General features: G+C 40.8%; 7 protein-coding genes and 1 long non-coding RNA gene across 10 annotated transcripts; 3 read left to right on the top strand and 5 right to left on the bottom strand.

The window, feature by feature from the left end:
* Positions 1-12,429: 12,429 nt before the first annotated feature.
* On the bottom strand, positions 12,430-22,522 carry lhx6b (LIM homeobox 6b). Of its 3 annotated transcripts, none has more exons than XM_033619028.2 (9): positions 22,308-22,522; positions 21,538-21,668; positions 20,788-20,919; positions 20,243-20,364; positions 17,797-18,014; positions 16,954-17,054; positions 16,763-16,858; positions 14,705-14,876; positions 12,430-13,153 (listed from the first exon to the last, which is right to left on the bottom strand). In XM_033619028.2, exons 2-9 carry the CDS (start codon positions 21,538-21,540, stop codon positions 13,071-13,073), a joined length of 927 nt encoding a protein of 308 aa, XP_033474919.1. In that variant the 5' UTR covers positions 21,541-21,668; positions 22,308-22,522; the 3' UTR covers positions 12,430-13,070. The 3 variants fall into 3 exon arrangements, with proteins under 3 accessions (XP_033474919.1, XP_033474917.1, XP_078026695.1); XM_033619026.2 differs by having other exon boundaries at positions 17,797-18,017; positions 22,308-22,520; XM_078170569.1 differs by having other exon boundaries at positions 17,797-18,017; positions 21,538-22,520.
* Positions 22,523-44,576: 22,054 nt separating this feature from the next.
* ptgs1 (prostaglandin-endoperoxide synthase 1) lies at positions 44,577-65,084 on the top strand. The gene is made up of 11 exons (XM_033618714.2): positions 44,577-44,688; positions 44,782-44,862; positions 48,138-48,254; positions 52,649-52,789; positions 55,953-56,096; positions 56,167-56,348; positions 56,519-56,602; positions 57,548-57,794; positions 58,125-58,411; positions 62,166-62,313; positions 62,481-65,084. The coding sequence occupies exons 1-11, from the start codon at positions 44,682-44,684 to the stop codon at positions 62,828-62,830; spliced, it is 1,788 nt and encodes a 595-aa protein (XP_033474605.2). The 5' UTR covers positions 44,577-44,681; the 3' UTR covers positions 62,831-65,084.
* Positions 65,085-67,398: 2,314 nt separating this feature from the next.
* Positions 67,399-68,054, bottom strand: LOC144464253 (uncharacterized). The gene is made up of 2 exons (XR_013492004.1): positions 67,758-68,054; positions 67,399-67,674 (listed from the first exon to the last, which is right to left on the bottom strand). It is a non-coding gene; the product is annotated as an uncharacterized LOC144464253 (long non-coding RNA).
* Positions 68,055-73,044: 4,990 nt separating this feature from the next.
* Positions 73,045-91,095, bottom strand: LOC117252596 (uncharacterized). Its single transcript, XM_078170568.1, has 19 exons — positions 90,990-91,095; positions 86,220-86,379; positions 85,945-86,096; positions 84,950-85,103; positions 84,662-84,854; positions 84,366-84,460; positions 83,816-84,002; positions 83,509-83,606; positions 83,269-83,422; positions 81,065-81,183; positions 80,429-80,596; positions 80,189-80,302; positions 79,877-79,929; positions 79,490-79,601; positions 77,252-78,545; positions 77,008-77,162; positions 75,532-75,601; positions 75,224-75,425; positions 73,045-75,056 (listed from the first exon to the last, which is right to left on the bottom strand). The coding sequence occupies exons 2-19, from the start codon at positions 86,365-86,367 to the stop codon at positions 74,565-74,567; spliced, it is 3,960 nt and encodes a 1,319-aa protein (XP_078026694.1). The 5' UTR covers positions 86,368-86,379; positions 90,990-91,095; the 3' UTR covers positions 73,045-74,564.
* A 2,421-nt stretch (positions 91,096-93,516) lies between these two features.
* LOC144464252 (uncharacterized) lies at positions 93,517-95,837 on the bottom strand. Its single transcript, XM_078170567.1, has 4 exons — positions 95,759-95,837; positions 94,315-94,696; positions 94,160-94,219; positions 93,517-94,080 (listed from the first exon to the last, which is right to left on the bottom strand). The coding sequence occupies exons 2-4, from the start codon at positions 94,523-94,525 to the stop codon at positions 93,935-93,937; spliced, it is 417 nt and encodes a 138-aa protein (XP_078026693.1). The 5' UTR covers positions 94,526-94,696; positions 95,759-95,837; the 3' UTR covers positions 93,517-93,934.
* pmpca (peptidase, mitochondrial processing subunit alpha) lies at positions 95,752-101,902 on the top strand. The gene is made up of 13 exons (XM_033618704.2): positions 95,752-95,905; positions 96,656-96,858; positions 96,956-97,035; positions 97,120-97,202; positions 97,319-97,413; positions 97,518-97,618; positions 97,755-98,018; positions 98,108-98,200; positions 99,091-99,209; positions 99,316-99,406; positions 99,605-99,667; positions 99,777-99,921; positions 100,943-101,902. Exons 1-13 carry the CDS (start codon positions 95,859-95,861, stop codon positions 101,110-101,112), a joined length of 1,554 nt encoding a protein of 517 aa, XP_033474595.1. The 5' UTR covers positions 95,752-95,858; the 3' UTR covers positions 101,113-101,902.
* Positions 101,903-103,359: 1,457 nt separating this feature from the next.
* inpp5e (inositol polyphosphate-5-phosphatase E) lies at positions 103,360-110,977 on the bottom strand. Its single transcript, XM_033618699.2, has 11 exons — positions 110,889-110,977; positions 109,477-110,354; positions 108,660-108,783; positions 108,466-108,563; positions 108,238-108,362; positions 107,251-107,370; positions 106,795-106,902; positions 106,373-106,534; positions 106,133-106,248; positions 105,844-105,980; positions 103,360-104,581 (listed from the first exon to the last, which is right to left on the bottom strand). The coding sequence occupies exons 2-11, from the start codon at positions 110,283-110,285 to the stop codon at positions 104,449-104,451; spliced, it is 1,932 nt and encodes a 643-aa protein (XP_033474590.2). The 5' UTR covers positions 110,286-110,354; positions 110,889-110,977; the 3' UTR covers positions 103,360-104,448.
* Positions 110,978-113,606: 2,629 nt separating this feature from the next.
* Positions 113,607-115,529, top strand: LOC117252853 (gamma-crystallin M2-like). Its single transcript, XM_033620075.2, has 3 exons — positions 113,607-113,703; positions 114,842-115,084; positions 115,216-115,529. Exons 1-3 carry the CDS (start codon positions 113,671-113,673, stop codon positions 115,492-115,494), a joined length of 555 nt encoding a protein of 184 aa, XP_033475966.1. The 5' UTR covers positions 113,607-113,670; the 3' UTR covers positions 115,495-115,529.
* The last annotated feature ends 21,013 nt before the right edge of the window (positions 115,530-136,542 follow it).

Genomic DNA, 136,542 nt, shown 5'->3' with positions numbered 1-136,542 from the left:
GAACATAATCTAGGGACCAATATCTAAAGTTCCCTCTTGGCAGAAGTTGGAAAACTTACTAAAACTGAGCTTCTATAAGGCAATGAATATTGCGGAGGGCGTGGCTCATCATATAAAGGTGTATAACATCTCAAGGGTTGCACTGATCACCAAGCAACTTTGCAGGCAAACAAAATGGGGACGCTAGAGAGCTAATTTCTTATCTAGGCCTAACCGCCATATCGATTTTTACTAAACTTGGTAGATATGTAGAACAGGACGCCTCAAGGTGACTGGAGAAATTTAACTCTAATTGGCAACTGGGTGGCGCTATAACAACAGAAAAATGCTTAAAAATGGCTAAAATGCCACCGATAGCTGTGGTTCCCCCTGTGGACCAATGTTGTTGTTTTTTCTAATTTTTGGTATGACTAAGTCATGGTATGGTATGCTGTACATAATCACGGAAACTGTCAGTGTGTCATTCTCTCTGTCCCACGTTTTTCTACTCACTGACGTGGTCAATCTATGTGAAACTGCACATAGGCATTGAGGATTGGCATAGGTAGAAGGTGACAAAGCTACCAATGGGTATGGACTAGTATATACAGTACAGGCCAAAAGTTTGGACACACCTTCTCATTCAATGCGTTTTCTTTATTTTCATGACTATTTACATTGTAGATTCTCACTGAAGGCATCAAAACTATGAATGAACACATGTGGAGTTATGTACTTAACAAAAAAAGGTGAAATAACTGAAAACATGTTTTATATTCTAGTTTCTTCAAAATAGCCACCCTTTGCTCTGATTACTGCTTTGCACACTCTTGGCATTCTCTCCATGAGCTTCAAGAGGTAGTCACCTGAAATGGTTTCCACTTCACAGGTGTGCCTTATCAGGGTTAATTAGTGGAATTTCTTGCTTTATCAATGGGGTTGGGACCATCAGTTGTGTTGTGCAGAAGTCAGGTTAATACACAGCCGACAGCCCTATTGGACAACTGTTAAAATTCATATTATGGCAAGAACCAATCAGCTAACTAAAGAAAAACGAGTGGCCATCATTACTTTAAGAAATGAAGGTCAGTCAGTCCGGAAAATTGCAAAAACTTTAAATGTGTCCCCAAGTGGAGTCGCAAAAACCATCAAGCGCTACAACGAAACTGGCACACATGAGGACCGACCCAGGAAAGGAAGACCAAGAGTCACCTCTGCTTCTGAGGATAAGTTCATCCGAGTCACCAGCCTCAGAAATCGCAAGTTAACAGCAGCTCAGATCAGAGACCAGATGAATGCCACACAGAGTTCTAGCAGCAGACCCATCTCTAGAACAACTGTTAAGAGGAGACTGCGCCAATCAGGCCTTCATGGTCAAATAGCTGCTAGGAAACCACTGCTAAGGAGAGGCAACAAGCAGAAGAGATTTGTTTGGGCCAAGAAACACAAGGAATGGACATTAGACCAGTGGAAATCTGTGCTTTGGTCTGATGAGTCCAAATTTGAGATCTTTGGTTCCAACCGCCGTGTCTTTGTGAGACGCAGAAAAGGTGAACAGATGGATTCCACATGCCTGGTTCCCACTGTGAAGCACGGAGGAGGAGGTGTGATGGTGTGGGGGTGTTTTGCTGGTGACACTGTTGGGGATTTATTCAAAATTGAAGGCACACTGAACCAGCATGGCTACCACAGCATCCTGCAGCGACATGCCATCCCATCCGGTTTGCGTTTAGTTGGACCATCATTTATTTTTCAACAGGACAATGACCCCAAACACACCTCCAGGCTGTGTAAGGGCTATTTGACCAAGAAGGAGAGTGATGGAGTGCTGCGGCAGATGACCTGGCCTCCACAGTCACCGGACCTGAACCCAATCGAGATGGTTTGGGGTGAGCTGGACCGCAGAGTGAAGGCAAAGGGGCCAACAAGTGCTAAACACCTCTGGGAACTCCTTCAAGACTGTTGGAAAACCATTTCAGGTGACTACCTCTTGAAGCTCATGGAGAGAATGCCAAGAGTGTGCAAAGCAGTAATCAGAGCAAAGGGTGGCTATTTTGAAGAAACTAGAATATAAAACATGTTTTCACTTATTTCACCTTTTTTTGTTAAGTACATAACTCCACATGTGTTCATTCATAGTTTTGATGCCTTCAGTGAGAATCTACAATGTAAATAGTCATGAAAATAAAGAAAACGCATTGAATGAGAAGGTGTGTCCAAACTTTTGGCCTGTACTGTATATACTTTTATAAATACACCTGTGCGGTGTGTTTTGGTGTAAGATTTGGTGTGTGATTATTAAACTAATAATCTCTTAAATCATAAGGGATCATATTTTATACAGATGTGTCATTTTTGCACTTTACTTTGTAACTTGTCAATACAGGACACGACATATAAATTAATATATTATGTACTGAAAAGCAGTAGACATGAATGTCCCAAAGATGATTCATAAAGTGCAAACACAATTTTAAATTTCCCATCTTGTTAAGGTTTTTGTATCCTTAATTTGGTCTCCACTAACTCCTGAGAAAATATTTGTGTCTTTATCTGATACATGTTCTTGACATGATAGACACAAACTTTGTCTGTCTGAAATCGGGTTGTTGGGACTCTAAAGTCCAAACAAATAATTAAAAGATGACCTCCTTTCAGGTAACAGTTCCTTTGATTTAACATTGATGTAAAACCAAGGTTAGCGCAGCTTTTACCTTCACTGACTTGTCAAAACATTTGTACCTTCTACTTCAGATGTGCACTTACAGGTGCTTACTGCTGTTTGTGTGTAGCTAATGGAGAGTAGAGTGAGCATTAGGACCACAGCTTGATAAGCCATCGCTTTGTCCCAATCATAATATTTTAACAGTCATCAGTAGCTAATTGCCCCATTCCCTGTATAACATGATAATGTGTGTGAGAAGTCAAAGCATTTAAACATGTTGTTTCTGAGATCATATCTATAACACAGATTAATGCACTACATCAACTTCCTTTTTTTTCTTTTCTTTTTTTACAGTTTTCTGTCAGCAGGGGACATTTTGATTTTTTGATTTCCCAGATGTCTTCATTTATAATTAAGATATATTTTCCTAAATTTGACCTTGAAAATATGAGGAAATTTTAGTAAGACTAAGGGTCATTCATATTCTGTAGTGGAAAGTACCAATTTACTGAAGCACTGTACCTACAGCAAGAACGATTTTGGGTTACATGTGCTTTACTTAAGTATTTCCAATTTCTGCTACCTTACTCTACTAAATTTTAGAGGGAAATATTATCCTTTTGCTACATTTAGCAGTAACTCACATCACCTTTTGTTTCAGATCACTTCACTTCCTGCCCCTGTGTGTTTTCCCTCCCTTTTGATGACTTCACCTGTCTGATTGTCTGTCCCACCCTGATTTGCCTCACCTGTGTCTCGTTATCCTTCCCCTCACCAGAGTATTCAATGTGTGTCTTGTTCAGTGCCAGTTTGTCTGAGAGGCCGTTTACACGTACACAGTGATTTTGATAAACGGAGACATCTTCCTTTGTTTGTGCCCTTCGTTTACACGCAAACAGAGATTTCTCCTCTGAAAACGAGTCTTTCTAAAAACTCAGGCCAGAGTGGAGATTTTGGAAAACTCCGGTTGCGCATTTGCATGTAAACTGAGATAAACGGAGATAAACGGAGTTATAGGCAGCCCACGTCACAGTATGCGCCGGAACTTGCGCCTGTGTCAAAAGTGCGACCTATGTTGCTATGGTGACAATGGATACATGGAAGGCTTGAGCTTCTCGTTACGCTGCCACCTACAGGTTTGGCATGCTCTTGTGTATATATACACGGGTAAGTGTAAACAAAGATCTTTTTAAAAACGGAGACGTTGAAATGTCCGTTTATGAAAATAGCCGGCCAAGTGTAAACGGCCTCTTAGCTCCTTGTGTGTCTAGTGTTCCAGCCTTTTGTTTCCCTGTGTCATTTTCTTGTTTTTGATTTAGCCTGTTGACTGAGAGGCCGTTTACACGTTGCCGGCTATTTTCATAAACGGACATTTCACCGTCTCCGTTTTCAAAAAGATCTTCGTTTACACTTACCCGTGTATATATACACAAGAGCATGCCAAACCTGTAGGTGGCAGCGTAACGAGAAGCTCAAGCCTTCCATGTATCCATTGTCACCATAGCAACATAGGTCGCACTTTTGACACAGGCGCAAGTTCTGGCGCATACGGTGACGTCGGCTGCCTATTACTCCGTTTATCTCCGTTTATCTCCGTTTACATGCAAACGTGCAACCGGAGTTTTCCAAAATCTCCACTCTGGCCGGAGATTTTAGAAAGACTCGTTTTCAGAGGAGAAATCTCTGTTTGCGTGTAAACGAAGGGCACAAACGAAGGAAGATGTCTCCGTTTATCAAAATCACCGTGTACGTGTAAACGGCCTCTGACTTTGCCTCATCCCTGTGATAAAGACTCTGTTATTTTACCCAAACTGTCTCCAGAGTCCACTCTCACCTGGCTGAACTTAATTGATCCCTTGGTAAAATTCACAACTCATTCTTGTTGGCAGTAACTAAATTTAAAAAAGAGCCCTATTACCAAATGCAACATTAAAGTAATGTTATTAATGCCTAAATAATGATTTAAAATCATAATATACATTTTTAATGGAATGCTGCATTCTGCATAAGAAGCACTATAACTCTCTGAACTTTATTTTGATGCCAATAGAAACTTTTTGAATACAGGACTTTTATTCCTAACAGAGTATTTTTATACTGTGGAATTGCTACTTTTACTTATTAAACAGGAGTTGTTGACTACTGTCTGCTAACAGTATCGCTAGAGTGTGAAAGTGATGGTAAATTCATCCCCAACTTTGTCTACTTTCACCTTTGCAGTTTTTTTTTTGACTCTGTGTCCACCATTTTTGATTGTCTTCCTTTTGGATGCATGCTGCTTACGATCTAACACCTGGGGCCTTACTCACAGAGAACACTCTCAGAGAGCTCCTAACTTAGCCTAAAAATGTTAGTAAGGAGTCCTAGCTGAGGAGTGATTTAAAAAATTTCTCACAGAAACTTAGTGAGGAGGTGTGGTTGACCCTGTTGCTAGGTGTGATGCATTCTTTTAACAGATGTGATTGGTTGTCACAGACACACCCTTTTGTGAGCCTGCGAGGTGTGGACATGAAATGAACTGCTGACAGTGAAAGTGTTGTTATTGTTAGTGAGATCACTCTGCTGATGGAGGGTTGAGACGGACCCAAGTCATCACTGCTGCTCTGTGGCATTTTTCCAGTTTTCCAAATGTTTTAGTGTTGTGATCATTTTGTTTCTGGTGCTATAGTGTTAATGCGTTGGGTAGGAAATGTGTGTGTGTCCCTAATGAAACTGCCCACAATTATCATCCCTGCACAATCTAATCTGTAGCATTTAATTTACTCACTGTCATCCAGCGTTTGGAGAATATTTCTCCGACATCTTTGTCTTTCTGCCATTTTCTTCTCAACTTAAGAAACTCTTAAGCCTCTTAAAAGTCCTCCTCCCTGCTCCTGACAGTTTTTCACCTTAGGAGTTCTCTCAAGGTCTAAGATGCTTTGTGAATATCATTGATCTTTACAAGGACCTAGTCTTAACTTTAGGGGGAAATTCTAAGAAAACGTCACAATTCTAAGAATTTTCTCGGAATTTTGTCACTAGGAGCAACTCTATGTATGAGGAAGCTTTGTGAATTCGGCCCCTGGTCACTACCTTTTGATAAAGTCCCGATCTCACCTTTATGCTGTGTCCATGAACATCCCAAACACAGCAAAATAAGAGGAAAATACAGGCAGAGGGCAAAGTCCCTGCAAATGCACCACCACACACTTCTAGTGGGTAATAAGCAATGACTGAGAGGGATTACTTCTGTATGAGTCTATACACTGTTTTTTTTTAGGCAAATCCTGCATAGTATTACTTCTCCCACCACTATTCATATTTGCTGGTTTTAAGCTTAATAGTATTGAAAAGCAGTTTTTTTTCAGTGTTTCCTCCCACACTATGTGACAGTTAGACGTAAACCTAATAGTGTGTAATGCTCAGTCTTCCAGAGTGCTGTAGCGCCACCATCTGTTCCCAACATGCAGCAATCAGGCAATTCTACCTCAGTCATGCCTCAGGAGAGTGATTTAAATCCTGCTCTAGCTTATTATAAATCAAACTGAAGTGCTGTGATATTTCAAAAGCCGTTGTCGTCTCCCCCAAAATAAACACATTCTGGGAACCTGCTGTGGAGTCCCGTGTTTATTTTTGCATGGTGCACGGTTGGCCGTCAGCCTGGGTGAAGTGAATCATATGTTTCAGCTATTTCCTTGCTTTTCGTCAGCCTTCTTCCTGCTCTTGTGTGCTACTGTAAGAGTCATAGTTTACACATGAAAGAGAGTTTCTTTGTTTACTTCTTAGACTTTCTATAGCACACTATGTGCTGACCCAAGGTCCAGAGTCAAATAAATTCATTTTGCTTTGTTTTGGCTTTGTTTGGAAACTCGATACTGAATCCAGTTGTGTGGAACTTTTATAGCCAGGGTTAAATGGTAGGCCTGTGCAATATCCACATTTAAACAAAACACCCTGAGCCACAAAGTAAATTCATTGTGGTCCGGTTTGCCTAAGGAGAGGACATTTCACCTAAAAAAGTTCACTCATGTAGTGTTAACCCTCTCTGTGTTGTTTGTTGACGTGGTCCTGCTCTGAAGCCTCAGATAGTCCAGGTCTGAGCAACCCATTTAGATATTTTAGTCTTAAAGGGACTCAGATTGTTGGCTTTCTCTCATGTCAGCAAACAGCTGATGGATGACATTACACTGAGATGTGATGCTTTAGGTGCTTCCAGAAATAAGCAGCTGTTGTTGAACGAAAACAACAGAATAGTGCACTTTGAAGAGTGTTTATTTGGTCGAGAACAAATTGGAAAACAAGAGACAAGACAACAAAAGGTATCATTCTCTGATGCAGAAAGCAATTTTACAACTAATTAAAAACTAAACTTAACATTGCCCTAAATGTGTTGAGTTTATTCTTAAAAGATGACAGATTCATGACCCAAATGTTTGAAACAATGGGTCCTTGATTCAGACAGAGGTGGACAAATGCAGTTTTCTTATTTCTAGCCTTCAACCGTTGATTAATAGGCTAGTAGATTTTAAGCAGCTGTAGTTGGCATGTTGTGGAGATGGTGTCAAAACATTAAAAAAGCTTTCAAAGGGACTTATGTTTTAATAGGAATCGGCATTTTAAGTGATTTCAATATTCAAGTACCTGCATTAAATTTTTATAGAGTACTAAAGTACTTGCAAAAAATAAACAAAAAAAAATCTGACCTAAGAATAGGAATGCAAATTGGCTAACAATGGAAAACCAGTGCATTTTTTTATTGAACAAATAGGTTTCAGTTAGCTGATTCAAAGTTTACGTAAGAAAAATCTGTAAACTTTCTGTTGCTGCCATTACATAGGTTAGACACAGCGCTAAATGATTATCTTCAGAGCTGCTCTCCTGGTCAGTTCAAACACAGCAGCAGCGGCTAACATCTGACACTGAGCTGTTAAACGGTCCCAACAAACTCACAGTGACACTGAAACTGCTCGACTTTGTCTTCAAATTCGATAATAAGCATTAGATAATGTTAGTGGTGTCACTGTGTGTGTATGCGGCACAGAGCTCACACTCTTGCAGCAGTAGTGTCCTAGTGTCTCATCTCATGATAAACAGAGAAAGAGAGCAGAGCGAGGAGGTTCTCAGCTAATGAAATAGGATTTTACCCATTTTACGTGGCCAACTGTCAGCATCACACATCTAATGTTATCTAACGGCTATTAATGGGTTTCTATGTCTATGTCTATGGCTTCTATGTCTTGTGAGTTTGTTGGGACAGCTAGGTGTGCAATGTTAGCCACTGATGCTGTGTTAGCTCATCCCAATCAGGTAGACATTGACCTGACCTGGAGGAAAGCAGCTGCAGACTCTGAGGCGGTCCATCAGTGCTGCATCTAACCTATGTAACAGCAGCAACCTAAAGTTTGCTGATTTTTCTTCAGTCAACTTCGGAGGAATGTTTTAATAGGCTAATTGAAACCTGGTTGTTTAATAAATTAATTTGAAATCGCACCTCTTTTCATTGTTGGCTATTTTACATTTCTGTTTTTACATTAATCTTCTTTTTGCAAGTACTTGAGTACTCTATAATGACGTAATGTGAGTACTCAAATATGTGAGCTACTTAAAATGCCGATTTACAGTTCACATGTGGGAGGCTGGTGGGTAATTACTCTTATGTTGAGCGAATACTGATGTTCAAATTGAGCACTCAGGTTCTCATGCCCATCCCTTCCTTTTAACAAAGTGGAACATAAAGCTCAGCCCCACTCTAATACACTGGACAGTCCCTGAAGTGCTAATTTTATCAGTAGATAGTGACACAATTATGTACCGCCTGCATAGATAACTGATAACTTATGTTTCCTCATGACTATTTAAAACAATCATGATGAAGCCTGTCTGTGCTTGTATTTACCTCTACATGGTCAGTTTGTGATACAGCAAGATATCTTTTCAATCTCATGAGATATTTTTAAAATTCATAATCCAAATTCTGTTATTTAAGACTTGCAAATGAGACACGATGCTCATCAGCAAGTCAGATACTTTGCATGCTGTCATCAGCTCAGTCAAATAATATCCTCAAGTGAAGCAGGGGTAAAAAAAAAATTAGAAGACCCTGCCAGCATATGGCAGCATATGAAATAAACTTGAGGAGGAGGAGGAGGAGGGTGCTGATGAAGATGGCTCACGTTGCAATCTTCCACAGAGGTTTTGTTGACTGTTGTGCAAGGGGAGAGCTCATCAGCGTGAAGGAGAGAAATGTGAATACGCAGAGACGAGGGGCACTGCAGTGTATCTGCTCATTAGGTGGGCGACGCTGTAATTCAGAGAGCGAGCAGCTCTGCAATCAGGGGCCTATTCATTAGCATGGGGGGCCCGCTTTCATCTGTAACCACTTGAAGCTGCCAATCACCAAGGCGGACGCATGACATGATGACAAAACGGGGCGGCTTAAACGCTCGGGGATGCTTGTGCATGGAGAGAAGACATGCCTAAACGCTGCCTCGAGCACTCGTATCTGAGAGGGACTTTAATGGGGAAGAAATGTGCGTTTTTACAGTGTAGTGCTGGCAGGTGGCCCAAACTGTGTCAGCCTGATAATCATCTCTCTGCTCAGCATATAGACATCTTTTGTTCTAAGATTTCACAAGGACGATCGTTTTCCTGAACAGGCTTCCTCCTGGATTGAATTGATTAAAAGTGATTGATTGGGGGGGAAAGTTTGGTTTAAAGGTAAAGTTTAGGAAAGAATTAAAGTACTCCATCTATCTTCTTCCTCTCCGTCTTCCACACACTCACACACACACACACGTACCTAAATATCCAGCAGTTATGTAGACACACACAGACACTCAGACACACCTGGTCCAGTCAGTGTGTGGGCATCTTTAATTAAATCTCTGAACGTTATAAGGAAACCATTGTGTGTATTTTTATCTGCTGTAGTTGTGATGTCTGTGTGAAGGCACTGCGGGGTCAAACTCCTCTACAAGCAACAAGAGAAACACTGCTGTCATTTGAAACTGTAATGCAGATGTGATAGCATTCTTTCTGTATTTCACCTGTTTTATTCCCACAGGGAAATCCTATTCAAAATGTATCAAACATTTGAGGAAATATGTAGCTAGCAACCTAAATCTGTTAATAGATATGTTACCAATAACCCACAGGAGTTCAGGAGTACAGTAGCTTCAATAGCCATAATCATTACAACCAAAGCACGGCCATCATAATCACCTTCAAATAACACACACGGGAAGCAGAAACAAAACATCTTCTCTAACAAGCTAACCTTTACAACCACCCCAGTTAACTTTTTTACCAGAGGTTTATCCTGCGGCTGATGGGTTCCGAGGTTTTCAATCTCAACATATTCTTCAAAGACAGACTTTCCAGTGTGTGCTGTAGTAGATAATCCCCATCTTTCATGGTTTACCAAGAAATACTAACATTTGCCAACCATCCAATCAAACTGCAGCTGGGTAACTGGCAATCAGCTTTGGGCATGCGCGCTGTTGTTTTCCCACACATCTAACACTTGACATTGTGAGCATGCGGCCCTCTGGAGCCAAGCATAATTAATACACAATTTTAGATAAATATTTTAGATAAAAAAAATTAATAACAATAAATAGTAATGGCAACCAAATGTGTTTTTGATGCCATGCATTTATCCAGAATCAGGCTACATTTATTCCTAAGTTAGTTCTACTTAAACCACAGTTTTGTTCTGCTGCCAGCAGGCGGAGCTTTACCAATGTGGGTAAATTAATTGGAGGTCATCAGTTATCAGTATCGGTATTATCTCTGTAATTTTCTGGCATTTCATGGACTTTTTGATTAGGGATTTATTGGGGAAATAATCTGCCAATTAATCAACAATGAAAATAAACATGAATGGCATTGTAATTAAAAAAAAGAGCCTAATAAATTAGACAACTTTATCTTATTGCAGATACAATAATCTGTTGGGTAGAGGTACAAAATTGCCAAAGATATATTTGAGGTGATACATACAGTGGCACCAGTGCAGAGTTACATAATTTTCACATGGGAAAGAGCACTGACAGGTTTATTATTTTAACTGCAAAACTTTCTAACTCTTAAAAGAAATAGTTAGACACTTAGGAGATACACTTATTCACTTTCCTTAGTTTGATAGGAAAATATGAATATAATTGTAATGTCTGTATACTAAATATGCAGCTGTAGCCAGAGGCCTTTTGGCTTTGCTAAGCATAAAGACTGGAAACAGCCAATCAGCTAGCCTAGCTCTGTCTAAGAAAAGTAATATCAACTGTTTTTGCATGGCTACAATCACTGCGGCTGCAGCACTATTTCTATTTCAAATAAAATATAATGTGTTAATATGTGGGCTTTAGTGGCACCTGTGTGCAGATATTAAATTCCACCTTAGGACAGAGCAACACATTCTCACTCTGACCTCGTCACATAATGACGTTTGGTCATGGACTTTCCAGACTGACATATAACATGAAAGGTACCCTGGGTGCGTTGGTTGTTGACATTCTGGGAACGCCGTGTCAACTTCAGCCTTTTACATGCATTGTCTGTTTTCAAAATACACCTCTGTTTTCACAGGAAATGTACAGTTTGCATACAGTCTCTTTCAAAATAAACGCACTATGTCTCTACAGCACTGAAATAGGTGTTTTTTTCCTTCAACAACAAACACACATGCTTACGTTCGGCCAACACACTTAGATGGTTGGGTTTAGGCAACAAAAGCATGTGGCTGGGTGTAGAAACAAAGAACAGGCTTTGGCTTTACAATCATACGGGAAGTGAACACCAGCCTCCTGGAGGAAAGTTGGGGGTTGGTCCCTCCCACCTGCCCCACTTGGAATTTTGCACCCTTAACTTATGTTGCTGTCCTTCTGCGTCCCCCCCCCCCACCCCCCCCCCCCACCCCAGTGTCGGTGTCTGACGCCAGAAGTCACTGCCCAAGTGCCGATATTCAACAACTTCGGAGTGAGACCGGGCTGGACAGAGACGGGCCAGCTGTTTCCCCCATTTCCAGTGTTGAGCTACGCTAACTGGCGGCTAGCCTATCAATCGTATTTAACTTTCTGCATGAAAGCAAATAAGTGTAGCCTATTTTCCAAAATATTGCTTAATGAAAGAAACCAAATATAAGGGATCTTTTGTGTATGTTATGTCTTAATGGAAAAAAAACATCATCAGATTTTCTTAAACACCTAAATATCAATATCTCTACCAGCCTCAAAAATCCTGTGTCAGTGCCTGGCTGCACGTTGCTCTCCGGGTTGTGAAACTGGGAGTGCATGGGTGTGGCACACTCATGAATTTACTTTAGTGTGCACATTGATCCAGTTTGGAAAATCCAAATTTAATGATATCCTTTAACACAAAGTATCCCATTCATTCTTAACATCGCAGCCCTTTAAGTGCCGTCAATCAATGTAACAGCTGTAGATAATCTGTGTTAAAAGGCCTCATGAGAGCCAACGAGCTGCCCAATCAATCGCCACGCTTTCACAGTGGGACTGATCAAATTTCCTGTTAAGTACAGTGTGTAAATTAGAGGTTTGCAGTAGGATGTTGCTCTTAATAACTGGCTGCTGCAGGTACTGGTCTCTGACAGGTGACCTTTTGATTTTTGTAGATCTCAGTGTAAAAATAGTGACCTAATATAATGTGGAGATGTGCTCACATTTCTGTGTTTGGAAATCAGTGTTTGTCCTGACATTTTCACACACACACACACACACACACACACACACACAAACACTCGCCTTCTGCATCAGTAAATCACCCTGACCCTCAGTTATTCATTTCCATAACAGCTCTGATACATTTTTATTAAACTGTAGCAGTATTTACAATGTACAATCACTGAATAATTCCATTTCAAGACACATTTAAAAGTGCTTTTTTTAAAAGTGAAGTTTTGTTCTGAATAAATAAGAGTTTTCGGACAACAATACAACAACAAACAACAGTAAAGCTGCAAATGTGCTCAACACCAACACACAAAAAAAAAATGCTGAGGTTTTACTGTAATACTGCTACAACACTCCTTTTTATCATATTGCATATTGCAGCAATACAATTAAAATACCTTGTATGAGTGGGTAAACAAAAGGAAAACAATCCTGACCTGATGCAATGTTTTATGTCCCATCAAAAAGAGGAAAAATAAAATAAAAGTGGTCTTCTTCTCTGCAGCATTAAAAAAAAAAACTCCCATGTTGGCATGGAGGCAGGACATTTCTCCACAGTCTGCTGTCTTTAAAAGACAAGTTAAGCTCAGCAGTCTCACAGCGAAGAAGAATCCAACTGATTGAAAACAGATCACCAAGGTCCGTCATGCCTCCGGAGATTAGACTCCCAAACAGAGCAGATTATTGACAGTACGTCCCAAAGGATTTTTTTTTTCACATCAGAGTGGTGACGACGCAGAAAAAGCAGACGCAGAGGGTCAGCGGCTGATGGGAAGCTGTGGTAAGGAGATGGACGGATGAGTCAAGTGGCCCGGGGCAGCGAGGACGGAGAAGGGATGAGCTGTACGTAGGAGAAGACAAGAGAGAGACAACATGAGTTTGTGGAGCAACGTGAGCATGTTAATGTAATTTAGTTCAAGAAAATGCTGCTGATGAGGGATAGAAACCTCAAAATGATGAGTGAAGCAAACATATTTGTGCCCAATGTCAGGAAAGAAACCCAGGACTGATTCAATGTTTCAGACCTGGGCCTTCAACACTTTCATACAATGTGCTTAAATCCTTTCAAGTCAAGCCATTTTATTTGTATAGTTCAAACATTTACCTCAAAAGGCTTTTCAATCTCTACAACCTACAGCACCCTTTTATTTCTGATAAAGAAAGACTCCCCTGAAAAACACTTAAACAGGGACGAAAAGAAAGAAACCTCAGGAAGAGCAACAGAATCCAAAAATCCTTCACACTGACCTGCACATTTGCCTCATTTCACTGGAGTGTAATTTAAATGTTACTGTGTAATGTGCCTTAGAGTTGTGATAAACTCTGTATATTTTATTTTTTATGTGCTGAAAAATTGCACAGCACTCCTGCATGTACACACCAGACTAAAACACTCTTTTAATACTTATATTGAAAGCATTTATATTTTTTTATTCTTGAATTTTTGTCCTCTATATTTATTTTCCTAATCTGTATTTATACTCGTGTTCTGATTATTATTCTTTATTGCACATAAGCTGTTTCATCACGAGCCTCAAGAGTACTTCACCTTGCATTTCACCACTCATATTTTCAGTGGTGAGGGAAGTATTAACATCTTTTACTTAAGTAAAATTAGCAATACTGCATTATAGGATACTCTGTTACAGGCTGCATTTAAAATAGATTTAACAAAATGTACCTAAAGTGTCAAAAATAACACATCAAAAATATTAAAGTTCTGTATGTGTGCCTGAGTAAAGTACCTAAAGCTAATGTGTAAGTAGCATTCTACTGTTATAGTTGGTCGAGATGGAGCCAATTTGAACTATTGCATATACTTTTGGGTATTTTAATGTGTACCAGTGCGTCATATTTTATATACTGATATAGGTGTAGATTTCGGGGGGGCAATCAGAGGACATTTCCCCCTCATTAATAAGCATCTGTGCAATGCCACCTCAGTGAAAACATGAAAGTAGCAGAGGACTTGAGTTGAAAGACATTTGCACCATAAATTGATCCAGAAAAGGTATAAAGTGGTGCATGAGAAATTCACCAGAATGCAGAAAAATGAATGCTAAATTTCCTGGTGGAGGACCCCAAACCCCCAATTACATATGTGCCACCCCACAATGTTGAAACAAAACCTATTTGATACAGATATCTAGTCTTACTGTGCCTGATTACTAGTGGCTTGTAATAATGGAGTTAAAAAGTACAATATTTCCATCTGATATGTGGAGTAAAAGTACAAGTATCTGAAATTCCTACTATGAACAGCTGAATATGGACTACAGATGTTGGGAAACATGTTGGGAAGCATTTAAAGTAGTGCATGGGATTCTTCTTTTTGCTTATTTTGTTTAACAGTAACACAAAGTGGAACTGACATAAAGATCCATAAACTCACTGTCCAGGTATCCGTGCAGGGCGAGCAGATGTGGTCGGTCCGGGCTGCTGAATGGTGAGTAGTGGATATCGTCTGGCAGCGATGGAGGCATCCTGGACATCGGAGCGCTCTGGGAGAAGCCTCCCTGAGGCGGCTGCTTTTTGTGTCGCGCACGGCAGTTCTGAAACCAAACCTGGTGAAATATGACAGATAATGTTATACTCTGCAACAACCACAAGGTTGGACTGTTGTTCCTCACACCAAACCTGAGTTATGTATTTGTTTGTTTATCTGTGCCAGAGGAATCATCCCAGTGTGGTGTGGGAGGATTTAATGGTGTTAGTGTGTAAAACACAGTGGTGGAATCTAGCTAAGCACATTTACTCAAGTACTATACTTAAGTACAATTTTATAGGTACTTAATATTCCATTTTATGCTACTTATTACTTCTACTCCACCACATTTTGGAGGCAAGTGTTGCACTTTCTACTCACTTTGCAGATTCAGATTATTAATACCAAATGTAGATCAACTAATAGATTATTATGGACTAAACTACCTGACCATTTATCAAGTAGTTGAAATACGTATTACCGTTAACAGCTGACTTTTACCTTTAACACTATAATGCTTTTCCTCAAGTGAAAGATCTGAGTACTTCTTCCACCACTGCTTAAAATTTAAAGTGAAACTCCTCTTACTCTGAGTACGACACTGCCAGCTGTTTTCCTGAAATAATTAAATTAGTCAAGGTTTAATTGGAGAAATTAAGTGTTTAAAATGGTCTAAATCAGTAGTTTCCATTCAAAATCTAAAGGGTCCCAAGTTGATTAAGGGTATATAGATTATAAATTGCCCCTTTCTTTTTAAACTCTAGCTACTTCACCGCCTTTTGTCTCTAAAAATCCTTTAAATCAGGCATTTTCAGGAGGTCACAGGTAAACATTGCTTCATTTCAAAGTGTTACCAGGAGGAACATTTGGGAGCCACTCGTCTAAATGATTTTCCGGAGAATTTTCCAGCCCGCCACGATGAACTCTGTAGAAAAATTCTCTGGATTTTTGTGGTTATTTGTCTCAAAAACGCAACAAAATTCCAAGAATGTGAACACAAACAAAAAGTGGTCTGTTTATTAACAAAATTCTGCCTTTGGAAAAACCTTATGTGAGTATCAGATTCTACATATTCCAGAAACTAATGTGTTGCTTTCAGTATATGAGTGGTTGCTGAGCTTTTGGTTTGAGACGTCTTTAAAACAAAGCAGTGTCTGTAGTATTCTGTAGCTCTTCATTACAGGTCGCATGTCTACAGAACAAAGAGTGATTTTCAGTTGTCAGATGGTTTCATTTGAACAGTTTTTTGGACGCCTAAGGACGTAAATCAATCCGGCATTTCAAAATAACAAAAAAGATGACTGAAGTTACTTTCCGTCTTTCTTATCCCATTAATTATCCACACACCCTTAAAGGGACAGTTCACCCCCAAATCAAAAACACACATTTTCCCTCTTATCCAAAGTGCTATTTATCAATTCAGATTGTTTTGGTGTGAGTTGCCGAGTGTTGGAGATACCGTGCGTCTATTGCTCGCTCACCTAGCTGAACTGAGCTAGTTCATGTTACAGCTCAGCCGAGGAGGACGCCATAAATGTTTGCATGTTGCACTATGAGCCTCTCGTCCATGAGTAGATGCACTCTTCCTTCTGCACAGTGATTCAGTTTGTGGATGTAGTCCGGTAGAAAGAAAATAATTCCAGCATGAAACTGTTTACAACAAGGTCTGTGGATTATCTTGATTATTGTAACTTTAGAGTTTTTCAATTTTTTTTTTTTTTTTTTGGCGCTTTGAGCACCACAAGCTGAGTGCCGTCTAGTTCTATTATATTGGAGAGAAGGCAGACGTCTCTACGACTGATATCTCCAACACTCTGCAACTTACACGGAAACGATCTAGACTGATAAAAAAACACTACAGGAAAGAGGAAAAATATTTTGATTTTGTGGTGAACTGTTCCTTTAAATGGGTTTCTGATCTTACAAATGTAAAAATGCATCAGAGTGTAATATTAAATGTACTACCTGTATGACTCGTCTGCTCAGTCCCGTCATCTCTGCCAGTTTCTGTAGAGTCTGAGCGTCAGGGTTGTTGTCCTGAGCGAACTGAGACTGCATCACCTGTAAGGACACACAGTCATGAACCCACACACAAACACACACACACATATACAGGCAACAACACGTAATACTCCACTGACTGCCCCTAAACACACCTGCAGCTGCTCGGCAGTGAACGACGTCCGCGCCCTCTTGGCTGGTTTTGGTTGGCCGTCCTGATCAGAGGGCAGCGCCCCCTCCAGAGTCAGTCCTGTGCCTTTAAGAGGGCACAATCACAACACACTGTCACTCTGCTTGGAAATTACATTTAGGTCAGTGTATTGTGAAGTTACACACAACAACTTAGTTATGAGTTTTACAGGCCAATCTTGTTGCAGCTCAGCTTTGTCCAAACAACTCGTGTAACACAATTAAAATGTTTTCTTGCCAACAACCGCACAGTCCAAAGTATTTATGCCATTACGGCCCACGTTTTCCTCACTGAAGGCAGAGCAGAGAGCAGTTTTCCACTACAGCAGGGTGAAAAATACAGAATATAACGAAGCTGACATGGATTTTAGGATCCATATAGAACAACAAAGGGCCTTTCTTTGTCTACAGTAGCTTATTTTCTCCTAACTTTCTCTCCACTTTTTCAAGCTCAGTTAACGTAAACCATTTCACATCATGTTGAAGAGACAAACCTCAGATCTTTATCTTGAATTCAAGAAGTTAACAAAAATCAAATATTGGTATTTCATGTTGAAAATAAGGCACTATTTAAATTTTGCTTTAAAGATGCAAAAAGGTTCCTTGCATATTAATATTTCACTCAGTAAGAGTTAAAGTAACCCGGAGCTCAAACAGAATCTGTGATGTTGTCAACCAGTGTGGAAAAAACATACTTGAGAGGAAACTTCAGAGTTTGCCAGAATATTTCCTTCCATTTCTTGAGTCTTGCATATTTTTGCTGGTAATCCGAACTGTTACCGTCAGAGATGTTTTGTAAAGTCTGTTACCGTTTTCTGCAGCCCTGCGGAGGTTGTCCAGCATGATGTCATAGTGGCTGCGGCAGAGCACCCTGCCCTCCACCAGGCCGAACTCCTCCCCGGTGGACAGCTGCCTCTTGCAGGAGAAACAGGCGAAACAGGCCAGGTGGTACACGCTGCCCCGAGCCCGCCGAACCCAGTCACTGGCGTACACCTGCCGGCCACACTGGGCGCACTTGGTGCCGAACCTACTGTGAGGAAGAAGGAAGGTGAAGGTCAGCTGCAGGTTATACAGCTCAGCAGCAGTCAGACAGACTCGCTTCATCTCCAGAGTGAAGTTCAAAATCTCTGTGTCTGGGTGTCTTGTGCCTGTCGGACGGGTGGTGGTGGTGGTGGGGAGGCTTTTTCATGTCTGTGCCCAGGCGTCCATTGTCTCATAAATCCAGCCATGTTTATTCTTTATTAATGAGGTTTTTGTGCACCAGTGAGTTTGCAACTATTTGATTAAAGACAACTTCATCAAAGGAATATATATATATATAAAGTCATTATTTGCATCAATTACTCACCCTGTGTTACGCTGAATTCAGGAGTAAGTGAGCTCACTTCCTCCCAAACACATGCATTTTCCATAAAATGACACTATTTAAAATGCATAAACAGGTGCACTACTCTTCTATGACTCAGACTGTTTGTGCAGGAGGTTTTAAATAGTAACATTTTAGCAAAAATGCACGTTTGGGAAGTACTGAGCATACGACCGGATAAATGAAACTTGAATTACACTGTGCGAGTTGTGTGAGAGTTTGTAAATGGATGTTCTGATACAGTTTTGGTGGTGTTAAACATGGCCCCCATTTACTACAATTCATCAAGATTTTTCTCCAGTTTTAGACACACCATGGAGACATGCGAGAGGAATGCTGTCTTCATAAATTCAACATAACATGGGTTGAGTAACCGATATTGAAAAGATTATTTTTGGGGTTGAAGTATTCCTTTAAGGAAAAAGCACCATGTGAGCACAATATAAGCTAAAATAGCAAGGTCTTGAAATTAGATCTTGATGTAAGGTCCTTTTATGAGGCAGGGCCATGAAAATAATGTAATTAAAATTTACATCAGTGGTGCAAATTTTCAGACCAATCTGCAATCAGTGAAACTACCGAAAACCATTTACATGCCGTGGGGGGTTTGGGGCAGGGGCCCACTTTGCCCAGTTGGAGATTGGTGCTCATTGATGTGTCATTTTACAGTCTGAGAATTAGTTTAAAAACAAGGTTTTGTTAGTGGTTTGCTGAGCTATATTACATATAATCTTGTAGACCAAACGCCCATTATTCCCTATTATGCAGAGCATATTTTTCACTGAGAAAATCACAAAGCCAGATTTTTTTTAGACTTCAGTCCAAAGTTGATGGTGGAGAGCAAAGATCAATTAGCTGTAAAAACACCCAGAGAAATAAACCAAATTGTCCAATAATTTATCCCCTTGATATTAATACTGTTTAAGTCATCAGTCACTGTTTCCCCCATTCACTGGAAAATCATTATTTTACTTCAGGTGTAAAGGTCAAGCGTTTTACAAATTAAAGTTTAAATGCTGAAATGATTTTGAAAGGTTTTTTTTCAGTTGTTGCAGCAAAAGAAGGAAAATATCCTCTTGCATAATGATGTTGCAACTTTATTAAGATGAAACCAACAGGAATGATGCTCTTAATGTAGGTAGCCTACGAAAAGCATATGTTTACATGAATTTGGGGGAATTCATTAAAAGGATTAAATCAGTATCAGTATTTTAGGTTGCGCAGCCGCAGTTATACAAAAAACACTCCGCATAAATTTTTCATTTGTCTGCTGTTTCGTCATTGATGCTGTCGATTATTTCTTTGTTTTTCAAATGCCCAGCGAATGCAATTTAAGACATCTGCAGTGAAATGAATTGGCCTCGAAACTACAACATGAACCACAGTTTAGTAGGTTATAATTTTTAGTGGCCAATATGTGGTGCAGAGGCAATTTGCAATTTAATTTTCAGAATAAACTACATCGACATGACGAAACAAAGCGACCGAGAAAAACGAATAAAAAAAACAAACATTTTGGCCTCATTGTAAACATTTAAATGAATTATAATGGCTGAATTAATTGATTTAATTTATTTCGGTAATCGGCAAATAATTTGAATTGAACGCCATTTAAAATATGCTAATTATTAATTCAGGCCTATACTACAATAATTAACACATTTATTTTAAAATTGTTTGGTCTAACATATTATATGATAGCCTATATTTATATATGTATACATGATAACATTATTGACATTTATTTAATCTTTTTATTCTATATATAGCCTATACAAAAAATTTCAATGACTATCTACAAATTAAAGCCTGTAAGATTATAACTTTAACAAAATAAATGCTGCGTTATAAAATCATGAAACAGCTGAGGATAAAAACTGATCTTATACCTGAAATAATCCAGTTTGCAGTAGATTTCTTTGTTTTTAACGTAGCAGCTGTTGTGTTGGCGCAGAGACGCTCTGCAGACTGAACACTCCAAACATCCCAAGTGCCAATTCAGGTTGTTGACCTGTGGAGATTGAAAATAATACAGTTACGCTTGTAGACGAATAATGCACGCCTGTGTGTGATTATCAGTGCGTTGAGACTCTCATCAAGATGTTAATACACCTTATTTTAAGTTAAAAACTCAACTAATGTCGTTTAATGTGCATTTTTAATTATTTAGGGTTTATTCTAAAAACAGAAGAAGAAAGAAGCCTTAGGAGAAAAACAGCGCTGTGATGCAGAAGTTAAATTATCACCACATTTGTGTATTTTGAGCTCATTTCACTGAGATCAATCCGAGGTGTTATCACAAAATAAAGAACACAAATTAAAACTACAAGCCAAATCAAAAGCTTAAATATTTTGAAGCTGCCTGGACACATTATATACTTCCTGAGAGAGCAAATAATGTTTAAATATTATCATTATTCCTCTTATTTCTCACCTTCAGCAGGTACCGGTCATGGATCTCCATGCCGCAGCTGGCGCACTGGTTCTTGGCCGCCGGAGGAGAGCAGAGGCAGGCGGCCTCCGACGGACTGGACTCACCAGACTCCTTCTTCACCTCCGAATTAGACTGCGTCAGAAAAAATAAACAGCATGGGTTTTATACCAAAAAGAATATCACTTAAATCGCGTCTTGTACATTTAATTTAATTTTTAAAAGTAGAGTCATTGCAGAAAATAGTCCGTGAAATATAACATGAAGATCCAGTCCTGGAAAAAACACTAATATCCAACCAAAAATAATTTGATTTTATTCCGGTACAAGCTTTATTTCTATCAAGTGATTGCTCTTTATAGGTTATTTGTATATCTAATATTAACTTAAAAGCACATGAATCCACGCATGTGCTGTAATTGAACATTTTAGGCTTCATTTATAATTTCTAACACACAGATTTATCTCAATGTTGCATTATGTGAACACTGCTCTGCAAATCAAAGGCGAATAAACGGAGTTTTGGTGGCTTTACTCTCTGCTGCATCTCTGCTCATACATGCATTCAGCCTTTTAGTTACAGTCGAGCCTGATTAAACCTGAACCTCTGCCAAATCCAGAGTCCTGCGGAGGTTAACCCGCGTGTAAAAAAAAGTTCAGGAAGAAAGACGAATCAAAGCAACCTTACACAGACTGAAAAACAAATAAATCAAAAGGTTTCAAAGCAAACTCGTCCAGATGTTTGTGACTCACCATTTTCGGGTCTTGAACGCTGCCTATTTGGAGAGAAGATGGAGCTTGCTCTGCGCATTACGCATCTCTGCCCCAACCCACACTATATCCGGTCCAAAACAACGAATAACAGTTTCTCCTGCATTTAAACCCTGGCAACAAAAGAAAATTTTGATGCAATTAGAAGAAGAAGACGAAAAAAAACTATATATGATCGATCATTCCTCTTGTGCGCAATAGGAGGCTGTATTCCCATGCAATCAAACGCAGTGAAAAGAAAGGATGGCACTATATCTGCAATTAGCGGCGGATTGAAATGCTTCGCTTGGTAAGTGGCAACCCGAGTGTCAATTTCATCTGGCAATCAAGGAAAAGGCAACCGAGCCACCAAGCTAAGAGAGAAAAAAGCGGCGCATCCTAATTTCAATAGCTGCATAATCGAAAATCGAAAAATCTCCAAAGTGAAGAGGCTCAATTGGAGATCGGTCTATTCATAACAGACAATGCGCAGAAACTGCAGCTGATCTCGAGGCATAAAGGAGCTTGATTGTCTCGTTCTCATGATGGACCCATTTAAGTACTTGAGGCTCCCCTGGGTGATTACAGCTGCATTCATAAACTGCCAAAAAATCTGCGTTTGGGTGGCAATCCGGAGTCCGTGTTGTCCTTCATTTTGTCGAAATTAACAGGAATGCAAGATTATGTTAATTACCAGCTACGGTATAAATATTGGAGGCAGTGAAATAAGTCGAGGTGGCCTATATGGGAAGAGAAAAACATATACTTCATACATGGAAAACCTCCCCAAAGCTGCGAAAACATCGTCCAGTAAAAGTTTCTCCAGAACATCACAGGAAAAATATCCAAATAATTCCGTGAGACATTGTGTTTTTTTTAAATCTCCACACCAAAAAATAATCCAACTTCATTAACTTTGTGGGAAAGCAGTGGTACCAGTATGTGCCTCCCAGACAGACTCCCAGTGCTGTTGTGTCCGCTGTGGTTCCTTCTCTCCGCCTCGACTCAAAGTTTACACCCAGTTCAGTCAGACAGGATGTGATGCTGCCCACTGGGCCGGCAGACCCGCGGGGTTACCCTCCTGTCTCTTACAGGGATATTTAGAGTATGAATTCATTTTTTAAAAAAGTATGATGGCAGAAATATGTCAGGAAACACCCACTTGTTATCCTAACTGTCCTTCTTTTTCTGAAAATGGTGGCTGCAGATCAGAGGCCAGAGTTAGTTTATTAAAATCACTTCACTGGATCACTGCTGATTGCAGAGTGATGGAGGGCAAGAGATGTTCAAGAAGATGATGATGCGCTATAAGGTGCCAATGATCCATCATATATCATTTCTTTTTAAAGGATCTGTCCTTTATCTCTACATTTTTGCAGTAGCACCCACTTTTCTTATTCATGATTTTGAATTCAGATTAAAGGATGCCTTCACATTCAAGTCTGCTTTAAAACAATTACATGCACTTTGAAAGGTGGCTCCTCTTCTGCCCATACCGGCTGGCTTCATAAAGTGGCTTCAGGTTAACATTTGGGGGTCAAAATCAGAAGCCCTTGTTGTGTGTAAAAGCACATCGTGATGTTCTGAATATAAGTATCCAACTGTCTGATTTAGAAAATCAAGTCAGGCCTGCTGTCTTTTTTAGCACATATTCCCTGCCTTTTGTTAGTATCCCTACGCTGCTGCTCAGTGATGCAATGAAATATAGGAAATGTTGCTCATAACAAGTCCTAATCCTAAAAAACATTTTGACAGAATTAGGAGATTTGTGTCGCTTGTTGCTACAATTTGAGAGCTGAAATGTTCACATCCAAAACTTGACACCTAGACAGTAACAATAATATATATACTGGTGGGGACACATCACCCTCAAGATTTGCCCAAAATGCCCCACCCCCAATATGTTGATAAAGAATATAAACAAGAACTTGCCACGAAAGGCAACCACATAGTGCCATTCAAGAGAATCCTTGGTAAATGTAATCATAATCATGAATAAATGCAACAAACTGCCATTATTATTACTGCCATTACTATTCTAGTATGGCAGTTATTCTCACACCTTTTCTGTCACGCCTCCTTCAGAAGCAGAAAAAAGTTTCTAAAAATATCTCCTGTGTGTAATTACCCCCTGGAGGACTCAGTCGCAGAAGGTGTCGACTGAATATGGTCCCCCCAGTGTTAATAAGTGATTACGGCCCTGCATTACACTGGTGGACTGGTGAAGAACTTTGACTTAAGTTCAACTGAATTAGAATTAGAAATTTATTTATGTCGAAGAAAATTCTTGTGCCAGAGAACACTTCAAATAACAGTAACACTAAATAGAGTAACCACAATTTAACGTTCACAACCAGTAACAACCAGTGGGTTTCCCAGGTCAGGGTCACTCACTGCGCCCAGGTTTAGAACAACAGAGTATTAAATATCTGGCAAAATATACAAATATAAAATACAGAAGTGCTCTCAAGGAGCAAAAGCAGAACCAGTGCCTAATAGGGAAACAATATGATAAGTACAAGAGTTAATTACAAGAGTAGCTAAAAAATGAACAAGTATCTAATGAACTAGTATTGAAGTAGTATTGCACATGATTGGCGGGAGTACAGGGGAGTAATCCTGCTTTCTCCTCTGGAACCTCCCTGTCCTACTATCAGTACACCCACCTCATCAAATACCCCCACATCTCTGGGTTCATGTATTTGAAAACCTGTCACACATTCTCTCAGACATGTTTTAAGATATAAAGAAATACTCTGCATGGAATTAAATTTGTTTCTGGTATATATATTTCTGTAAACAAAGTTGGATTACCTTGTTAAAATACTCTTCTGAGAAGATGTCTCCCACTTGATGTTGTGTGTCTCAGTGTTGTTATTTGATGTCCTGAGGTTTCTGTTTACACTGAAATAATACTCTGAATCTTGAATGAAGGATGAAATAAAGGATACATTTTTGGATGCAATAACCAAAAAATAAACCTTAATTTTTGATTAAACACCCCTTCAATAACTTGGTTATACTGCACATACATAAAGAGAAAAGCTTTGTTTATTGTGTTAATGGTAGATTGGAGATGAAAGTTTTTTTGTTATTGATTGATGATGATTTAATGGCTGTAGCAAAATTAATTCTTTTCCAGGCTGGGCTTTTGTTTAAATTGTATTTTTGGTATCCATGTGGGCAAGAAACTTTATATACTGTAACCAAATGAACATACGCAGGATCTTTTGTACACTGTGAGTGTTTAAGTCAGCTGACGTGAACACGCTCTGTCCTCTTGATAAGTTGACATTTTACAGATTTCACAGCGTCGATATGACGACTCTTTTCTGTTGTGTTGAAGGTCTCACACTGAAGCCACAGCTTTAAATTTCTGTCACAACAGTCATTGAATATCCCTCACCTACAGAGAGGGCACAAAAAGACTTAAAGGAAAGGTTTCCATGGAATCGATGGAGCTTTAATTCTTATTGATCACTTAAAAAGCATCTCTAAAGGCAGAATTACATTGTCTCAGACCCTTTGTATTGTCAGTGTAATGCACTTTAGCAGCTCTGTGCATTAACTGTAATTACTTGACGGAGCAGGGTCAACTGGAAGTGGGCTGGTCAAGATGAAGGAGGACTTAAAGGAGGAAAGAGTGTTATTTCGCCTTCATTATCGTCGCTCTTTATTGATAATGACGTCTAACAGTGAAGGTTTTTGCACAGATTTGGCCAGTATTCCTCAATACCCACAAGAGAGATAATGATTTGTGAGGTATGGTCCAGGGTATGTATAACTAAGAAGCTGTTTAAGACCATTTTTTAATCCTAAAAATGACAAGTAGCAAATACATTTTCACCCTCTGAAGCAGCCAAAAGTATAAAGTAGCATGCTTTAAGAAGGAAATACCAAAACTGTCCTGAAGTACAGTACTTGAGGAAATGTGGTCACATTCAATGTGATCAAAAGCTCTAGAACAAGCAGGTAAGTGGACTTTGAGTGGAGATATGAAAGTCAGTCCCATATATCTGTTCATTTAAAGAATAAAACAATATTTTGTATCCGTGCTGCATGGAAAATGAACATCACCTTCTGGTTACTTTGGAAAAATGTGCATCATGCAACTGGCTTTTTAATTGTGTTTCCTGTACATCACCTCTACAGAATACAGATCAGTGACCTCCTGACAATAAGTGAGGATGGGTCACCTGTTGCATCCTGTACAGCTTTGTGGATGTGTGAATGTCACAACATTGCTACTGTACATGTGTTTGTTTGTGTGTGTGTGTGTGTGTGTGTGTGTGTGTGTGAGACTGCAGCCCTGCCCTTCCTTGACGCACAGCTGTCTGCGATCCCCACAAACAATAAGCGACCAGCACACCGCCACAATAAAAACAAACTGTACCACATGCTAAAGCTATTAGACTCATCCAATGGGCCCCAGTGGACAGCTTGATGGCTGGTATGTCAACAACGTATGACGTGCGTCGTCCGCTTGCTGTGGAGGTGCAGAGGGGTTCACATGAGGGCAAAATCTTTATTTATTGTGTTCAACGTTGGGAAACAACCAGCGTTAAGGTGGGGTCCTTTTGTCATGACTGAATAACAATGCTTGTTGTGACCTTCACTCAAAGTTTAAGCCTAACATCTTATAGTTCTTGGTTGATACACAGTGTAATATAAGATACTGCTGTAAGTAATTTTCACTGGGTTGATCTGGAATATCCTGTGAAGTTGAGCTGCCAAAAGACGTCATCTGACAGCTAAATAATCGGAGGATTTTTTTCTTGTCTTTGCTCTGCCAGAAGCAACCATCTTCTCCTCCTGTTGCTGCTTTTTGGCATTTTTATGAAGCAGTCCAACAGTTTTAAGCTATTATTTTTGACGGGCAGTATAATCTGTGTAAGACCCACGTCTTAATAGAAAATATAAAAATCAATCAATAGAATAAATGCATGTATCATGTAGCTGCCATCAGAGGCCGTTATACAGTTTAAGTTCATTTAATATTTTTTGAGATAAAAACAAGAATAATTTACATTTTAGGAAAGAATATGATTTGTTAATAAATACAAATAAATCACTTGATAAACAATTGGGAACATAAAATCTGGTAACATACATCTTATATTTCATAGAGGAACTAATGTTCTTTTGTTGCTGTGGGTAGGGTCGGTTTTGTTGCTACACCTGTATGTGCATGCAGTGCCAGGAGGAGCAGAGCACCTGTGATCTTTAAGTTTTCTTTTGGTGTGCATTTTACCAAGATTTGAACTACATGAAGACTTGTTAAGCCTGAAGTTTCATTTCTAACTTCCCTTGAGTTAACGTGGCCAATGAGGTATGCAGAGTTATTTTATGTTTTAATTACGCTAATTAGATATGCTAATGAAGCTCACGTGATAGCTGCGTGATAGCTCACGTTTTCGTTGGATGTATATGTAAACTGTTTAATCATTCTCTATGAGAATGCTCTGTACTACCTTTGACTCATTATGGTGTGTGTTTTTTTATTTTATCTAGTTCTCACGGCATGTTGGACGGCATGGTGGAGGGCATGTTTAATCGCATGTTTGATTACTCCAAGAACGCTTTGAGCTCGTGCTTTCAACTGGAGGGGAGTTACATATCGTATTGGTCTTTCTCATCGTTCCAGCATCAGGTTGTGCACAAGGACTTAAATGAAAATATGTACTCAGCTGTAACATTTTGTTTGAGGAGTGTAACAGCCAAGAGCTGCTGTGGTGGTGAATGTTTATTTTCTCTTGAAATCAAACAATAATTATATTATTATCTTACAGTATGAGACTTTTCTCATGGTTAAATGCCCTGACAACCCCATGATCCTGATGATGCAGATTAGCTGATGAGTGTTAAATTCTTATTAATTAATAGCCACCGCCACCCCCCCCCCCCCCCCCAACTATTATGTTGCTTGGTGCTTGGTCACAAACCCTTAACAGAGAAACCAGTATGTAAGATTGGACACTAAGTTTTGAGGGGCTCTACAGCCTCTCCCAAGGCAGTGCCAACAGTATCACTATAATGACACAGGGGGCAGCCTTTAGCATCTGTATGAGACTCACCAGGCTTTCAGCTAATTCCAATGTAAACCCATCTGTGTCATTATTAGACGTTCAGAGCAACGGACAAAGATTTAAGAGCATGAAAGTCAGCATAGGGTGAGAGGAAGTGGACCCAACAAGCACAGGACTTCAACCCAGGAGGCCAGTGTTTGTGTCTCATGTGCACAGGACTTCAACCCAGGAGGCCAGTGTTTGTGTCTCATGTGAAACCAAGGTTTAAAGGGATAGTGCACCCAAAAATGAAAATTCAGCCATTATCTACTCACCCATATGCCGATGGAGGCCCTGGTGAAGTTTTAGAGTCCTCACATCCCTTGCGGAGATCGGCGGGGGGAGCGGCTAGCACACCTAATGGCAGACGGCGCCCCAGACTAACATCCAAGAACACAAAATTGAATCCACAAAGTATCTCCATACTGCTCATCCGTAGTGATCCAAGTGTGCTGCAGCCCCGACATAAAAAGTTGTTTCGACAAACGTCATATGAACTCTGTTTTTAGCCTCACTGTAGCCTGTAGCTCTGACTGCTTCTCTGTGCTCTGCGTTATTTTGTCAGGTCAGTCGTTGGTCACGTGAGTTGACTCACATGATTAACGTCATCCACAAACTTTTCCTAACCCTAACCAAGTAGTTTTGTCGCCTAAACCAACCTAGTCTCACTCCAAGGTCATCGAAATCCAGCGTTTGGGCAGTGACTTGCGGCGTCACACAGACGAAAAAGGCGTCCTTAAACGTTGGCATGACACGTGGCTGGTTTCTATTATAGTTTAACAATGCCTGGTAGCGTCAGGGGGAAACATGGCAGGACAAGAACAAAAATATAGGTGGCGAAAGTCCAAGATGGGCGGGTGAGAGGGGTGGTGGATGGGTCCAACAAATGCTGATCTTCACCCCCGGAGAGCAGCATTCGCGTCCCATGAGATTATAAAGCCGCACACTGTTCTTTCTTCCTAAACCCAACCATGTGCGTTTGTTGTTTAAAGGAAAACACGTCATACGTTATACTGACATAGTGCATTTATTTTGAAAGAGACTGTATGTAAAAGTAAAATTTCCTGTGAAATTGTAAGTGTATTTTGAAAGAAGACAATGCATGTAACAGGCTGAACTTAACACAGCGTCCCAGAACATCAACAACCAACGCACCCAGGGTACCTTGCATGTTGTATCTAGACGTGGAAAGTCCATGACCAAACGTCAATATGTGACAATGTCAGAGTGAGAATGTGTTGCCTAAACCTAATCGCTGGGCCTTTCTTAGTCACGTGAATTGACTCACATGACTTACCGCCAATGCCCCCGTGTCAAGTTCTGCTGACCCCCTGCCTCAAGATAAAAAAAAGGCTGCCCGTGGTATCATTATAATAACGCTGTGGCTTCTGCCCAAGAGACAAATAATGGCGGTGGATGAGATCACATTGGGCTTTAAGACTTAATGAACTTGTTATTATGATATTATTCACAATTTTTCTCCAAACTATTACATATGTTGGTACAGTAACTGATTATAAATACACTTAATGCATGTGCCTTATATTTAGTACTATGAAATTTAGTGATAATGAATTTCAATGGTGAAATGATAACAAATGAAACAATGACTTTAAAAAGCAACAATAAATATGTGACTAAATTTGGAACGGACCCACTGGTCACATACAGTATGTCTAAATATTCACACATCTCTTATGTGTCAGTGCATACATACACATAGACTCATGCACATAGACACATGCATATACAGATGCACACAATCTGTTTTATCTGTTGCTTTTATCCGTTTGTTTGTTTGTTTAGTTGTTTAACCCCAATTTAAAAGCCTAAACAGACACAGAGGCTGCAGATTAACTTCAGCTCAATGCCCTAAATTAAATCCACTGAATTAGTTCTTGCTCTTTAACAATGTTTATCTGTGTTGTCCTTGTTGAATAAATAAATAGATACATTTGTAATCATGGGATTACAAATGTAATCCCATGATTACAAATGTAAGACATTGTTGTCCGTTAAACACGGCCAACAATGTCTTCTCCTCTGCAGAGGTCGATTGCCAGTGGTTCATGATTTTCTCCAACTTTCGGTTTTCTGTAATTCTTTTGGGCGAGGTGCAGACAAAATAAAATGTGCATGATTCATACGTCCTTCTTTCAATGGTTGCATGTCACGGAGAATCAGCTCAGAGCCACGTTACAGGGATGACTGATGCTCTGCTTGGCATGTTGGCTGAAAGAAAATGTTTGGAGAAGGGCGAGGCGAGCCCTAAATGCAACAACAAGGTCTTATCTTGTTTCTGTAGACCTTCTGCCGCTGAAGTCTATGTGAATATTGTTAGATGTTTGAGATAAGAGCTGGATCTGAGGTCAGCCTTTGAGAGTACAGGGCTCGAAAATCTTAATGGCTGCAACTGTGGTTTACCTGCTTTGCAAATCTGCATTCCTGATCAATTCCCAACTACTTTCCACATCCAGACACAAGATGCAAGGTATCCTGGGTGCATTAGATGTTGATGTTCTAGGACGCCGTGTCAAGTTCTGCATCGTCTTCTTTCAAAATACACTTCTGTTTTCACAGGAAGTTTACAGTTTACATACAGTCTCTTTCAAAATAAATGCACTATGTCGGTGCAACAACACGAATTGATGTTTTTTTTTCCTCCAACAACAAACACACATGGTTGGGATTAGGCAACAAAAACACTTGCTTAGGTTTAGGCAACAAAAGCTCATGGTTAAGTTTAGGAAAAACGCTGGCTCTGTAATCTTATGGGACATGAACGCCTCTCTTCTGGTTGAAAGTCAGTAACCCTTTTTAGACAGGAGTTGTGCAAATTTGCAGGAAAGCCCAATCAGTCTTTTTTCAGCATTGGCGATATAAAAACAAAATCGAGTGCGGCAAAATGCCGCCTGCCTACTTTTGTTTATACAGAATGCGCCGTTTTCGGGGCAATGGGGGGTGTGGGCAAGTAACAAAACATGAACAGTACCTCAGTTTGTGACGTAAACAGTGACGTGGGAGGAAAGCCGTGGCTGGTCAGTCCTTTGGTGATTCTCTCATAAGTCGGCCTTCTCTTCACCGTCCCCGTCATCTGACGGTTAATGGCCTCTTCGTTTGTGAGGGCAATTCCTTGTCTCCCCAGTTGCTCATCTTTACAGTGTCTGTCAGGTTTGCGTTTCCCTCTTCTACTAGCTGCTTGCAAATTCCTGCTATCAGCTGCTTCCTGTTTATCCACCGCTAGTGGGTAGCACATGCGGTGTCATCAACAGCTCCTCCCGCAAGTCATCAACAGCCCCTCCCGTTGCGAAAAATTGGGCACCTTGGATCAAATCGCCAATCCGGCTCTGTGTGTCTAAACGCTCGCAGCTTGCAGCTTGGCCCAACATTTGCGGAAAATCTGGCAGTGTAAAAGTGGCTAGTGTTTATTGCACCCATTCAGCCCCTGTCCCGCCTGCCCTACTTGGACTTTTGCCGCCTTAACTTTTGTTCTTGTCCCACTGTGTTTCCCCCTGATGCCGCCGAGTGCCGTTAAACTATATTGGCAACTGGCCCCGTATCATGCCGATGTTTAGGATGGCTTTTTTGGTCACTGTCTGACACAGTAAGTCACTGCCCAAGTGCTGGATTTTGATGACTTCGGAGTGAGACTGGGTTGCTGGGGACACCTCTGCAGCTGCCCACAGTAACCAACCAACCATTCATGCTCACATTCACACCTACGGCCTATTTAGAGTCGCTGATTAACCTAACCTGCATGTCTTTGGATTCTGGGAGGAAGCCAGAGTACCTGGGGACAACCCACGCTGACATTGGAAGAACATACAGACTCCGCACAGAAGTGCTCCCCCACCCCAGGGTTCAAACCAGGAACCCTCTTGCTGTGAGGCTACAATGCTAACCACTGCACCATAACAATGCATAGCAATGAAACAGCTAAACACATGGATGAACACTGAATTAGTTAAAATGAATAAACATTTCTAAAAGTAAAAAATGTTCCAGTTATGATACATGCATACAAACATGTCCAAAGCAAACACTGACAGTTCAACTATATGAAAAAAATATTGTGACAATACACTTTTGAATGATTAATAGTATCAACATCCAGGCTATAATCCATTTACAAGAACACATTTGGAAGATGATGGATGGTGCAGTTTAAGGGGTATTTGAGCTCATCTGACAGGGCTGTGGGGTCACTGAAAAAAAAGGTTGGGAACCATGGCTGAAACGCACTGTGGATCCACCATAAGTTTGTTTAAATCCTTCTTCATGATGTTTGCATGTAAATTTAAGATTTTTCTAACTGCTGAGGATGTGAAGAGACACATGAATAATACAAGAAAACTGAGACAGCCAGTGAATGTTTGCCTATGGGAGCTTGTTGCAGAATCAGTTTGACGTTTGAAGACTCCCCATCCAGCAGTGTCCAACATTCAACAGGCTGCATCCACTCTGAGATCAAACCCATCTAGATTACAGTCCTCCAGCCAAGCTTTCAACAAACAAAGGAAATGGCACATTACACCATCCCTCTCTCTGAAAAGTTGCATTGGAGAGAAAAAAACCTCTCCAGTTATTTAACAAATACAAGTTTATTTGAAGTACAGACAAGGAAAAATGAAGGGCTTTTTTTCAGGGCTTGCACTCCATATGACAGCAATTTGGGGGTATTGTGTATTTTGGCCCAAGCGTGTGGTCTATGATAGATGACAGGAGAGAAAATCACGAGCCGCTGGCTTGAGCACAGACACGCAAATTGCTTTCAGCTGATTGCCGTATTCTGCTTGATATTTATCAAGTGCATTACAGTATGCCTCTTTATTTACAGCCAGGAAGCAGCTGATCAATTCCACTAACGGAGGAAAGAAAGAGAGCTGATGTTTTTCCTCTGCTGGGTGAAAGTACAAACCCCTCAAGTGGCCAGTGAGCACTCTGAAATTAAGTGTATCCTCTATTGCATCTTGTTTTACCACACCAAAAGGGACAACATCCAGAAATACAGATGTCTCGAGATTATCCCCAACCCACACTGATATTGGTTTGTGCTAAAACTGAATTTACAAAGAACACAAGCTTAAAGCATTTAAACATGCAATAATTTATTTTCAGGCCACTTGGGGGCACTGACAACATGTTGTGAGCACAACACTGACATATCATCACCTTTTGGCAAAATTACCGAGCCCCTGAAGTCCTGAAAGGTATGTTTTTTTTTAAATGTTGTGTGCACGTTATTATGTTGTGCATGCAATATAATAACGTGCACACAAGATACAAAATATCACCTGTCAGGATTTAGGGGTTGCTTAGCCCACTAAATTGTTAGCAGAGTTGCTTATCCACACAGCAAGCCATCATGGAGAAACAATATAATTTACTTGGAGTAGTGTTTCTTACCACCTGGTGTAAGCTGGATATTTACCATCTTTCAGCTCTGGTTTTGATCTTGACCAGTTCCTATGAGAAATATCTGTTACTTTGACTGTTAAATTCTGCACTATGGTGCCGAGCAAGGGGTCTACTGTAGGTTCTTAGAGCTTTGTCTCTGAAACAGCTGCATCTGAGAACAACGCTGCAAGAGTGGTGACAACAGTGAATGTGCAGGCAGTAAATAACGAACTGAAACTCTCCGCAGGGCTCCATAAAACTTGGAGGAGCTGCAGACTCATTTAAAAAACCCAGATTTTGTTTCCCATTTCCTCAAAAAATTAAATAGAGATCTGACACAGCACATCATCACCTCAGAGGTCTTGTGTGTTGGATTTAGTGGCATCTAGTGGTGAGGTTGCAGATTGCAACCAACTGAAACTTCTCCTGTGTGTCAAGCAGGTCGGAGAACTACAGTGGCTGAAGTGAAAATGTGAATGGCCCTATCTAGAGCCAGTTGGTTTGTCCATTCTGGGCTACTGTAGAAACTAAATGGTGGACTCCATTGAAGAGGACCTGCTGTTTGGCTTTGAAACCAATTTTCACAGAGGCCAAAGAAGAAGAATAGGAAGAAAAAGAAGAAGAAGAAGAAGAAGAAGAAGAAGAAGATATATTTTATTTATCCCCTAGAAGAAATTCATTTTTTTTCATTCTGTTGTCTTATACACACAGGCCCAAAATACACACACATGCACAAACAGGACCTACAAGCATTAAATGGAGAGAATGGAGAGAGATGGAGGGCGAGGGCTTCCATTAGGAGCCTTGGACAGGCACCCCGAGCAGTTGGGGATTTGGTGCCCAGGAGGCGAGCTGGCACCTCTCCAGCTACCAGCTACCCAACTCAAGTCCCTATGGACTGAGCTACTGCCCCTCAGAGATGGAACTGCATCCATCATATACTGAAATGTGGCCCAAAAAGAAATCTGTAAATCAGTGGATAAAAATGTTTCACTACCAGTATTTGATCCATTTGGTCCAACAAATTTTGGAAAGTCTTAAAGAGCTGCAAGATTAAATCATTTTTATTCCTATATAAGTTAGTGGAGTGCTAAACTGGAAGTAGTCAGCTTGGCCAGCAGAAGTCTCTAGTGTGCTTGCTCTATGGATCACACAGAGCAGAAGCAATGAGGAATTTTATATGTAGCAGTTGATTGTTTTGGCTTCAGGCGGGGTCTCACCTCCAATGCTCCCATTCTCCTTATACATCAAGGACCCACTCTGTACAGCAATATAAACTGCACATTGTAAGACAATAAAAACACAACGATTTTTAGATTCAGGTGATTATACACTAATCAAAACATACTTATTGACTACTCTATTCCATTTATGCCACTATATCCACCTAAGTCCTACACACTGGACCTTTAATTGAAAGACCAACACAAAGTGCTTTTTTGACGTGTTGGGCCAAGGCGAGTTGCCAGAACAACTTTACCAATCCTTGGCGTTGATTTCTCTGAGCTCTACCGATGAAGTCTCCTTTCAAAATTTATTTGGTCATTTTCTCAGTGTTTTCTAACATGAAGGCCCAAATCCTCTCATAGGTATTCAGTTGGGTTCTCAACTCGTTTATTCAGGTTTTTCCTTTTAATTTGTCCCTTGTTTTTTTTCCAGTTCAGTTTCTAATAGCCATATTTGTCTCAAGCTCATGTTTCTATTTCCAAAAGCTTTAAAGTTCACTGATTTTACACGTGAAGTTCAGTTTACTTGTAATGAGGTCTTGGTTTCAAATTTCTAGCAGAAAGCCTGTGTTCAGGGTGTGGCGTTCAGGGCTAAAAGTCACGATATCTCCACTTCTGCCGCTTTGATTTTGATCTTTCTTTTTCAATCAGCTTTATGGACGTGCGTATTGAATCATTTGTATAAAACTTGGATTATCCATTAGCAAGACGCTGAACCTCTTCCAGTGTCAGGATCCCTAAACCGTTGCTGAATCTGACCTCTAACCTCCTTTTAGAAAGCTTAAGCGAATTTGACCCCTCAACCTCCTCCCAGAGGACAAGTTCTTTGAGCAGCGTATTATTTGTTTGTTGGAGATGACAATCACATGTATCTGTGTGAGGGAAGCTGGGAGAGAAGTTTGTTTTCCTTGCTGGCAATTAGTTGTGAAACAAAATAAGCAATGACAGAAGACAGAGAAGGAGAAGTATAAAGTTAGTATGTATGTATAACATAGTTCAATCAAGTTCCTGTAGGCACAGTAATTCCACTGTACTTTATGTAACAGCAAAAATACCACAATAATACAAACAAGGTTGAATGTCATGAGCAGAATACATTGTTATAGCTCTGTGTGATTTTAATTTAGCTCCGTTCTCTTTCCTCTGATCAGCATCCAGCTCTTTATTTCAGCTCTAGAGATGTTTGAGGACTCGGGTCAGTGTCAAAGATCAGCTACTTACCCAATCAGGTAACCAGCTCCAGAAGGAAAATTACCTCCTTCCGACCACTTGCACTCACCTGCAGTGACCCGGAGCAATCAGAGGTGAACAGAGCTCCTAATCACGGAAAACCCTTTAGGTCAGGACACACAGCACGACCCAACCTCCTGCAACACCACCTCCCCCCCGAAAGGTTCTGAGTTCAAGTGTTTAAACTGTCACATCAAATAGGCTCAAATGTGGAGATTACTTGTGCAGGACGCATTGTGTGTTTGGTTTGATGCCGGCCGCAATATCCTGCGGCTCTGTTGATCCTAGCAGCTCCGGGTGTAGAGCAGCAGAGTTGAGCTGTGTCAAGTAGAGGTGGCTGGTGCCGGGCACGCTCGCACTCTGAGCGCCTGGGGGAAGTGTTTGGAAGGTGGGACAGGAAACAGAGGGGTGTTTTAGCAAAGAGTGCTGGAAAGGATCTATAACTTGGAGCACAAGCAGGGCTCCCTCACTGTTTGTTTTAATAAGAGTAACCCAGGTCATTCAGCAGGAGTGTGTGTGATAACGCAGAGTGTGGCACATTATGAATTCATCACTTTTAAAGCGAATAGTAGCTTCTGGTCAAGTGACACATGGATGGATAGACAGCTACGAGTGTTTGTGTATCATGCAGCCTTAATTTTTGAGGGCCAGACACAATGTGCTTGAAATCACGAACACTTAAGATGTGGTGTGTGTGCGGAGTGTGTACATTACAGCGAGGGTATGCTGTGTTTTTCTATGCTAAACTGTGCCAGCTCTCTGACAGCTGATGAATGAGTGCAAGTCCTGCTCCTCCCACAAATCTCGATCATCTGTAGCTTGTAGTGTAAGAGGTCGGAGGTCTGTGTGGACGCAGTGACTGATACTAACCTAGTGCAGTCACCAGAGGAAAATGTTGGCACTGTACTTTTCTGCAAACCACAAACACGTTACATTTGCACGTCATATACACCTCATATCAATGTTTTCAAAGTGACATTATAAGCTGACTTCGTCATCTGGAGGTACAGGGGACAGTGGATGGCGTGACACTGAGGTGAAATGCCTGCCAAGCTGCAGACGACTGTTCAACACCAACAAATAGTGACACTGGTTGTTTTTTGGCAAGCCTTTGAGGTGTTTTCCAGCTGCGTTTTAACCGCAAAACCTGGGTGTTTTTCACAGACCCGTTCTCACTTTCCAGCAGCTATTGTGCCAAATTTATTTTATTTTTTTAGGCAACCCTTCATGGCGTTTTCACCAGTCTTTGTGGCGCCAAACCTTGGTGTTTAAAGTGGCACATCGGGTGTTTTCCAGCAGTGTTTGAGCCAACATGCGTGGGTGTTTATCACCTACACATTGTGACTTTTCCCAGAGGCATTTGAGACACCGAAACCTGGGTATTACACAGCAACCCAACGCAGCTTTTCAAAGTCTTTTAAGCGGAAACATGATCTTTTCCTAAACATAACAAAGTGTTTTTTTTTTTGTGTAAACTTAACCACAGCTTCACAACAACTTTGTTGAGAAACACAAAGTTTCAATTTATCCACTACAAAATAGTAGTAATACAAATGAAAGACATCTGGGGTTTGCAGAAACGATGTGATCATTCTTTCCAACAGCTGGGTTGCTAATGTATAACGAATTAATCAGTCAACATCAAACCAGACTCCAACCGGTGGTGTGATATAACTGTATCACACAAAAGAGCAGGTTTGAGGTACTTGGACTTTCCTTGGGTATTTACATCCACTACATTTTGTTTTACATCTTTAGATACTCTGCAGAGTCAGATTATTACATTAAAATATATATTTAACTCACAAATTATGATGTATTTTCATGGATTAGAACACCTGGGCACTAATGTAGTTAAAAGTAGCCTCACCTTTACCAGCTGCAACATTAGTGATGCTTACAAATTAATGCACCAGTAATTACAGAAAATACATTATTCTGAAATTAGCTAGTCTGCATTAAAAGAACTTTAAATGCTTTTACTTTAGGTACAGTTTTTAATGCAGAACTTAGTTGTAACAGAGAATTTCTACACTGTGGTATTTCTATTTTCATTTAAGTAAAAGGTCTGACTACCTCTTCCAACACTGACTTTGTATGGGGGAAAAAAACAAAACAAAAATAAGGAGGTATTCTCAGAAGGAGATGTTATTTCTACCCTAATGCACTGTTAGGTAGTCATCATGCTGATACGCTGCGGCTGGCAGATAAAGAGACACTTTTTTTAAAATGCTGGACAATCAAACAATGAACTGAATGTGACTAAAAAGCTCCATAAACATCAGGACTGCAGATGATAATGCTTTGTGGGTTCGTCACAGTGAGAGTCACCTTTCACCTTACACAAAGTCATTTGATGCATTGTTAAGACACAAAATATTGACTCACGCAGGTTTAAGTACAGTGGGGGGCGGTGGAGCAAGAAGTCAGATCTTTTACTCAAAGGTACAGTTCAATCAAATATGTTATTATATGAGTTGGAGATATCGGCCATAGAGATGTCTGCCTTCTCTCCAATATATTGGAACCAGATGGCACTCGGCTTGTGGTGCTCAAAGCGCCCCCCAAAACAATGCATTTGAAAAACTCAACCCTAATGTCTCTTTGCATAAATCATGACCTGGTTGCTCAAGATAATCCACAGACGCAGGAGGAAGTGTGCATCTACTCATGGATGACAAGCTCAGGACAGCACGAGATGTTAACATTAATGGTGTCCTCCTGGCTGACCTGTAATGTTAGCTAGCTCAGTGGTGCTAGGTGAGCTAGCAGTAGATGCACGCTCCCTTCTGCACAGTGACACAGTTGGTGGGTGTAGTTCAGTAGACAGAAAATAGTTCCTACATGAAACTGCTCACAACAAGGTCTAGAAATTATCTTGAGTAACCAGGTCATGATTTCTGGAAAGAGACATTGCTGTTGAGTTTTTCAAATGTATTTTTTTGGCACTTTGAGCACCACAAGCCGAGTGCCATCTAGTTCAATTATATTGGAGAGAAGGCAGATATCTCTACGACCAATATCTCCAACACTCGGCAACTCACACCAAATCAGTATAGGTTAATAAATAGCACTACAAGTGAGAGGAAAATTATGTATTTTTTATTTTGTGGTGGACTGTCCCTTTAAGTAAATGTAGCAAAACCACAGCGTAAATACTCCTTTTAAAGTCCTGCATTAATAATTTCACTTAAATAAAAGTACAAAAGTATCAGTATCAAAACATAGTATACATATAGTATATAAAAGTCTGTTATGTCACCAAGGGGCCATTAAATTCTTAACTTTATCCATAACACTACATCATAATGTTTTTGTTGATTATATTTTGTAATATTGATATAAATCTGTAAGTAACTAAAGTTATTAAATAAATATAGCGCAGTAAAAACCACATTTCCCTCTGAACTGAGTGGACTAGTAGTTTAAGTAGCAGAAAATGGAAATATTCAAGCTCAAGTACCTCAAAGGACAGCACTAGAGAAAATGTTAGGTTCCACCACTGCCTATAAGTGGACCACCAGCTGACTCCAGAGGAGGTCTGCCCTCCTTTACAATCAGCTGCTTCTTCTTACAGGTTTTACAAATGATACCTGGCCGGCTGTTTAAGGACCCACCGCTGTGTGGCTCTGTCAGAGACCCCTTCTGAGATAACACATGATGCCCTCGCCTGTGCGCCTATAGTCTCCCCGTCAGTTGGGTTGGCTTATTCCACAACTGGACAGGAAGTCTGCTAATCTGTAACCCGATCCTGGGGGAAGGAAGAAGTCAGGAACCAGCCTTCAGTGCTTTCACCAGTCGTATTCATCACCGAGCTGGACCGAGGGCTCATTTAGAGCGGGAGCATGGCTTAACTAAACATCTTCTCCATAAAATAAATGCTTCCAGGTTACTCCCAGTCCAGGTTTCACTCAGAGGAGCATCTGATCTCAATTACCAGGAGTGCTGTAGGAAGCAGCGAGCCTCGGCCTGCAGCCTGAGCCAACGGCACCATGGCAACCAGCGGCACGTCTACGAGCCCCGCGCAGATACGAGTCCTTTTCAGGCACTTGTAAGGCGGGAAATGATGATTTGATAATTAGTTCCTGATGCCTCTCATTCTTTTTCATATCAATCATGTCTGGAAACAGAATGTTATTCAAATACAGTTAGTTTGCTGTTTGGAGCTGCAGAGGTTGGTTGGTTGGTTGGTTGGTTGGTATACTGAACATCCACTTAAGAGTGATGTATGGATGCCCTGCAGCTTCCACTGTAAAACTTCAATACAACAGAAAAATGCAAAGCACAAAGAACCAAGGACTGATAGTCATGAGCAGTGGCGTGGCATGACTTCTTCATGAGGTGGGGCTATGGCATTATTTTGACTGTTCTTGTGTCTTTAACCTGTATTTTGAAAGTATTTCTCATGTCACGGAAACAACATAGAGCGAATCTTGTATGTTAGATGTTTGCTTTGGTGCTCTGCACAGATCTAACACCTGCCCACCTACCTGCCCACTCTCATACCTGGCTTTCTGAAGCTCTGTATGCTGCCGTTGCCTGGCAAATGTCGCATTGTCAGTGGCACAGAGGTACCTAGGGACTAAGGGCACACAATAACCTTATATGTTTTGCTTCAAAATGTGTCCAATCCAACCCGTTCTCATTCTGGAGTTGTCAAATATTGCCACTTGGTGACTGATTTCTCCATCAGACTGACAGAAAACAAGCATCTGTTTCTGGCTTTATGTTAGGCCATAGACTGGCATCAGTTAAACAGTTTGAAATGCCACCGAACAACAGCGTAATTCAAGGACCTGGAAGGTCCCTGTAGGGTGGGTGGACGGGGTGGTAATGGCTCCAACAACACTGGATTTTCAACTAGGAGGCCTGTGTTCACCTCCTGTTTGAATATAGAGCCAAACCATAAAGTTGTTTATAAACCTAACCATGTGCATTTGTTGCGCAATGAAATAAACATTATCATGCATCTAAGTTTATCCTGAAAAAGACTGTGCATCTAACAAGCAGGGACTGTACATTTCAAATGGAAGTGTATTTTGTAAAGAGACAATGCATGTAAAAGAAGTAAATTGACACGATGTCCCAAAATGTCTACAACAGAAGCACCCATGATACCTAGCGTGTAATATGTAGACATGAAAGTCCACTGACCAGGTGGCGATATGAAACGAGTTGGGAGTAAGAATGTGTTGCTCGATCATAAATACTATGTAGGATACCAGAGGTTCCTGTTCCTAGCCAGTCTGACAAGCTACAAGCTGGCGAGCACGCCTCTGGTGGTTGACCAGCTTGGTCAAGTAGCCTTCAAGCTACTGCAGGGTTGCCATGTTGGATAAAAAAAAATGGCATTATTTGCCAGAAAAGAAAATGAATATTGAAAAAGAATAAGAAAAATGCCCACACTAAAACAAGCCAGGCAAAAAGGTTGTCAACCCACCAAAGATAATATTTACCAACATAATCCATCCTAAAATTTAGGTTATTTTATGTGCTGTGCTGCTTTGTTAGTGTCTTTGATACGGCAAAAAAGTTTTAAGTTTCTGGGTTACTTCCGGGTTTTGTGGCCCACTAAATATGTGCAGTAGTGTTAATCACATCATGCCTTCAGTCAGACTAAATGAGCCATGGATGTATTATCAGCTGGCACACACACATCAACTATCACATGTAAGGTGATTGACTTACAAAATTAAAATACTCTAAATAAATAAATAAATTAAAAAAAAAAAATTATATGAATTTTTGTTGTTGTTTTTGTCGTGTGTTTTGAGGAAAACTGAGGAAAAGGGAGCATATAGGACCAGCTGGATTGTCTCTTTGTCCTAAAGCCTCTCAGCTACACACAAACACACCCTGTACATACTGACCAAACTTGGCAGAGGATACAGTGTGGTTTCAAAGTGACAAGACGCTGAACTCTCACAGTTTGCATATGAACCATGGCACATATTGTCTCCTCCTTGAAGATGACAGGATGTGGAAAAGAGAACCTCTCACTGCTGTTGTGGTTTTTGTTCTGGCAAGACGGATCAGCTCTGGATGTTTAATCAGAAATGACAATATTGTGTTTTTTATTAGAGTTATAAATTCAGGTATTAGCTGATGTGAACAAATTTTTCTGCTTTTGTTGTAAAAACATAATAAGAAACACAAACTGCATCTTCAGAGAGAGCTGAGGTGAGCTTTTAAAAGAACATGTTTTTGGTCAAGATTTGACTTATCTCCATGTGGACAAGCTAGTCCTAAAATTGCTACAGTATGCAGGAAATTACTTCAACAGGCAAAAATCTCACATAGGTTTGGCTCAGATAATGTCTCCGTGGGAAGGTATTGAAGATCAGAACCAGGCAAATCAACACTGCATCGTTTAGTTCATTTTTAAAAGAAGGCCGTTTTGTTTTTGTGTCTTTTCCTCCACATTCTCAGAAACTACAAATCAGATATTCAAGGAACTATGTGTTATTCCTGCAACGGACTGTTGGACACTGCAGGTGTGTTTACACCAGTGGGTGTAATTAAAAAAAGAGGAATTGTCAGTAGGAAAATGCTGCCTGTAATGTTAAAGACAAGTGGATGCAGCTCCCTCTCACTCACATACTTTAGACAAATTAATACATTTTCTGAGTTGCATATGCAATATGGCAGATTTCAAAGTACTCGATGTTGAAATTGAAAGTTCCTTCTTTACAACTTCTCCTTCATGCTATAAACCAACAAGGTCAAGGATGACCTTAATCTGAACTTTGAAGGGACATTTCACCTCAAGAGTCAAAAAAGCCCACATATTTTCCCTCTTATCTGTAGTGCTATTGAACAATCTAGATTGTTTCAGTCTGAGTTGCCAAGTGTTTGAGATATCGGCTGTAGAGATGTCTGCCTTCTCTGCAATATACTAGAACGAGATGGCACTCAGCTGGTGGTGCTCAGAGCATGAAGAAAATATATTTGAAAAACTCAACAGCAATGTCTCTTTCCAGAAATCATAACTTGGTTACTCAAGATAATCCACAGACCTTGTTGTGAGCAGTTTCATGTAGGAACTGTGTTCTCTCTAAACCATTTGTCACTCACTCTACAGCAGGAAACAGCACTTCAAAGTAAAAGCTCTGTGCCGGAAATTCACTGTACTTAAAAATAAAGTGTTTTTATTTTTATTTTTATTTTTTTTTTACAAACTTGTTTGTTTGTGAGTCACTTGTGACCCACCAGTTGGGAACCACTGGTCTAGACTGATAAAGAGCACTACAGGTGTTAATATCAGTTGGTTATTTGGTCCCTATGTCCTGTTCTATGTATGGCTTGTCCAATGTGAAATATCTTTCATGTTGTACCCTGTTCGTGCATAAGTGTTGTTTTGTATGCACTCTGGGCTAGTCACTCTGGTTCTGACTGATGTCTAACCAGCATGCTGCGTGGAGGGTTGGCTTGCTTATGTCTTAACTACGTATTGTCTTGCATACATGTTTTTTAACTGCTTTCTTGCTTGCATGTTTATTTGCTTGCTGTGAAGTTCGTATTGTCCCTTGTGTTCTGTATTAATTGTAAGGCTGTCTTATGTTGTCTTGTTGTCAATTGTATGTAATTTTAGCAATGTCATTATTACTTGTTGTTCACACACTAATCAATTTTAATTAGTTGTAATTTATTGATTGGTGCTTTAAGATAAGACTGATGTTTGTTCCCTCAACATAGTTCTACTTTGTTTTATTTCAGGGAGCCTTTGTAACACCTGGCCAGGGACAATGGATGAAAATTAACCTTTGGCTAAATCTGGCATATTTACAGATTTGTCTATTAATATGCTCTGTCCCTTCAAATAAACAAATAAATAAAAAAAATAAATAAATAAGAGTAAGAGAAAAAAAATAGTTTTTTTTTTATTTTGGGGTGAGCTGTTCCTTTAAGCTAACTTGGACAACATCTACAGTTCCACTACAATCTGCTAGGAGAGATTGTGTGATATTATCAAAAGCTCCAGAACAGCTATTAAATGGAGCTTGTGGAACAGATTGTAGTGTCAATATGTGTTTATGGATTATTATACTCTAATAATAATAATAAGAAGAAGAAGAACGATGATGCATTTTATCTGGAGAGGGCTTTTCATGGTACTCAAAGACACTTTACCTGAGTTAAAATGATCACAAAAACAGATCACACTTAAAATATATAACATTAATCACACATTAAAAGCACTTTTGAAAAGGTGAGTTTGATTAGTGACAAGGGAGAGATTGGCGCAGTCTCCACTGTTATTACTTACAGTCATAAGTAATACTATACCCAGGCAAAGTGTTGCTTGTTTTATTTCGAATTACACTGTTGAGTCAAGAAATATTTAATCTTTCATATAGAATAGAACAGAAGAAGAATAGAAAGAACTACCTGATTCATCCCCGAAGGGAAATTCAGCTGTCCAGCAGCTCATAAAACACAAAAAACAACAACCACACTTCCCTTCATCGACAACAACACAGTGGTATTAAAATAGACATAAAATAAAATTATTTAAAATGCATAAATAGACAGATAAATAGACAATAAACAGTTAACATTAGTAGATACAAATACTAAGTTTGCTTAAATTTCCCTTAAACTAAGATCAGTTTAGCAGGATGCAAATCCAAAAAATACACTGCCCAGTCTTGTGATATTGTGCACATGGAAGTGATAATGAGGGTCTTCAGTGCACAAGACTATCCAGGGTTACTGGGATATTTAGTTTGGACACATTTGAAGGTTACTTTTATAAAACTCCCTTGATTTTAATGAACTTTGAAATTACAGAGGCTTATTCTAAGTAAGCCCAGGATGTTACATTAATTTGCCAGCAGGTGGAGATAGAGCACTTTGAAATCTTCCCATAGCATCTTTTCATGTTTCCCTGTCCTTCCTGTTGCAATGAACCCAGTAATGTTTATCATTTGAAGTCAGAACTTTTTTGCACTCTAAATGGGTTTGAACACAATCCTAGGGAATAATCTGCACACCAGTTCTTGTTCAAAATGATTAAATCAAATTGTTTGGTGTAAGGTGCAGCAGGTCTTCTTTAGAAATCTATGGAGGAAGTAGAGGAAACTGTGTCACCGCCCACTCTAGTTGATGTTATAAGGCCAGTTGGACCATATCAGTAGACCTAGAGGTTGTTATGTCATGCCTCTCAAATTATTTCTAGAATACCAACGTTTTAGACGACTCTAATTCTGAATCCTCACAAGTTAGAATCATGAAAGGTGAGTCCTAAAAATATTTAGTGAAACATCTGCTGACTGAATTTAATGTTTTTACACTCAGATAATATTAAACTGTTGTTATTTTTTTTATAGCGTTTAGTATCTTCTCCATCTGGGTGCTTATCAACCTGCTGCTTCTGAAGAGCTCATCATGTGCCGCTGACTCAAGTGTTGGTAAGTGACTTTTCTTTCTCCCATCAAATCACATCTTTATTGTTTAGACTGAGAGTCTGAGAAGTGTGAGGTTGTGGTTATTATAATAATAGTGTATTTTATGATGAAAGTTTTGTCTTTCTTTCATATAAAGCGTGAAGTACAAAACTGAGATACTGTAAATATTTGCTGAGTCATAATGAGTTACATTATATTATCCCCCCAACACCTGAACTGTTGCTTGTTATGTAACTTCAATTTCTCTTAGCTATTTGGATAAGTATAAAAAGAACAAGCATTGTCTTTGAACAGTAAGTTTTTTAACAGTCATGAGTGACTGATAAAGTATAAAACTGTTTATTTCAATGCCTGAACTTTGTGCAGAAACATAACTGAAAACTGGGGTTAGGGGTCAAAGTCTAAAACTGTTCAAAACATGTGTGAGGATAACATGTCTAAGTTAAGCAAAATTAAGTATAAGGTTCAGCAAACCCACACAAGGTTGCAGATGTGACCTTTGTAACATGTGAATGGGTTGTGGCTTAAAGGACAACTTCGGTATTTTTCAACCTGGGCCCTATTTCCCCATGTGTATGTGTGCATATGATTTATAGGTACCACTCGTTCTAAAATTGGTTCAGTATTGAGCCGCGAAACGAGCTAAAATGGTAATGGGGGCAAATGCGTCCCGTATAAAAGTGCTTTTTTTCGCCACTGACCGGTTCAGATCGCCAGTGCTATCTCTGTAAATAGCATGCTAACTTAGCCTTTCCCTTACCTCTGGGCTTTGTGATGTCACGAGCTTTGCTCCACTGTGTCTTTAGCTCTCTCTACTCGTGGGACAGCCGTTTTCTTGAGGAAGAGGTGTTTCGGGATTGGATGTCTTCTCTTCTTCGGCTGGCAGTAGTCATCTTGGGAGAAGTGAGCACTGCAGACCCGATGGCCTGCAAGGCGCAGTGTCTGGAGAGGAGTGTTAGCATCCATTTGTAGCACAACTAGCCACAACTTCAGCATCTCGCCGTCCGACAAAGGCAGCCTATGAAAGCTGTACGGGGTGTTGCGCGACATCCTGTTCTTTCGTTCAGGAAAAAGGCCCGTTTATTTGAGCACTCCAAAAACTCCGGTAACACTCCAGGGGGTAACACGTAAAAGACTCCGTCCTCTGACTCTTCTAGCGTAACACACAGTTCAGATAGCACTGGCGATCTGAACCGGTCAGTGGCGAACAAAAGTACTTTTATACGGGACGCATTTGCCCCCATTACCATTTTAGGTCGTTTCGCGGCTCAATACTGAACCAATTTTAGAACGAGTGGTACCCATGAATCATACGCACACATACACATGGGGAAATAGAGCCCAGGTTGAAAAATACCGAAGTTGTCCTTTAATGGTAAACCTAGAATTACAAAAACTCCTGTGAGCCACTTCAGAATATTCTCGTCTCACTGTTTTATGCTGTGACAATGCTGTGGTAATGTTCTGGGTTAAAATGATCCCCTGAAACATATAACATAAAATCTAGCAGGAATTTTCGCAAATCTGGGGTTACCATCTAGGGGTCCATGTCATTGGTCCGACAGCCCATTGGTTCGAAATCCCATTAGTCCGACTGTCCGCGGTGCTGAACGGCTCGCGGCGGGCGTATGGTGCGCTGCGACCTCTGGGTCAGCTGGGAAAGGCTTGAGGCGGAGCAGGCTCACGGCTTATGTGTTTGTCACTTTCTTTTTCATTTTAACCCACACCATGATCTTTTCCTAACCCTAACCAAGTGGTTTTTGTGCCTAAACCTAACCAGACCTCAACCACAGGGCATCATGATGATTTCGGAACGGACTTCAGAACAATGGGTTTAATATGGTCAGAACAATGGGATGTCGAACCAATGGGCTGTCGGACCAATGGGCAGTTCCCACCATGTAGACCATTAGCTGTTAGCTCCGGACTAGCCGCCTCCATGTTGAGATCTGTGTGTTGACAATTCTGCCCCAGACTCTGAGTCATACCCTGCATTCATGTTATGTTGGTATAATTGTAAAAATCAGTTCTGGACCGGGACAACAACAACAGTTTTTTGCTCACATGTGATTTGTAATATGGAATTAGGTTGTAGCCGTGAGCTGCTGTCCATGTAGAGTGACCAAGATTAGTTAGAGAAGGTATTTATTAGCATTAGTCAGGTTAAGCCATATATTAATAGTTTTAGGGGGATATACTACAGCAGCAACAAGTCTTGGACAAAATGACTTTGTACTAGAAAGCTTCAGATGTTTTTAATGTGTTGTTTAGATGCTCTGAGCAATAAAATACAGCACATCTTCTTTGTGATGTTCATAGTGTTTCCACGTTACGACTTAAAGCTCCTGAACACAGCAAAGTCAGAAGTGTGACCTCCCAAGTCGGGAAATTGGACCGACCGAGGAGCACATAAATGCAGCATTAGATATGCTCTGAATGTCGCATACAGCTCCTTTAAATTTCCAGGCCCAGTAGGGTCACAGTTTCTGATGGGCTGAATTGTGACCTTTATTCTACTGAGCCTCTGTTGACCCCTGATTAGGTTTTTGGTGTGATTCAGTCTTGAACAAAGGTGTCAAGCAGGTGAGTGGGGGCAGCAGGGAAAGACAGAGCTGAAGACACATGAGCTCACAGGCAGGTACAGGTTCCAATTTTACAGTTTACACAGTTTACATTTATGAACTTTCTTCCTTTAGACACCGAAATCAATTTGTCTTTCATGAAGAGTAGGCATGCCTATCTGTCCCTTTGTTCACAGCTAAATGAGGAAGAAAAAGCTGCAGTGTCTCATTATCTCATTGAACAGGAAGGACAGGAAGCCATAATACAACGGCAGAAAGTGTTAAAGATATGGGGAGGTGGTTGTGGTAGAAGGCTGTAACTTTCAGCAGCAACATCTAATTTAGTTACAGTTCCTATAAAGAGACTGAATTCTGTGTCAAAGAAGCTTCCTGATAAACACTTTTTAACCTTTATGCAGGGTAGTTTCACCCCTTTAACATTTAGGCCATCAGTGGTTACATTTTTGGGGTTATGGTTGTGTGAATTACCAACAGTTTAGGGTTGGTTTTTAGGATTTAATGCGACACGAGCTGTATGTATCCACACACACAATTATATGTAATAAACACTTTAAGGTTTTCTGTGTTTGTCTTTGGCTTCAGTATCATTCTGAATCATTATAGCATCTGAACTATCGGCCATTTAGCTCAGCAGGGGCCACATTTTATTGATTATTCATTCATAGAAAGTAAGATGATCTTTCTCTTCATTTGCAGTGAACCCCTGTTGTTACTACCCTTGCCAGAACTCAGGAGTGTGTGTCAGATTTGGTGCAGATCGCTACGAATGTGACTGCACTCGCACTGGCTTCTATGGGAAGAACTGCTCTGTTCGTAAGTACAAAATTTTAACCTACTTTACAAACTAAAAAGCACCAGCCAAAGGTGACCTGACCACACAAAAGTTTTTTTTCTCATTAATGGCTTAGAAAAAACTTTTGCGTGGTCAGGTCAGGGCCGGACTGGGACAAAAATTCAGGCCGGGAGTCATACATCCACCCAGGCCACCCAATCCACACATTACATGCTCACACAGGTGCACGTATGGGCTAAGTAATCACCAAAGCTCATTATTCCAGACTGACAGTCACACAACAACTCTATTAAACACAACTTTAACAGCAACCCTACTCATAGTCCTTCTCTTCCCTACCCTCACCAAATGTGCCCCTCAATAAACCAGGACTCGTATATGAATGGGTATTATGCTGAACTAAACAACATGATTGTATTATTTTGTCAGCAAATCATTTTGATGTCAGCTGATCATAATCAATATGGCAACACCCATATTCAATGCAACAGTAAAACACGTAAAAATATAAGTCAGCTGCAACTTCAACTTATCTGATATCTTATTTCAGTAACATCAGATAGATATTGAAAACTTTTGAACTTAGACAGATAAGAGTCCCCTAACTGTTTCAGCCTGCGCTGCTCTGTACAAAATGGAACCAAATGGACCCTTACGGGTTAATTTGGCTCTTATAGCTTATCATCAATCATTTATTTGGCCTCGGGTCGGTCCCCATCCTCCCCGGACCTCATGTTGAGAATAACCAGTTTTCTTACTTTTCTATGTTAACTTACTTGTTGCAGCATCACCATTTGACGACGTCACGGTGCTGCTGGGGGGGGGCACCTATCATTTCTGACAGCGGGCGGGCTCTCTGCTAGCCGGCACGGCCACCTGCGCTGCACAGCCGCTGCAGAGCGCACCTTAAAAAAATAAAATTAAAAAAAAGACAGGCAGGCCAGAGCAGACCACTTGCGGGCCAGGCCACCGGGGAACTCCCCGGTTCTCCCGTGGGCCAGTCCGGGCCTGGGTCAAAGAGCATGGATACCAAGAGGCGAAGCTCCGTTGAATTTTTGCCAACAGCCACTAGGGGCGCTGCCGCCATTTTGGACTGTTGAGCTTGAACTGTTGCGCCCAGACAACATGCAAGATGTCAAGGAGAGAGGAAAAAAAAAAGTAAAAGAAAACATGTAGTGCAATTAACTGCAACAACTATCAGTGGAACACCCCGCACCTGGCCTTCCACCGTTTCCCGAAGGATCCCGACAGGTAAGAACTCCTGAGGTGTACGTTTTAAAGTGTTTTAATATCAATTTAATATGCCAGTTTTGGAGGGAAGATAACACTATTTTAACTAGAAACACATTAATGGCGACGTCACATAGTCAGGAATAAAGATTTATATATACAGTACAGGCCAAAAGTTTGGACACACCTTCTCATTCAATGCGTTTTCTTTATTTTCATGACTATTTACATTGTAGATTCTCACTGAAGGCATCAGAACTATGAATGAACACATGTGGAGTTATGTACTTAACAAAAAAAGGTGAAATAACTGAAAACATGTTTTATATTCTAGTTTCTTCAAAATAGCCACCCTTTGCTCTGATTACTGCTTTGCACACTCTTGGCATTCTCTCCATGAGCTTCAAGAGGTAGTCACCTGAAATGGTTTCCACTTCACAGTTGTGCCTTATCAGGGTAAATTAGTGGAATTTCTTGCTTTATCAGTGGGGTTGGGACCATCAGTTGTGTTGTGCAGAAGTCAGGTTAATACACAGCCGACAGCCCTATTGGACAACTGTTAAAATTCATATTATGGCAAGAACTAATCAGCTAACTAAAGAAAAACGAGTGGCCATCATTACTTTAAGAAATGAAGGTCAGTCAGTCCGGAAAATTGCAAAAACTTTAAATGTGTCCCCAAGTGGAGTCGCAAAAACCATCAGGCGCTACAACGAAACTGGCACACATGAGGACCGACCCAGGAAAGGAAGACCAAGAGTCACCTCTGCTTCTGAGGATAAGTTCATCCGAGTCACCCGCCTCAGAAATCGCAAGTTAACAGCAGCTCAGATCAGAGACCAGATGAATGCCACACAGAGTTCTAGCAGCAGACCCATCTCTAGAACAACTGTTAAGAGGAGACTGCGCCAATCAGGCCTTCATGGTCAAATAGCTGCTAGGAAACCACTGCTAAGGAGAGGCAACAAGCAGAAGAGATTTGTTTGGGCCAAGAAACACAAGGAATGGACATTAGACCAGTGGAAATCTGTGCTTTGGTCTGATGAGTCCAAATTTGAGATCTTTGGTTCCAACCGCCGTGTCTTTGTGAGACGCAGAAAAGGTGAACGGATGGATTCCACATGCCTGGTTCCCACTGTGAAGCATGGAGGAGGAGGTGTGATGGTGTGGGGGTGTTTTGCTGGTGACACTGTTGGGGATTTATTCAAAATTGAAGGCACACTGAACCAGCATGGCTACCACAGCATCCTGCAGCGACATGCCATCCCATCCGGTTTGCGTTTAGTTGGACCATCATTTATTTTTCAACAGGACAATGACCCCAAACACACCTCCAGGCTGTGTAAGGGCTATTTGACCAAGAAGGAGAGTGATGGAGTGCTGCGGCAGATGACCTGGCCTCCACAGTCACCGGACCTGAACCCAATCCAGATGGTTTGGGGTGAGCTGGACCGCAGAGTGAAGGCAAAGGGGCCAACAAGTGCTAAACACCTCTGGGAACTCCTTCAAGACTGTTGGAAAACCATTTCAGGTGACTACCTCTTGAAGCTCATGGAGAGAATGCCAAGAGTGTGCAAAGCAGTAATCAGAGCAAAGGGTGGCTATTTTGAAGAAACTAGAATATAAAACATGTTTTCAGTTATTTCACCTTTTTTTGTTAAGTACATAACTCCACATGTGTTCATTCATAGTTTTGATGCCTTCAGTGAGAATTTACAATGTAAATAGTCATGAAAATAAAGAAAACGCATTGAATGAGAAGGTGTGTCCAAACTTTTGGCCTGTACTGTATATATATATATATATATATATATATATATATACACACACACACACACACATATAGGCTATATGTATGTACCTATGTGTATATATATGTATGTAGGCTATGTATGTATGTATGTAGGCCTATATATCTATAGGCCTATATATATATATATATACACATATATATCTATATCTATCTATCTATCTATCTATCTATTTATATATAGCCTATATATATGGCCTCTTGGACCATTATTATCAGAACTGATTACTGCTTTAGCATTAAAATATATCATATTAAAATAGCCTATATATTATTATTATTACTGTCCCCTTACTGTACAAACTGTAAATAAATCTTTATTCCTGACTATGTGACGTCGCCATTAATGTGTTTCTAGTTAAAAAAAAAATTTATTTTATTTTATTTTTTTATTTTTTTTGTAGATTGGCTTATGGGGTGATTTTGAAGGAGTAATTAAGTTAATCTTCTCATAAGTGGATGTAATATGTAGAGATGCCATCTCAGCCGTTTTTCTTCGTTTTTTTTTTTTAAAGTCTATATTTTGCTTTACAAAAACGTGAAAAGCAGCTGTGACCAAGCTATCACGAGGTGAGTAGCATTGTAAGCATAATTAATAGCGATATACTTCAGTTTGTCTGTGTGTTTTTGTATGCAACCGGGTCTGCTGCGGTCTGCTGACAGTCCAAAATGGCGGCGGTAGGACGAAACCATGGGCGAGTCTGTTGCTATGGGGCGTTCTATTAAGCTTCGCCTCTTGGTGTCCATGCTCTTTGCCTGGGTCAGGTTACGAAACAGCCAAAGGGATGTTTCGTAACCTGACCACACAAAAGTTTTTTCTCATTAATGGCTTAGAATTTATCTGCATCTATTTTGATTTAATCTTTGTTTAAGCAGAAGATTCTCATTGAGACAGGCATAAATAAAAACACACAGTTACACAGATAAATATCACAAAATCGGACAAAATAAAAAGGAAGTAAAGTAGAAGGAACTCACAACTCAAAGGAGAACTTTAAAAGACTTAGTTTCGTAACCAGGTAGCTTAAAAAAACATAGACGTCTTAAGGAATATATCTCAAATTCTGTCATTCTGAATTTCAAAGAATAGAACTCTTTTAGTTTCAAGTCATTCTGCAACACACTCCATGCCAATCCCTGCATTGACACAGAAAGCATATTAAAGTCTTAAGAATAGCCTCAGCTTTTTCTCTGCACATGGCTTAAAAGTGAGGTAGTCATCAGTCATAAAACCCAGACATTAACAACCTTTATTTCACTTTCCTCTTTAAAATAAATGATGTATTTACATTTGTCACAACCCCCTTACAAGGGGTGCTTTATTAGAGGTGATATTAATATTACAAATTATTTATTCTTGATCTTTGTGTGTAGCGGAGCTCTGGACAAGAGTTCGTCTCATGCTTAAGCCGAGTCCTGCAGTGGTTCACTTCATCCTCACCCACTTCAAGTTGTTCTGGGACCTCGTCAACAGCACCTTCCTGCGAGACACATTCATGAGATTAGTGCTGATAGGTAAGTACAAAAGGTTCAAGAAAAAAATAAACTAAAACCGCTGAAAACGTCACTCAAACAGCAGAATCACGGACAGCAGCAAATATATCGACATGGGTTCCTTGCAGCTACCATGTGCTTTAGTTGTTCTCTGTTATTTATATTTACAATATAGTTTTGGATTCAAGAGTTTGGGTTTTACCAGCCTTGATGTACAGTACAGGCCAAAAGTTTGGACACACCTTCTCATTCAATGCGTTTTCTTTATTTTCATGACTATTTACATTGTAGATTCTCACTAAAGGCATCAAAACTATGAATGAACACATGTGGAGTTATGTACTTAACAAAAAAAGGTGAAATAACTGAAAACATGTTTTATATTCTAGTTTCTTCAAAATAGCCACCCTTTGCTCTGATTACTGCTTTGCACACTCTTGGCATTCTCTCAATGAGCTTCAAGAGGTAGTCACCTGAAATGGTCATGAAAATAAAGAAAACACATTGAATGAGAAGGTGTGTCCAAACTTTTGGCCTGTACTGTATTTGAAGATGGGGACACATTTTGTTGAATATATGAAAAGCCTCACACACATCCATTGCACCACCGTGTTATATTTACCGGTGGCAAGTTACATTGTGATATCAATATTGTGCTATGAAGTAAATTTTCTGGGGAAAAAAAGAAAGTTAGAAGAAAAACTGTTCATGAATAGAAAAGCTAGATGGGCATGTCTGTTATTGGCTAATCCAGTAAATGAAATACCTGACAGATTAAGGTCCTTCATCACATTAAGATTATCAATATGACAATATTGCCTACGATTGTAATTGTAATAATATGAATATACATTATTTGCCATTTAGTTTTATACATGACATTTTTGTAAGTTAAAGCTACTCTTACCTTTCTTGCATTTCACACAGCACTTAGAAAAAATTTGAACATCCACAACTCCCGCCTCATTCCAAAGTCCCATCCTCCTCCTGCAACTCCACCTCCCTCCAAAGGCCTACTCCCCCCTCCTCCATTACATCCTCATTATGTCTATGATAGACGTAGGCGTTGGCAAGGTAAGGTTAGACACACAGAAGAGGAGAGCGAGTGTAATGTTACAACCAAGACAGTCAAACGCAACCCCAGAGTTTTACAACTCAGCCAGAGTCAGTGATGACTGATGAGTTTTAAAATAAGGTTACAGTGCTAACGTTAGATAGTAGCGTTAATGTTACTAGTGAGTGGAAACGCACAAGGAAGATAACGTTAATGTTTCAGAGGCTTGCTTATGGTAGTCCGTCGTATCCGATGATGACATTCTGCTTCTTCTTTTGGTGAGTTCTGAGGTGACTATGAAGTCCAATGCATGAGCCACAAGGTCTATTACAGTGAGGGCATCGGTAATTGTTGTTGCCTTGGCTGCAGTGACCATCTTCCTCCCCTGGCGCTTCCTTTCCCTCGCCTCACTCCTCTCCTCTTCCAGGTGCTGAAGGCCAGCTTGGCAAAGTCTCCTCCAGAGAGGACGGTCCATGGCAGTGCTTTCCAGCTGTGTGTGCTGTATCCCACACTTCTTGAGCGTTGTTTTGAGCTACGCTACAGTAGGCTAACGTTAGCCATTAGCAACTGGATACTGTGTTGTCATATAACGTTATAGGTTATATTTGAAGCAAACTAAACATAACGTTACCTGTCCTGCACAGTCAAACGCAACCCAGGAGTTTGAAACTTATCCGGGGGTCAGTGATGACTGATGAGTTTTATAATATAACGTTAACGCTAACGTTAGATAGTACTGGTGACTGGCAACAAACAAGACAGTAGGAGCAACTGGATGCTGTGTTGTCATATATGAATGAATATTAGGCGAGCGGTTACATCAGTTGGAGGCCCCCACGTGGGGAAGAGAGACAGGACGCTCGGCCAATCATTGCATTTGGCCCAAAGCAACGATTGGTCATAAGTTTCTTAGAACCATATGAGAATGGTATAATTATGAGTTTTTATCTCTAGTGGAATTCACTTACATTTTAGTGTGCCATCAGCTTATTAATGGCATTTTAACCTAAACAAAGAAAAGTGTAAAATTTCCAGAAAGGTACGTGTTGCTTTAAAAGAACATGATGAAATCCAACAATTCAGGGCTGCTGGAAATGCATCAGGTTAACTACACAGAACATCAACAAGTTTCTAAAGTTCCCATTTGTTTGAAATGCCACATGGTTGACACACTGGATGTGAATCGCCCAGCAAGATAGAGTCAGTACTACTTGAAATATATTGCTGAATCAGAAGCTCTTTTAAATAAGGCCGGGTGGAGTACTGGTGTTACTCTTTCTGAGAAACACATGTTGTTATCTTACAAATAAAAGGAAGTGAGACGTCTCCACAAAGGAGGCAGTAATTAATCTAAAATCAAGTTTAGAGTGCGCTAAGACTTTGTGTCCTGATGCAGAGCAAGTTTCGAAAGCAAAAGATTATTTGAACCCACTAAAAAGGAACTAGACCTAAATAATCATTAAGATTTCCTGTGCTAAATATTTTCATAGTCACATTTCTCACTTTGAGCTGTTATATTTCATGAGAAAAAAGATGGAGTTTAAGTGACATGTTCCTTTCTACTTACTTCATTGTCAGTGTATCCTGTGAACAGAAAAAAATCACATGTCACAAATACATAGTTTAATTTACAAAAATAGGCTGAATTATTTTTTAAATTAGCTGGGCACTGTAGTTTTTAACAAACATCGCTCGAACAGGAGTAAAGTGTAAATTTGTTAGGGACTATTTTCAGCTGCAGATTAATATACGTTTACAGCTGCAGGACAGTGCATGTAGGCTGAAGAGAAATAAACTACAGTGCCCAGGTTTATTGTAGTGCAAAAGTGTGGCTAAATTATGTGTTTTAATAGATTTTAAACAACTATGTAGCTTTGTGCAATTAGCATTTGTAGCTAGTAGAATCAGTTCAGTTGGTTTTGGACTTTTCATGGGATCTGTTAACAAAAACATACATGTAATACATCAACAGCCTTATTCCTGTATCCTAAAGAACATCAGGCTACTAACACAGGGATTAATTAGGTGTTCAAACATGGTGGTTCATTCATTCCAGTGAATCAGCAAACTTGGAAAATAAACAAAAAAAGAAATAAATAGTAAACTATATATTTTCACCTTCTCCCAAAGTCAGGAGTGACCTTATTCCAAGCCCTCCAACCTACAACACCAAATATGGATACCTTAGCTGGGAGTCCTACTACAACGCCTCCTACTACACCCGTCTCCTCCCTCCTGTGCCCAAAGACTGCCCTTTGCCGATGGGAACTAAAGGTGAGACCTTCTAACTATAAACAGACAATCGTGCCCCTGAGGAGATCTTTAAATGTTTCTTTCTCTACAGGTAAACCAGAGCTTCCTGATCCCAAAGTGTTGGCCGAGAGGTTTTTTAGGAGAAAGACATTCAGGCCGGACCCCCAGGGAACCAATGTGATGTTTGCCTTCATGGCCCAACACTTCACCCACCAGTTTTTCAAGACAAACCAAAAAGCTCAAGGTGGCTTCACCAAGGCTTTAGGACATGGGGTGAGACACATACTGACACTTCAGCCATCAGCTACGACCAGGATTTGATTATTATTAAACAATAAAACCTAAGAGTTGGGAATAATGTACATTACTCTGTCATATATTGTTTTGAATATATTTGACTTTAAATGTATTGCCACATATGTATTTTTCTCCTACTCACTCAGGTAGATGCAGGTAATATCTATGGAGACAACCTCATGCGACAGCTTCAACTCCGGCTTCATGAAGATGGAAAACTTAAATATCAGGTTATTATAGCCAGCCATTTTAACATTTAATCTTGTTTAATAGACAGGATTTTATTTGGGATATCTACCATCCAGTTATTACTTGTCTTAATTTTATTTTTTAAGAAATCCAAAATTAAAAACCATACCAGATATTCATAATGTAAATTCAATGGATAGCCACAATTTTTTGTGGATAGCTGCATTTGTAATGTTTGTAGCCATAATTGTGGTTTTAGAAAAAATCCAAAATGAAAAATAATTCTAGATATCCATATGTAACTTTTAAATATGCAAAAAAAAAAAAAAAAAGAACTGGCACTATGACCAAAAAAAAATATTCAATTTTAGATATCTTAAATTAAATTAAGTCCAGTAAAACTTCGATTGTAAATATCTGAAATTGATTATTTTTTTCCTAGATAAATATTATATTTCAGGTATCCAGAATTACCCAAAATAAATTATTAATTAATCCTGATTTTTTTTGTTTGTTTGTTTGTTTTGGTCAACAATATTGCATACTTACATAATCACAGTTAGTGTTTAATGTCATCGGTGTCATCTCGTCATAGTCTCGTGTTAGTCATGGGAAAAAAGGGTCGTTGACCAACATATTTAACCATAGCTTTTGTTATTAACACTGAGCTTAATCTTGCATATCTAAAGGGTGGCAACTTCCCACAAGGTTCTGAGAATGCAGTGGCACAGTTTCCTGGTAGCAGTGATGATGATAAAGTGATTAACCATCTTCATTTTAATGGCACTCTTCTCGGGGATTTGGACTCATAATAAGACACATCTGTTCTGTCGTAGCCAGTCACAATAGTAGTAGTACAATAACAGTTATATAACCTGTACACCACAGAGCCAACTATGGCATACATTTAAGTTTATCAAGAAATAGTCGAGAAAATTAGGTATTCAGAAATTTAAAGTACTTCTCTCACTATTGTTTGTTCACAGTTAGTAAATGGTGAGGTGTACCCTCCTTCAGTATCTGAAGTCCCTGTGGACATGGTTTATCCTGAGAGTTTCCCTCCAGAGAAGCGTCTGGTCATGGGTCAGGAGCTGTTTGGCCTCCTGCCGGGCCTCACCATGTACGCCACCATATGGCTGAGAGAGCACAACAGAGTCTGTGACATCCTGAAGGCAGAACATCCCACCTGGGATGATGAGCAGCTCTTCCAGACCGCCAGACTCATCATCATTGGTGAGGAGCTCACGAGTAAATGTGTTCAGTTGAAGTAAAATGTTTGTGTCAGAATCTACAAACGTTCTTCCTCTGTGACAGAAAGATTGGAGTATATATTGCTGCCTTGTCACAAGATACAATTTTTGTCAGTGTTGCTTGAAAAATGACTTTCAGGATTAGTCAGTTAGCAACACACTGCAGCTGCCTTTAAATTTCTGTCCATCGTTGCAGCTTTAATTGTTTTTGCAGGTTCAAATTTCCATCTTCAATCTTCTTTAAATGTTTTTTTCCCCTAAAGTTTGTCTCAGTGTGTGACATGAAGTGATGACATTTGCTTTTGCCTACCAGGTGAGATCATCAACATCATAATAGAAGAGTACGTGCAGCACCTGAGTGGTTACTATCTGGACCTGAAGTTCGATCCCACTCTGCTCTTCAACTCACGTTTCCAGTACAGCAACCGCATCGCTCTGGAGTTTGTCCACCTCTACCACTGGCACCCACTGATGCCCGACAGCTTCCTCATTGACGGAGAAGAAATCCCATACTCCCAGTTCATGCACAACACCTCCCTCCTCTTGCACTACGGGGTGGAGAAACTGGTGGATGCCTTCTCTCGACAACCTGCAGGACAGGTAGATCAGAACCATCTACTTACGGTTTACATGAATTCAGTGTTAGGGTTACAAGTGGAGCCACAGTTTTGTTGGTGTAGGTAATTTTTTTTTTAGATGTGAAGTACAGTGAACAAGTCTTGTACTTTAGTGCACTTTTAAAGAACTTTTACTTTACTAGACTATTTGCATTTAATGTTACTGTGTACTTCTACATCACTATATTTCAGAGGCAAATATTTTGCTTTCTACTGTACTCAATTTATGTGTCAGCTGTAGTTACTTGGTACATTTCAAATTAAAGTCTGACATAAAAATATGTACTATCGTCTTATAAACTATTCAATATTTGACCAGATGTTTTCAGACTGCTTACGAAAGAGGCAGCTGAGGTGCGTAATCTGATGTCTTAGATATCTATGAGTAGAGAGATTTCCTGTCCAAAACTATCCAACATTTAACAAAAAAACAACAACAACAACAAAAAAAAAAACGTCAGAGGAAAGTCAAGAAAAGCAAAACAACACATATTTGTGTAGTGGAGCATGTTTATTTCTCTGCCCTGCCCCATTAATCATCTCACAACCCCTCCAACCCAGTCTCACTCCAAAGTCGTCGAATGCTTGGACAGTGACTTCTGGCATCATTCCCTGATGAAAAAAGCCATCCTTTCACATTGGCATGATATGCAGCCGGTCGCTGCTCTACTTTAACGGCGGCCGTTGGCATCAGGGGGAAACGCAGTGGGACGAGAACAGGAGGTAAAGCGGCAAAAGTCCAAGTACGGCAGGCGGGAGGGGTGGTGGATGGGTCGAACAACCACTGACCTTCACCTGAGAGAGCAGTGTTTGCTTCCCGAGAAAGCCAAACCCTGTTCTTTTTCCCAAAACCTAACCACATGCTTGTGTTGCCTAAACTTAACCACGTGTGTGTGTGTGTGTTGGCAAAAGTAACCATGCGCGTTTGTTGTGGAAGGAAAAATTATCAATTTACAGTGTTGCACTGACATAGTGCATTTATTTTGAAAGAGACTGTATGTAAACGGTTCATTTTACTATGAAAACCAAAGTGTATTTTGAAAGAAGACAATGCATGTAACAGGCAGAACTTGACACGGCGTCCCAGAACATCAACAACCAACGCACCCAGGGTACCTTTCGCATCATATCTGGCGTTGAAAATCAATGACCAAATGTCGATATGTGACGAGGTCAGAGTGAGAATGTGTTGACGCCTCAGATTTTACCTTGTGACCCTTTGACGGGGCCTGGCCCCTAGGTTTGGAACCACTGGACCAGACTATCTACAGTAAATGCATGTTAAGTTGTTGAAACTAGCTTGAAAACAACTACAACAGTGAAATGCTACTTTTGCAGTGATGCATCAGTATTCACAATTTTACTGCAGATCAAGTACTTCTGATACTTTACAGATGATACTACTGTACTTCTACTCGAGTAGGATTTTGAATGTAGCTTTTCAACGTGCACTGGAGTATTGGCAACTTTTACTTTTCAGTAAAAAGGACCTTAATACTTGTTCCATCACTGAAAGATTATAATGACTTGATGTTGTTCAACAGCTGCAAAATGAATCTTTTACAATTATAGGTGGATAAACCACTGGTGATAGTTTCAGCTTCTGACTCAGGCATTTATCACAGTAGATGTCATACATAGATATGACAGGAAATGCTGCTAAGGAAGTTGAGCTTGTTATTTATTATCTGCTGCATACCAGCTCTTCTCTGAGCTCCATGCATTGAAAAGATGTTGTCATTGATATGTAAAACCTCAGTGTCCAATGAGTTCAACTGTCAGGATGCAAATATTTGTCATTAAAAGAATCCTACAGACAGATTAAAGACATGTAGTGACCATACGAAATAAAGTAAGATACTGTGACCAGAGGGTGAGGACTGGGACCATTTCAGAGTCATTTTTTCCAGTTTGACACAAAGGGATAGTCGAGACAAGATTTCCAAGTTGTAACAATAATGTTCATTAATTATATGAACTAATAATAAGATGTAAGAATAATTCTTTGTTGGCGACCATAAAAACATATGTGACAGTCTTAGGAGAAACTAAAACCCAAACATCTAAAAACAAGTGACTGTGTAAGAAGAACTAAGAACTACTAGTCAGGGCAAAGGGTTGCTGTCTACCAAGCCAGGGGAAATTTAGGGGAAGACGCACTCAGGCCTAAACAAAAAAAGGGAGTGAGGTCACACACAGAGAGACATGCAAAACGAAAGATAAGTACAAGGTGAAAACACAGACACAAACACTCCACCGTGCAAAAGGAGTGGATGCATGCCCCAACCCTCCCTTACTCAGTCAGGTTTCAGCCGAAAAAATAAAGAAAAAAACACTTAAACTGCCACAGAAATAAAACACTTAAAAAATAAGCCCTGGGCAAGACAGTAGTCTGCAAGAAAAGGGGGAAAAATACAATTAACCAAAGCCCCCCTTGATGTAAATTAAAGGGAAGTTTCAGGGATATTAAAGGAGAGTGTTGTGAGTTTTACCTTAACACTCATTAAATGGGTTAAATCAGCTCCTACTAAAGGCAAGAACAGGCATTCACCTCTTTAAGACAAACATCAAACCCAGGGAGTGAGCTGGTGAAACTCTGGCCTACAACACTGAATCATCAATAAATTTTACAGTCCACATGCAGGACACCAAAGCATACAAATCAAAGACACAAAGGAAATAGCTTAAATTTACACTTCAGCATAACTCACCACAGGAATGAGGAGCAGTGTCTTTGCAGCCTGAGGATTTGCATGGTGTATGTATGTCTGACCTTTAAGGTAGCTCAGCCAACCCCACTACATTAGACTCGTTGAAGATGAGCCAGGCCTGCGTAGATTCAGTCACCCGCGATTGCTGCACAATACAAGCCAGTTAGTTTTGTGTCCGACTTCATCCCAAATTGCTCTGACCTCATACAAAAGTGGACAGCGATAATCTCACGAGAGGAAGGCAGATGCAGTTTTTAGAGCTAGGTGCTGCTGTTGCTCTCGACCAACTGCAAGACCCGGAGCATGATGGGAAACGCCTGGCTCTCACCTGATCAAACAGCTAATTGGTTTGGATGTTGACTGTAAAGCATTTTGATAAGTCAGTCTGTCATTATTAAAATGATTGGAGACTGAGAATAAACTGATATATGAGTCTGATAATATCTTATTAAATTGACATCATATCTGACAGGATGTGAGTATTTCTGTGACTTCCTGTACGGACTGAAGGCTGCTGAAAACTGGGGGGAAACTGCCTGACTTGACCGCAGCTTTTTGTCCCCTCCTCCAGCTGCAGCCGCCTGCTCTCGTCCACTTTCCAGGCTATGCGCAGTTCATCTCAAACAAGCCTAATATTATACTTGGAGACACTTTTGCATGACTCATCTGCTCTGTTACGTATCACATCGATGATTTCTGCTCAGGAATGTATGAAAGTTCAAACAACTGCGGCAACTATCTCATGCAGACCACAGCGATGGTAAAACATGCAACCTGACACGCATTCAAAACCACTAAACCACTTATAATTAATCCACACGAAAGCAGACTTCCCCTCACAACCACTTCCTAAAACCCAGCGAGAAATAATCTCATTGATCTTATCAGCAGCATCCTGTGCATGCAAAGTGTTATTGTTGTTTGCTGACATCTAAGATCGCTGAGTGTTTGTTTTCTGGCTGATGGTCCTACTATTACCAGTCCATTAAAATCACATTTGTAGTAATTTTTCTGTCTGTGTTTCAGATAGGTGGAGGTCGTAACTCTAATGACATAGTGCTCAGAGTGGCGGAGATGGTCATCAGAGAGTCGCGAGCAACACGTGTGCGGCCCTTCAATGAATACAGGAAGAGGTTCAACCTGAAGCCATACACCTCTTTTTATGAGTTTACTGGTAAGCGGGAGTATTTCACATGCACATAGAGTAATACAGCATTTGGAATTTTGATTTCAAGTTTATTTAAACTGGATAAACATCACATCTGGTATTTAGTACGGCAGCATCTGAGACATACAGTCTATGGTGTAACATAATAAAGCTGTACTCTCTTTTCCAACCAGGTGACATGGAAATAGCCAGAGATTTAGAGGAGCTCTACGGTGACATCGATGCTTTGGAGTTCTACCCCGGTGTCATGCTGGAGAAAACACGTCCCAACAGGCTGTTTGGTGAGAGTATGGTGGAGATGGGTGCTCCCTTCTCCCTGAAAGGCCTGCTGGGAAACCCCATCTGCTCCCCTGAGTACTGGAAGCCCAGCACCTTTGGGGGCGAGACCGGCTTCAACATCGTCAAAACTTCCACTTTGAAGAAACTGGTGTGCCTCAACACCAAGTGGTGTCCATACGTGGACTTCCATGTTCCACGAAATGAGGAGGAGGCAAAACCAAGGGAACCATCCACTGAGCTTTAATTAATATTCACCTGGTGGTTTGTGATTTGGTGGCATGGTAGTGCAGTGGTTAGCACTGTCACCTCACAGCAGGAGAGTTCCTGTTTTGAATCCAGGGTGGGGGAGTCCCTCTGTGTGGAGTTTGCATGTTCTCCCTGTGTCACCGTGGGTTTTCTCTGGGTACTCCAGCTTCCTCCCACAGTCCAGAGACATGCAGGTTAATTGGTGACTCTAAATTGGCTGTAGGTGTGAATGTGAGTGTGAATGGTTGTCTGTCTCTATGTGTCAGCCCTGTGATAGTCTGGCGATAGGCTCCAGCCCCTAACAGGATAAGTGGTTACAGATAATGAATGAATGAATGAATGAGTGATCTGTGATTTGATTAATCAGCTTTATTTCTTTACTGACTGAGGGAGCTATTAACATGTCAATGTGCTATAAAGTCAAGTCATAATTCCATTTAAGAGACAGCTCATCCCCCAAAACACATTTTTCCTCTTACCTGTAGTGCTATTTAAAAATCTAGATCGTTTTGGTGTGAGTTGCAGAGTGTTGGAGATACTGGCTGTAGAGACGTCTGCCTTCTCTCTAATGATTAATGGTGCTCGAAACAATACTTGAAAAACTCGACAGCAATGTTTCTTTCCAGGAAACATGAGCTGGTTACTCAAGATAATCCACAGACCTTGTTGTGAGCAGTTTTATTTCGGAACTATTTTCTTTCTACTTAGCTACACCCACTACTGTGCAGAGGGAAGTGTGCATCCACTGCTAGCTCACTGAGCACCACTGAGCTGGAGAGGATTACAGCTCATCTGAAAAAGGTGCCAGTAACATTTACATCTCACGCTGTCACAAGCACAAGCCTCTCATCCATGAGTAGATACACGCTTCCTTTTGTGCAGTGAAACGGTTGGAGGGTGTGGTTCAGTAGTGAGAAAATAGCTCCTACATGAAAGTGCTCACAACAAGGTCTGTTGGTTAACTTGAGTAATCGGGTCATGATTACTGGAAAGACACATTGCTGTTGAGTTGTTCAAATGTAGTTTTTGGTGAGTTGAAAACCACAAGCCGAGTGCCATCTAGTTCCATTATATTGGAGAGATAGCCGACCTCTCTAAGGCTGATATCTCCAACACTTGACAACTCACACCAAAATGATCTAGATCTAGATTGATAAACAGCACTACAGGTATGAAGAAAAATATGTAGTTTTGATTTTGGGGTGAACTGTCCCTTTAAAATTAAGTTCAGGAGTTAAGTTATTGTAATACTACATGTGCTGACTCAGTAGTTCCAATCATGCCTGCAGTGAATGACAGACTTTACATTTAAGCAGGACTGCCTCTCAAAATTACAGCTTACAAATTCCATAGTTTCTACAGCAAGACAATTTCTGTGGATCTCTGAAATATATTTTAATTTCCTAATGGTTTAACTCGGTGGGACTATTTTGCTTTAGTTATTATTGTGTATTTTATTTTACTCTGTTTTTTCCTTTTTTAGAGGAGTTTTTACATCACTATATTTTCTTGAACACAGAAAAAATACCTAACATTACTGTAAAAAAAAAAAAACCTGTTCAAAGAAAAGAGTGAATATACTGTATATTAAATCGCCAAAAGTGAAATGGCTTAAGATATAGAAGAAATAATGATCTGTACAGTTATTTCTCATATATCTCATTTTGGATAAGATTACACCCCATGAATGTTTGTAATCTCTGCTAAAAAGAAAATGAAGTTTGCCACACCACTGGGGGGGCAAGTGCCTTGCTCAAGAGCACCTTTGTATGTGAAAAGGGTGCAGACTGAAACGGCTGTGGCTCAGAAGGTAGCGCAGGTCGTCCACTAATTGGAAGATGCCATTCGGCTCCTGCAGTCTGAAGTATCCCTGGGCAAGATACTGAACCCCAAACTGCTTCTGGTAGCTGTTCCATTAGTGTGTTTGAGTGTGTGTGAATGGGTGAATGTGACATGTAGTGAAAAAGCACTGAGTGGCCGGAAGACTAGAAAGGCATTATACGAGTGCAGTCCATTTACCATTAAACCAGTCCAATTCTGCTCTGCAACAGCAATGATTAGATCCCTCACTGGATTCCCAGCTACAGTAACTCTACTGGTTGAGACGGATGCACCACTGCTGGGAATTTGATCCAAGTTTGTGCAGCGGTGGGTTACCTCAACACTTCCAGGGCTTCAGTTGTATAAACCTGTGTGTGTGTATGCATGTGTGTGTCCTTGCTTTCTCATAATAAAAACTGTTATCAAATCAATCAATAGAAGTCTGAAAATGTCCTTCAGTGTGATACTGGTATAACCGAGGACTCAAATATAAGACTCGACACGAAATACAGATTGAGTACTTAGCAAGCAGAGGTATCAAAAAACATTCGGCGAAGATATGGCAAAAACAAAACTGAACCAGGTCAATTACCAAAAAAAGTTTCACTAGGGGATAAATACTGGGACGCTGGACGCTGAGGTACTAAAATGAACTGGCACAAATAAAACACAGGGTGAGGAAAGGGTCATGAGGGGACAAGTGAAACTGATCAGGGTGGGGTACGTAATTATACAGATGAGAAACAGCAGGAAATTAAATTATCTGAAATGAGAAAAAAGATTATCATACAAAACAAAACAGTAATTAGTTATTAACAGAGTTGGGTATAATGCGTTACAAAGTAACGTTACAAAGTAACGCAAAGTACTTTGTAATGAACTTTGTTACAAAGTAACGCGTTAGAGTACTTTGATTACTTTTTGCAGTAACGAGTAACCTAACACGTCAGTTTGCTGTTTGAGTAATCAAATACTTAAGTACATTTTCAAACAAGACATCAGTTACTTCCGTTACTTTTAGAACGCTGGTCCTTCAGCTCCGAAACAGCAACGGCTGTCGTTTGGTTCTAATAACGGAGAAAACGTTAAACCTATCAGTCTGAAAGAAGCCACGGAGCTTGTGGCTCGCTACGTGGTCGGAGAAATGCTGCCGTTGTCTATGGTGGAGTCTTAATAGGTGGAGTAGGACTCGCTGACAGACATATTTCAGACTCAGGACTTGCATTATGCCTGGTACACGCTACACGCTGATACTCACCAATTATCCCCGGTCGTCTTTCACGCCGTGTGTGATGTCATAAGGTTATTCTTGTCCTGTTTTTATTAGATTCACTATTATTTGAGTCACTGCCAAAACTGTGTCTGTTCATGTGCCAGCCGACATGTTGTTGTCGTCACCTAAAAGCTTCAGCAGATGGCAGGAGCTACATTTGAAGCGCCACACGTAAACTGTCAAGCTACTGTATCTTCCACAGGAAGTTCTGACAAATGTTTCAGAATAAAAGCCTATTTAGAAAATGGAGGGATTCTCTCAGCTGAGGTTATAAGGGGCTTTTAATGAAATGACGGTGCAATATGTTAACTTTATAAAGACAACGGAGCCGATAAAAAGTAAATATATTATTGTTTCTTAAATAGCGATGATGTGAAGGTGATGAAGAAGTCTCCAATGACACCATCTTGCTTGCATAAAGAAAGGTTTATTACAAGAAGTAAACCATCATTTCCCCTTTTTACTCTGTGTGGTAACATCCCTAGAGGAAATATTAAAAACGCTGGGGTGGTGTTGTCATACAGTTGTCTAGGGCAGCAGATCGCTTTGTGTTTCTACTGGTCAAAGTGACAGCTGTGATGGGAGAACTGGATCTCAGTGAAGGGCAAGTGGTCCATAACTTTAATTTTGGAGACAAAAAAATGTAGGCTTAGCGCCCTGTGGTCCGTTGCCCAATAGGAAATGTAGAATACTCAAAAGTACTTTAAAAGTGCTTGAGTTACTTTTCTTAGGGAGTAACGTTGGAGGTACTTTTAAAGTAATTGAGTTACTTTACTCAGGGAGTAACGCAGTAAAGTAACTTTACTCAGGGAGTAACGCAGTAAAGTAACTGGTTACTTTTTTTTTTTTAAAAAGTAACGCAGTAACGTACTTTGATTACTTTTAAAGTAACCCTTACCCAACACTGGTTATTAATATCTAGAAATTAAAAAAAGATCAGGAGTATCTGATCTAAGTTCATATTTACATAGTGATTTGAGTAGCTAAATTACTTTTTGTCATATTTTGTGTAGTTTATTATTAAAACTACAAACAATTTTGGGCCATAAAAGAAATTCTTCTTTATTTTATTTTACCATTGCATCTTTACTGTAAATGAACCTCCTTTGATCAAAATCATCACTATTAATTATTGCTATTTACTACGAGAAGTTGTTGCATGCCTTTCTAGCCACCTTTCTTGTGGACTTTGTTTCTGGGTTTGTGTTTTTCATGTATTCATTCATGTTTAGTCTGATTTATTTTGTAGGTTAACTCCTACACGTATTATGTCTGGTTTTACTTCCTGCTTTCGTGTGTTTTCCCACGTTTGTGATAGCCTGTTCTGCCCTGATTAGTTTCACCTGTTCCTTGTTTACACCCTCCTTTCCCTGTGTATTGATGGACTGAGAGTCTCATCCTACTCTCCAATGTGCTATGTGTGAGCTCAGTCCTGCGTGTTCTTTAATGAAGCAATAGGAGAAGATATTCGGTCTCAGTTAATGTAGTTTATTAAGCAGTAAAGGAATAAAATTACAGAGCTCTGGGTCTCAACTTCACGTCCCTGACGAACAACAAAGGTGTGTCAGTTCACGAAGTCTGACCTCCTGTCCTTTCCCTGACCCAGTATATTTGAGCGTAACAGAGTGTCATTGTGCACGCAAGGCGTTGTCCTCTTCTCATTGGCAGTTCCACTTCCTCCTTCACCACACCACGCCCCTGCCTCGTGTTAATCTGACTCCTTCCCGCTGGCGGTGGGGGCGTGGTTCCTGTTTTGAAAGACAAGAGAACAACACAACTCCCTACACGTGCTGTACCTTACTATCTGTATATCACTTTCTATTCTTTTTACCATATATGAAACTAATTATCTAAGCATTGCGGTATGTGCTCCTCAGACTTCATGTCTCTTCCTCTCCTGTACTTCTCCACTTCTGCAAAGCAAACACATTCAGATCAGCTGAAATCATCTCAGTATTCTCATTGTTCACACATCTAAAACTTATATATTGAAACACAACTTATAGTAAAACACATAACATCATTCTATTCCCAACAGTATTTAGGGTTTGTGTTTTGGAACCAGTTTCAATATTAAAGCTTACTTTTTATTTATCTTGTTTTTTTATCTCGTGTATCTTTGTTGTTTGTTTTTGTCAGTTTTTATCACATGTACATTGACACATTGATCATGTTCTACAAAGTCTTTTGAAGTATTTTTTGTAGGCAGCTTCAGTAAACCAAATCAGCTTTGCTGTAATTGAACTTCGTCCAGTGTGAAGTAATTGGTTGCTTGCAAAGCTACACTTGAAAATAGCTTCCCCATCACTGGTAACAGAACAAAACAGTACTTTTTAAATTCAAATAGAGTTTTTAGTTACGTTAGTGACGTAGCTCTGGTGATCACTCAATCCACCACTGTGGTGCAAACTGAAATATTTCAACAACCACTTGATGGATTGCTATAAATATTTACAGACATTAATCATCCTCAGAGGATGAATCTTAGTGACAATGATTACAACATGTGTGGTTTTTTGTGTGCTAATTATCAAATATTAACATACTAAAAGGCCAAACTAAGATGATGAACATATTACCTTCTTAGCATTAGCATGTTAGCATTGTTATTGTGAACATATTAGCATGCTGACATTAATATTTAGCTCATAGCAGCGCTCCGTGACGCAGTACAGCCTCACATAGCTGCTAGCAGGGCTGTAGACTCTTAGGGCCAGATCCTCAAAAGGATTGCACTGCTTTTGCGACCGCTAAACCTGTGCAAATGAGAGAAAAAAATAGCGTGCAATCCACAAAGCACACGCAAAGGGTGAAATGCACGCAAACTGAACACAAACTGCACTGCCACTTCTAGCTGCGCCGGTCCAATTTGCATGCATGTGAATTAGGGAATATTCATAAATTCTGCGCAAAATTGCCCCCTTCTTATGCAAATAAGCCTCATTGCAAATACCACCTAATCCACAAAGACCAGCGCTAATTTCCACAGGCAGTAAAGCGGTGCTATTTAACGCCAGTGAGACCCGTGTATTAAATCCGCGCAATTTCTCTTTCTCCCTCTCTCACCCTCTCTCTCACACGCAAAATGATTGCAAATTTCACTCAGTTGGTGGTAACTGTGGAGCATCGCCTATATAAGGGCTGTCATGCCAGGACTCCGGTAATCATGGCAGCAGTGATTGTAGCCAGGCACCATAATGGCAGGCGCCCACCAGAAAGGATTTATCGGAAGAGAGTATCACTTTTTGATTTAAGTGACAATGAAATCATTTGCAGATACCGGTTGCCAGGCCGCATGATCCTTGCGCTACTAGATGACATCAAGGATGACATTGAGCCTGCCACCCAGAGATCCCATGCTTTACCTGGCATTGTCAAATTAGTGTCTACTAGTGATGCGCGGATGGGCTCTGACGGCACCCGATTCCGCATCTATCCATCAATCATCCATCCACCACCCATCCGAGCAAATTAATTTTCTGTAATTACAGACCCGCATCCACCCGCACCCGCATGTTTATATTATCAGGAAAGATTAGATCCTGACCGATCCCGTCAGCTGACTGACATTAAAATAATCAATAAAATGGCACCGTTACTCCGTGCGTAAAGGCGCACGTTGGCACTCTTAATGAGGAGACACTCATTTCTGCTGCCGCGGGGATCACTGTGTTAAATAAACCCTTCCACATGACACATTTAAAGAGTATGCTTGCCCAGCCAATCATACATTATTTATCAGCGGGATATAAGCATGATGATATAGAGGGCCTATTGTATTGCACACACAAGTAGGCTCATTTCACATTTTAGAGCATGCAATACATTTTCCCCTCATTAATGTTTGTCAAAGCAATTTGTAAACTTTGTTTTTAAAGGGTGCGATTTAAATAAAAGTTATTATTAGGCTATTATTTTCACCCGCCCATAACCCATCTGCCATTAATCAGATTGTTCATTTTTATCACCCGATCGACCTGGCAGTTATAACTGCCATCCGCGCATCTCTAGTGTCTACACGACAGGTTCTTGCATCTGGCTCTTTCCAGAACCCCATTGCAGGCGTCTCAGGGCTCTCACAGTCATCCATCAGCAGGGCCATGTGCCGCAAATTGCGCTCAGCTGCCAAACTTTGTGGGCGTGTTAGCGCCGGCATATGATTAGAGCAAATTCTTTTGAGGATAAGGCGCTAAAACAGGGCAGATTGCGTGAGCTAATTCTGCGCAAATAATGGCGCTATTAGCAGGAGCAATCCATTCTTTGTGGATCTGGCCCTTAGTCTTGTTGCATTTTGTGCGTGTTATAAGTGAGTTTCAGTACAACTTGGATTAAGAAAAAAACCCACATTCACAGTACTAAATAGTTAAATCTGATTGAGTTCTCACACTGATGGGCCGACAGGATGAAGAGGGTGGTGTAACAACATCTATACCTGAGAAAACAGACCACAGACTAGACGTCTGTAGTTTTGCTGATGTCTCAAGAGAGCAGACAGAGTTACTTCTCTGTTCCATGTTAAATTTAGCTGTTGCAACTTATCAGTAATGTGCAATGTGTGGAGCGTGACACTGAAACTGCCATGTAATGGTGGCCCCCATGCTGAATGTGATGTACTGCACAGCATGCCTCTGCTACAGTAAGAGATAAAACCATTCATCAAATCAAGTTACATCAGTTACTGTGGTGCTGAAGGAGAATTCATTATGGTTCAAAATTTAGGATGCAAAACAGCTATAAATAAGGAGTTCAGAATTTGCTGCTCTCCTTATGTTTTTATAAAGACGCATCTAAATAAATTTTAACTGTATGATGCACTAAAACAAAGACATTTTTAATGGCAGCAAAAGTATGGCTGCACTGACCTCTGTGGGTTACAGGTTATTGCCTCATGTCTACCAGTGTGGTCGCTTGTCACAGCACATCACTATGGGGGGTTGAACATTTCAGCTGCTACAGTAGATGGCAACAAAACCCAGATTTTCAGCCTGTGTTTCTAGGCCTTTACAAGAGAGACATTTTGACATAGAAAATCACAGATGCAAATAGTAAAATTAATGATGACTGAAATCTGTTTAGCTGCTTCAGTTTTAGGATCTTGGTATTGTGTATGCTGGCTCACTGTTTCATGACAGTCATCAATGGTATTAGTAATAGCAACTGTGGTTTTCCTATTACATCCAGTCTGTCATGACCCGTAAAGCTACCTGAATTCATGTTTATTTGTTGTCTCAATATTTACTGTTATTTTGGTACCATTGTCTCATCTCATTTCAGATCCCACATCCTGTCAAGTTTCCATGCTTTGTGATTACTTGCCCTGCCCTGATGTGTTTCACCTGTGTCTCAGTGTGTTTAACCTGTGTCTCCCTTGTCTTAGTGTATTTAAGTTCCTTGTCTCCTTTGTTGGCAGATTGTCTTTACCTTTGAGTGAGAGTTCCAGTGTTTTCCTAGTGTATCTTGTGAGTGTGTTTTTGCCTTTTGACCACACTTTTTGCCTGTGTTACTGATCACCCGTGTACTGACCTGAGCCTGATTTAACACCCTGAACTTTTATCTGAGTCTGTGAGTCTGCTTTGTGAGTCCTTCTCCAGTTTGTGTTTGACACAGTCAGAATATCTGTTATTAAAAAATGCTGCACTTGTCAAAGACGGACTCAAAACTATTGACTCTACATTAATTAAATTCCATTCAGAGTCAAGGTTACTAAAAATTAAAAATGGCAAATCAAGCCAAAGATGAGAATGGTCCATCTACCCTGTGTAAAATACCTGTTCAGTTAGAATAAATAATTGAAAGTACTTTCAACTGCCAAAAGGTGTGTAAAAAAATATATACTGTAACTCCACCATTTTGTGGTGGAGCAGTTGTGTCTCAGCTGTGAGAAATGTCTAATTTTGTGTCCTACAGAGCTTTTCCTGAACAAAATAATGTGATTAAAAAATCAAAATATGCCCTTCCATGCCCAGTTGCCAGAGGAAAATGTTGCAAACCACCAATATGTTACATTTGCATGTTTCATACGAATCATATCAGTGTTTCTTAAGTGATGTTTAGTGTATAAGCAGGCTTTGTCGTCTGGAATTGAAGGGGATGGTAGATTGCATCACTTTATTTCCTGCGGGGACTGTGCCTCCAAAGCCAGATATTTTAAGCTAAAACATGATCTCTTCCAACCACAATAACCAAGTGTTGTCTTTTGTGCCTAAACCTAACCACACGTTAACCACAGCGCTGTTGAAATGAAAGGTTTCAGCATATGCATGTTGGGAATAGAAAGATGTTATGTGTTTTACTATAAGTTGTGTTTCACTATATAAGTTTTAGATGTGTGAACAATGAGAATACTGAGATGATTTCAGCTGATCTGAATGTGTTTGCTTTGCAGAAGTGGAGAAGTACAGGAGAGGAAGAGACATGAAGTCTGAGGAGCACATACCGCAATGCTTAGATAATTAGTTTCATATATGGTAAAAAGAATAGAAAGTGATATACAGATAGTAAGGTACAGCACGTGTAGGGAGTTGTGTTGTTCTCTTGTCTTTCAAAACAGGAACCACGCCCCCACCGCCAGCGGGAAGGAGTCAGATTAACACGAGGCAGGGGCGTGGTGTGGTGAAGGAGGAAGTGGAACTGCCAATGAGAAGAGGACAACGCCTTGCGTGCACAATGACACTCTGTTACGCTCAAATATACTGGGTCAGGGGAAGGACAGGAGATCAGACTTCGTGAACTGACACACCTTTGTTGTTCGTCAGGGATGTGAAGTTGAGACCCAGAGCTCTGTAATTTTATTCCTTTACTGCTTAATAAACTACATTAACTGAGACCGAATATCTTCTCCTATTGCTTCATTAAAGAACACGCAGGACTGAGCTCACACATAGCACATTGGAGAGTAGGATGAGACTCTTAGTCCATCATGCGCTACATAACAATGTACAAATGAAACATATCTGTGGTTTGCAAAAACGTAAAATGCCAACATAAATTCTCGTGATTGGGTTGCTGTTTGTCTGCTATGTTAAGTGATTACTGAGTAGACACTGATACAGGATGTGAAGGAAATTTAAATTAGGTGCAACAACTTAATTTGAAATAAAAAACACATCACTAAGGACTTTGGTTGTATTGTCTAAATGTTTATTGTTTCCCTCTTACTCTCCTTTGGTTTCAAAAATGGTGATAACAGTCAAGTAGCTTGATATAAGAATGAGCAGGTCACAGAAACATCGTGTGTACAGTCTCAAAAAAATGCAGTATAATTTAAATATCCTTGGCTGTTTCGCTAAAGAAGTAAATACTGTATAACACATTCAAAACTTACTATACTTGAACCAATAACACAACATGAATCAGAGTGAAACATTTGCTTGCTATATAACTAATAAAAAAAAGCAATACTACACATGAACTTTTTCTCCTTTAGAAGTAGAAATAATACTAGTACAGTACTCAGAAGTAGCTGTACTACAATCAAACTGTAACATAGTAATAAATATAACTGCAGGGAGTCGTACAGAAAGTGCTGTGCTAAAGCTTTAAAATACACATTTACAGATATGTAATACAGAATGTTAGCCCCATAGTTAAACTTTTTTTAAAGGACTTGTTCATCATTTTGAAAAACACACACATTCGAGTTAGATGAGAAGATCAATGTCACTCTCGTGTCTGTGCCTAAGTACAAAGCTACATACGGAGCCAGAGTATGCAATACTTGTTTCCTGCTTGGAGCCAGCTCTGAAAGCCGGCAGAAACAGCTTATCTGGCTTTGTTGAGAATTTAAAAAACTGTGCTTACTAGCACCTCTAAAGCCACATCCACACTAATACATTATTCATTTTAACAGTGTTTTAAAATGAAATGACGGTACATATGAGCGACGAGGGAGACGCCAGAGGCAAGACATTCTGAAGACAAATGAGACTGAGAAGGTGTTTGACACGCCACCATGAATTCTAACACTTGGCTTTCACCTGGGAGAGTGGTCTTTGTGTCCCTTAAGATTATAAAGCAAAATCCTGTTCCTTTATTCTAAACCTAACCATGTGTTTTTGTTGCCCAAAGCCAACCACGTGTGTTTGCTGTTGGAGGGAAACCTAACTTCAGTTTGCGGTGTTGCACTGATGTATTGTGTTTATTTTGAGACTGTATGTAAAAAGGAAATTTCCTGTGAAAACAGAAGTGTATTTTGAAAGAAGACAATGCATGTAACAGGCAGAACTTCACATGGCGTGCCAGAACGTCAACAACCAACGCACCCAAGGTACCTTTCCTGACATATCTGGACATGGAAGGTCCATGACAAAATGTCAGTATGTGACGAGGGCAGAGAATCTGTTGGGCGATGAGTCAACCACACACACACACACTGAAGATAGGAAAGGTTGCTGTAAACATAACAATAGTTACACTTTTAAAATAAAAATGTATTACTGTGGATGTAGCCAAAGGCTCAGATAGATCATTAGATAAAAATTCACCTTAATCTAATTAATAGATAATTTATCTACTAAATGCCAAAAAAGTTGTTCTCTATTTTCTCCTCCTTTAAAATTATCAAATATATTTGACGCCTTGTCTTAATCTTGATTTATGTTATATGAGGATATTTTAGACTTGATACTTTAATCTGTCGCTACTTAGACTGGTGGAATCTGGCAGTTGATTGGTCATTCTCCTGGTTGTTAACTAACGGGGGACTGAACAGAGGCGCAGCCACTGAAGTAGAGCTAGAGACTGAATTGATATGAGTGCTAGTGCCCACTGCCACCGAAGCAGTGGATGCTGGGTAAAAATGGACATCCACTGCGACCGTAGTGAGGCCTAGGGAGACGTGGTGAGAAAGGAGCAGGGGGGGGTTGCCATGTGAGATGCTGAGGCTATGGTGGATGGGTGCTGCACACGCCTCTGCACTTCGCAGGGTTAATGAGGAGCGCAGCCCCTCTTCTCGTCTGGATGGGGGAGAGGGGGAAGGTGAGCGGGAGGGTAAGGATGATGGGGGAGGCAAGGCGTCCTGGCATGGGCTGTGGTTGTCTCCTCTGTTACTGGTCCAGTCCTCAGCACACTGCAGCTGGATGCTCGGCTGTGACAAGGTGCAGCCCTTCTCCTCCTCCACAGACGGATCAATCTGAAATAGTATAATGATAATCATGATAACTTAGATGATACCACAGTGCTCCTTTGTTTTATCAATCTGTTCATGCCCAGAGGACCTAAATTCCCCTAAAAGTCAGACAAAAATATCTCTGGATATCCCTGGATTTTCCACCCTGTCACATGCATGTAATATCAAACCTTTGTGTCAAGGATTGGCTCAGGATATGTTTCTACAGTGACTGAGTGGTTGTCCAGAGCAGGTGGCGTGTCCTCCTGAAGATCCTCAAATGTGGGCTCCATCTGCACTGTGACCAGGCTCGGTCCTGGAGGTCTTGCTCTGGTGTCTGATGTGTTTGGGCTCTGTTCAATCACTGCCACACAGTCATCATCTTCAAAAGCTCTGTGAAAGAAACACAACACTGGTTTCCTGCATCTTCTGGAGGCAAAAGATCAATTGTTACACCTCATCTCATGCATTTCTTTGGCCTGTTTAATAGTGCATTTACCTGTTTTCGTATGTGCGTCCTGCAGCTCGGCGTTCAGTGTGTCTTACAGGGACACCTAGATTCCTCTGAGCTGTCAAGGAAATTTAAATTTTAAAGGGATAATTTGACATTTTGGTAAATATGCTTAATTTGCTCTCTGGATCTGTCTATTGATTTATGAAGCTACTGTAGGGTTGCCATCTTCCAACTCTTACGTTTCCCTTCAATACAGAACAAGTCTTTTAGTTTCCAATCACGAGATGATTCCATATTTTATGGGGTTGGCAACCTTAGCAAGTGAGCTGGTTAGCGTAGCTTAGTGTGAATTGAATGAGAAATAACTTTTTAATTAGTGACCTTTAGAGGTGATAGTAGGCAGATTTTGTTACCTTTGGACAAAGTCAAGCTAGCCGTTTCCTCCTGTTACCAGTATTTGTGCTGATCTAAGCTATACGACTGCTGGCTGTAGCCTCATATTTAAAATTACGAAAGCATCTAAAGGCCCTGACACACCAAGCCGATGGTTGGCCGTCAGTTAAAGTCAGGCTGTCGGTGAGCATCTGTCGCCCTAGTTTTTGGGGCGTGTCCCGCACTGTCTGCACTTCGGTATCGGCGGATTTTCGGCCGATTGAGCATGTTGAATCGGCGGCGGAGCTTGTCGGTGAGAGAGATTACTCTGATTGGCTGTTCAGGTTTTAGTTCCTCGCCCCTGTAGCGAGTGAATCTGTCTGTAGTGAAACCGGGGCTAACCGGTGGTTCCTCCTCAGGCTCCACTTCACTCAGCTGCCTGACAGACCCGCTGCTTCTTCCCACTGTAACCTAAATAACAAACCGGGGCTAGATGTGAGGCTAGCGAAGCGTTAGCCAGTAAGCCTCCGCTAGCTTCCCAGCTAGCCCCGGCTCTCTGTTTGGATCCAACCAGAACACCGAGCCCGGTTTGTTATTCAGGCTAAAGTGGGAAGAGGCAGCGGGTTTGTCGGGCAGCTGAGTGAAGTGGAGCCTGAGGAGGAAGCACCAGGACCGTCTGGATGTAATAGTCCGTGGAGGTGCTGCGGTGCTCAGCGGCACAGATAGGAAACCCCTTGGCTGACAGCATGTACCACTCTCTCACTCCACTCTCTCTCACGCAGGCGCAGAACGTACGTGCTACTTGGCCGTCGGATGCAGTCTTTGTAGTGTGTTCAAATGCAACTGACCTGAGGCGACTTAGACAATGCAACAGTCGGCTTTCATCGCCGCTAGTTCTTTGATGTCGGTTTGGTGTGTCAGCACCTTAAAATATTGTTGTTTTCTTCAGACAGGCTTTGATGTCTAAAATCAGTGAGGTTCATGAGTGGTATCAATTTTCTTATCTGAATCTGTGTCTTGGATTGAACAAGCATATTTCCCAAAATGTCAAATTATTCTTCAAAGAACAAAGATTTATTTCTTTAGGTTTACCGTGCTCAGAATGTAAAATAGGTGTGTTGACAGTTGATGCAGCTGAGGATCTCTGACCTGCTCGGCTGGTTGGCGCAGCTTCGTTCTTCTGGACCACTGAATAGAAGGTAACAGTGATGAAGATGAAGGCCAGAGATACACCCACTCCCACCACGATGGGGATGTCGTGTTTCTCCAGCACAGGCAGCCATGATGGAGACTGCTGCGTTACTCTGAAGTATAGAACACATTATTATCAACACTCTGCACAAATTCCATCCTCACAATATCCATCACTCCACCATATTTTAATCTGACCTACCTGGGATCATTGCTGGTCATAGGTGACTGAGAGGTGTTCCTCTTCAGCCACTCTGTAAGCTCTGTGTCATTGCCTGATTTAGCTGAATGAACTGAGTCATCTTGCTGGCTGGTATTCAACTGCACCTGATCGGACACGTTGACCCGATTGACAACAGTAATCTCAGGGTCCAGCGTTGAGGGATCATTTGTCTCACGGATGGTTGAGACTGAAGGCTTGATTTCAAGAGGGTTTCTGTGTTGGACTGCAAACGTTTCTGTCTGTGATAGAGGAGCTTGTGAGTTGAGGAGTGGATGTGGTGTTGGAGATGACTGAGGAAGTGTGAATAGAGTTGAAGTTGGTGTTGCAGGTGAAAACTGACTGTGAGTTTGGGATAGTTGGGGATTTGTGACTATAGAAGTTGGAGGTTGTGTGGGAGGGAGATAATGCGGGATTGTCGATAGCTCAAGCTGGAACTTTGGAAAAAGACCATGAGTAAATGATTGCTGAGGGTCAGATTGAGATATTTGCGAGATGGTTGGTGAGGGATGCAGATGTTGCAGCCGTTGATCTGGGTGAATGAGTGTGGTTTGAGAAATCTGGGTTGAGGTCGGCTCATGGTACGATTGGTAAAACTGACCATTTGTAGCCATCTCATAAGGTTGAGTTTGGTGCAGATCAGCTTGTAAAGCAAGAGACTGGGTAACTGAACCAGGGTGGCTTGTCTTAGTTTCAGTTATAAGACTCTGTGTTGGAGTGGGAGAATATGAATCCGACTTGAGATAGTGAAAGGGTCCACCCTCCGGAATAGATGACGTCTCAGTGAAAGGCTCAGTGATTTGAATGGCTAGAGACACAGCATGAATGTTAGAGTCCTGGGAATCAGGCTCTGTCAACAACTTGTCACTAACTTGATGCTGATATTGTCCATGTGATGACATTAATGTTGACAGGGAGTGACTTTCAGTGAGCGGGGACTGAAGGGTTGAACTCAACACTTGAACAGTGTCTACTGATGTCTGTCTGTGTGTCACTGATGGCTCAGTATTTGAAATCAAAAGCGTATCACTCGTAAGTGGCAGTTGGGTGTGGAGATCTACTGACTGGAAGTTCGGATGTGGTGGAGGTGGTAACATAGGAGGCTGCATCTGTGTGACTAACGGCTGGGTTGGATTGGTTGTAGGCTGATTCAGGCGGTGCTGTAAAAGATGGCCAAGTGATCGAGGTGGCATCTTTAGCTCAGCCACTGCTCCCCTTGAAAATGTAGGAAATGAGGCAGCGCTGTTTGTTGTAGGATCACAGTGTGAAAAGGAGCCTGGAAATACAAAAAAAAAAAAAAAAAAAAAATACAACATGCATTTTATTTCTGTAAATCCATATTTAGTTATCAGGTTGTAAATGAGGCATTTGTGTTGCAGGATTAGCTTTACGTGAGTGGATTTTGGATGACCCTCACTGCACAGGAAAACCATAATTGCACAAACTACCGTAAGTACAATAGTTGTGCGGTAAACCGGAAGAAAGTGAAGCCAGATCAAGATGTCAGTTTGTACAGTTTTACAGGGGAAATAGAGGTCTTCATGGGTCGAAAATGACAGCCCTCAACCCTAACGGACCCTGGAAATTCATTCCAAGATCTGATCGGACCTGATAATTTTTAAAAACATATACAACCAGCCCAGTTTTGCCCAAGATATCACAGATCCTCGGTGCATGTCCGTGAGGTGAGAGGGTCTTGGGTCTATTTTATGGACTCATTAAACACAGTGTTTAAATTTACTACTGAGAATATTGTTCTACTGCTAAATGCATTTCTCATGTCTGATACAACATATTGCAGTTTCCTTTGGCTTATAGCCTTAAACACATTGTCTCATGGCATGCTGGGAAACTCCATGTATTTAACCCCCAACACGCCACAATATTGTTCTTACCCATCTTACTGTACATAACGTAGTCTGTATATTAAAGATAGACGACATAACAGCTCCCCCAAAGTGAGGCTAAAACATTTGATTGGCTGGCTGCAGTACAGGTCATAAATTCCATCCCTCCATGGTAGCAGATGGGACGAGGGCCAAAGTAAAAGATCGAAGAACAGGTCAAATATATTTTATAGAGTAGTTATTAGTAATTTAACGGACTTTCACAGCCTCAGTGTCTGCCTGTATGATTGTCTGACTATTGTTACCAGATCGAAGTAATTGCTTTGATGAGAACAAAGTTATAATGTATAGACACTTTTGTTCAAGTACATACATGTTGCCTCCTGCTGTGCCTGTACGTGTGAATGATGTGTTGTTTCAAGGTGTTGCTCAGCCACAGAGTCACTGGATTGGGACACTGGCAGGTCGTTGCTGGTGTCGGTGCTCTAGAAAACATGACAGACTCTTAGTTTGAGGACAGGCATAACTTTTGACAAAATCAGAAATGAACTAAGCCAATGAACCAGTAGGCCACAGATATCAGAGCAGTGATGTCACCCACTGACAATGGAAAGTCACCACATGTGAAGTTGCAAAGCGCACACACGCACACACAGTTTAGAATACTTCACAGCTTCTGGACAGACACCACTGATGTGGTAACCAAACAGTGTCACCACACACAAGCAACAGCAGAGGTTTTCACACTGTCATTACTCACAGCAGACAAAACCAGTCTTGTCTGCTTGCCTCTATCAGCTGGACGATGTTCAGCTTAGGACAGAGGACAGCATGAAAGACAATCAGCAAGAAAAATATATTTGTGCATATTGGGGTCGAGGAAGAATCTTGACTATAATTATATACTGTAAGTGAACACCTCAAAGTACATGTAAAAAATACCTCAAACAATGACACACATGAACACCGACTCTGAATATACTGTGATAATAAGACTACGTGTTTGTATTTAGTAATGTAGTGTATTTGTCTCTCTGAAAGAAGACATAAAAGTTGAATGATGATGACATACCCGTGACAGCGAGGACGGTACGCCTCTGATGTCGTCCTGCTCGGTTCTCAGCAGTACAGTAATATTCGCCTACATCAGAATACTGCACACTGGAAATGTGCAGAGCTCCATCTTCTACACATAAAATACCAACTCGTAAATCACATCCAGTTTAGGTATCCGTAGATTAAAGTTCACATTAGCTGATGAAAACAGCTTCTACTGAGAGGCAGAATGGCTCCAATGACACTTTGGACTTACCATCAATGTATCTGTCCTCACTGGGACTGATGGGGGTCTTTGTCTTTGCTCTGCCCCTGGTCCAGGTATATGTGATGGGCAGAATCCCTACAGCTCTGCAGGGCAGGACCACTGAAGCCCCAATCCTGCAGCTCACCTGACCTATAAAGGTCACTATGATGGGACTCACTGGGACGAGGAAAGAAGGAATTTGAGTCATCGCTTTATATGCCTCAAGGAGAAGATAATTCATTTGGCAAAATTATACCTATTATTATTGTTATATTATTATTATACCTACTTAACAATAGAAAACATGTGGCACAAAATGAACCTTAGTGTATTCCCACATTGTTCTTAAGAGGTTTGTGAGGTCCAATATCATATAATGTGGAGAAATGCATTGTATTTGACTTACGTATTTTGCTCCAACAAAGACTATAGAACAGATGTTTCTCTTAAAAATAATATCTTGGTAAGACTACCATGATGACATGTCTGATCTATCTGAATCTTACCTCAGGTGTTGCAGGACATTTTGTTACGTTTATGCCACAAAAGTCAGTGTCACAAGATCCTGACTTCATCTGGACCTGACCAACTGATCTGAGGAGTAATTAGTACATTACATCGCAGTTAAGTTTGTGTAAAAATTACCAGCAACTCTCAGCATCGCTGTGTTGCGGCTGTGGCCCAAAGTGTTGGAGGCCTCGCACACATACACTCCCTCATCGTAGCTCTGGGCTGACTGGATGTAGAGAGTGGCATTCCTCGATCTGTATGACAAAGATGTAAATGGTCACAATCTACAAGGCAGTTGTCAGAGTATTTTTCATGTGGTTTTGCTTGCAAGGGTGGAGCAGGGCGGCGGAGGCCTCGGGGGCTCCAGCCCTGAATGTTTTCACAAATGCCCAGAATCTGTGCTGCTCCCTAAAGAAATCTAGTGTAATAGAATAAATGTTCTTCTGTTGGCCTAATGTTTAACTCGGAGTTTTGAAGATTACATTTACTTTACATTGTTGGGCATTCTTGATTTGTAATTAATTATTATGGGATGTATTCAAATGGAGCTGCTACGTTGCTTAAAAAGTCATCCTGTGAACTCTACTCCAGCATATTCATTTATTCACATTCATTCTTTCTTTTTCGTAAACCACTTATCCTGTTAGGGGTCACGGGAGGCTGGAGCCTATCCCAGCTGACACTGGGCGAGAGGCAGGGTACACACTGGACAGGTCACCAGACTATCACAGGGCTGACACATAGAGACAGACAACCATTCACGCTCACATTCACACCTACGGGTAATTCACCCATAGTCACCAATTAACCTGCATGTCTTTGGACTGTGGGAAGAAGTACCAGAGTAAGTAGTACCAGAGCAAACCTACACTGACATGGGGAGAACATGCAAACTCCGCACACCCTGGGTTCAAACCAGGGAGTGGGGGGCTGTGAGGCGACAGTGCTAATCTCTGTACCACCAAGCCGTCGTATAACAAAAATAGGTTTCAAGATTAGTAATGCTGTTTACGCCAAATTCCCACCCTATTCCTACACACTATTTTGCTTAAAATTAGTAACATCAGACAACTGGAGTGAAAATTTGACATTTGCAACATTTGCTAAGTTATATTTTTAGAATGATCAAGACAGGTGGAGAACAATTAGACAGAAAATAGGATATAGGCTCTGCAGGATAATTTTTTTCCTTGGCAACTATCATATTTTTTCCCAAATGATGTACAGATTTTGGGCATTCTTTTATCTGAAATGGCTTGAAAATAGTGCATATAGCTGTAGTAAATCAGAAAACCAGGGGAGCGTGTCCCTGGACCCCCCTAGCTTCAGGCTGAGCCCTGAATGTTTACAATGTTTTGCTCCACCCCTGTTTGCAAGTGAGCAAAACTGGTGCAGTATTTACTTAAATATTGTACCTAACCACAATTTTAAGGTACTTGTACTTTACTTAACTATATCTTATTTAGTACTTTATATCTCTTCTCCACTACTTTTCAGCAGGAAATATTGTACTTTGTACTCTATATTTACTTTAGTTGTTACTCTGATCTTACCCTCAGGTGTTTTCAGTTATGCTGCTGATTAGACCCACATACTTCTATGATTCCAAAACACACGGGACAAGATGTTAAAATCCTTTGTGCAAGCACATACAAGAGGTCGTTGGTGAACAGTAGATATGGGCTAAGATTAAGTTATAAATTTGGTATGCATCTTCAGTAGTCTTCCTTTGGTTCCTGGGGTGTTTCGGCTATTCACACTATACACCCTCACCAAAGGCGGCCAGCTACAGGGTGATCATTCCTGAGCTTGCATCCCCTGCCCAATTATGCATGATTATTTATTGTCATTTATGATTAATTATTGCTATTTGGAGACCAGCAGGGATCCTTCCTTTTCAGCCAGAGCCACTGGCTGCTTCTCTCTGCTGCCTCCGATGCAGCTTTGATGGCCCAGCGCTGGCTCTGGCCCCTGATTCCCAGGTCCCTCAGTAGTTTGGTGGTAGATGTTGCCACAAACCCTCTGCACCCAACCTCCACTGGGCGGACTTCTGTTTTAACAGAACTGCCCCTCAACAAAACCATATTTTTGTCTACGTGTACAAATTTTTATCTTGTGTGCATGAGATTTAAAAAAAGAGAGTAGACCTACATTTTACTGATAATACTTTTTTTTTCCACAAGTAGAATTTTGAATGCAGGACTTTTACTTGTAACAGAGTATTTTTAACACTGTGGTATTGTTACTTTTCCTTGATCAGAGGATCTGAGCACTTCTTCCATGAGAAAATATTATCAACCATCCCTCCTCTCCAATAAAGTCATAACACATTAACATACCCCAAAGCAATCTTGCCTCCAGTCTGCTTGGAGTGTCCTCTCTTCAACCAGCTGATGGAGGGTAGAGGGTGACCAGACACCTGACACTCCAACACCACCCTAGTACCCACAGGCACCATCAACACCTGGGGCCTCAGTTTCACTGATGGAGGGGCTGCCAGGAAGAGAGAATAACGACTGTTATTATACACGTCCAGGGCCCAGTGGCACAGTGTGGTGGGTCTAATTGTAATGTTATACCCAGCACAGTCAGGGTCGCTCTTCTGGAGGTGAGAAATCTTTGAAGGTGGATGTTGGAGGCCCTGCAGAAGTAGCTCCCACTGTCGAACTCCTGGACCCTGCAGAGAAAAGTTTAAACACATATGCAACCACACCTGAGATATGGTGATGATCAGAGTAAATTACAGTATCATTAGCAGTAACATTGCATATAGTCACGCTCTGAACTACAGAACACCAATGTACAAAAACAAATGAAACTGGAAACACATGCACTCAAAAACTAAACTTTCTAACCACAGAACACATGGCATGTCTTTACACACACCTATGGATAAAGAGGTCTCCACTGGGCAGCACAGTCTCACGAGCTGCAGGAGAGAGAAGTCTGTTGTCTTTGAACCAGGACACCTGAGCTGCTGGTTGGCTGTATGGAGGCCTGCAGGTCACTGTAACATTTTCTCCCCTCTTCACTGTCAGGTTTACAGGCTGCTGGATGAAACTCCACTCCATCTCTGGAAACACAACATGTGCATCACTTTGGACCCTTTTTTTTCACCAACATCTATCACACTCTCTTCTGTGTCTGACGTTCACCACAGCAGCCTCGTTCTTGTCTTCTGCCTCTGTCTTCAGCCTCTCTGCCTGCTCTGCTTTACCATTCCCAGCCCACCTCAGCCATCATAGCACTCAAGCCCTCGGCCTCACATCTTCAAGCTACAATAAAATGCCTTTAACCATTCTCAGTTTCCTGGTTGTGTTTGCAATTTGTCTTATTTTTTTTAACAAGACAGCTCACTTACTTTGAAAATGATTTAACAGAGTTAAAAATGCAATAATAAACAATGTAGTTTACTGCAGACGTTGGCACACAGTACCGGCTGGAAGTAGGAAGGCTGTCTGTGACTTGATGGACTCTTTCTGGTTGGATGCTTCACAGTGATACAAGCCCTCATCCTCCCTGGTCACATTCCTGGAAAACAAAGCCAGATATTAGTCTGTAAATTCAGCCTGAGTGTAAAGAGTCCAGACAGCGTAGATTACAACTTGCTGTATTAAACATATTCCTGATCAAACCAACGACAAAATAATCACAATTTTCACAGTTCTTGGTTCATTAATACAATGTGACAATAAAGAATTAATATTCCTCTCGTCACGTGCAACGTTGGACCTGAATGTGAGCAGCTGTCCATTGTTCTGGAGGTTAAAAGAGGCCGAGCAGTTCGACAGGAGGCAGCCGTCTTTGAACCAGTGCACCATGGGAACAGGGAAGCCTCGGACAGCACAGAGCATGGAGACCTCTGTTCCCATAGCAACAGTGATGTTGTCAGGGCCCTGGATGATCTGCAGCCTTCTAGGGACCCCTGCAAGGTGGAGTGACAATGCTTCAAGATATTAACAACACTGCATTAAGTCTATGTTAATGAGACAAAATACAAAAACAAAAACACGCACTCACCCTGCACATTTAGTTTAGCCGGCTTGCTCTTCTTGCTGATGTTCAGTACAGGATTGTGTGTGACACAGATGTATGTTCCATCGTCCTCTAATGTTACGTTGATAAGATGTAGAGTGCCTGAGGTCTTCCTCTGATTACCACCTCCAAACTCACCCTGAATGTGAAAACAAAATTTGAAGCATAGAGTAATAATACATCTGGGTTTCCATTTCCACCAAAATGTTGGCACCAAAACTGGATGTTTTTCAGCACGGCATCAGCACCTCTCCAGAGGCAACTGTTACATCGAAACCAGGTGTTTTTTAGCAAGACATCAGCTCTTTTCCAGATGAGATTGTTGCATTGAAACCAGGTGTTGGCAAGACATTGGAGCATTTCTGGCCCATGTTTTTTAGCGAGACATTTGGGTATTTCCAGCCCAATTTTGGCACCAAAACTTTGTGTTTTTTAGTACAGCATCAGGGCATTTCCAGCCCAGTTGTGGCACTAAAACTGGTTGTTTTTAGCGAGACCTTGGAGCATTTCTAGCTGTGGTTGCGGTAACAAAGCCGGGAATTTTAAGCCAAAACATTTTCTTTTCCCAGTGCTTTCTTCAATGTGCTCTGCAGGCACAACAGGTTTCATCATGGAGTTGCATCTATCTCTGTTTTACCTCAGCTATTCCCAACTACAAATAATTGCAGTTTGAAACACTCAGGGAAAATCAAACACCTGATTAATTTAGTAATGAAAATATCCTCATCTGGGAGACACTGGGGAAGGTATAGCAGGATGGCAGCATCTGGGAGACCCGCAATACCGAGGTCAGCGGTAAAGAAAGACCATAAAGAAGGTTTATCATGTAGAACACCTGTCTAAACAAATGATGGTGGTGGTGGTGTGAGTCCAGTTATTCAAGGATAGATTTCAGGCAGGAAAAGGTGGATCTGTTTGTTCCATCCAAGCCTTGTGTAGAGACAGGCAGCAGCAGGGGTTGACAGTCATTCAGAGCTCACCTGAATGTGTCTACCTCTTGTGATCAGTCTCCCGTCTTTAAGCCAGGTGATGCTTGCAGGAGGTGAACTTTCCCCGGACACACACTGGAGGAAAACTCCCTCTCCTTCTCTGACTGTCTGGTCCTGGGGGCTGAAGAAGACATCCTCCAGACCTGGGACACACAGTATAAACAGGAAATAGACATTAGAGACAACACATGAATCATTATGTTGACACCACGCATGATGTTAAGGGACAGCACACATCCAGTGGTTGGACTAATTTGCGGACTCACCCAGTTTGGATGAGACTGCCAAGCTGGACAGGATGAGTAAGCAGAGGTGGGAAGTCATCTGTAGGAGCGTCCAGATGGAGACATACACATGCATCCTACTGCAGAGCTCCCTGGGAGGCACGAGACGTACACCACCACACAGCTTCATCCATGGTGTTGGCTGGGAAAGTTTGCAAAGGCAGAATTTGTATCGGAAATGTTGTCAATGTCAACTTTAGCTGTCACAGACTTTGATGTACAGACAGACTGCTGTCTGACAGCTCTGCAGTGTCTAGTCTTAATCAGGCAATTGATTATTTAAAATTACATGCGTTGGGTAATGAATCGTGTGCTGCATATTGTTACAATTCACACAAGGAGGTGCAAGAAGCACTGTTATAGCATGTTGAATAGGACTTGTTTTAATGCGATAAGGAATATCTCCCCTACAAAACAATGATCCCCATATCAGTTAGGCACCCTGTGTTTCGTTGTATTTGTGAAGTAAACAATGCTTTTCTTACATGCCTCCACAATGAATGAAGAATCCGAAAAAAGGGGAACATTATTCTGCTTCCACATGAACAGTTTCATCCAAGGACAAGTAGTGCGCCTAAATGGTAGGATTTTAGTGAAAATGCATGTATTTGTGAAGCACTGAACATACGACTGGATAAATAAGACTTGGATTAAAATGCACAAGTTGTGTGAGAGTTTGTAAACATATGTTTTGATATAGTTATGCCGTTGTGAAATGCAGATCCCAGTTTTCTCCAGTTCATCAAGAATTTCTCTGTTTTTGGATTCCTTGTTCACCGTGGAGTAATGACCTGCACAACCCGGCGTATTATGGGAAATATAAAACTTGTTTTCTCTTCAAACTACTCACCCATCTTTTAAGTGGTTTGTTTACATTATGTAACAGAGGTGCATATTTAACAGATTCAGTGAGACACGCCCGCTTGCTTGCTGTTAGGACACAGTGTTAGGCCCAAATATTTTATGAAACAAGTATTTTTACCAGGAATTATGACTGGAGAGATTTAGATATGTCAAACTTCAACAGATTCTACTACTCAAAAGCTGATAATGGAATCCCTGACTGCAGCAGTGCTGATGATGCTGCTTGCTGTGAGTGTTTAAGACAGTCAGAGAGAGACAGAGAGACAGAGAGAGGGGAGAAGGTGGACTATTGCACAATGTCTCTGTAAGTATTAATAATGAACTCAGAATGCTGCTTTGCCATTTAATGACCCGCCTGCCTGAAATGCCAAGCACACAGGATCTGCGGCTGCGGGTTGTGAGTTGACCCACACATCAATGCTTTTGAGGCATGCAAGAAAACCGGTTCAAAGTTTATTTCATAAGTTCCGTGTCACATGGTGTGAGAAACTGATTTGCAAGGGATAATTCTGTGGGTGAAGCATGTCTTTAACCAGCACCAGCCCTTCATCAGACATGAACAAGATAAGGAGACATCTGTGTCTCCTGGTGCCCAAAATGTTATATGTGGTGATATGGTAAAATTTACAAAAGAAGCAGTTACCATTGTGTGGACCTGTTTTTGTATTTTTGTATTTGTTCTTCAGTCCAGCACCTAGTATTTAATGTTTTTGGATGTGCGTGACTCCTTTAATCTCATTCATTAGCTCTGTAGCACTGTGTTTAAAGCTACACACCCTAGTAAGCACAGCATAAGTATTTCTACAGTGAAGCAAAGAGATTTTGGTCAGACTAATCTATGACACACGTAAGATAAGTGAGTTAAAAATTGGATTGTTTATAAGTAATACGGTTATTTTTACCAAGTGTCATTTCAACATCAGTAAAGCTGCCGTTTGCATAGATTCACTTTTGATCCATTTCTAGAAAATGTATTCAGCAGATTAATTTAACATTACTCTCTCTCACTGTCTCCCTCTTGCTCTTAACACCCTCCCCTCCCTGCTCCCTTTGCTTCATTCCTATTTTGGTTGTGAGTCTGTGGCACCGCAGCGAGCTCAGCTTTGTCCTCTTTAGTCCCTTGAATGGGCCCAACCACTTTATAGAGCTCGCACTGTGGCCCTGCACTCAATGAAAGTGACATGAAAAGAGGCTGCGGAGCTTTGTACTGTGAAGATCAGTTATTGGTCCTCTGCAAGGAAAGCTACCCGTCTGATCGCATAGGCTTTCATGATTCTCAATATGACCATATAAGGGCCGATCCTTTATTGTTTAATGGTACCACAATTTCTGCATGTGCTGTGCTGAATTTGCACAAGTAATGTCAAAGGGGCGCATGCCAAAGATGTATTTTGATCTCTAGAGACTCAGTTATGATTAAAGGGTTAAACTGTGTGTGTAATGATGAAGGTTAAAGACTTCAGTGTGCTTTGCAAGAATGTGAATGCTGCTTCCAAAAATTCAGCAAAAGAAAATGCAAATTAATGTATGTTCCCATCCCCCATCCTTGTGCATATATAAGGAGTTGGGTACATTTGGACACACAGCTAGAGGTGCTAAATATCCAGTCAGGTGCTATCAAATTATTGCAGAAGAAGATGGCATAACAAGATGGCCAGCTAAACCTCACACTGTGGAAACCCATGTGAAAAAGATGACAATGCAGCATTTATCTTTGTTTCCACATGTAATTTAGGGATTTTACTTTCTCCTCATGGCTTGTCTAATACTTTAATTTATTTATTTCTTAATTTCTAGTGTCTCACTTCCACACTTTCAATGGGCCTCATTTATCAACCTTTCTTAAAACCCACTTACACAAAGATGCCGACATTTAACAATGTTTTCTTATTTGTGATTTGTTCTATGTAAGAATTGAATCTTCATACACTCAACAGCACACTTGGGTACATTTGATTGCTGAGATGCTTTTGTAAGTTTTGTATGTTTTGTTGTATGATATTTTCCATCATATTACAATTTTTTTAACTAATTATTTCATAATTTTACAAAAAGCATGTGGTCTTTTAGAATAAATAAACACTACACTAACACTTTGCTTTCAATTTACAAGGACAAGGGGCTTCATCATTATGAGCACAGGTGCAAACAATTCTGCAGTTTAAGAGCACATCATGAATGCGACATAGACCTATCAGGACTTTTCTCGAGAAAAAAATCAAGAAAAAACTTAATAAGGCCCAATGTTTTAAAGTGGATTAAAACACTCACAACGCTCATTATGTGGAAATCTGGTTGTTACATTATAATAAAACTTGTGTTGTCTTATCCTTGTCCTAAATGCTTTAAAGGATGTTACAATTTTCTAATTTTTTTTTGCAATTATCACTGAATAAACATCTATAAACAGTAGATCTGTTCTTAGACAATATCATCTACCCTTACCTTAGATTACTGTAATAAATTACTTGCAATCATAGCCACAAATATCATCATATTATCAATATTGAGTTTTATAGACAAAGTTATAATCACATTTTATTTTACATTAGCCACCTGGCCCCGCACATATGGTACTGTAGCCTTTAGAGGACAAAATAAATCAATAGATGTGAGACTGTGCACTTCTCACCAGTGATGACAGTCCTGTACCAATAAAAAAAAACTACTAGTATATACACTATGAGTATGTTAGTCATCACTGTTGAACTAATGAATGAATTGCTTGACTGGCTCAGCAGAGCTAGTGGCTGGTTACACTCACATAATGCTGAGAGCCTGTGGGTGTGTATTTGTTTGACTCACAACAGATCATTTACACCATTTAGCATGTCATTATGATGGTTTTAGCCCACACACTGACTCTCGTGCTCCTTCTTTTAATGCAGATTGCCAAAGCCATAATATTCATTATTTTCTATTTACTTAATCTCTCAAATGAACAAAGCAATAAGTGGAGAAGCTGAATTTATGTCACCATTGAGTGCAGTCCAGCCTGTTGGATGACAAACTTTGATGCCTCGCACATTATTACATTTCTACAAATCTCGTTGTCGTCTTCAGATAATGAAGAAATGATAAATTTAAATGAAATGTCACTGCTGGGTCAGTCACAGTCTCCTGCAGGTACTTATAAGGAAGTGTGGTGGGGCTGTAGCTCTGGTGAATGAGCTGAATGTATCACTTCACATCAAGTGGTCAGTAATCTGGAGTTATAATTTATGTTTAAGTGTCTACAACATGGACCACATCCCCAGCTTCTGAGATGATTGTTGGACAGTGATTACATTTAATTTTAGGGGCATTAGAGTTCAAATAAAAAGCTGAAATTCTTGTATTTTTAATGCTTTAAAAGCATATCCCATTCCTTTTTTTTTCTTTCAGTGTAGAAGTCAAGTCAATAAAAAATGAAGATTTAGCCCTCGTTTTGGGCTTGATTTCATTAAAAGTATTACTGCTTAAATGCATTTTACTGTACTAACATGCATTTAAATGTTCAAAGGCTAACCAGGAACAGCAGACTTGCTTCTATTTTTTGCAATCTCTCCCACACTACTACTATCAAATCACAGTAAACTGGTTGCATGCATCCAACAAATATATACTCAGTGAACTCAGTGCTGCATGTTGTGTTAGAACAATACTGCACGGTGCCCTCAGATACTAGATGAGAGCTGCATTTGCATATGATTAGAAATGAACAGCTGAATACGAACAGCACACACACTGAATAATCATTGCGGTTTAAACGTACAAGTAGTAAAAAAAACAAAGCACCTTAGACTTGCAAAACTAATCACAAGACAACGCTGATGCTTTTTCTACAAGCTGTTGCAACACATTTTTATCCACTCCACTGAAAGATCATTGAGAGTATTTGATACTCACTCTGCACGTGTCCAAGGATTGTTTCTGTGCTGGTTTGCAATCAGCCCATTCGTCTTCAGGCAGTTTGTGTCTGTCTGTCGTCTGTGCACAACCTCGGTCCTCCTGATGCATTTGCAGAGCTTCCAGCTGGGAGAGAACAACAAGCAACAGCCGCACGCATGTGCTAGACAACCTCCAACCCCCCTTCACACACACACACACACACACACACACACACACACACACACACACACACACACACACACTATTGTGCATTCTCATTCAAAGCCAACAGCTGTAATGAGGCACAAAACCCTAAACTGTGTACTCATTATTTAGACGGTAAGCAGGCAAACACAACACTCTGCTCACAAAACAATAAATTAAAATATAAAGCCAAGTGTCCACTGACATAAGTACAAGTAAATCACATCAGTTTTTATGTAAAGCACAATATTGTTATGTTGTGTTCTCTTCCGACACAGTCTAAGTGTCAGTATCAAGATGTTATCAGGGACCAATTGTTCAAAAAATGTAATGTGTACAAATATAATGTGTACCATCGTTTGCTATCTAGGATCAGCTCCATCTTTTGTGCCAGTTTTTCAGAGCAACACTGGATTGGATGACCCTGATCCCGATGCAAACATTTCAACATTACTGAATCTGTTTATTCAACGCTCTTAATGGGACGACATATCACAATGTAGGCTACTAGGTTAGTAAAGAATGGCATGCAGGACACACGTGTAACAAGAGTGAATCAGAAATGCAGCAATTGGCCTCTTGAAATTTCAAAGGCGTGTTAATGATCACACACACACACACACACACACACACACACACACACACACACAAAATATTCCTAAACCCTCCTCCTTTACAGCCTGGTCTCACTCCCACAGTGTCAAAATACACCCGTGTCATTAAAATGCCTGTATTAGACATACCAGGCTTTCAAACGACTCCAGTATAAACTCATCCACGTCATTGTTAGACGTTTAGAGCAACAAATGATGTATAAAAAGCTTTAAAAAGTCCTCTTTGTGAAGGTGGACAGGGAGATGGATGGGTCCACAATCTTTCCTTAACACTAGCCACGTAGTTTTGTTGCCTAAACCTAACCACCAACCCCTTCTTAGCTACATGAGCAGAACCATGTGACTTACCGTGTCAAGATCTGTCGATCTCTTCTGTGTCAAGATACTACAACAATCTCCACTGTTCTGAGATGGATTTCCACAAGATTTTGGCAAGAGATGAATGTGTGGAAGATTATAAAGAAGCTCCAGTTCATCCTGAAGGTGTTGGATGGGGTTAAGATCGGGACTCACTACAGGACAGTCAAGTTCTCTTACACTAAACCCTGACCACAATTTCTGACTCTGTGCAACAGGAGAGATTGGTCTGAAATATGTAAAACATAATTCTGATTTACACAAAAGCATGTGGACAAGAGCTAAAAATTATACATTTTTCAATCTGATGGCGGAGTAGATCTTTATTCCAGCTTCATTCAGTGATCTGCACCTTAATAGATTTGTCAATTTAATGTGTGAGTGCTGATCGAACTGTCTCCTCTTAAATGTAGGTTAATGGGGGATGATAATGACTGCTGCACCAACACTTAACAATCAATTTATGTAGAGCGTTTGAGGACAAGCATTTGGAAAGGTACCTTTTTAACATCACTGTAAAGATTTCACTGTAAAGAATCCAAAAAGATCAACTTGACTTATTTTAAAATGATTGTTTTCTTAAGGGGACAGTTCACCCCAGAATCAAAAATAGATATTTTTCCTCTTACGTGTAAGTAATTATTAGTTTGGATTGTTTTGGTGTGAGCTGCAGAGGGTTGGAGATATCGCTTGTAGAGATGTCTGCCTTATACTTCACAGATAATTCACAGACCTTGTCGGGAGCAGTCTCATGTAGAAACTATTTTCTTTTTTACAAAACTACACCCTCCGACCACATCACCACACAGAAGGAGGCATGCTTCTACTAATGAACAAGACACTTGTGCTCATGACAGCATGAGATGTGAACATTAATGGCGTCCTCCTTGGCTGAGCTCTAACATTAGCTGGCCCAGTGGTGCTAGGTGAGCAAGCAGATGCACGCCTCCTTCTTAACAGTAATACGCAAACATATCTTTAAGGCATCTAACCAAAAACCCATTCAAAAACCCATGGACTTCAAGATGAGGGAAAATGCTAACTCCTTTCCAGGTATTAGGACTCATTTCTGCACCACTCCGTTGTGAGCATGATAGCATGCTGGTGTTTTAGTGTCTTTAGTCTTATTTCAACCATAAAGCAACATCTTTTTAGCTTAAAAGGAGAGAAAAGTAGGCTACATAAACCCAGATGCATGCAGTGGGTTCTGTCTCACTTATTCACATGCATGGCTGCAGCTATCACAGTGTAGTCTTGCCACATGTCTGCTGGGGCCAGATGAAGTCCTTGCAAATGTAAATTGACAATCCATTCATCATAATCAAATGGAAATTAAAGTACAAATGCACCGATTTATAATCTATGCAGAAGGGGTCATTTTAATTAAGCAGACAAAGACTGATTTAGCAGGCGAAATGTAACATTGTTGGATTCAGGACAACATCAAACACACAAATCCACCAAAGGAGCTGCAGCATCCCAGCTCTCCCAAATAATCTGCGTGAGAGCACAGTTTAATGTAGATAGTAAAAGGGAATCATTTGTAGTAAAGACCCATTGACTTTACTCAGTGCTGAGTCATATTGCATGTCACTACGCATATTGAGAAAGAACATTTACAGGAGATATCATCTTTTGTTGGTCGTCATAAAAGCATACTGCTTTTGAATTGTTGAATAAAGGATAATAATTACATTTACAAATACTGTCTTATCCTGTAATCACAGGGACTCTGATATCAACATGGAGTTTTTATGAGTTTAAAAATGTTGGTGTTGTGGAGCTGAGTCATGAGAGCAGCAGGAGCATCATAGAGGCGAAAGGTGAGAGGAGGAGGATGAAGCCTGGAATGATGAAGATGGTCTGGGCAGCTCCGTGGAGCTCGCTCAAACAGAGGGCCTGCTCCAGTGTTTGATGAGTCTCAGCACTGATGCCTGGGAAACACAAGACTGTTGTTGGAACATATGCACCAAAACATGTTTCATAATGTCAAACTTCTCTAAAAGACCTTACCATGCTGGGACCATTCCTTCCAGACTTTCAGAAATTCTGTGTCATGTTCTCCGCCAGAAACTGTGTCAATAAATGTAACACAAACAGCCATTCAGAGCTCTCATTCTAAAAATGTACTAAATTATAATCTAGTAATGGGACAGCTCTGCTCTTACCTTTGGAGTGCTCTGTCAGCAGATGCTCCAGATCCCTGAGAGCACGGGTGAGGTTCTCCAGTCGGTGCTGCAGGTGGAGGTTCTCTTCTTTCAGAGTGTGGATGGTGTCGTGGAGCTCATAGGCCGAGCTGCAGCATGGAAGCCGAGAAATCAGCAACAAAACTGTGGCGACTTGCAAGACGGAGAACATTGCCGTATAATTGGATGTCATTCACTCTGTTAGCCGAATCTGCGGCTGGATGCAGTCCTGTTAAATCCTCCTGCAGCTCCTGAATGTTTCAAACTCAGGTGGAAGTGGTGACGTTATTCAAGGGCTGGCCTTTATCTGTGTCAGAATTGATTCACTGATGGGTAGCTAAATACCACTGGCCCGCTGACCACTCTAAAGGATCAATTGTTCAGAGCCAAAATTAGAGAGATAGAGTTGATTTAGGGTTAACAAAAATCTTCATCATAACAACAGTGACATCACAGTAACTCTTGATCCAATCATAAATGACACAAAACAGAAACAAAGGGGCGAAAAAAAGCAGAGGTCACTTCTGCAGATTATCCTTTAAACACAGAGCTTTTATTTCGACATCATATAATTTGCTATTATGCCAAACTCAAGAGTCATTTTGTCATCTCAAAATATTTCTAATTTCTGTAGCAGAAAAACAACCCTACTCCGAATTTTTATTTTTTTAATTTTTAATTTGTTTTGTCTCTCTTTCCTTTTGCTTTGCTTTGTTTTGGTATGGTACCAGAGAGGGCAGAGTAGTATGGATATGATTCTGTAAAAAGTGCAAAACTGATAACATCAACAAATTTAATTTAATTACATTCTTATCTAACAATTACTATATTGATCTACGGACCTAAGAGGGTGGAAAAACTTAAGATGAGTTAGCCTATGCTCTTAGAGTGATTCAGATTTAGCAGGCTAACTTTCTACAAATAAACAGAATAATTAATTAATAATAATAATAATACTACATAGGCCTATTTCAGCATTTTATAACTAATTTCTTATAGCCTAGTTCTTGTATACGTTTATTACTTTAGTCTAGGGACATGATAAAATCTATGTTGTGTGTACATGTGTACAAAAAGGTCAGTAAAATAATAATTGCTCTTTTAAAAAGTATTTTTATTGCGTGTAATATCTGAATCTATGCGAGTATGGAGACTTTAATCTATCATTTAAGGCATTTAAAAAAAAAAAACATTTGACACATTTTAAAGAAATTATGAGGAAGTAATTCATGGTGACAGAAATGTTGCTGCATAACAGGAATAACCGTTATTTAAAGTGGCTGTTGGGGGAAGGGGAAAAAAGATTGTGGATTAGCTTAAATTAAAATATTGTCGTATGCCACAATTTCTTACAAATACATCTGAAAGGCTTTGCATGGTAATAAAACAACATCAAAAAGGTTGTCGAAGGAAATAAAGCCGTTACTTTTTTGGGGTTTTCAGTTGGAGTTTGTGTCTGCACCGTAAGTGTTTCAAGGAAAATTTCATCATCATCCGGGTTACCGTCTGGTCACAGAGGATCCAAGATGGCGACTCACATGTCGAGGTGTAGAACCTGGAGTCGTGTTCAAAGGTACTACGCGTTTAAAATGAATGCTCTTGTATTGTCGCCGGACTCGATTTAAATATAGAAGAACAACGCTACGGGTATCTTCTGTGTCATGTCTCCCTGCGACATGAACAGTGTCAAAACTTTTCTGCGTCCTCATTATGAAAGATTAGCTTCCTCGGTTAGCATGATGCTAACTGTCAGCCGTTAGACAAGCTGTCAGGATGGATACTGTTACATCATGAGTAAAGTATACCAATAACGTATTTTAAAGGCTAAATGATGAGCTGAAAACGTTATATTGTTGGCGACTTGGGCGTTTTCAGTTTGCTGATAGTTTAAATATCTGGGTTATATGTTTGGTTCAAAGTTTGAGATGATGTAATGCTGTACTGAATCATCCCTGGTCATTATTGGTGCAATGTGTTGGACAACATTTTCTACCACTATCATCAAAACATTAAATAAGGGAACATCTTTTAGATTAATGGTGTTACATCCCTCCAGTAGAGTTTGAGACCAAAAGAATCTATGCAAGAAACACTTAAGGTTGTATTTAAGGCAGTTTATTTTGGTTTTCCTTAAAGTTGTCACCCATTTGTAGTTGGACTTAATATCTAATGACCATAATAAAACTCTCAAAGGGAACACGTTAAGAGCAACTGCATTTACTTTTCTCTTAAGTATATTAAGTAATCAAGGATGTAAATACTGTTTTCACACCTTGCCTTATGTTGCTAAGAAGAAGCTAAAGATTGTTTGTTGTTTTCAAAGGTTTGGGATTGCAGCTTACAGAAAATACAGCAGTGGCGGTGGATACCCAAATATCTCCCTCTCTGCACCTCTGCCTGGGATCCCCAAGCCTGTGTTTGCGTCTGTGGATGGTCAAGAAAAATATGAGACCAGGATCACTACTTTAGAGAATGGCCTCAAAGTTGCCTCCCAAAACAAGTTTGGTCAATTCTGCACAGTTGGAAGTAAGTTGCAGCAGTGATATGTAAATTTTAATATGCACTTATCTTCAGAATGTGTCTGACGTGGAGAAACTATGTTTGTTTTCTGTCTTATTTTTAGTTTTAGTAAATTCTGGTTCCAGACATGAAGCGAAGTACCCGAGTGGAATAGCACACTTTTTAGAGAAACTTGCCTTTTCTGTAAGTAAAACAAAGTAAAGTCCACAAACTGAAAGCTCAAGGACGTCAAGGTGTGTGAAGTGATGTTGTCTTTTTTATCTTCAGTCCACAGCTCAGTACGGGAGTAAAGATGAAATTCTTCTCACGTTGGAAAAACACGGAGGGATATGTGACTGCCAAACATCGAGGTATGTGATCTTTCAGCTTGTCTCAGTGCTATAAAATATAATGTTGATGTATTATTACGGAGAGTATGTGACCACAGCTGTTGTATGTGTGATGTATCATTCATTTTCCTGTGCAGGGATACCACCATGTATGCAGTGTCGGCTGAAGTGAAGGGTCTGGACACGGTGGTCAGTCTCCTGTCTGATGCTGTTCTACAGCCTCGCCTGTTGGGTGAGTCCATTCTTATTTTACATGACAAATCAGTGGGTACTGTGCCAAATGTCCTCTCTGTCTCCGCTGTCTGTCTGAGATGATCTGTGTTTGTTTACATGCAGATGATGAGATCGAGATGACCAAAATGGCGGTACGCTTTGAATTAGAAGATCTAAATATGAGGCCAGACCCTGAACCGTTACTCACTGAGATGATCCACGCTGTGAGTCACATCATTTGTTTTAATCATATTATTATCAGTGTTATATATTTGGAGGGCCACCAATTTCATAATGATATGAATCAAAGAAAGACAACCTGCATTTATATTTTACATCTGTAACATTACTTGTTACCAGGCTGCATATCGAGGCAACACGGTTGGACTGCCTCGCTATTGTCCTGCAGACAATGTGGAAAGGATCGACAAGAGAGTTCTTCACAGCTACCTGCGTAACTACTACTGTCCTGAGCGGATGGTGCTGGCTGGAGTGGGCATCGAGCACGAGCAGCTGGTTGAATGTGCCAGGAAATACCTGCTGGATACGAAGCCAGTGTGGGGAACAGGTGGAGTGGCCAACGTGGACCTTTCAGTAGCCCAGTACACTGGTGGCATTGTCAAGGTGATTTATTGGTTTTATTTGTGCTGGATTTTGTCCTTAATGTTATTCTCAGGAGAGAAGAATAATAAAATCCTCTTTTAATCTGTTAGATGGAGAAGGATATGTCAGATGTGAGCCTTGGCCCCACCCCGATCCCAGAGCTCACACACATCATGATTGGCCTGGAGAGCTGCTCCTTCCTGGTAGGTGTTTACAGTTGCCTGGCTATTAGGGCTGTACCGCATGTCATTTATTTACAGTCAAGGCTTCTTTTGAGGTTTTTTCAAATGTCTGCTGTCATATTTTATGACTTAATCACCCTAAAAAAATCCTCAAACAGAATCCTCAATTTACTAAGTTAAAATGTAATTTATGGAGCTGTTAGTTTGCTGCGAGGCTGCCGTTGTTAATACAGGTGTGTGCTCCCTTTGTGTGTGGCAAGTGGGAGAGGAAACTGTTTTTCTCTGCAGTGAAAATGTTGTTTTAAAAAGGCTTAACACCAACAAATATGGAGTGACGCTGAATACTTTGTTAAATAAAAACATGTTGCAAATTTTGGAAATGATTACAAAAAGATACACTTTGACTTTTGGACTTTACAACTCTCTGGAGTAAATGGAAATGTTTGGATCATATGAGTCAGAAACAATCCTACACAGCCACCACTGGAATGCAATCTGCAAATAGTATAATACTGATAATTAGTGAAGCCTGATCTTTAACTGCAACTGTGCAGAAATACCAGGTTTATTGAGGTTCATGAAAAGACGTGGAAAGAAAATGTCAGTATCATGAATAAAGCTTTTAAGTATTCAGTACATAGTGTTGTGCATGCAAAAAAAATGAAGCCAGCTGAACAAATACGTACAGATTCCAACAGAAAAAAATCCCAATCTCAATATCTGAGAGGAAATGATGAACACAAGATTTTATTTTATTAAAAAAAGAAACAGCCATAAATTACCCAATTTCTGGGCAATTGTGAACAATGAACGTGAACTACTTCATTTTTATTTAAATCTGTGTGAACTGAACTTTGAGCAAAACTTTGAAGTGTGAACACGTACAACAAAAAAAACGTTTGTGTTCACAGGAGGAGGACTTCATCCCTTTCGCGGTGCTCAACATGATGATGGGCGGAGGTGGCTCCTTTTCTGCAGGAGGACCTGGGAAAGGCATGTTCACCCGCCTGTACCTGAACGTGCTCAACAGGTGAACATCTCACAGACTTCAATTCAGGATTGTCTCTGATAATCATAAGTCACTGATATAACACCAGTCAGTTTCACTAATGGTTATCCTTGTCTGTTGTATGTAGACATCACTGGATGTACAATGCCACCTCCTACCATCACAGCTATGAGGACAGTGGTCTACTGTGTATCCATGCCAGTGCAGACCCCAGACAGGTCGGTACAGACTCAGGACAGCAGGGTTGAAATGTCCTATTGTACCTCTGTATTCCATTCACACCTTTGCAGAGAAAAGTTGAAACTGTGTAATGCTCCGTCACAAAGTTAGGTTCTCTTTTCAGATTGCGTCATTGGTTCTTTATGTGGACTTAACTGATTGATTTAGTTCTCATCATTACATGCATCTATCTCCAGGTGCGGGAAATGGTGGAGATAATAACCAGAGAGTTCATTCAGATGGCAGGCAGCGCAGGAGAGGTAATGGCTGTTTCACTTTCAAGGCAATCCATCATAAATTTAGCATTATTGAGTACTTGTTATGGAAACAAAGGTGGTGTACCATTCTCACTTTTCCATGTCCATCCAGATGGAGCTGGAGAGGGCAAAGACTCAACTCAAGTCCATGCTGATGATGAACCTCGAGTCGCGGCCGGTTATTTTTGAAGATGTTGGTCGCCAGGTTCTTTCCACAGGAAAAAGAAAGCTGCCACATGAACTATGTGATCTAATAAGTGAGTATCAAACAAAATTTAGTTGCAGGGAGAAAGGGCTTGAAAATGTCATACAATACCTGTCTGAAGGCCTTTACACACCAGGGGCATGACAAATAAATGACACATAGATGTGAATATCACGCATCAAAACTACTCATAGCAGCAGCCATGCAAATTTGCGACAGTTGCAACACTTATTCAATAAAAGGTTTGGATGTCAACAGATTCGTCAGCAGTGATGCCGGGATCTTATTGACCCAGAGCAGCATCTGGCAGTCTGTCTGAGATAAGTTGTTGTGTAGCCCAAGCTAACTTATTTTATTGATTTTCCTTTTCACCAAGTGCTCTAAGTAAATTTGAGTGTCCTCTGGTAATCAGCTACACAGTGTGTATGTCAAGGGCTTTTACTGTGATTGATAAGAACAGAAGGAGTACATCTGTGTGCTGCCTTTGTCAAGAAACAAATAATGTTTTGCCATCTTGATTCAGACTAGTGTTTTTATAATCCTCATAAATATAGGTGCACTGTGATTGGTTGATGCTTTAATGCTGTGTGAAACCTCAGAAAAATGAACCTCTTCCCAAAAACAAACGTGTTTTTTCACCACAAAATATTCTTGTTCTATGTAAAAGTACTCATGACAAAACTGTTGTTGTTGTGACAGTTTCATACAGCTCAGGATAAACGGTAGCTAAAGGAGCAGCAGTGACGACACCTGTGCCTTTCAACTAGAATTGCTCGGAACAGTCACGCAAAAAGAAAAAGCTAAAGCACTCTGAGTAAAGACACTGGGGGCAGTGCTTTTTCCTTAGGCAGCTGCCTGCAGCTGCATACACTCTTCACATTGGGAACAATTAGAAACAAACATGGTGGTGCTCAGAAAAAAAATGCTATGAGGATACAGGCCTGAAATCGCACCAAATATTAACACCCCCAGTATGTAAAGGCCTTAAGATGAAAATTACAAGAAGTTGAAATAGTCTTGTTTCACCCTGCTTATTTGTTTCTTTTTTTGACTCGTCAACAACTAATTTGCAGGCAACGTGACAGCCAGTGACATTAAGAGAGTAACCACCAAGATGCTGCGCAGTAAGCCCGCAGTAGCAGCTCTGGGAGACCTGACGGAGCTGCCCACGTACGAACACATCCAAGCCGCCCTGTCCAGCAAGGATGGACGTCTGCCCCGCATGTATCGCCTCTTCCGGTAGACCCCCATCACCATCAAGCCGGTCATCACTGGCAAAAATTACTGTAAATAAACTGGACTGGAAGATTACACTAGTGTTCCCTCCCACCACAGAACTCAGCACAGCTCACTCTGGGAGGGGACTAATACCCGGGCTCTCGACTGAACGTCTGAGAGGGGGAATTTTAAAGAAAAGTTACATTTTACTCGCCAGTAACCGTAGTCTTCATACAGTTGGAGTATCTGTATTTATTGTTTGTGGGCAGGAAAGCCATATTTCCATTTCAAAACTCAAACATGAGCCTGTTATTTTAAGTTTGTGAATGACACTCTGTTAAAGAATCTTAAAGGTTAGCTGTGGCTACCACCTCTTGTAGTGTATACACTTGTTTTCTATTGAGCTATCATTTTTCTCTCAGCTCGCAGAACCTCAGCTCTCTAAGATTCACCAAGCTCCACCTCGAGCCTTCTCTTTTTTCACAGCAGATTGATCAGAAAACAGTTGAAAATATAAATATTTTTACCACAGTGCTTCATAGTCACAGGCACAGTGAAGACTCTACACACAGTTATGGCAAACCAATTAATAAAGGTATCCTTTAAAAATGTTGGATGAATGACAACTATTGTAGCCATTTTGTCCTCAAGACTGAAATCATTGTTTCAGATGCACTGTTAAAAGACAGAAATCTAAAGTGAAACCTGTTTTGTTTTTTGTTTTTTGTTTTTTTTGTGATTGTGTTGATGTCCTTGCAAATTCCAAAAACAATATATATATATGAAGACGATAAATTAAAGGAATAGTTTGACTTAAAGGAGCTGTATGCAGTATTGAGAGCACATCCATGATTCAGAGTCTGAGCCAGGATTGCCTGCATATGGCTCTCAACATGGAGGTGGCTGAGCCGTCGGCCAGCAGCTAACGATGCTGACAGTGTGAAAAGTGCAAAGGGTGGGCGTTTTGCTTTTGTGACATTGCTGTCCCAGTATCAGCTATAACCACCTTATGAGCACAGTGCAGAGCTGCGTTGTTAGTTAACCAGTGGGACACACACACAGGGACTTGCATGAATGTGTGGGCAGATTGACGTCTAATAACAGAGAAGCTCGGATTACAACACACAGAGGGAACATTACTCTGCTCATGACGTCATTACTCCATTATATCCATAGCAAATAGTGGCTTGCTGTACTAAAGCTCTGAGTATCGTATACAGAACCTTTAAAATAAACGTGAAATACACTCATTTGCTTTCTAGCAAAGAGTAAGTTAAGTATCGAAGTGAAATGCATTTACGTTCAAATAAACTTGACTTGTTTTTCTGAATTAACAAGCTTATTATCTCAGAATTATGAGCAAAGTTTTATTTAAAAAAAAAAAATCAGCTTGTTTTTCTGAATTTACGAGATCTTGTTAATTTTCATTTTTCGACTAAGTAAAATAATAATCTTGTTAATTCAGAAAAACTGTTTTTAATGAATGCATCAGGCCTCCGTTAATTATAAAATCACTACCACTTTACACAATATGAAGCCACAGCAAGTCGCCAGTTAATGTTAGCTTAGCTTAGCATAAAGACTGGAATTGGAGAAACGGCAAAATTACACAAAATCCACCCAGCAGCACCACTAAAGCTCACTATTTTCTACGTTTTGGTCTGTACAAAAAACAAGGTCTAAAATTACAACTAGCTGTGTTATTGGATATTAGCAGTTGTGTGTCGGACTATTTACTGGCCCCAAGCAGTTGCCAGACAACCAGGTGAGGCTCTGTGAAGCTCCTCTACCCCTCCAAGAAATAGTCTGACTCATAACCCCCATAAAACGGCAAATTATTGCTTTTACACTTCAGTTTTTGTACAGACTAAACAAATGAACTATAGTGTGCTCATCGAGTCATAGAGGTGCTGGTAGCTGGATTGTGTCACCATCAGACACAGTGAGGTTCACCATTTACAGTCTTTTCGTTTGGATAAGCTAACAGCTATAGCCTTATATTAAGCTAGCTGACAAATATGAACAAGATGTCACACTTTTCCTTTAAGAGACACGTCGCCTCAAGTGAATTTAGAGGATTAATATATTTTTAAAAACCCCAACTTTCGTTTAACACCCATTTCAGTGGCTTCCGACTCCAGTGGACATGTGAAACTGTTACCATCTGTATACCAAGTGATAAATACATGTAAGTACTTCCATGAATAAAGTTACATATTTTAAAGGTCTTGCATCGCAGTGCAATGGACAAAATTCTGCCGACAAACAGGTGTGTTTTAAAACGTTTATTACACGATGTTACCTAATAGGTGACATATAAAAATACGCAGATAAAGTTAAGAGGTCTTGAGACCCACAGGCACTTATCCTCGGAGCAGACTGCTCCTCGTGCTGGGAATGTGAGTTCATTAGTGTGGTACATACAGTACATGGACAGTTTATATTACGTATGAGGCTACACAGCAGTGAGATGAGAGGTAAGGCATTGAATTACAGTCTGTAGCAAAGGTTCACTGTCCTAAAGTGTAGTGACAGGTATTAACAGTTTAAATCTATATTATAGGAAGTGAGTTTGTGTGAAAATAAATTAAATATAAGCCATCAAATAGATGTGATCTCCCTGAAATTCAACAGTAACAAGTAGTAACAACCTCCTGACGTACCGTTCATCAACGTCATGCTCTTGAAATTATATATTTAACCTCCCTTGTTCAGTCGTATCGTATGTCTCCTACAAAACATTCAGCTTGGAACCATATTCAAGTTAAAACTGACTGATGGCAGACGCCTACATGACATTTAATAAGTGCACCGCACGTGCCACCAAAATGTAGTAATGTTTGTTAACCTATTTGATGACAAATTCACAAGGCATTTGAACACTGATGTGAGCATTCAGAAAAACGTAACATTGTGGTTCATGATGCTTTTTAAACACCTATAAAAAAGAAAATGAATGCAGTTACACAGAGCCTTTAAGGTCAGTTCACACTGTAGCATGTGACAGAAGAGTAAGCCACGACGGCGACGCCCCCTCCCACTCTGTCTCGGTCATGTTTGAGTAGAGGGGGCTGCATAAATAAAGGCTAGACTGCTGCTGTGGCTGCAAATCTCTCTGCACGTCTGACCTCAAGGTCCCTGCCCTCAAGTGCAGCCAGCCACTTCCCACATACACACAGTTCAAGCAATGCCCAACAGAGGGCGCACTCTGCTCAGTTACCACCATGACCAGCACTGGGCTCTGTGTACTTAAGACATCTCTGGTTTCCCTCTGGTCCTTTTCTGCCTGCCTGGTTTTACATTTCAGTGTCTGGAACATTTTGATCCAGTCCACTCTGCTCTGAGAGTTCATTTTAAGGGTTTAGGAGATGGTGCAGATGGTGCTGCTACTTTGGTTCTTCATGGCCTCCCTCCTCTTCAGTTCTCGGGTGATCCTCCTCCTGATGCCCTCCAAATACAGGCTTCGGTCAAACTGTCCTGCACCCAGGGGAATACTAAACAACATAAACACAAGATGTTTGGTCAAAACATAGCAAAGACAACTTTTAAATTCAGAATGTAATTAGACAAAGCTGGGGTAGGCAGTTTGGTTCAAGTGGACTGAGAACACTAGACTTCTGCACCTCCTATTTGTTCTGTTTTCAGGCTTTAGAAAATCTAGTCTGTGATGGGGGACTTAAGCCAATCACAGGTCATTTCAAGGAGAAGGCGTTCCTATCAGCTGTTCTACAAATGCAAATGTGCGTGCACGTCCTTTTGGTGAAAGCCTGATTCAATCACAGAGAACCCCGCAGAGAAAGTTGCTATTCCAGCATTGGCAACAACTGTCTACACTGCAAAACAACCCCAAAAAGGAAGTCAGACTTATTAAAAGAGTCTGACAATAAACGCAACAAAACACGTCAATGTCCAGGAAGCGTTTCAGAGATGGAAAAAAAAATGTTGATACTAGTTTGGCCTTCTGCTAACCGCACCCAAGGGCTTACAGCGTGTCTTCAATTCACGTTTATGTAGCTAATGTTCCCGAGAGCCTCCACCTCAATCCCCGCTGCTACAGACCATCTTGCCAGGAGGAGAGGAGGAAACGGCTCCAGAGACGGATCCACAACCAGCTGCCCCAACACCCCAAAACCAGCCAGCGCAAACCCCAGCTCCTTGAGACTGGACAGCCCCAACTCCCTGCCGAATCAGCAAACTTTCCACTACTGCTGCTACACAGGTTAGACCCGGCGGCGCCAGGGGTCACAGTGGCACAGGGAGGCTGGCGATGGCCAAATTTGAGCTGCTACAGCTGCTGACCAAGGGTTCATCTCCTGAGGTTCTACCTGCTCTCCTCCCAGGGAAGCAGTCCACAGCAGCACAGGAAGAGGCGGAGGGAACATGGGGTGGCTACTGGGATTGAGTGAATGAGCTATATGTAACTCTACAATGAAAAAAGAATAAATAAATCAATGTATGGGATCCAATGGGTTACTATATGAAGAGCGTGCATATGCCTGTGGTTGTCTGGTGGGAGGGGCTCAGGACAGCGCTGCTAGAGGAGAGTGTCTTTTGTATTATATGCCATGTTTTTTGCCTTTTCCAGATTTCTGCTGAGCCCAACTTTAACATTCCAATATGAAGGAGCCGAAAATAAGATTCTTGCTGCTCTAGCATTTGAAAATAATCATAACGTATTTGGTTTAATTACAATAAAACATTGTTGAATGCATCATTTGACATGATGAACCACTTTGTGAGTGGCAGTGGGACTCACTTGTCTCTGCCCGGCCTGAGTTTGACCTGGAAGACACTGATGACGGGCCGATGGTCTGAGGTCTTGATGCTGGAACAGCTGGTGTACTTGACCACTTTTATGTCATCAGCCTGCCTGCTCCTGAACAAGATCCTGTCCTGTGAACACACTTTAGACTCTAAGTAGAGCAGCTGGAAAGTGTATGACGGTGATATAAAGCTCCTTCCATCAAAAGTCAAGCTTATTTTGGTTGCTATATTAACAAAGCTAATTATCATAAGTTACATGGAGGTTGATTTTTACTACTTACTGTGTATGATGGTGTTCTCTGTTTAGAAGTGGTGTCGTAGATATCACAGCCGATGTCGAACTTGTATGTGGGGAGGAAGTGTATTGGTGCCTCTTGGAAACCTTTAAAGATTGAACCTGAAGGGGAAAAAGAAGCACATTCGCACGGTGAGAATCGATCAAACACAAACACCTACTCCTATAAACAATTTTTTGAAAAGTTTTCACAGAGATTAAGCCTCCAACGTGCAAGCATACTAACCATCCTTCATCTCCTTGGAGAGCTGGTCGTGCTCCAGCAGACGGCCCATATCACCGCCTACTGTGCGACTCATGATGGCCTCCACGTCGACCCGGTCTTTACTCAGTCGAAAGTTAAAATCTCCAAACCAGAAGACCTGGTCGAACCTCGTGGTGACGTCAGCTAAAAGTAGAAATGACATCCTTTGAGTATCAAAGATTATCAGCCATTACTCTTACCAAGTATTGGAAAAACTGTGAACATTTTTCTTCCTCCAAATGGGGGCATGACAAAAAAAAAGTTTGATAACCACTGGGCTAACTGCAGCAGGTTTATCTGTGAAAGTTTCATCATGTTGATCAGGACTGGGTGCAGAAACACTGCCATCCTAATTGCTTTGTTTTCTCAGATCTTTCACACAAGGTAACTTAACAGAGTCTTACATGGCGTGGAGCGGTAAGGGTTGGTGTCTGGAAGGCCTTTGGGAAGAGCTAGAGCCTCAACGATCTTGTTGTAATCTAGTACTCTCTCGTAAACTTTGGCATCTCCAGCTGGAAGAACAGAAACAGAAATTAGAAAAGACTGCCTTGCTGTCAGTGCTGCAAAGTTTAAATCCAAATATGTAATACTAAGATGTAAAATAATTTATGGGGAGTGCAATAACTAAAAGATGCCTCTCAAAATACGTGTAGACACAGTTTGCTGAAGCTGTAAATACAATAACATTACTGTTTCTTCTCAGGCATGTTGCGACATCCCTCCTAAACTTTATTACAAATATCCAGCCAGTCCGAAATATAGCCATGCTGATAAAAGTATCTTGCTATAATAAATCACTGCTTTACTCTGCAGCCTCCCTGACTTTGGGGAAACCTACTACACCTACTAAACTTACTCACAGGTAAAATGGGACGTGATGAAGAGGAAGGAAGTGCCAAAAAAGGTAAAGGCGATTCCCACAGCCCCTTTGGTCTTGATCTGAGAGATGATCCTGGTTGTGACTGTGGCGTGCTCCACCTCTGTGTGGGTCAACAGAGCAAATATGGTGGTCAGTGTCAAAGCCTTAAAGGGACAGTTCACCCCTAAAGCAAAAATGCATATTTTTCTTCTCAGCTGTAGTGTTATTTATCAGCGCAGATTGTTTTGGTGTGAGTTGCCAAGTGTCGGAGATATCGGCCATAGAGATGTCTGCCTTCTCTCCAATATAATGGAACTAGATGGCATTTGGCTTGTGGTGCTCAAATGGCCACAAACATACTGAAAAACAATGCGTCTTTCCAGAAATCATGACCCAGTTACTCAAGATAATCCACTGAACTTGTTGTGAGCTGTTTCATGTAGGAACTATTTTCTTTCTCCCGAACTACACCCACTAACTGTATCAGTGTGCTGGAGGAACGTGTATCTACTGCCAGCTCACCTAGCACCACTGAGCTAGACAACATTACAGCTCATTAATGTCTATGTTTTGCGCTTTCAAGAACTCAAGCCTCTCATTCATGAATAGATGCATGCCTCCTTCTGTGTGGTAATGCAGTGGGGGGTGTCCTAAGGTAGAAAGAAAGTAGTTTCTACATGAAACTGCTCACAACAAGGTCTGTAGATTATCTAGAATAAACAGGTCATGGTTTCTGTAAGGAGATGCTGCTGCTGCTGAGTTTTTCAAAAGTATTTTTTGGGCGCTTTGAGCACCACAAGCTGAGCGGCATTTAGTTCCATTATACTGAAAAGATGGCAGCCATCTCTACGGCCAATATCTGCAACACTCTGCAACTCACACCAAAACAATCAAGGTTGATAAACAGCACTACAGGTAAGAGGAAAAAAACAATCTGCACTACACACATGTTATATAATCAGGAAGTGATATAAGAGGCATTTATTACCTGAGCAGAACCAGATGAGGTCTCTTCTGACAAATACAGTGAGATATAAAACACCATGTGATGCTGCATACAGCATGACGTAGTAAGGTCCCAGAGTCTCCTGAAGACGGGTCTCCCACTCCCTCCTGCAAACACATGCAGACACACCATCACATACACAGAATATAACCGACTTTACTAACAGCTTTGATTGAGTAATGACGATGATTAAAATCCAACATAACATACCTGTCAGGACAGCCCTCCTGGACCCCAATGACATAAAAGTCTTGTGCAAATTCAGAGTCTGTTGGAAGGAGGAGGTCGTCTAAGTTGGCTGGAAGCCCCTGAAAATGACAGAGACTTGGTTACAACTCAGCTGGTGCCTAAACTTGTGCACACAGTAACAAGGCTTTAAATGGTCTGTGAGATGCTGCTCCTACCTTCTCTCCCTGCATGTTCCAAGTAGCGATGTAGATACCCACTCTCCTGTCAGGAAAGTAGCGGTCCAGCTCCTCGGCTCCGAGCAGGGCACCGCTCCCCAGCACGCTGCCCTCCAGAAAGCTCCTGGAAAACACACATTGTAAGGCAAAATTAGCACTTCTAAGAGCAGCCGACTTGCCTTCCAGGATGCAGTTGAGGAAAAAAGCAAGGATGTTGTCTCAGATGTTACGTCAATATTTAAAAGTAAAAAATCCAATCCCCACCAGGCACTGAGACTACAGACTAACACCCATTTTTTGCTGCTCCTGCTGTCAAAAACTGTACTGAACAAGCATCTCCTCTGATCTCGTGTTAATCCTCCTCCGCTCTGCCACCTTCCCCTTTTTCTCTTAAATATGTGAGCGCTGCACACACACACTATGTAAAAACGTAGATACAGGACAAATTAGCAGTCTGTCAGTATTGCTTCGACACTCACTCCTGATAGTGAATCAAGCTCCTAGATGTGCTGTGCTAATCAGCTCCAATCAGAGGGCACAATCAATCAATACCTGATTCTTATGCAGATCTATCTATCTATATATCTGTTTAATGTGCTGTTACAAGAATGTATTATTGTTGCAGTGGATAAAAATATGCACATCCAGTTCTAAATTTGTCTAGTTTCATGTTCTCTCCGGCCTGTATCTAAATTTAGTACCCTTGAAACAGACCGGCTTCTAATAGCCTTCAAACACCGTAAAGACTAACCCTTCACATCCAGTCTGAGGATGACTCCAGGTACATCATCTACATGGTCTACTTTGCCTACTGTACCTGTTCCTCACATCCTGGGGTCTGATGGGGCTGAGCACACTGTAGGTGGACCTCATGGAGTTGACAGAGGCACTGTCTGACCCCATGTTCTCCAGAAGCCGGCTGTCGCTCAGGTTCCTGTGGAGTCTTTCCCCGAGTTTCTCTCTGGCCAACACGGCATAATCCAAACAATCCCTGTCAATCCTATTAGCTGCCCTGAAACTGGCTGACGCAAAGCTCTTGTCCAGAGCAGGCAGCGTCCCTGTGGGTTGCACCGGAGACAGGCGCACCTTGGCGGACCTTGCCCAGTGGTCTGTGGGGTCGCTCTGCTGGCTGGGGGGCCTCCGTTCATACTCAGAGAGGCTGCTCACTCTGTCCCGGAAGACTGGGGATCCTGCTGTGACAGCAGAGATGGGTCTTACATTGAAGTCCTGCTCATTTCTGGTGGTAGCTGCAGTGCTGGGAACAAATCCACCTGGAGCTGGAGCTGTGTGGTCCTCTTTGAGTGAGTCTGTGGAGGAGCCAGTCTCAACCGGGTCACTCAGACTCTCCTGGCTGTTTCTCAGTCTCCTGGTTCTCACGGTCTCCTCTACTGAGATACTTCTGCTGGATTTTGACAGCCTGGGTAGTGAGGGTGGCCGAGGCTGGTATGGACTGATCTCTCCCGCAGCGTTTCTAGCAGTGAGTTTAAGGGCATCATTGTGCTCGTTGCAGGATTTGGCATCTACTAAGGAGGTGTTGAGTGGCCTGCTGTCTTTGGCAGCTGAATCTCCTTTACCAGGAGCCTCACTGGACTGATGGAGGGGGCTGTCCTCTCCATTCTTAGTCATCCTCTCGTCATGACTGATACCAGCTGTGGTCAGGTGGATGGAGCTCTCTCATAGCTAACTAACATACACCTACACATACAGGGGCAGAAAATGATTCAGTGAAACGTTGACGTTAAATGAATTAGTTTAGCCACATTAACTACATATTGAAAGTTGTTTAGCTCCTGTTTATTAGCAATTAAATATTAATCGTTCAACAGTAGTTAGGGATAGCACTATGACCTCTAACTGCTCACTTTAACGACTGCTAATTACCTGAATAAAGCAGCTAGCTAATTATGCTAATGTTAGCTTTACCGGTCTAATTTAGCTAAAATCCAAGACTGAATTTAAAGTCCCGTTGTTTTCTTATTTCATCGCTTCACAGAAGCTCCGTGATTCCTCCTAACTGACCTCTCATCCAGCGAACAAATCACGTTTACCATTAACTCAAACTGCTAACTTCAGCTAACCATCTAGCTCACAGTAGTTAGCTACTAGCTACAAGCTAGCTGAGCTAACGTTTGAAGCAAACGTTTATAAGAGCGTATTACTAAATAGGTAATGTTGGTAGGTTCCGTCTTGTGTATTCATTTCACTGTGATAACGTTGAAGTAGAGTTACCTCTGGTTTACTGTTGTTTGGTGTCAGAGTGGCTAATTAAGGACTAGCCCGATCACTTCCTTAGCGACGTTTGACAACAGATGTTGTTACCAAGAAAAGAGAGTCACGACAGAGAGCAGAGCGCGTGTCACAGCGCCCCCCTCTGCTCAGAGCTCAAAGTACACCTGAAATAAAATCATTGTCTTACATGTCCCTACCCCTTTCTTACATTTCTTCTTTGAACTCGTACATTATTTCAACAAATTCCCAAATTTATATACAACAAATATACAACAATCCCCAGTCTATTTACCACCCAATTAGATAAATAAGCATCTCTTATCACAAGCCCAACCATTACATAGTAGTACATTAATCCCAATAAAAATGTACTATTTGGAAAATTTAATATAACCCTTTTGTTCCTTGCCTCTCTAACTTAATACAATTTAATATCATAAGATCTTTTGGCATCAATGGAAGGATTCAAGGATTTAATATTGTCATTACACATTACAGGATTGCACGAAAAAGGAAAACTGATATTCAAGATATTTAACTTAGAACGGAATATAAACAATAAAATAGGAAATAGAACAAACTATATAAAAGTGGCACTAAAGAAATAAATAAAAGGAAAAAAGGAAAATGATATATATTCACAAGGTCTAGTCTATATATAGTTAAGTATATATAAAAACATACAAAAATATATAGTTTTGTGTAAACAGAAACAACATTTACAAATGTTCAGCACATAACATTTAAAATGTTGATACATGACTGTGAGAATGATGTCGTGTTAAATGTAATTCTGTATAACATTTTTAAGATATTGTTATCATCAAAGTGTAATATACATGTATATATATTATTGTTATTGTTTGGTTTTTTTGATGTTACACATTACATCCCCTTTATGGATTCTCTATTGTATCTATTTAGCTTGATATTATACTACTTACATATATTGATTACATCCTTAAATCCTGACTCACTGTGTTCCTACTGTATAACATGCTTAACGGGTTGTGGAAATGTCCAATAATCTACTACTACTACTACTACTACTACTAATAATAATAATAATAATCCAATACAACTGGATAATGTACTTAAATCAAAAGTTTGATTATATGTACCAAGATCTTAAAAGGAAAGGCATTGTTTGGCATTAAATGTAGAGTTTATACATCTTATTATACAGCAGTTGGCTTATGCTTATTGCCTTTAGACCTCTCAGATGTTGGTAATGCCTACTGTAAGAACTGAACATGGTGAAGTCCATGGTGAAACATCATCAGCTCCCTGGTAACTGATTGAATGTACTCGTTTTTCCATGTTCTTTAAGCTGGTCTAATACACTCCTCCATTTTAATATTTTATTTTCATGTGTTCTTTTAACAGTTTTAAACTGTTTGTACTTGTATTTTAATATTGTTTTATAGATTGTTTTATCTGCTCACTTGTAAAGCACTTGGAATTGCCGACATGTATGAATTGTACTGTATAAATAAACTTGCTTTGCCTTGACAGGTCAGCTTTCTTTATAAATCAATGCATCATCATTTACAACATGTAACCTGTCATTCAATTACAGAAGCCAAAAACTTATGAAGAGACAAAAACATTAAGCAGATTCTACTATAAGCAAAAGGAATCTATACATTTTTACAAAGTACCTGAAAAGGTTTATTAAACACACAGAAGGTAAGGTAGTATATTATCTAATATACCACTACCTAATAAGACCTAAAGTTAAGCTATGGTTAATTTCCACAAAATAAAGTTGTAATATTTTTTCACCTCACTTAAGCATTGTATTTGTTTTGTAATTAAATGCCTCATATTGGTAGAATAAAGTCAGACACTTTGAGTGGCACTGAGATATTTTTAAGTGCTTAATAAATGAACAATACTTCTACATATATTGAAAACACTAATTAGGATGTGACAACCTAAAAATCCACAAATAATTATTCATCATCCTCACACTGGAATCATTATATTAAATGCAAAATACATGTGGTAAAAGTGATATCAGAAATTATGATAAGTTTAGCCATTTCAACAGAAAATAAATCTTTATGATATTAAATAATAGTCATTGCTATGTAAAGTTAAGGGTGTAAGGAGCATGATAAAAACAATATCTTTTGCTGTTGTAGTTAATACATTTTCAACTGATATATTTCAGTGTCACTGACTGCACTAACTGCTGTTTTGTTTACCCACACATCGCTGGGTGTAATGATATCAACCTCAAAATCACTTACAAAATGTTTCTTTGTGTATTAAAAGACATGTTTTCCATATACCATTCCATATCCATATGTATTACTCTATTTGAAACTTACACAAGTCAACATACAAAAACTTCCCACATGCATCACCACCAGCTAAAGTCAGTGACTTCACAAATGACACGTGACATGTGTTAGGAACAAAATAACAAAACACTTTGCTGACAAAACAATCACAATGTCACAATGAGTAAACAATGTCAAGGTGTGACCTCCGATTGTTAACCCTTTCACCCCTTCTGTGACCCCCCGCGCTCTACGAGAAATGGCCGCTGAAAGGATTTCTGGGCCTCGCCGGCCCCTGGAAATGTAGACAATCCCTCCATATTCTGTGCTTTTCTATGGCGCTGCTGCTGGCTCAGGGGGGTTTGACAAAAGGGCCGGTCTGTGGGTAAGGTATAAAAGCAAAGGGTTAAACCAGGTAGGGTACAGTTTGGTGTAAGAGCAGCAGCAGCAGTACCACCAGCAGCAGCAGCAGCAGCAGCCCACTGACCAGCAAAATGACTTCCACTGGAATGAACATGATGAGCAGGGTAGGTTTGATAGTTTTCTTTTCATAATGTCACATTGAGTCTAATAATAGTATACTTTCAAGCTGCTATAACCAGTGTTATTTATAATAATCATCAGTCAAATGACAATGTGTACTGTAAAAGGGGTCACTTGTAGAGACAAACCAACAAAGAATTATCACCCGGCTGCAGTTCCCCTCAGCTCTACAGAGCTTTAAAGGCGCTTTGAGCTCATTCTTTTGTTTTCAGACCCACATTTTAACAGTTTTGGTTCACTTTTATGGCTCTAGCGTCATTTTCAGGCAGCTGCTAGCAGTGAAAACACTCTAAAAACACTACCTGCCCAGCACTAAAGGGCAGACAGAAAGTTTTTGCAGCTAGCTGATGAATATTGTGGAGAATTTAGCATTTTAAGACACGCATACTCCCCTAAAAAGTTGGTAGAGACCAAATATAGAGCAACATGGAAAGAAAACAGGGGCTTAGATTCCAAATACATGCTAATGTTGCTTCCAAGGGAGCAGGTTTAATTTCAAAAGCAGGACACAAATATGTAACATGAGTTCAGGGGTCCTTCACCAGAAATTTTTGAGTGTCAAACACTTAACTTCCTGCATTCTGGTAAATTTCTGCACCAATTTGTGCTTTTCTGCATCAATTTATGTCTTTAATTGTGTCACAATGAATGCCCTCTGCTACTTGCATGTTTTTATTGGGGGAGAGAAATGCACATGTTCTAAACATTGAGGGGCGCGTGTCCCCCTGTCCCCCCTGAAATCCACACCTATATCTGCCCAGCACTCAAGGGTCAGAAAGTGAAAGTGTGTTGCGACGAGCTATTGGATAAAAATATTTATCTTAAAAGTTGGCAGACTGCTACAAGGAAAGTTAATGGACTTATATTCATCAAGTGGACACAAATTCAACTCCAAATAGATGCTTATGTTGCTCCATATCCTCTGCATGTGTAAGCAACAAGTTTGAAGTGTTAGTTTTGTGTTCACAGTTTGTTTCTGCTGCCCCCAAGTGGCCAAAAAAAAAGTTTTTCCTGTTTTAACCTAAAAAAGAAAATCAACATGCAGCTCTAAACTTGAACACATCCCACCTGTGCTTCTCACACACATCACATAACTAAAGTCTTTCCCTCTCTCTCCCTCAGATCATCTTCTACGAGGACAGGAACTTCCAGGGTCGTTCCTATGAGTGCATGAGCGACTGCCCTGACATGTCCTCCTACCTGAGCAGGTGCCACTCCTGCAGGGTGGAGAGAGGCTGCTTCATGGTGTACGACCGCACCAACTACATGGGCAACCAGTACTTCATGAGGAGGGGCGAGTACGCCGACTACATGAGCATGATGGGCATGAGCGACTGCATCAGGTCCTGCCGCATGATCCCCATGGTAAGATCTCACACCTGGCTAGACTTACTGTAGCTGACATCTTACAATTATTTCTTATAGCAAGTCTCGTAGAGCTCATGTTGAGAATTTGAAATGTTTTGAGTTAACCCCTCTCCTCCTCTCCACCACAGCACAGAGGATCCTACAGGATGAAGATCTACGAGAGGGAGAACTTCGGAGGTCAGATGTCTGAGCTGATGGATGACTGTGATAACATCATGGACCGTTACCGCATGTCCAATTGCATGTCCTGCAACGTGATGGAGGGCCACTGGCTGATGTACGAGCAGCCCCACTACAGAGGCAGGATGATGTACATGAGGCCCGGCGAGTACAGGAACTTCATGAACATGGGCGGCAGCGGCATGAGGTTCATGAGCATGAGGCGCATCACTGACTCCTGCTATTAGACTCTTTGCACTGAATAAAACTGTCATAACCTAAACTGCTGGTGTGTTTGAGTCACTTCTTAATTCTGAATACCCATAACTCACATTCAAACAGTTTACACCAATCAGGGTGAAAAATGAAGCCAAGGCAGAAGAGCTTTATACAGTAAATGGCTGTAACTTACCGGCAGAGAGAATGATTGTAGAAAAGATGAGAAGGTTTCTTATTTTCATCCAGTCATTCACTTCTTATTTTCATGTCCGACCCACAGTCACAATCAACAACTTCAGCACAATCTCAAGTCTTCAGTCTCTTGGGGGACACGTGCAGGACTGTGGAACTGAACACCAAAACCTGCTCAATCTAAAGCAATTAACATTAACACTGCAATGCACCATTTTATATTGAAGTTTCTAAGTAGATTTCTTGTTGTTGTTGTTGTTGTTGTTGTTGATGAGACTAAGTCAGGCAGATGGCTGGATTTTGATACAATGGGCCCCTGGGGACAAACATGCAGAGGTCCCCACCACCACCTCTACATGGGAGCAAGACACACAGACTTTATAGTTATTTTGTGTCTTTTTGTGGTCATTTTGAGTCTCTTTCAGGTCGGTACGGTGGTCGGTGAGTCAGTTTTGTTTATACAGTCCAATATCACCATTACCATCTGTGCAGCATGCAGTATGAGACCCTCTGCCCTTCAACCCTTGCTTCAGATAAGGAAAGTGCTGTCAGGTGAATTTTATTACCTCTGGAGAGTGCCAGGGTAGTTGTTTCTCCTTGTTTCTAGTCTTTGTGCAAAGCTAAGCTGGCTCCCTGGACAGTGGCTCCCAGTGCAGTACAAAGTCAACTTTAAAATTCTTCTTGTAGCCTTTAAACACTTAATGGTTTGGTAGCCTGCTCACTGGCTGAAGTCCAGTCAGAGCTGTCGGGTCGTCAGGTGATGTCATGAGGACTTTCTTGGTGGTTTGTTGTTTTGCCTGACCTGGCTCCAGTGTTAATTTCATCAATGAATATTATGACCAAAAATGTATAATGACCTTTTCACCATGACTGAGACATTACATTGAATAGAAACTGAAATATCAGTGGTTTCCTATCAAACATTTAAGATGCATGATATTTTTCCCAGTTGTTTGTCTAGTCTGTCTGTCAAAATATATGCAATGTCACTGGTTCAAATGGTTGACAGTTGTGTGCAGATTCCCAGAATCCCAGCCATTGAGGTGATGATGTCACAAACAGACTGTAAGTTAACAACAACATGATGGCTTCAACACATAAAGGCCTTGGTTGCAAAAAAAAAAAAGAATAGATCTACAGACACACTTAATTTATAAGGGACATAAAGACACCCTGGGGCTACAGATTAGGTGCCAAATGCAAACCTGAAGAGACACTTGCAGGCTCACCGCCACCGTGCTATTTATGTCACAGTTAGCTGACTGTTACATGATAAGTCCTAACTAACTCCTAAACTAAGCATAAAAAGTTGACTATGTAATGATTTTTATCAGTTAAAACTGGACTTAAACAATAAATATAAAATGACCAAGATGTGACCAAAACTAAGAAGCACGTTTGTGTAAACACTGAATCTGACAGAGCTGCCAAATATAGGACTGCCTGGCTCTGTCCCTGTCTCCAGCCTCTGCTCACTTCCCTCTGTGTACTATTCTCCTCTCACTTCCCAGACCTGCCGTCCTTGAACCTTCCACTAGATGCCCTCAGACTTTCTTGCCAATCACCTGAATCCCCGCCCACCTTCACACCTGTCCCCACTTTCCTCATCAGCCCTGCAGTTTATAATCGACCCTCTTCCACACACTCCTTACCAGTTTGTTGAGGTCTTTGTGTTGCAAGGTTTGCACGTGCTTATGATGTGGTCTTCAGTCAGTGCTCCATCCACATTGCTGCCCGCTCACCTGCCCTGACAGGTGGTTGTTTTCTAACTCTATGCAGAATAAGATCTCATTGTGTGTTCTGTGCAGCAGGGCTGTTCACCATCTGTTATCCTTTTGATTTGCAGCTGTGAGGTAGCGATGCATACTGTTGGACCTGCCGCTGTCTTGTTATAATAAAGCTTGTGTCAGCTCGTCGCACTGAGCCGGAGGAAGTTTAGTCTCATTCTGAGTGGAATTCAAACCGTTGTGTCTACAGTCTTACACAACTTGGACATTGTCACATAAATACTGGAATAGCTGAGATTCTCTGATTATATTAACGCTGCTCCGATTTGGCTTCAGTCTCGTTCAGAGTTGTTATGAGATGTAAATATTGTCTTTGGAGTGTCTGGGCTTGGTTCTGCTTGACTGTGTGTTTCCGTCAGTCCTATTAGGAAGACAGTAACAGAGCAGTCACACAGGTAAAATGTTGGCATTGTACGTCTCTGCAAACCATATGTTACATTTGCACGTCATTTGTATCATATCAACATTTCTAAAGCGATGTTGGTTAAAATACATGTATGAGCTGACTTCGTCATCTGAAGGTGGATGGCATGTTATCTTGGTGAAACACTTGCCAAGAGCAAACCACTGTTTCAGACCAACAAACAACAAAACCAGCCATGATTTAGCATCTCATTGCAGTTTTTCCTGCAGCATTTAAGCCCCCAGATGTAGGTGTTTTTTAGTGACCCATGACTGTTATTTCCATGGCTTTTTAGCCCCCAAAGGTGGATGTTTTTTTGGCACCCATCACTGTTTTTCTTGTTGGTTTTTAGCCACCAAACATAAATGTTTTGTAACAAACCATGGCTTTTTTTCCTGCGGCATTTTAGCCCCCAAATGTGGGTGTTCTTTGGCAACCCAGGGCTGTTGTTCCTACAGCTTTAAAGTCCCCAAATAAGGTGTTTTTTAGTGATCCATGGCTGATTTTTCTGTGGTTTTTCAGCCCTCAAACGTGGATGTTGATTAGCGACCCATGGCTGTTTTTCCTGCAGGTTTTTAGCCCCCAAATGTGGGTGTTTTTTGGCAGCCCGGGGCTGTTCTTCCTACAGCTTTATAGTCCCCAAATAAGGTATTTTTTAGCGACCCATTGCTCTTTTCATGCAGGGTTTCACCCCCCAGGCGTGGGTGTTATTTAGCAACCCATGGCTGTTTTCCCTATGACTTTAAAGTCCCCAAATGTAAGTGTTTTCCAGCAATGCATGGCTGTTTTTCCTGCAGCTTTTTCCAACTCCTAAATGTAGGTGTTTTTTAGCGACCCATCACTGTTTGTCTAGCATGGATAATGTTACAAAAAGTGGTTGTTCTTATAGAGACATCACTGCCTTTTTCAGCAGGGATTGTGCCCCCAAAGGCCAAAACATGATCTTCTCCTAAGCATAACCAAGTGTTTCATGTGCAAATGTAATGTATTTGTGGTTTGCAGAAACATATAATGCCAACATTTCTTCTGGCAACTGGGTTGTTGATCTTGTGAATTTTAATATTACCTAATCAGTGAAATGTCTCAACTTTCACCTGATGGATTGCCACAAAACTTTGTAAGATATCTCAACAAATGTTGGATGGATGGTCGAGAAATTTGGCATACACGTTCATGTCCCTCTCAGGATTGATTGCAATAATTCTGGTGTTATCATGACTTTTCATCTCATACCATCATTACTTCAAAATTTTAATTTGACCAATGCCTCAGTTCATGATTTAAAGCCTGCCAATCTCAGCTGTACTTTGTTTTCAAGATTAAGATATATTTAATTCAACTTTTAGTAAGAAAATATACACATAAAAAGATATACGTATAAATCGCTGCGTATCTCCAACAAGATAGGTACATATAGTTTTTTGTTACACGCCTCAGAGGAGGATTACAGAGGCACATGTCTCTCTCTCTCTTTCTTTTCCACTCTTTCTTTCTCTTTCCTCTCTCCTCTTCCTCCAGAGAACGGCCAATCCAGCGAGCGAGTGGGGAATCGATGCCCTGATACAAGATTCAGCCTAATGAGGATCAGAAACATCTTAATAAAGACCCATAATCCACCACTTAATCCCTCATTACAGAATCATCTGCATTCACTGGTCCTGCTGCATACCGCCGCAGTGACGGCACATTTAGGCCCATTGTTCTACCTCGCCTCATCTTTCACCCAGGGCTACGTCTCCCTTTGTCTCCCCTCGGTGTCAGTTATATTTGATCCACTCTCATTAGACTTTCAGACGAATTGAGCAGAAGGGCCTGAAAATAGTGCTTTTGTGTGCACTTCTATGCTATCTCCTGTCTGAAATGGAAAATGAGACATATGCTTAATGAGGAGGAGATGGACTGGGACCTGCGTCCGACAGACAGAGATAGGGAGTGTATTGTGCGGAGGAAGTGCTGTGACCGATACTGTGAAAGGGCACACTTTCCAGGCGACGTCTCTGTCGGTGATTATAGACTTCTGAGAGTGTGAAAATGGCTAGAAAATAAAAGTGGGACAGATGGATTAAAGTTTAATGCTGAGCCTTCTGTTTTTCCAGTTTTTGTGCAGCAGTAACACAAAAGTTTGGGAAGTTTTACCCAAGTTAAAAGTTTTGAGTATTTTCTTGCAGTAAACACAGTATATCCTTGATCTACCAATTTGCTAATACACCAGTTTCTCCGAGTTTGCATTATGTCTTCTCCTGATCGCTTCATTTCTTGAGCATCTACCTGATGTTCGTTCATTTCCATTTGTAAAGCAGCATGCTGGTATGAGTCCTACGGATGGGAAGAGTTGCCAAGTGAAATTAGCCCCATCCAGACACACTCCAATTTAGACTAACGAAGGAGGTTAATATAGAATTATGTGTCGAGAGAGGAGGAGAAATCTCTTTTCCTCTAGCTGTGAGATGATCCTCGTGAGGGTTGGATAATTAGCCCCATGAAGGTGTGGAGAAGGCTGATTCTTTAACCCGCACTACCCCTCCCTCTTCATTACTCTGTGTACTGAGGTGAGTAGGAGGTGGAGGGGGATAAAGCAAAACAAATAAAACTCATTAAAGGTACCCGTGTGGTTACAAATCCCCCCCTGCAGTATGGTAACACACCACAGACATCATTAACTCTGGTCAAAGGAGCCATCGTTATTCTGCCTGGATATGAACGCAGATCAAAGCCCACTACAGTTCATCGTCTTTTAACCTGAGGCAGGATTCTCAAAATCAGAGCTACCTTTTTGGCAGGTTTCCATTTTTTCCTCTCCCCTGATCTCGGCCAGTGGAGAAGAAAATCACTCTACATAGCGCGAGCAAATCTGGAGATGAAAAAGCTTAAATGATTTCTTCAATGATGTACCCGTGGCGTTCTGTTGTTGAGAAAGTGAGAGTTAATATTTGATGCTGCAAAATAGAGGACGGTTAAGAAGTTTGGTAAATCTGAAAGGAAAGTTGTTTTCATGTACAATAGCCTGATTTTTCCCATGTTTCTTTAGCCACTCTGGAGGTAAGGCTCCAGGGATGGCAAAGATGTTCAGTCCGTACATCGGTCAACCACTTCGCCCCAGACCTAAGTGTCTCAACAACTCTCAATCCTAATGACTGTGGTCATCCCCTGACTTTTCCTCTAGCACCATCATCGGGACGCAGTTTCCTTTGGTCCAATTCTTTGTTCTAATTGTGATATTCTGTCACGTTTATGTCCATGTCTTTGTGTCCACTTCCTGTTTTGTTTTGAAATGTGTAGTGTCTCCTTTACTTCCTGAGTTTTCCCGCCTTTGTTGATTACCTCATGTGTTTCACCTGTGTCTTGTTCCACTCACCTGTGTGTAGTAAGTAATCAGCCCTTGTGTATTTAAAGCCCAGTGTCTCTCCCATTCAGTTGCTAGACTGTCATTGTGGCTCTAGTGGGTGCATGCTTTCCTGTCTTTTCCTTGTGCTTGATTCCTTGGTTTTTGGCTCTGCTTGGATTTATGGACTTTGCTTTTTGTGTGATTTCCCTGAATGGACTTTTCTTTCTTAGCTGACTGCCTTCACATGTTTGACCCCCTGAGTCTAAGTAGAGATTTGGATTTGATAAACCGTTCTTGTTGTTTTGGGTTATACATCATTAATACATCATTAATGAGGAACTATTACTTTTCTAAAATATGAACAGAGCAGAGCTGCTGCCCATTAAGAGAGATGCCCTGCACATTTACACACAAGGGGCAGCCTAACTTCATTAGTGTAGTTTATATCGATTATTTCAGAGACTACAAGTTCAGTTCTGTTTCTTCTGTCAAGTTTATAACTACATATTTTAGTTTTGCTGCTTAAATCTCCCACGATATAAGCTGAAGGGACATTACTGCTCTTATGGCATCACTCTCGACAGAAAATGGCATGTTTCCCAATTAAATAGCAGTGTGCCACGTGCCCAGGTGCACCTGGCTTTTGTTTCATTGAATTCACTGTTAGGTTGAATTCATGTTATGCCCAAGTCACACTTATGATTAACTAAGGGACTCAATATAATCCCTTTTGCCCCTTGCTCCTGGCTTTGCATACAGATTATGTGCTATTTAATTAGAAAAGGTGGTTGGACACACCCTAAATGCACTTGCACCATGCACTACAGATTGTTTAGATATGGCCCATGGTCTTGTCTATTCATGTTTTTAGTGAAACATTTTGAAAACTGTTGGATGTCATGTTCCTTTCAGGTTACATGCAAACTTTGGTAATCCTCTGACTTTTTATCTAGTGTCATCATGGGGTCTTGATTTAAATGTGTACAGGTTAACTAATGACATTGCATCAGACTCAGCTGTTGAGTTTAGTGCAAATTAGCAAATTAGCATGCTAACACTCATGGTAAATATTACAGCTGCTAAACAACAGCATGTTAGCATTGTCATTGGTACCACATTAGCATGCTAATATTTGCATTTTGATGGAGGTGCTGCCTAAATAAAGCCACAAACCTTTTATATCACCGACGACAACAATAATTCAGCCAAATCAAAATGTAAATATGAAACTTAAAACCCTGAACTTAGTTTGTGTCTGATTATTTTGGGAATATCTTGTTTATGAGGAAGTTGCCAGCTGCTAAACATCACTGAAATATTGCAAAAATGAATTGTTTGTTATCACAGATATTTCCACGAAATTAATACTGTGAACCTTGTTCTCATTTAAGCCGCTGGCCTGGACAAACATGAAGCCCACCAACAGTTTTCAATGAGTCACAGAGGCTGAATCCTCCCCAGAGGTGATGCTTTGCTCCAACATGCTGAGTGTAATCCACACCAATCTCCTGCCTCATTTCACACACATTTGCATCAGTGATCCTCTGGGTCCCGTCCTCACAACCCCACTGATCTTACATGTCTAATAAGGGCTGTGTAATTTTTCTTCTCAGGTATGATGGCTTTAACGTGTCCTGACAACTTGATCTCATCTGTGCAAATTACTCAATTTACATCTCATGTTTCCCTCCTGCTCACACACACACACACACACACACACACACACACACGCACAGATTTTTTTTCTGTGTTTACATTAGGCAGGAGCACAGGCAGGTGCAGGGGTTTTCTCCTCGGGGCAGCTCACAGCTGTGACGAGTGTAACTGCTATCAGACAGAGCGTGTGCCAACAAACAAGCTGTACTAATCACACATGATAGCATCTGCAGCCAACAGACAGCAAGCGTACGTTACAGGCCTCAGGCTGTCAAGCAGCGGGCTGAATGGATGACTGCATCCAGAGGTGACCACATCAGGCACATAGAAATATAAACAGTATTCAGATCAGATACTGAGATTATTTGGTTAAGTGAAATGGAGAGTCAATCTCTATTGCTGCACCTGGAAGTTGCTCAACGTCCTCTCAGATCTTTATATATGTTTACAGTCTATCCTGACTTTACACATAATTTGGATTTTTGCTCCATTCTGTAGACTCCACCACAGGAACAAGACTCTCAGATTTGTGGTCATTTTGCATTCCTTTGTAGTTGCAATGCATCTTTTGGTGGCTTTGTGTTTCTTTGTGGTCATTGTGGGTCTCCTTGTGGTTGTTTTTTTTGTCTTTTTACGGTTGTTTGGGTCTCTTTGAGGTAATTGTGTATCTTTATTGGGTTTGTGTCAATTTGTAGTCATTGTGTGTCTCTTTATAGTTGTTTTGTGTCTCTTTGTGGTAATGCTGTGTCTTCTGTTGCTTTGCATCTCTTTGTAGTCATTGCACATCTTTTAGTGTCTTTGTGTCTCTTTGTGGTCATTGTGTGTCTCCTTGTGGTTGTTTTGTGTCTTTTTATGGTTGTTTGGGTCTCTTTGAGGAAATTGTGTATCTTTATTGGGTTTGTGTCAATTTGTAGTCATTGGGTGTCTCTTTTTAGTTGTTTTGTGTCTCTTTGTAGTTGTTTTGTGCCTCTTTGTGGTCAGTTTGTGTCTCTTTGTGGTAATGTTTTGTGGTAATGTTGTGTCTTTTCTGTTGCTTTGCATCTCTTTAGTCATTGCACATCTTTTGTGTCTTTGTGTCTCTTTGTGGTTGTTTTGTGTATATTTGTGGTCAGTTTGTGTCTCTTTGTGGTCATTTGGTGTCTCCTTGTGGTTGTTTTGTGTCTCTTTGCGGTCAGTTTGTGTCTCCTTGTGGTTGTTTTGTGTCTCTTTGTGGCCAGTTTGTGTCTCTTTGTGGTTGTTTTGTGTATCTTTGTGGTCATTTTGTGTCTCCTTGTGGTTGTTTTGTGTCTCTTTGTGGCCAGTTTGTGTCTCTTTGTGGTTGTTTTGTGTCTCTTTGTGGTCATTTTGTGTCTCTTTGTGGTTGTTTTGTGTATCTTTTTGGTCATTTTGTGTCTCCTTGTGGTTGTTTTGTGTATCTTTGCAGTCAGTTTGTGTCTCCTTGTGGTTGTTTTGTGTCTCTTTGTGGTCATTTTGTGTCTCTTTGTGGTTGTTTTGTGTATCTTTGCGGTCAGTTTGTGTCTCCTTGTGGTTGTTTTGTGTCTCTTTGTGGCCAGTTTGTGTCTCTTTGTGGTTGTTTTGTGTATCTTTGTGGTCATTTTGTGTCTCCTTGTGGTTGTTTTGTGTCTCTTTGTGGCCAGTTTGTGTCTCTTTGTGGTTGTTTTGTGTCTCTTTGTGGTCATTTTGTGTCTCTTTGTGGTTGTTTTGTGTATCTTTTTGGTCATTTTGTGTCTCCTTGTGGTTGTTTTGTGTATCTTTGCAGTCAGTTTGTGTCTCCTTGTGGTTGTTTTGTGTCTCTTTGTGGTCATTTTGTGTCTCTTTGTGGTTGTTTTGTGTATCTTTGTGGTCATTTTGTGTCTCTTTGTGGTTGTTTTGTGTATCTTTGTGGTCATTTTGTGTCTCTTTGTGGTTGTTTTGTGTATCTTTGCGGTCAGTTTGTGTCTCCTTGTGGTTGTTTTATGTCTCTTTGTGGTCAGTTTGTCTCTTTGTGGTTGTTTTCTGTCACTTTGTGGTCATTTTGCGTCTCTTTATAGTTGTTTTGTGTATCTTTGTGGTAATGTTGTGTCTTCTGTTGCTTTGCATCTCTTTGTAGTCATTGCACATCTTTTAGTGTCTTTGTGTCTCTTTGTGGTCATTGTGTGTCTCCTTGTGGTTGTTTTGTGTCTTTTTATGGTTGTTTGGGTCTCTTTGAGGTAACTGTGTATCTTTATTGGGTTTGTGTCAATTTGTAGTCATTGTGTGTCTCTTTTTAGTTGTTTTGTGTCTCTTTGTAGTTGTTTTGTGCCTCTCTGTGGTCAGTTTGTGTCTCTTTGTGGTAATGTGTCTTTTCTGTTGCTTTGCATCTCTTTAGTCATTGCACATCTTTTGTGTCTTTGTGTCTCTTTGTGGTTGTTTTGTGTCTCTTTGTGGTCAGTTTGTCTCTTTGTGGTTGTTTTCTGTCACTTTGTGGTCATTTTGTGTCTCTTTGTGGTTGTTTTGTGCATATTTGTGGTCATTTTGGGTCTAGTTGTAGTCATTTTGTGTCTCCTTAGTGTTGTCTTGTGTCTTTCTGTAGTCATTTGGGTTTCTTTGAGTTAATTTTGTGTTTTCTTAAGGTAAATTTGTATCTCTGAGAGCTAATTTTGTATCTTTTTTGGTCATTTTGTTCTTGTTTTGTGTCTCTTCGTGGTCATTTTGAGTCTTTTGCTGGTTGGTTTGTGTTCATCTGACATTTTGCAAGTGAAGGCCAAGGGGCCCCCTGACAAGTTGAGCCCCTGGGCCTGAGCCCGGTAGGCCTGTTCAGTAATCCATCCACGTGGCAGTAAAGGTGTCTGCCTTCTCTTGAATATAATGGAACTAGATGGTACTAACTAGATAGTTAACTCTGCTCTACAATCGCACCCCAACACCAAACGTCTTCTCCCTCCTGCTGCTTCCTGTACTCGTCATCTGTTTCCAGCCATCACTGATAATAACTCAGCTCTGTATAGGAGGAATGTGGGCTCTGGTGCTGCGTGTTTCCCTCTGTGTGTTTGTCCTCGCTGGCTTCTTCCCCGTGTTTGTTGCAGTTGGAAGCCTTGTGGAAAAGAAACAAACACTGGAATTCAGTCGGCTCGAAGCACCAGATACCCAGGAAGTGGTGAACAGAGAATGGATGTGGCAGTAATGGGAGAGACATGGGCCTTTTGTGTCCCATTGTCACTTCAATACACACACACACACATCCATGCACTCAGTCTGCAGTGGTCAGCAGTGGTGGGATCAGACACTGACCTCTAACCTCCAACCTTGTGATGGAGGAGCAGGTCGAGTGCGGTTATCAGTACAATGAGAAATGTTTCTACAGACAGTCGAGCTGCTGTCACTCAAAGTGATGATTCCAGTTTTTTGAGAGATGGATTTCTCGTGGATGGGTTTTCTACTTAGATATCCAAACAGAATTATCTAAGCTACTATGGTATGTATTTCTATAAACACTAAATTGTTTATCTGCTGCCCGAGCTGCATTGCACAGCACTTGAAAAGGAAGTCAAGACTTGGCATATTTGCAACACCTATACCAAACTATTGTCTTACTCTTACTTTTGCAATATTTATTGTTCTTTCTTTGATCTTTCTATTTCTAAACTTTATTACCTTTATTTCCAGGACTTATCAATTTTCAGTCTGTAGCGCTCAATAAGGAACTGAAGTAGTTGAGGGAAGTCTTTATGACCTGTGAGTCTGCTTCATTGGATTAACCTTTGCCCTTTGTCCCATTATCCACTTAGCAACTTGAGAAGGTAAACACGTAGAACACCGGTAGCTGAGCTCACTTGCTGATTAAGTGTTTCTGCTTTAAAGGCGTTTATCCACAGTGGAAGCAGATGTTTTCTTTGTTTTCCATTAATACTCCACCTTTATCACCAAAGAGAGCCCAAATTAAGAGTTAAGCGTGTTTTCGTGTCTTGATATTTCCTTTAAGAACATCAGTAACCACTTGAGCTGCACTTCAGTAACACATTTAGATGTAGGAGGCCTTTGGTTGTGGTCAGATTGTGATTTATATGTGAAACGAGCCGCCTTTACCAATAAATCTACGGCTCAGCTCTGTGTCAGAGGCTGCTGACTCGACCTCAGGCAGTTGTGGTGTGAAGAGGCCTTGATGAGGCTGTGATGACCCGCAGTGACCTCTGACCTCTGTCCTCAGCAACTGGCCTTTTAATGTAGCCTCAGCAGATCAGCTCCATATGGTGATCCAGAGAAGAGAGCCCGGTGGAGGCCACTTTAGAGTAACTTAATTATAAGTCGCCCTACGTCTGGATCAGTTCAACATACCAAACTTTATGAAGATGATGATGATCAAAGGGGTTATTAACTTACTGTAAATTATACAGCTCATGTGTATTATGGTCTTTTCTTTCTTTGAAGCTTGGCTACGGTTTCAGAGTCACTTTCTTATAGTGTCAAAGCACAGTAATCATGTGGGAAGGAAGGTTTAAATTGCAGCTCTTATGCCATTAAAAACTTGTTATCCACTTTATCTCTGTCCTCAGTGATACACTGACAGATTATCAGTATCTGTGGAGGTTGTGGCCTGGGCCGTGTTGTTGACACAGCTGCAGACTGGGTGTAAACTAACGTGTCCAGGATGCACCTCGCCGCTGCCTGCCAGCCCAGCAGCTTGACAAAAACACAAAGACTGGAAAGATTTTCTCCACCCCAATGTGTGAAATGTTCTTTGACCTGAGAAGGAAAATGTCTGTGTGATGAGTAAAAACTATGAACAATGTTCATATGATCCAAAAAACAACTTCTCACAATGTCGATAAATCATTATATTTTCTCACACTTTGTTTGTAGCATGACCTTGTCTCAATAGTTGTAGATATGAATATCATAGTTTTCAACTGTGCAGTGGTGGCAAGTGCTGCACTTCAGTCAGTATTTTCCATTTTTTACAACTTTAATACTTCTACTCTACTACATCTCAGACTGACGTATTGTACTTTATAAAACAGTAAATTCCATTCCTTGATTATGATTGGTAGTGCTGAATCCAAAGTCACTGTATAACACTCCATACACACACAGCTGTGACCGCCTAACAGCAGTATTATTGAACCAATCAGCTGTTGTTTTGAAATGTCAGATTTAGTTTTTAATTTTGATTAGCTGGGGCTAAGTGTGGATGAGGGTTGAAATGAATGGACAGGATAGGGGAGAAAGATAAAAACAAAAGGAGGCATGCTGAAACTGTCAAAAATATGATATAAGGTTTAATTAGACACAGACACCCAGACTTTTGGTGTTTTTGCCTCTCTATTTTTGTTGTTTTTTGTGTCTTGTTGCAGTTCTTTTGCATCTCTTTGTAGTCTTTTGAGTCTCTTTGTTGTTGATACGTGTTAATTTGAGTGACATTTTGCAGGTGAAGGCCAAGGGCACCTCCTGACACTTTGGACTCATGGGCCTGTGTCTGGTTGTTCAGTAATCCTTATATGCCTAGAGCTTTATTCTACTCTTGCATTTTAACCAAACTGAAATATGGCATAGATGTAAACTTTTAATTTAGCTCTTTTGATATAACTTGTCACCATATGTTACAGATTTTAAATGATGTCTTTATCCTTTGCTGTTAAATTTGTGAGCGTTTTAACGTAAAACTTGAGCTTTTTTTTTGATGAACACTGGATAAAAATAACCATATTGTAGTTTGGGTAATTAACACAAGGGCAAAACAACCCATGGTAGTGGGTCAGTTTTTAATCCAGTGATTTTTAGAGTGTAGGTACTTTTAAGATGAACATTTTACATTAAAAACAACTGGTATAATCTTAAAGACTGATCCCATATAGACCTTAACTTTTACTATTAGAACATGTTGCTGATAATATCTCTGTACTTTTACTTAACTAGGATTTTGAGTGTATGACTTTTATTTGAATTTTTAATATTCTATTAACTGTATTACTGGAACATTGACTTAAGTCAAGCATCTGAGTACTTCTTCCACCTCTGCATCAGCTGATACAACTACTGGTGCATGCAAGAATTCAATAAAGCAAGCAGCAGGTTTGTGCCTTGTCAACTCACTACCTTTCATTGCCAGAAGGGGGCAGTGGTGCTGTTACCCTCACTTGTATCTCAGTTGATCTAAAAACGTGATTCTCCAATTCTGCAGGTCTCTTTTTCCAAAGCCAAACATCTGAAACAAAACCTGACAAAGAAGACCAAATTCTGACCCTTTGTCTCCAGCAGATCTGAGACGCCGCTGGAATCTTTCTCTCTGCTCTGGTATCATAGTTTCAGTGAGTGGGAAGCCCGGCCCTGTGGGCAGATAGAGGAAGGCACTGTGGTGCAGATACTACCCTTTGTCTCATCTCTTACCTTGTCCTCGAGATCCAGCTTTGTTTGAGTGTAATGTGCACAGAGACAATGGTATCAGATGGGAGCTCCACAGGGACGACTGTCCTGAGATCTATATTTAACACTGTATATCCCTGTGTTTTGTTTCAGAGGAGTATAGGTTTTCTGTATTGTTGTGTGCAGGTCGGGGGCTGGTGGGTGAGAGGACATCCTTTTCTGTAAAGTGTAACAGGTGCTGCAGGGACGGGACGTCCCCAAGGACCAATAGGGAAGAGCTCTCTCTGTATGGTGCACAGTTTACATGCCTGTGAATAGAAAATCTGAGAGGATGCTTCACGACAATACAGTGTGTGCAGTAAGGTGGTGCAGCAGCAGAAAATAGATTGTTGTCTGAAGGTCTGTTTTCTTCCTGATGTGCTGCAAATAGAGTTGCAATGTAGGCTATGGTATCAGTTGGTACGAAATAGATTATATTCATAGTAAATTTTTGACTGTGAAGGAAAACAAGGAATCCAAGCGCTGTTGATCCTCTGTGCAAGCAGCTTGTTAGTAAAGAGCAACAGAGTTCGTGAAGGGAGGAGGTCGGAGTGGATGGATGGGTCAAACAAACGCAAGACTTTCACCCAGTAGATCGCTGTTGGTGTCCCATGTGAAACCAAAACTCAACATTGACTTATTTTTACTTACGCAGCATTAATGTACTTAACTTACGTCATGTAAGTTACCTAAATTAACTTCAGTACATGACTGAACCTACATAACAAACACCCTTTTTTTAACCAAGCAATGATATTGCCGCTAACCTAACCAAGAAGTTTTGTTCCCTAAACCTAATCAAATTGAGACCGTTTCACAACGCTAAGTAGTTACTTTATATGGTCAATATGTTGTTTTGAGTTGTCACAAGCCAGCTCTTAGGCTGGACAAAAAAAAGGGAGACACACAGATACATGATCAAATAAAGGGATTCAGAAGAAAATATACTTTGTTAATCCCAGAGGGGAATAAATGCACACACACGAACAGGACCTATACATGTATTAAATAGATGGATGTCAGAGGGAGGGGCCTGCCCATGGACAGGGGCCTCAAGCAGTTGGGGGTTTGGTGCCTTGCTCAAGGGCACCTTGACAGTGCCCATGAGGTGAACTGGCACCTCTCCAGCTGCTAGTACACACTCCTTATTGGGTGGCGACCCTCCTTTCCCCAACCCAAGTCCCCATGGACTGAAGAAGAAGAAGTCAAACAAATGGCACCAAATAGTTAAGAGAGATAATTTTTGTAGCACAAAAACAAAGAAAAAGGAAACAAACAACACAAAGGAAAGGTGTGGTGACAAGGTCTGCATCCTCAGGTGTGCATGGAGCACATCAGGCCCAGGTGTGTCCCATGCAATTAATTGCACTTAATCAGTGCAGCTGCCCTGGAATGAGAAAACACAGCATAAGCAGAGGAGCAGCCTAGTTTGTTGTTAAGGTATGAGGCTGTGTCGGTCCATCACGTGTACCTTCTCTACAAAGTTTTATCAGATGAACATTCAAGGACCAAAATATCTGCAACAAAGTGCCTACAAGTGAGTTCACTTTTCTCTGTTTAATACTTTCAAAATGACTACCTTTGGGTTTTGGACTGTTGATTGGACAAAACAAGGGAAAAAAATCACCATGGGCTCTGGAAAATTGTGATTTTCACTGTTATTGCCTAAGATTTTATAGACTGACATGAATTACCAACAGATTAATAAATAATAAAAACACTGTTACTATAAGTTGCAGCCCTCTTTTAAAAACTTTGAGTTGTTAGACCTGTCTTTGCAGTTGTCCAATTTGTAATTAAGAGGTTTCCTGTCACTCAGATTTCAAGTCAAATTAGTTTGTTACGATCAAAAGAACACCCTCAGAATTTTAAATCTATGGTCTTTGACTAAAAAAAATCTCTCTCTTTCACTCAAGGTCCATTTACTCTCTAGCTCTGGGTCTTTGAATGGTATCGCACAGTTTTCATAAGCAGATGATGTAACCTCAAGAACAAGTGAGTAAGTGGACCCTGAGTGGAGATTATTTTGCCAGCTCCTGTTCCAAGGTCAAGAGTGAACTGCTGAGCTAAATCCTACATCTCTATTACTTCAGTAGTAGCTATAGTTGTAATATGGTCAGAGAATCCCTGATATGTTTTCTTGCTTTTTAACACTTGCCTGATATCAGACAGAACTGTCAACTCCTTACACTCTGTTTCCATCTTCAGCCTGACATCACGCCCCCCCCCCCCCCCCCCCCCCCCCCCAAATTAGGTTTGTGTCCAACTTGATCCCGATTTTCTCTGACATCGCAAGTGGACAATGATAATCTCACAAGGTCAAGGCAGCCGCAGTTTTTTGAGCATGACCCAGGGCATGATGGGAAATGCCTGGCTCTCACCTGATCTAACAGCTGATTGGTTTCGATATTGGCTCAGAAATGTGACATTTTAGATAAACTTTTCATTGTTGTCGAACTGGAGAGACTTTGAATTTAATTGTCTGATTTGAAGGTTTATTCCATTTACAGAAAATAAGTTGTGTGGCTGATGGTGACGTTTAGAGAGACTAAAACATCCATATCACACATTACATACTGTAGCGCTATAGGGCCACTATGAAGTCCCTTCTTTATGCTTCCTTTGCATTTTTACACAGAACCAAATGACGGCGTTATCATTCCGCCTCAGTGTATGATTATACACTGCATACCTACATCCCACAATCAAAAGAGGCATGACAGGCATGACATGTAACACAACAGCGTAGGCCACTAGTGTGACATATAACATACGCATCGGCAGCGCTTTCTTAACAACAACAATGGCATACATGTCAATCACAATCATTTCCGCCTCTGTTATATGGCCGCTGATCTCATCCTCTGCTAGGAGGGTGAGGAGCTCCTGAATCTCATTGTCTCATTGCTGTTCCTCTCGTTTGAGTTAGCCACTAACTGCTAGCAGCTTCTATTTTAAATCTCCTATGGTGGCTCGCCAACAAAATACCCATAGTCACGACTTTCTGGCTTTGTGTTTTACACAGACCTCATTTCAGGGCTGTTACTACCTCTGTTCCTGGCTCAGAGGCAAGACAACTCTGTTCCCTCTTTCCTTGCTCATACCTTAATTACAGAATGGTGAGGTGGCATGATGGCACAATTTTCTGCCTGTCAGTGAACAAGCAGCCAAGAATCTGAGACCGAAGAACATTGAAATGTCTTATTTCATCCATGGTTAGCTGGGAAATTGGCCTGAAATACACCCATATCCTAGAAGGAGGACGCGTCTCAGGACCTGAAAGCATCCGTTTTACTGTAACTCCTTTGGCATTTTTCACAGAGGATTTGAGGTCACTTCCTGTTTGTTATTCCTGATTGCTATCATCCTGAATGGCCCGGCAGCTGTTTTCCAACAATCCAGGAAGTCCTTTCTTAATTTGTTGTGCCTTCATCACCTCCTCTCCTTTTTTTCTAATTCCCAAAGAAAACCCCGGCACAAAGCGAGCGGACACTTATCAGTCAGGGACTTTAAACATGTTTATTTACAGATCATCAGGGAGCTTGGGCAAGAGGCCTCAAAGACAGCTCCTGCTGGTCTTCAGACCCGGAGATTTGGTCCCCCGGTGAAACGTCAGGGGCCGCGCTCCTGTTGCCATGTTTGATGATGTCGACAGCCACTTGCAGGGCTTCAAAGAGCAACGTGGCGGCTGCAGATGTGTGACTGCTCACAGGGTCCTAATCTGTTCAGAGGAGGGGGGATACAATCCGGATCTTTTTCATCCAGCCGCGCAGAGACAGGGCTTTTTCCAAGAGGCCTGCTGTAATACAGTGCATTAGTAAGATAAAGGCCTCTCCTCACAGCTGTCTCATGCTGACAGGCTCTTGGAAAAACTGGCTCGGGGTGGATCTGGGAGGATCCTTTCCTTCTCTGCTGCTGTATCTCTTCCACAGGTTTCTTTCTTTGCAGCTTCACACTTCCTTTCAAACCCTTAAGCCCGGACTTTTTTTTTTTTTTTTTTAAACATAAATATCTCTTAACATTGTTATGATAAGGTCTCCTCATGGTGCTGGTTCATAACACTTCACTGCAAAGCCTCTGCCATTTTTCCAGTTTTTCTCAGGCACATAAATTACCAAAAATCTCACTTCCTTAAAACATGCCAAACACATTTAACTAAATTGTGGTGTTTGCTGTGGCAGCCGGAGATCTTTTATTTGTTTATCTTGTTCCATGCAAAAATGCCGTTTAAAGTTGGCTAAAATCAGGCTTCAGCAGTTTGAGATGGGTATCTTTCAATTTACAGTGTTTTTTTTTTTTTTTTTAGTGTGGAATTTCATTTTTCCTTTTCTCTTGAGAATGAGCCAGAACAAAAGCTTTTAATGTTCACATGTGCGGCTGTCTATTGTTTTATCAATCTAGCAATCAGTCAACTGAATTTAGCCTCTTCTTACATTGTTGGCTGCTGCTTTATACATGTCCTTGTTTCCAGACTGGCTGCAGTGCATGTTTATGGCATCCTGGGTGGTTCTGGTAATCCAAGGTTTCTGGTTGTGGAATGATCTAACTGTAGTTTGAGGTACAGTTGCTTCTAATTGAGTTCATTAATATCATCAATGATGCTGGACATGCTCTCGACTCTGACTCCATTTCTTACATTGCTGGGGGCATGCATTGTACTTTGTTTACATATCTTGACCTTAGCAAGATGGCCGCATGATCGCTCCTCCCAAACATGAGCAACGCTACTCTGCAGCCGCCTCTGCAGCCGGCTCTGAGTGGCTTATAGCAGTTTAATCAGGAGAGACTCATTCTGAGAGAAAAGAATATTTATTTACTTGTGCATGTTAGTATGAGAAATGTGAAAAGTCTTTCGTGATTGGACCCCATGATGATGTCATGTAATACAGGAGGGTGGTAAAGATGTAGTAAATTAGGGATCCCCCTATGGAGTCTTGACGCCAGTGGTGGTAATGGTGGTGATGAGATGGGATGAAGAGGGAGCTGGCGATCAGGATAAGGTGAAAAAGGTGGAGGAGGGCGCAATGATTCTGCCTAAAATGACAGCTGACAGGAGCAGAGAGGAGAACAGATTTAAAGTTTGGCAGCAGCAACATGAATGGCTGAAGGAAATCGTGGCAAAGTTTGATTGGCTAATCAGAAGAGGGAACACCCATAGTCAGCCATAGACAGGAGGAAGCGGCGGGAGTGGGATAGAGAGAGAACTGTGAATGGATATAGCATAAAGAAAGTCTTCCTGATTGAACTTATGCTGAGCTTCACTGATCCAGAGTGTTTATTACTCTTGTGGCGATCACAGGGCGACCAGAAATGGCAGACTTGAACATATTTGAACCTATCCTTTAATTTAAAATTACTGACAGATCCTTCAGTTATCAATTTAAGATGCTTTGTAGGGATACAAGATGTCTCAAAATGGAAACTACTTAAAAAACCTTAATTTCAAAAGGTCTAATTAACACAAAGTAAATTTTAGAGGTCCATGACATTCCCCCTCAACCATAAATTCACTTAAGATACATGAAAGATCCCTTAATTAGGAATTAAAGGTATTATTAAGGTATACAACAGGTCCTTAAAGGGCCAAAGTTAGTGAAAGTACCTTAATTTGAAAATCTCCTCACTGACAAATGAAGTTGGGTTTTAAAGGTCACAGGACTTTCTCCTTAATTATTAATTTAAGTTTTTGTTATTGATCAATGAAGGGATTCAGTCTTGTAGTGACAAAGAATAAAAAAAATGATTACGACTGTTTGACACCTTGGCAGGATCCCTCCCTCAGAGACAAGGAGACAAAGCTTGTTCTGATTGGTCATAAGAGAAGCAGTCTCTCCCGTCCAATGAGCATCAGCGTCGGGCCTGTTGTGTTTGTATTTATAGAGTAAGGAAGGCAAAGTGATGGATTGAAGTCCGTAGACAGGCAGCAGACAAGCCAGGACATGGAGAGGACGACACCAGACCAGGGAGGAAGGGAAGTAGCAGGGATGAGGGAGGGAAGGAGGCCGGGGCCCCAGACGTCACATCTGCCACCACAACTCCCCCGGGGCCTTCAGGGCATGGGAACTTCTCTCGTCTCCACCCAGCCCCCCGCCTCTCCATGCTCTGACCATTCCTTCTACCGGCCTGGGACCTGCCCTGCCTGGCTGGGACTCCAGTTCTCCCACTCGTTTCCCTGACTCTGTCACATGACTGTGGCTGCTTTTTATATTCATTGTCTTTTCCTTTTATTCCTTTACTTTCTGTCTTTGTACTTCTACTGATGATGATGACGATCTCCACTCCAGATCATCAGTGTAGATGTCTGGCTCTAATGTGTGTTTTCATTTATACATCTATGCAAATCCATATGTATTTATGCATTTTCCTGCAGATATTTGCATACCTGTGAGGGTAAAGTGCAATCCAAAAGAGCAGTTTTGATGTGCGGTATCTCCGGTATAATAAATTCTAGTTTTGACTGTCAGCTTTAATTTGCAGGTGTTTCCATTTGTCTAATGAGGAATCATAACCTTTCCCCCAAGAGTTTAAAAGGCTGCATGTCCTGCAGTAGTTTGCCAAAAACTCTTAACACAAATAGAGCTTATTGGTTAATCAATCAACAGAAAATTTACCAGAAACTATTATGATCCATTTTTAAGCAAAAATAGCCTACCATAAATTCACAGCTTTCAGTTCCTAAAAATGGAACATTTGCTGCTTTTCTTTGCCATATATGACAGTAAATAGAATCACTTTTAGTTTTCTAATGTTGATCAGACAAAATAAGCAACCAAAGGCATCACCTTTGGTTCTTAGAAATTGCAATTTGATTTTTTTTTTTACTGTTTCCTGATATTTTATAGACCAAATGATTAATTAAGAAAATAATTTGCACATGAATCAATAATACATTTTTTTTTTTAAAAAAAAGGTCCACTTTTCTCTTCTCTCTGAAAGATGAGATCCATCCAGCCAGGAAGACTGAGATGTAGTTGAAAGCTCTGGGGGTAAAAAGGCTCATAAGTGAACTTGATTTGAGGTGTCCCGGTGGAGCACGTGTAATGATGTTGACTATCGGGGGGAACTGCCCATTGGTCCGACATCCCATTGTTCCAACCATATTAAACCCATTGTTCCGAAGTCCGTTCCAAAATCATCATGATGCCCTGTGGTTAAGGTCTGGTTAGGTTTAGGCACAAAAACCACTTGGTTAGGGTTAGGAAAAGATCATGGTGTGGGTTAAAATGAAAAAGAAAGTGGCAAACACATAAGCCGTGAGCCTGCTTCGCCTCAAGCCTTTCCCAGCTGACCCAGAGTCGGTCGCGACGCACCATCAAGGCAGAAATACGCCCGCCGGGAGCCGTTCAGCACCGCGGAC

The sequence above is a fragment of the Epinephelus lanceolatus genome, chromosome 9 (genome assembly GCF_041903045.1).
Source record: "Epinephelus lanceolatus isolate andai-2023 chromosome 9, ASM4190304v1, whole genome shotgun sequence".
Lineage (NCBI taxonomy): Eukaryota > Metazoa > Chordata > Actinopteri > Perciformes > Serranidae > Epinephelus > Epinephelus lanceolatus.
This window is presented reverse-complemented; position numbering and strand designations above follow the sequence as displayed.

Excerpts from the sequence above, each read along its gene's own strand:
- ptgs1 (XM_033618714.2), top strand. Across the intron at positions 56,603-57,547 it reads ATGGAAAACTTAAATATCAG|TTAGTAAATGGTGAGGTGTA; the intron begins GTTATTATAGCC and ends GTTTGTTCACAG. Across the intron at positions 57,795-58,124 it reads CGCCAGACTCATCATCATTG|GTGAGATCATCAACATCATA; the intron begins GTGAGGAGCTCA and ends TTTGCCTACCAG.
- LOC117252853 (XM_033620075.2), top strand. The coding sequence starts at position 113,671 with ATGACTTCCACTGGAATGAACATGATGAGCAGG. Across the intron at positions 113,704-114,841 it reads GAATGAACATGATGAGCAGG|ATCATCTTCTACGAGGACAG; the intron begins GTAGGTTTGATA and ends TCTCTCCCTCAG. Across the intron at positions 115,085-115,215 it reads CCTGCCGCATGATCCCCATG|CACAGAGGATCCTACAGGAT; the intron begins GTAAGATCTCAC and ends TCTCCACCACAG.
- lhx6b (XM_078170569.1), bottom strand. Across the intron at positions 20,365-20,787 it reads ATGACCGGTACCTGCTGAAG|GTCAACAACCTGAATTGGCA; the intron begins GTGAGAAATAAG and ends CAATCTCCACAG. Across the intron at positions 18,018-20,242 it reads TGCAAACTGGATTATTTCAG|TAGGTTCGGCACCAAGTGCG; the intron begins GTATAAGATCAG and ends TCTTCCTCACAG.
- pmpca (XM_033618704.2), top strand. The coding sequence starts at position 95,859 with ATGGCGACTCACATGTCGAGGTGTAGAACCTGGAGTCGTGTTCAAAG. Across the intron at positions 97,036-97,119 it reads TAGAGAAACTTGCCTTTTCT|TCCACAGCTCAGTACGGGAG; the intron begins GTAAGTAAAACA and ends TTTTATCTTCAG. Across the intron at positions 99,668-99,776 it reads TGGCAGGCAGCGCAGGAGAG|ATGGAGCTGGAGAGGGCAAA; the intron begins GTAATGGCTGTT and ends ATGTCCATCCAG.
- inpp5e (XM_033618699.2), bottom strand. The coding sequence starts at position 110,285 with ATGACTAAGAATGGAGAGGACAGCCCCCTCCATCAGTCCAGTGAGGCT. Across the intron at positions 108,564-108,659 it reads GGAACATGCAGGGAGAGAAG|GGGCTTCCAGCCAACTTAGA; the intron begins GTAGGAGCAGCA and ends TGTCATTTTCAG. Across the intron at positions 108,363-108,465 it reads CAGGAGGGCTGTCCTGACAG|GAGGGAGTGGGAGACCCGTC; the intron begins GTATGTTATGTT and ends ATGTGTTTGCAG.
- LOC144464252 (XM_078170567.1), bottom strand. The coding sequence starts at position 94,525 with ATGACATCCAATTATACGGCAATGTTCTCCGTCTTGCAAGTCGCCACA. Across the intron at positions 94,220-94,314 it reads GCTGACAGAGCACTCCAAAG|TTTCTGGCGGAGAACATGAC; the intron begins GTAAGAGCAGAG and ends TTATTGACACAG. Across the intron at positions 94,081-94,159 it reads GAAGGAATGGTCCCAGCATG|GCATCAGTGCTGAGACTCAT; the intron begins GTAAGGTCTTTT and ends TGTGTTTCCCAG.
- LOC117252596 (XM_078170568.1), bottom strand. The coding sequence starts at position 86,367 with ATGAAGCTGTGTGGTGGTGTACGTCTCGTGCCTCCCAGGGAGCTCTGC. Across the intron at positions 83,423-83,508 it reads AGCGACCCTGACTGTGCTGG|CCCCTCCATCAGTGAAACTG; the intron begins GTATAACATTAC and ends TCTTCCTGGCAG. Across the intron at positions 79,930-80,188 it reads TACCGTCCTCGCTGTCACGG|CTGAACATCGTCCAGCTGAT; the intron begins GTATGTCATCAT and ends CTCTGTCCTAAG.